Source organism: Carassius carassius, chromosome 18 (genome assembly GCF_963082965.1).
Source record: "Carassius carassius chromosome 18, fCarCar2.1, whole genome shotgun sequence".
Taxonomy (NCBI): domain Eukaryota; kingdom Metazoa; phylum Chordata; class Actinopteri; order Cypriniformes; family Cyprinidae; genus Carassius; species Carassius carassius.
The window spans coordinates 26369484-26513662 of NC_081772.1; the positions used below are offsets into that span (position 1 = coordinate 26369484).

Genomic DNA, 144179 nt, shown 5'->3' on the forward strand with positions numbered 1-144179 from the left:
GGACTTCAATTGCTCAAGATTGTCAGTTTACAGGTTTCTGAGACCAGTAATGTTGAAATAGTGCTTCTGTTCAAATGAAGTGAAATCTAGCCCAAATCTGCACAAAAGCTTGTGTCTCTGTGAGATAGAGCTGCTTCATTCAATGTTCAGTGCAAATCTTGCCAAACTGAAAGATGCTTATGTCTAACGAAATAAAATTATTTCTGCAATGCTGTGAGACAGTTTTTAATGTGTTCGAAGTTATATGCACAAAAACTTATGTTAGGACTTCAATGCTCAAGATTGTCAGTTTACAGGTTTCTGAGACCAGTAATGTTGAAATAGTGCTTCTGTTCAAATGAAGTGAAATCTAGCCCAAATCTGCTCAAAAGCTTATCTCTCTGTGAGATAGAGCTGTTTCATTCAATATTCAGTGCAAATCTTGCCAAACTGAAAGATGCTTATGCCTTATGTAATACAATGTTTTTGCAATGCTGTAAGACAGTTTTTAATGTGTTAGAAGTTATATGCACAACAACTTATGTTAGGACTTCAATGCTCAAGATTGTCAGTTTACAGGTTTCTGAGACCATTAATGTTAAAATAGTGCTTCTGTTGAAATGAAGTGAAATCTAGCCCAAATCTGCTCAAAAGCTTGTCTCTCTATGAGAGAAAGCTGCTTCATTCAATATTCAGTGCAAATCTTGCCAAACTGAAAGATGCTTATGCCTTATGAAATACAATGTTTTTGCAATGCTGTAAGACAGTTTTTAATGTGTTAGAAGTTATATGCACAAAACCTTATGTTAGGTCTTCAATGCTGAAGATTGTCAGTTTACAGGTTTCTGAGACAAGTAATGTTAAAATAGTGCTTCTGTTCAAATGAAGTGAAATCTAGCCCAAATCTGCTCAAAAGCTTGTCTCTCTGTGAGATAGAGCTGCTTCATTCAATATTCAGTGCAAATCTTGCCAAACTGAAAGATGCTTATGCCTTATCAAATACAATGTTTTTGCAATGCTGTAAGACAGTTTTTAATGTGTTAGCCGTTATATGCACAAAAACTTATGTTAGGACTTCAATGTTCAAGATTGTCAGTTTACAGGTTTCTGAGACCAGTAATGTTGAAATACTGCTTCTGTTCAAATGAAGTGAAATCTAGCCCAAATCTGCTCAAAAGCTTGTCTCTCTGTGAGATAGAGCTGTTTCATTCAATATTCAGTGCAAATCTTGCCAAACTGAAAAATGCTTATGCCTTATGTAATACAATGTTTTTGCAATGCTGTAAGACAGTTTTTAATGTGTTAGCCGTTATATGCACAAAAACTTATGTTAGGACTTCAATGTTCAAGATTGTCAGTTTACAGGTTTCTGAGACCAGTTATGTTGAAATAGTGCTTCTGTTCAAATGAAGTGAAATCTACCCCAAATCTGCTCAAAAGCTTGTCTCTCTGTGAGATAGAGCTGCTTCATTCAATATTCAGTGCAAATCTTGCCAAACTGAAAGATGCTTATGCCTTATCAAATACAATGTTTTTGCAATGCTGTAAGACAGTTTTTAATGTGTTAGCCGTTATATGCACAAAAACTTATGTTAGGACTTCAATGCTCAAGATTTTCAGTTTACAGGTTTCTGAGACCAGTAATGTTAAAATAGTGCTTCTATTCAAATGAAGTGAAATCTAGCCCAAATCTGCTCAAAAGCTTGTCTCTCTGTGAGATAGAGCTGCTTCATTCAATATTCAGTGCAAATCTTGCCAAAATGAAAGATGCTTATGCCTTATGAAATACAATGTTTTTGCAATGCTGTAAGACAGTTTTTAATGTGTTAGACGTTATATGCACAAAAACTTATGTTAGGACTTCATTGCTCAAGATTGTCAGTTTACAGGTTTCTGAGACCAGTAATGTTGAAATACTGCTTCTGTTCAAATGAAGTGAAATCCAGCCCAAATCTGCTCAAAAGCTTATCTCTCTGTGACATAGAGCTGTTTCATTTAATATTAAGTGCAAATCTTGCCAAACTGAAAGATGCTTATGCCTTATGAAATACAATGTTTTTGCAATGCTGTAAGACAGTTTTTAATGTGTTAGACGTTATATGCACAAAATCTTATGTTAGGACTTCAATGCTGAAGATTGTCAGTTTACAGGTTTCTGAGACCAGTAATGTTGAAATACTTCTTCTGTTCAAATGAAGTGAAATCTAGCCCAAATCTGCACAAAAGCTTGTCTCTCTGTGAGATAGAGCTGCTTCATTCAATGTTCAGTGCAAATCTTGCCAAACTGAAAGATGCTTATGTCTTACGAAATAAAATTATTTCTGCAATGCTGTGAGACAGTTTTTAATGTGTTCGAAGTTATATGCACAAAAACTTATGTTAGGACTTCAATGCTCAAGATTGTCAGTTTACAGGTTTCTGAGACCAGTTATGTTGAAATAGTGCTTCTGTTCAAATGAAGTGAAATCTAGCCCAAATCTGCTCAAAAGCTTGTCTCTCTGTGAGATAGAGCTGCTTCATTCAATATTCAGTGCAAATCTTGCCAAACTGAAAGATGCTTATGCCTTATCAAATACAATGTTTTTGCAGTGCTGTAAGACAGTTTTTAACGTGTTAGCCGTTATATGCACAAAAACTTATGTTAGGACTTCAATGTTCAAGATTGTCAGTTTACAGGTTTCTGAGACCAGTAATGTTGAAATACTGCTTCTGTTCAAATGAAGTGAAATCTAGCCCAAATCTGCTCAAAAGCTTGTCTCTCTATGAGAGAAAGCTGCTTCATTCAATATTCAGTGCAAATCTTGCCAAACTGAAAGATGCTTATGCCTTATGAAATACAATGTTTTTGCAATGCTGTAAGACAGTTTTTAATGTGTTTAGAAGTTATATGCCCAAAACCTTATGTTAGGACTTCAATGCTCAAGATTGTCAGTTTACAGGTTTCTGAGACCAGTAATGTTGAAATAGTGCTTCTGTTCAAATGAAGTGAAATCTAGCCCAAATCTGCTCAAAACCTTCTCTCTCTGTGAGATAGAGCTGCTTCATTCAATGTTCAGTGCAAATCTTGCCAAACTGAAAGATGCTTATGTCTTATGAAATAAAAAGATTTCTGCAATGCAGTGAGACAGTTTTTAATGTGCTAGAAGTTATATGCATAAAAACATATGTTAGGACTTCAATGCTCAAGATTGTCAGTTTACAGGTTTCTGAGACCAGTAATGTTGAAATAGTGCTTCTGTTCAAATGAAGTGAAATCTAGCCCAAATCCGCTCAAAAGCTTGTCTCTCTATGAGAGAAAGCTGCTTCATTCTATATTCAGTGCAAATCTTGCCAAACTGAAAGATGCTTATGCCTTATGAAATACAATGTTTTTGCAATGCTGTAAGACAGTTTTTAATGTGTTAGAAGTTATATGCACAAAAACTTATGTTAGGACTTCAATTGCTCAAGATTGTCAGTTTACAGGTTTCTGAGACCAGTAATGTTGAAATACTGCTTCTGTTCAAATGAAGTGAAATCTAGCCCAAATCTGCTCAAAAGCTTGTCTCTCTGTGAGAAATAGCTGCTTCATTCAATATTCAGTGCAAATCTTGCCAAACTGAAAGATGCTTATGCCTTATGAAATACAATGTTTTTGCAATGCTGTAAGACAGTTTTTAATGTGTTAGAAGTTATATGCACAAAAACTTATGTTAGGACTTCAATGCTCAAGATTGTCAGTTTACAGGTTTCTGAGACCAGTAATGTTAAAATAGTGCTTCTGTTCAAATGAAGTGAAATCTAGCCCAAATCTGCTCAAAAGCTTGTCTCTCTATGAGAGAAAGCTGCTTCATTCAATATTCAGTGCAAGTCTTGCCAAACTGAAAGATGCTTATGCCTCATGAAATAAAATGTTTTTGCAATGCTGTAAGACAGTTTTTAATGTATTAGACGTTATATGCACAAAAACTTATGTTAGGACTCCAATGCTCAAGATTGTCAGTTTACAGGTTTCTGAGACCAGTAATGTTGAAATACTGCTTCTGTTCAAATGAAGTGAAATCTAGCCCAAATCTGCTCAAAAGCTTGTCTATGAGAGAAAGCTGCTTCATTCAATATTCAGTGCAAATCTTGCCAAACTGAAAGATGCTTATGCCTTATGAAATACAATGTTTTTGCAATGCTGTAAGACAGTTTTTAATGTGTTAGAAGTTATATGCACAAAAACTTATGTTAGGACTTCAATTGCTCAAGATTGTCAGTTTACAGGTTTCTGAGACCAGTAATGTTGAAATACTGCTTCTGTTCAAATGAAGTGAAATCTAGCCCAAATCTGCTGAAAAGCTTGTCTCTCTGTGAGAAATAGCTGCTTCATTCAATATTCAGTGCAAATCTTGCCAAACTGAAAGATGCTTATGCCTTATGAAATACAATGTTTTTGCAATGCTGTAAGACAGTTTTTAATGTGTTAGAAGTTATATGCACAAAAACTTATGTTAGGACTTCAATGCTCAAGATTGTCAGTTTACAGGTTTCTGAGACCAGTAATGTTAAAATAGTGCTTCTGTTCAAATGAAGTGAAATCTAGCCCAAATCTGCTCAAAAGCTTGTCTCTCTATGAGAGAAAGCTGCTTCATTCAATATTCAGTGCAAGTCTTGCCAAACTGAAAGATGCTTATGCCTTATGAAATAAAATGTTTTTGCAATGCTGTAAGACAGTTTTTAATGTATTAGACGTTATATGCACAAAAACTTATGTTAGGACTCCAATGCTCAAGATTGTCAGTTTACAGGTTTCTGAGACCAGTAATGTTGAAATACTGCTTCTGTTCAAATGAAGTGAAATCTAGCCCAAATCTGCTCAAAAGCTTGTCTATGAGAGAAAGCTGCTTCATTCAATATTCAGTGCAAATCTTGCCAAACTGAAAGATGCTTATGCCTTATGAAATACAATGTTTTTGCAATGCTGTAAGACAGTTTTTAATGTGTTAGAAGTTATATGCACAAAAACTTATGTTAGGACTTCAATTGCTCAAGATTGTCAGTTTACAGGTTTCTGAGACCAGTAATGTTGAAATACTGCTTCTGTTCAAATGAAGTGAAATCTAGCCCAAATCTGCTCAAAAGCTTGTCTCTCTGTGAGAAATAGCTGCTTCATTCAATATTCAGTGCAAATCTTGCCAAACTGAAAGATGCTTATGCCTTATGAAATACAATGTTTTTGCAATGCTGTAAGACAGTTTTTAATGTGTTAGAAGTTATATGCACAAAACCTTATGTTAGGTCTTCAATGCTGAAGATTCTCAGTTTACAGGTTTCTGAGACCAGTAATGTTAAAATAGTGCTTCTGCTCAAATGAAGTGAAATCTAGCCCAAATCTGCACAAAAGCTTGTGTCTCTGTGAGATAGAGCTGCTTCATTCAATGTTCAGTGCAAATCTTGCCAAACTGAAAGATGCTTATGTCTAACGAAATAAAATTATTTCTGCAATGCTGTGAGACAGTTTTTAATGTGTTCGAAGTTATATGCACAAAAACTTATGTTAGGACTTCAATGCTCAAGATTGTCAGTTTACAGGTTTCTGAGACCAGTAATGTTGAAATACTGCTTCTGTTCAAATGAAGTGAAATCTAGCCCAAATCTGCTCAAAAGCTTATCTCTCTGTGAGATAGAGCTGTTTCATTCAATATTCAGTGCAAATCTTGCCAAACTGAAAGATGCTTATGCCTTATGTAATACAATGTTTTTGCAATGCTGTAAGACAGTTTTTAATGTGTTAGAAGTTATATGCACAAAAACGTATGTTAGGACTTCAATGCTCAAGATTGTCAGTTTACAGGTTTCTGAGACCATTAATGTTAAAATAGTGCTTCTGTTGAAATGAAGTGAAATCTAGCCCAAATCTGCTCAAAAGCTTGTCTCTCTATGAGAGAAAGCTGCTTCATTCAATATTCAGTGCAAATCTTGCCAAACTGAAAGATGCTTATGCCTTATGAAATACAATGTTTTTGCAATGCTGTAAGACAGTTTTTAATGTGTTAGAAGTTATATGCACAAAACCTTATGTTAGGTCTTCAATGCTGAAGATTGTCAGTTTACAGGTTTCTGAGACAAGTAATGTTAAAATAGTGCTTCTGTTCAAATGAAGTGAAATCTAGCCCAAATCTGCTCAAAAGCTTGTCTCTCTGTGAGATAGAGCTGTTTCATTCAATATTCAGTGCAAATCTTGCCAAACTGAAAAATGCTTATGCCTTATGTAATACAATGTTTTTGCAATGCTGTAAGACAGTTTTTAATGTGTTAGCCGTTATATGCACAAAAACTTATGTTAGGACTTCAATGTTCAAGATTGTCAGTTTACAGGTTTCTGAGACCAGTTATGTTGAAATAGTGCTTCTGTTCAAATGAAGTGAAATCTACCCCAAATCTGCTCAAAAGCTTGTCTCTCTGTGAGATAGAGCTGCTTCATTCAATATTCAGTGCAAATCTTGCCAAACTGAAAGATGCTTATGCCTTATTAAATACAATGTTTTTGCAATGCTGTAAGACAGTTTTTAATGTGTTAGCCGTTATATGCACAAAAACTTATGTTAGGACTTCAATGCTCAAGATTTTCAGTTTACAGGTTTCTGAGACCAGTAATGTTAAAATAGTGCTTCTGTTCAAATGAAGTGAAATCTAGCCCAAATCTGCTCAAAAGCTTGTCTCTCTGTGAGATAGAGCTGCTTCATTCAATATTCAGTGCAAATCTTGCCAAAATGAAAGATGCTTATGCCTTATGAAATACAATGTTTTTGCAATGCTGTAAGACAGTTTTTAATGTGTTAGACGTTATATGCACAAAAACTTATGTTAGGACTTCATTGCTCAAGATTGTCAGTTTACAGGTTTCTGAGACCAGTAATGTTGAAATACTGCTTCTGTTCAAATGAAGTGAAATCCAGCCCAAATCTGCTCAAAAGCTTATCTCTCTGTGACATAGAGCTGTTTCATTTAATATTCAGTGCAAATCTTGCCAAACTGAAAGATGCTTATGCCTTATGAAATACAATGTTTTTGCAATGCTGTAAGACAGTTTTTAATGTGTTAGACGTTATATGCACAAAATCTTATGTTAGGACTTCAATGCTGAAGATTGTCAGTTTACAGGTTTCTGAGACCAGTAATGTTGAAATACTTCTTCTGTTCAAATGAAGTGAAATCTAGCCCAAATCTGCACAAAAGCTTGTCTCTCTGTGAGATAGAGCTGCTTCATTCAATGTTCAGTGCAAATCTTGCCAAACTGAAAGATGCTTATGTCTTACGAAATAAAATTATTTCTGCAATGCTGTGAGACAGTTTTTAATGTGTTCGAAGTTATATGCACAAAAACTTATGTTAGGACTTCAATGCTCAAGATTGTCAGTTTACAGGTTTCTGAGACCAGTTATGTTGAAATAGTGCTTCTGTTCAAATGAAGTGAAATCTAGCCCAAATCTGCTCAAAAGCTTGTCTCTCTGTGAGATAGAGCTGCTTCATTCAATATTCAGTGCAAATCTTGCCAAACTGAAAGATGCTTATGCCTTATCAAATACAATGTTTTTGCAGTGCTGTAAGACAGTTTTTAACGTGTTAGCCGTTATATGCACAAAAACTTATGTTAGGACTTCAATGTTCAAGATTGTCAGTTTACAGGTTTCTGAGACCAGTAATGTTGAAATACTGCTTCTGTTCAAATGAAGTGAAATCTAGCCCAAATCTGCTCAAAAGCTTGTCTCTCTTTGAGAGAAAGCTGCTTCATTCAATATTCAGTGCAAATCTTGCCAAACTGAAAGATGCTTATGCCTTATGTAATACAATGTTTTTGCAATGCTGTAAGACAGTTTTTAATGTGTTAGAAGTTATATGCACAAAAACTTATGTTAGGACTTCAATGCTCAAGATTTTCAGTTTACAGGTTTCTGAGACCAGTAATGTTAAAATAGTGCTTCTGTTGAAATGAAGTGAAATCTAGCCCAAATCTGCTCAAAAGCTTGTCTCTCTATGAGATAGAGCTGCTTCATTCAATATTCAGTGCAAATCTTGCCAAACTGAAAGATGCTTATGCCTTATGTAATACAATGTTTTTGCAATGCTGTAAGACAGTTTTTAATGTGTTAGCCGTTATATGCACAAAAACTTATGTTAGGACTTCAATGCTCAAGATTGTCAGTTTACAGGTTTCTGAGACCAGTAATGTTGAAATACTGCTTCTGTTCAAATGAAGTGAAATCTAGCCCAAATCTGCTCAAAAGCTTATCTCTCTGTGAGATAGAGCTGTTTCATTCAATATTCAGTGCAAATCTTGCCAAACTGAAAGATGCTTATGCCTTATGTAATACAATGTTTTTGCAATGCTGTAAGACAGTTTTTAATGTGTTAGCCGTTATATGCACAAAAACTTATGTTAGGACTTCAATGCTCAAGATTGTCAGTTTACAGGTTTCTGAGACCAGTAATGTTGAAATACTGCTTCTGTTCAAATGAAGTGAAATCTAGCCCAAATCTGCTTAAAAGCTTATCTCTCTGTGAGATAGAGCTGTTTCATTCAATATTCAGTGCAAATCTTGCCAAACTGAAAGATGCTTATGCCTTATCAAATACAATGTTTTTGCAATGCTGTAAGACAGTTTTTAATGTGTTAGACGTTATATGCACAAAAACTTATGTTAGGACTTCAATGCTCAAGATTTTCAGTTTACAGGTTTCTGAGACCAGTAATGTTAAAATAGTGCTTCTGTTGAAATGAAGTGAAATCTAGCCCAAATCTGCTCAAAAGCTTGTCTCTCTATGAGAGAAAGCTGCTTCATTCAATATTCAGTGCAAATCTTGCCAAACTGAAAGATGCTTATGCCTTATGAAATACAACGTTTTTGCAATGCTGTAAGACAGTTTTTAATGTGTTAGAAGTTATATGCACAAAACCTTATGTTAGGACTTCAATTGCTCAAGATTGTCAGTTTACAGGTTTCTGAGACCAGTAATGTTGAAATAGTGCTTCTGTTCAAATGAAGTGAAATCTAGCCCAAATCTGCACAAAAGCTTGTGTCTCTGTGAGATAGAGCTGCTTCATTCAATGTTCAGTGCAAATCTTGCCAAACTGAAAGATGCTTATGTCTAACGAAATAAAATTATTTCTGCAATGCTGTGAGACAGTTTTTAATGTGTTCGAAGTTATATGCACAAAAACTTATGTTAGGACTTCAATGCTCAAGATTGTCAGTTTACAGGTTTCTGAGACCAGTAATGTTGAAATACTGCTTCTGTTCAAATGAAGTGAAATCTAGCCCAAATCTGCTCAAAAGCTTATCTCTCTGTGAGATAGAGCTGTTTCATTCAATATTCAGTGCAAATCTTGCCAAACTGAAAGATGCTTATGCCTTATGTAATACAATGTTTTTGCAATGCTGTAAGACAGTTTTTAATGTGTTAGAAGTTATATGCACAAAAACTTATGTTAGGACTTCAATGCTCAAGATTGTCAGTTTACAGGTTTCTGAGACCATTAATGTTAAAATAGTGCTTCTGTTGAAATGAAGTGAAATCTAGCCCAAATCTGCTCAAAAGCTTGTCTCTCTATGAGAGAAAGCGGCTTCATTCAATATTCAGTGCAAATCTTGCCAAACTGAAAGATGCTTATGCCTTATGAAATACAATGTTTTTGCAATGCTGTAAGACAGTTTTTAATGTGTTAGAAGTTATATGCACAAAACCTTATGTTAGGTCTTCAATGCTGAAGATTGTCAGTTTACAGGTTTCTGAGACAAGTAATGTTAAAATAGTGCTTCTGTTCAAATGAAGTGAAATCTAGCCCAAATCTGCTCAAAAGCTTGTCTCTCTGTGAGATAGAGCTGCTTCATTCAATATTCAGTGCAAATCTTGCCAAACTGAAAGATGCTTATGCCTTATCAAATACAATGTTTTTGCAATGCTGTAAGACAGTTTTTAATGTGTTAGCCGTTATATGCACAAAAACTTATGTTAGGACTTCAATGTTCAAGATTGTCAGTTTACAGGTTTCTGAGACCAGTAATGTTGAAATACTGCTTCTGTTCAAATGAAGTGAAATCTAGCCCAAATCTGCTCAAAAGCTTGTCTCTCTGTGAGATAGAGCTGTTTCATTCAATATTCAGTGCAAATCTTGCCAAACTGAAAAATGCTTATGCCTTATGTAATACAATGTTTTTGCAATGCTGTAAGACAGTTTTTAATGTGTTAGCCGTTATATGCACAAAAACTTATGTTAGGACTTCAATGCTCAAGATTTTCAGTTTACAGGTTTCTGAGACCAGTTATGTTGAAATAGTGCTTCTGTTCAAATGAAGTGAAATCTACCCCAAATCTGCTCAAAAGCTTGTCTCTCTGTGAGATAGAGCTGCTTCATTCAATATTCAGTGCAAATCTTGCCAAACTGAAAGATGCTTATGCCTTATCAAATACAATGTTTTTGCAATGCTGTAAGACAGTTTTTAATGTGTTAGCCGTTATATGCACAAAAACTTATGTTAGGACTTCAATGCTCAAGATTTTCAGTTTACAGGTTTCTGAGACCAGTAATGTTAAAATAGTGCTTCTATTCAAATGAAGTGAAATCTAGCCCAAATCTGCTCAAAAGCTTGTCTCTCTGTGAGATAGAGCTGCTTCATTCAATATTCAGTGCAAATCTTGCCAAAATGAAAGATGCTTATGCCTTATGAAATACAATGTTTTTGCAATGCTGTAAGACAGTTTTTAATGTGTTAGACGTTATATGCACAAAAACTTATGTTAGGACTTCATTGCTCAAGATTGTCAGTTTACAGGTTTCTGAGACCAGTAATGTTGAAATACTGCTTCTGTTCAAATGAAGTGAAATCCAGCCCAAATCTGCTCAAAAGCTTATCTCTCTGTGACATAGAGCTGTTTCATTTAATATTAAGTGCAAATCTTGCCAAACTGAAAGATGCTTATGCCTTATGAAATACAATGTTTTTGCAATGCTGTAAGACAGTTTTTAATGTGTTAGACGTTATATGCACAAAATCTTATGTTAGGACTTCAATGCTGAAGATTGTCAGTTTACAGGTTTCTGAGACCAGTAATGTTGAAATACTTCTTCTGTTCAAATGAAGTGAAATCTAGCCCAAATCTGCACAAAAGCTTGTCTCTCTGTGAGATAGAGCTGCTTCATTCAATGTTCAGTGCAAATCTTGCCAAACTGAAAGATGCTTATGTCTTACGAAATAAAATTATTTCTGCAATGCTGTGAGACAGTTTTTAATGTGTTCGAAGTTATATGCACAAAAACTTATGTTAGGACTTCAATGCTCAAGATTGTCAGTTTACAGGTTTCTGAGACCAGTTATGTTGAAATAGTGCTTCTGTTCAAATGAAGTGAAATCTAGCCCAAATCTGCTCAAAAGCTTGTCTCTCTGTGAGATAGAGCTGCTTCATTCAATATTCAGTGCAAATCTTGCCAAACTGAAAGATGCTTATGCCTTATCAAATACAATGTTTTTGCAGTGCTGTAAGACAGTTTTTAACGTGTTAGCCGTTATATGCACAAAAACTTATGTTAGGACTTCAATGCTCAAGATTTTCAGTTTACAGGTTTCTGAGACCAGTAATGTTAAAATAGTGCTTCTGTTGAAATGAAGTGAAATCTAGCCCAAATCTGCTCAAAAGCTTGTCTCTCTATGAGAGAAAGCTGCTTCATTCAATATTCAGTGCAAATCTTGCCAAACTAAAAGATGCTTATGCCTTATGAAATACAACGTTTTTGCAATGCTGTAAGACAGTTTTTAATGTGTTAGAAGTTATATGCACAAAACCTTATGTTAGGACTTCAATTGCTCAAGATTGTCAGTTTACAGGTTTCTGAGACCAGTAATGTTGAAATAGTGCTTCTGTTCAAATGAAGTGAAATCTAGCCCAAATCTGCACAAAAGCTTGTGTCTCTGTGAGATAGAGCTGCTTCATTCAATGTTCAGTGCAAATCTTGCCAAACTGAAAGATGCTTATGTCTAACGAAATAAAATTATTTCTGCAATGCTGTGAGACAGTTTTTAATGTGTTCGAAGTTATATGCACAAAAACTTATGTTAGGACTTCAATGCTCAAGATTGTCAGTTTACAGGTTTCTGAGACCAGTAATGTTGAAATACTGCTTCTGTTCAAATGAAGTGAAATCTAGCCCAAATCTGCTCAAAAGCTTATCTCTCTGTGAGATAGAGCTGTTTCATTCAATATTCAGTGCAAATCTTGCCAAACTGAAAGATGCTTATGCCTTATGTAATACAATGTTTTTGCAATGCTGTAAGACAGTTTTTAATGTGTTAGAAGTTATATGCACAAAAACTTATGTTAGGACTACAATGCTCAAGATTGTCAGTTTACAGGTTTCTGAGACCAGTAATGTTGAAATAGTGCTTCTGTTCAAATGAAGTGAAATCTAGCCCAAATCTGCTCAAAAGCTTGTCTCTCTATGAGAGAAAGCGGCTTCATTCAATATTCAGTGCAAATCTTGCCAAACTGAAAGATGCTTATGCCTTATCAAATACAATGTTTTTGCAATGCTGTAAGACAGTTTTTAATGTGTTAGCCGTTATATGCACAAAAACTTATGTTAGGACTTCAATGCTCAAGATTTTCAGTTTACAGGTTTCTGAGACCAGTAATGTTAAAATAGTGCTTCTATTCAAATGAAGTGAAATCTAGCCCAAATCTGCTCAAAAGCTTGTCTCTCTGTGAGATAGAGCTGCTTCATTCAATATTCAGTGCAAATCTTGCCAAAATGAAAGATGCTTATGCCTTATGAAATACAATGTTTTTGCAATGCTGTAAGACAGTTTTTAATGTGTTAGCCGTTATATGCACAAAAACTTATGTTAGGACTTCATTGCTCAAGATTGTCAGTTTACAGGTTTCTGAGACCAGTAATGTTGAAATACTGCTTCTGTTCAAATGAAGTGAAATCCAGCCCAAATCTGCTCAAAAGCTTATCTCTCTGTGACATAGAGCTGTTTCATTTAATATTAAGTGCAAATCTTGCCAAACTGAAAGATGCTTATGCCTTATGAAATACAATGTTTTTGCAATGCTGTAAGACAGTTTTTAATGTGTTAGACGTTATATGCACAAAATCTTATGTTAGGACTTCAATGCTGAAGATTGTCAGTTTACAGGTTTCTGAGACCAGTAATGTTGAAATACTTCTTCTGTTCAAATGAAGTGAAATCTAGCCCAAATCTGCACAAAAGCTGGTCTCTCTGTGAGATAGAGCTGCTTCATTCAATGTTCAGTGCAAATCTTGCCAAACTGAAAGATGCTTATGTCTTACGAAATAAAATTATTTCTGCAATGCTGTGAGACAGTTTTTAATGTGTTCGAAGTTATATGCACAAAAACTTATGTTAGGACTTCAATGCTCAAGATTGTCAGTTTACAGGTTTCTGAGACCAGTTATGTTGAAATAGTGCTTCTGTTCAAATGAAGTGAAATCTAGCCCAAATCTGCTCAAAAGCTTGTCTCTCTGTGAGATAGAGCTGCTTCATTCAATATTCAGTGCAAATCTTGCCAAACTGAAAGATGCTTATGCCTTATCAAATACAATGTTTTTGCAGTGCTGTAAGACAGTTTTTAACGTGTTAGCCGTTATATGCACAAAAACTTATGTTAGGACTTCAATGCTCAAGATTTTCAGTTTACAGGTTTCTGAGACCAGTAATGTTAAAATAGTGCTTCTGTTGAAATGAAGTGAAATCTAGCCCAAATCTGCTCAAAAGCTTGTCTCTCTATGAGAGAAAGCTGCTTCATTCAATATTCAGTGCAAATCTTGCCAAACTAAAAGATGCTTATGCCTTATGAAATACAACGTTTTTGCAATGCTGTAAGACAGTTTTTAATGTGTTAGAAGTTATATGCACAAAACCTTATGTTAGGACTTCAATTGCTCAAGATTGTCAGTTTACAGGTTTCTGAGACCAGTAATGTTGAAATAGTGCTTCTGTTCAAATGAAGTGAAATCTAGCCCAAATCTGCACAAAAGCTTGTGTCTCTGTGAGATAGAGCTGCTTCATTCAATGTTCAGTGCAAATCTTGCCAAACTGAAAGATGCTTATGTCTAACGAAATAAAATTATTTCTGCAATGCTGTGAGACAGTTTTTAATGTGTTCGAAGTTATATGCACAAAAACTTATGTTAGGACTTCAATGCTCAAGATTGTCAGTTTACAGGTTTCTGAGACCAGTAATGTTGAAATACTGCTTCTGTTCAAATGAAGTGAAATCTAGCCCAAATCTGCTCAAAAGCTTATCTCTCTGTGAGATAGAGCTGTTTCATTCAATATTCAGTGCAAATCTTGCCAAACTGAAAGATGCTTATGCCTTATGTAATACAATGTTTTTGCAATGCTGTAAGACAGTTTTTAATGTGTTAGAAGTTATATGCACAAAAACTTATGTTAGGACTACAATGCTCAAGATTGTCAGTTTACAGGTTTCTGAGACCAGTAATGTTGAAATAGTGCTTCTGTTCAAATGAAGTGAAATCTAGCCCAAATCTGCTCAAAAGCTTCTCTCTCTGTGAGATAGAGCTGCTTCATGCAATGTTCAGTGCAAATCTTGCCAAACTAAAAGATGCTTATGTCTTATGAAATAAAATGATTTCTGCAATGCAGTGAGACAGTTTTTAATGTGTTCGAAGTTATATGCACAAAACCTTATGTTAGGACTTCAATCCTCTAGATTGTCAGTTTACAGGTTTCTGAGACCAGTAATGTTGAAATAGTGCTTCTGTTCAAATGAAGTGAAATCTAGCCCAAATCTGCTCAAAAGCTTGTCTCTCTGTGAGATAGAGCTGCTTCATTCAATATTCAGTGCAAATCTTGCCAAACTGAAAGATGCTTATGCCTTATCAAATACAATGTTTTTGCAATGCTGTAAGACAGTTTTTAATGTGTTAGCCGTTATATGCACAAAAACTTATGTTAGGACTTCAATGCTCAAGATTTTCAGTTTACAGGTTTCTGAGACCAGTAATGTTAAAATAGTGCTTCTATTCAAATGAAGTGAAATCTAGCCCAAATCTGCTCAAAAGCTTGTCTCTCTGTGAGATAGAGCTGCTTCATTCAATATTCAGTGCAAATCTTGCCAAAATGAAAGATGCTTATGCCTTATGAAATACAATGTTTTTGCAATGCTGTAAGACAGTTTTTAATGTGTTAGACGTTATATGCACAAAAACTTATGTTAGGACTTCATTGCTCAAGATTGTCAGTTTACAGGTTTCTGAGACCAGTAATGTTGAAATACTGCTTCTGTTCAAATGAAGTGAAATCCAGCCCAAATCTGCTCAAAAGCTTATCTCTCTGTGACATAGAGCTGTTTCATTTAATATTAAGTGCAAATCTTGCCAAACTGAAAGATGCTTATGCCTTATGAAATACAATGTTTTTGCAATGCTGTAAGACAGTTTTTAATGTGTTAGACGTTATATGCACAAAATCTTATGTTAGGACTTCAATGCTGAAGATTGTCAGTTTACAGGTTTCTGAGACCAGTAATGTTGAAATACTTCTTCTGTTCAAATGAAGTGAAATCTAGCCCAAATCTGCACAAAAGCTTGTCTCTCTGTGAGATAGAGCTGCTTCATTCAATGTTCAGTGCAAATCTTGCCAAACTGAAAGATGCTTATGTCTTACGAAATAAAATTATTTCTGCAATGCTGTGAGACAGTTTTTAATGTGTTCGAAGTTATATGCACAAAAACTTATGTTAGGACTTCAATGCTCAAGATTGTCAGTTTACAGGTTTCTGAGACCAGTTATGTTGAAATAGTGCTTCTGTTCAAATGAAGTGAAATCTAGCCCAAATCTGCTCAAAAGCTTGTCTCTCTGTGAGATAGAGCTGCTTCATTCAATATTCAGTGCAAATCTTGCCAAACTGAAAGATGCTTATGCCTTATCAAATACAATGTTTTTGCAGTGCTGTAAGACAGTTTTTAACGTGTTAGCCGTTATATGCACAAAAACTTATGTTAGGACTTCAATGCTCAAGATTTTCAGTTTACAGGTTTCTGAGACCAGTAATGTTAAAATAGTGCTTCTGTTGAAATGAAGTGAAATCTAGCCCAAATCTGCTCAAAAGCTTGTCTCTCTATGAGAGAAAGCTGCTTCATTCAATATTCAGTGCAAATCTTGCCAAACTAAAAGATGCTTATGCCTTATGAAATACAACGTTTTTGCAATGCTGTAAGACAGTTTTTAATGTGTTAGAAGTTATATGCACAAAACCTTATGTTAGGACTTCAATTGCTCAAGATTGTCAGTTTACAGGTTTCTGAGACCAGTAATGTTGAAATAGTGCTTCTGTTCAAATGAAGTGAAATCTAGCCCAAATCTGCACAAAAGCTTGTGTCTCTGTGAGATAGAGCTGCTTCATTCAATGTTCAGTGCAAATCTTGCCAAACTGAAAGATGCTTATGTCTAACGAAATAAAATTATTTCTGCAATGCTGTGAGACAGTTTTTAATGTGTTCGAAGTTATATGCACAAAAACTTATGTTAGGACTTCAATGCTCAAGATTGTCAGTTTACAGGTTTCTGAGACCAGTAATGTTGAAATACTGCTTCTGTTCAAATGAAGTGAAATCTAGCCCAAATCTGCTCAAAAGCTTATCTCTCTGTGAGATAGAGCTGTTTCATTCAATATTCAGTGCAAATCTTGCCAAACTGAAAGATGCTTATGCCTTATGTAATACAATGTTTTTGCAATGCTGTAAGACAGTTTTTAATGTGTTAGAAGTTATATGCACAAAAACTTATGTTAGGACTACAATGCTCAAGATTGTCAGTTTACAGGTTTCTGAGACCAGTAATGTTGAAATAGTGCTTCTGTTCAAATGAAGTGAAATCTAGCCCAAATCTGCTCAAAAGCTTCTCTCTCTGTGAGATAGAGCTGCTTCATTCAATGTTCAGTGCAAATCTTGCCAAACTAAAAGATGCTTATGTCTTATGAAATAAAATGATTTCTGCAATGCAGTGAGACAGTTTTTAATGTGTTCGAAGTTATATGCACAAAACCTTATGTTAGGACTTCAATCCTCTAGATTGTCAGTTTACAGGTTTCTGAGACCAGTAATGTTGAAATAGTGCTTCTGTTCAAATGAAGTGAAATCTAGCCCAAATCTGCTCAAAAGTTTCTCTCTCTGTGGGATAGAGCTGCTTCATTCAATTTTCATTGCAAATCTTGCCAAACTGAAAGATGCTTAAGTCTTATGAAATACAATGATTTTGCAATGCTGTAAGACCGTTTTTAATGTGTTAGAAGTTTATATGCACAAAAACTTATGTTAGGACTTCAATGCTCAAGATTGTCAGTTTACAGGTTTCTGAGACCAGTAATGTTGAAATAGTGCTTCTGTTCAAATGAAGTGAAATCTAGCCCAAATCTGCTCAAAAGCTTGTCTCTCTATGAGAGAAAGCGGCTTCATTCAATATTCAGTGCAAATCTTGCCAAACTGAAAGATGCTTATGCCTTATGAAATACAATGTTTTTGCAATGCTGTAAGACAGTTTTTAATGTGTTAGAAGTTATATGCACAAAAACTTATGTTAGGACTTCAATGCTGAAGATTGTCAGTTTACAGGTTTCTGAGACCAGTAATGTTGAAATAGTGCTTCTGTTCAAATGAAGTGAAATCTAGCCCAAATCTGCTCAAAAGCTTCTCTCTCTGTAAGATAGAGCTGCTTCATTCAATGTTCATTGCAAATCTTGCCAAACTGAAAGATGCTTATGTCTTATGAAATAAAATGATTTCTGCAATGCAATGAGACAGTTATTAATGCGTAAGAAGTTATATGCACAAAACCTTATGTTAGCATTTCAATGCTTAAGATTGTCAGTTTACAGGTTTCTGAGACCAGTAATGTTGAAATAGTGCTTCTGTTCAAATGAAGTGAAATCTAGCCCAAATCTGCTCAAAAGCTTGTCTCTCTATGAGAGAAAGCGGCTTCATTCAATATTCAGTGCAAATCTTGCCAAACTGAAAGATGCTTATGCCTTATGAAATACAATGTTTTTGCAATGCTGTAAGACAGTTTTTAATGTGTTAGAAGTTATATGCACAAAAACTTATGTTAGGACTTCAATGCTGAAGATTGTCAGTTTACAGGTTTCTGAGACCAGTAATGTTGAAATAGTGCTTCTGTTCAAATGAAGTGAAATCTAGCCCAAATCTGCTCAAAAGCTTCTCTCTCTGTAAGATAGAGCTGCTTCATTCAATGTTCATTGCAAATCTTGCCAAACTGAAAGATGCTTATGTCTTATGAAATAAAATGATTTCTGCAATGCAATGAGACAGTTATTAATGCGTAAGAAGTTATATGCACAAAACCTTATGTTAGCATTTCAATGCTTAAGATTGTCAGTTTACAGGTTTCTGAGACCAGTAATGTTGAAATAGTGCTTCTGTTCAAATGAAGTGAAATCTAGCCCAAATCTGCTCAAAAGTCTGACTCTCTATGAGAGAAAGCTGCTTCATTCAATATTCAGTGCAAATCTTGCCAAACTGAAAGATGCTTTTATGCCTTATGAAATACAATGTTTTTGCAATGCTGTAAGACAGTTTTTAATGTGTTAGAAGTTATATGCACAAAAACTTATGTTAGAGCTTCAATGCTCAAGATTGTCAGTATACAGGTTTCTGAGACCACTAATGTTCTGTCATGTCCGCTGTCTGATCACCCCGTTCTTCGGTGTGTGCGTGTGTTTCTGTATATGTCTGCATCTCGTGTGCACATGGTGTTTTGTTTTGGTTTTGATCGTTCGTCTTGCAACTATCTGTTGGTTCCTCCCTCCCCCTCATCACTACTGTTTCTGCTTCTAATTGTTTGACTCCGCTCACTTGAATTCAATGTCTGTTCATCTCTTGCTCTATTTATTCTCGTCTGTCGCACCTATCGGTGCCAGATCGTTGTTCATCAATAGTCCCGGTGTAGACTTTCTGTCTGATCCTGTCAAGCCTTGTTCTGTCGTGCCATTGTTTGCTGTTTCTGGTTTTGTTTAGTTTTTTTCTATTTTTTCCCCTCCCTCATCTCCTACACCGGGCACCGGCATACTTCTGAAGAGTTTTATTTGCTCCGTCACTGGCTCTCTCGTGGCTTCCTCCCCTCACCGCTCTCTATGCGGCCGCGCCGTTGGGCGCCCCCTGCCGGGCATTTTTGCAAGGACATTGAAGTCTCTTATTTTTTGTTGGACCTTTTTTCCTCATTTCCCGGCCTGTTTTTGTTCGTTGGAGGTAGCTTTTCTTTTGACTTTTTGAATAAATTGGTCTCGCACTGTAACCTGCATCTGTGTCCAGTTGTGTTCCTGACATGTTCAAATAGTGCTTCTGTTCAAATGAACTGCAAACGAGCCCAAATCTGCTTAAAACCTTCTCTCTCAATGAGAGAAAGCTGCTTCATTCAATGTTTAGTGCAAAACTTGCCAAAATGAAAGATGCTTATGTCTAATGAAATAAAATGTGTTTTGCAATGCAGTGAGACAGTTTCTAATGTGTTAGAAGTTATATTCAGAAAATCTTATGTTAGAGCTTCAATGCTCAAGATTGTCAGTTTACAGGTTTCTGGGACCACTAATGTTCAAATAGTGCTTCTGTTCAAATGAACTGCAAACTAGCCCAAATATGCTTAAAATCTTCTCTCTCAACTTAGAGAAAGCTGCTTCATTCAATGTTCAGTGCAAAACTTGCCAAACTGAAAGATGCTAATGTCTTATCAAATATAATGTATTTACAATGTAGTAAAACAGTTTTTAATGTGTTCGAAGTTATATGCACAAAATCTTATGTTAGAGCTTCAATGCTCAAGATTGTCAGTTTACAGGTTTCTGAGACCACTAATGTTCAATTAGTTCTTCTGTTCAAATGAACTGCAAACTAGCCCAAATCTGCTTAAAACCTTCTCTCTCAATGAGAGAAAGCTGCTTCATTCAATGTTTAGTGCAAAACTTGCCAAACTGAAAGATGCTTATGTTTAATGAAATAAAATGTATTTTGCAATGCAGTGAGACAGTTTTTAATGTGTTAGAAGTTAAATGCACAAAAACTTATGTAGAGCTTCAATGCTCAAGATTGTCAATTTACAGGTTTCTGGGACCACTAATGTTCAAATAGTGCTTCTGTTCAAATGAACTGCAAACTAGCCCAAATCTGCTTAAAATCTTCTCTCTCAACTTAGAGAAAGCTGCTTCATTCAATGTTCAGTGCAAAACTTGCCAAACTGAAAGATGCTAATGTCTTATCAAATATAATGTTTTTACAATGTAGTAAAACAGTTTTTAATGTGTTAGAAGTTATATGCACAAAATCTTATGTTAGAGCTTCAATGCTCAAGATTGTCAGTTTACAGGTTTCTGAGACCACTAATGTTCAAATAGTGCTTCTGTTCAAATGAACTGCAAACTAGCCAAAATCTGCTTAAAACCTTCTCTCCCAATGAGCGAAAGCTGCTTCATTCAATGTTTAGTGCAAAACTTGCCAAACTGAAAGATGCTTATGCCTTATGAAATACAATGTTTTTGCAATGCTGTAAGACAGTTTTTAATGTGTTAGAAGTTACATGCACAAAACCTTATGTTAGGTCTTCAATGCTGAAGATTGTCAGTTTACATGTTTCTGAGACCAGTAATGTTAAAATAGTGCTTCTGTTCAAATGAAGTGAAATCTAGCCCAAATCTGCTCAAAAGCTTGTCTCTCTATGAGACAAAGCTGCTTCATTCAATATTCAGTGCAAATCTTGCCAAACTGAAAGATGCTTATGCCTTATGAAATACAATGTTTTTGCAATGCTGTAAAGACAGTTTTTAATGTGTTAGAATTTATATGCACAAAAACATCTCAGGTTACGAATGTTCCCGAAGCATGGCAGGGAAACTAGAGGACGCAGTGTCTCGTTCCCTCTCAGGGAACCATGGTTACATTCGTAACCTGAGACGTTCCCTTTCAAGGGAACTTCGAACTGCGTCCTCTGAGGGGACACTATGGGGAACAGTATACCCACGCCGGCCATGCTGAGGGGAGTGCAGACCAGAATCATGGCAAACACTAAGTACCAACTCTACCGCTTTTCTCTTCAGCGGGAGTCGCCCCTGGGACGGTCTGACGGCTGCCTTATGACATTATCCCTTACGGCCAAAGGCCTAAGCTAATACCCAACTTATCCTGTAGGACCCTGGCCCGGGGTAGAGCTAAAGGCTTGGAATCACAGAGATTCCTTTAAAGGGATACGGCTAAGAGTCTGGCACTTTCCTCTACCAAGTCTTTGCCTGTCACACAGGGGCTACTGCTAGCTTTCGCAAAAACCTGCCGAAAGGGCTGTCCCCACAGCACTCTAGATATGTATCCGAGGATACCTAGGTGGAGTGGTGCCCAAGATGAACGGGGCTTAAACCAACTCAAGAAAGGGCACGAAGCAGCAGCGCGAAGCCCTTACCATCTAGGGATTTTAGAAAGAACGCAGAGACTAGCGTGCGAACTTACCACAATGTGGATTTTAGAAAGTGCGCAAAGACTCCCGTGCACACTTACCATAACATGGATTTAAAATACTGTTCTAAGGAGGGGTTCTCGTGGGACTCTGTCAGAGCAGCTCGTAGAAGAATGGCCCGGGAGCAGAGCAATTGGAGGCCTCAGCCCCTGCCTCAGCAGGATGCCTGCTCTCACAGAGCGTCTCAAACAGTATGTGGTACTGGAGCGCTCTGAAGAACCGGGAATCAGTCTCCCAAGAGAGGAAGACTCCGAGCTCCGAGCAGCATGCTCATAGGTGACCCTTTCAGAAAAGGGGAGCGCTGCTGAACTACCCGAGAATTGCCCACACAGCCCCCCCAAGTTGAGGGGGCTTGGGGTGTACAATAAGTACACACCGGTTGGATGAAGCCCAAGGAACACCGGGGCGAATCATCCCGAGAAAGGGAGCGAAGCGGAGCGCGTAACCCTTACCATACAGGATTTTAGAAAGTGCGCAGAGTTTTGTGTGCACACTTACCACTTTATGTGGATTTCAGAAAGTGCGCAGAGTCTTGCGTGCACACATACCACTTTACGTGGATTTCAGACAGTGCGCAAAGCGTTAACGTGCACACTGACCACCATGTGGATTTGAGAAAGTACACAGGCAAGCGTGTGTACTGAAAGGTTACCTGACAACCACAGTATGTGGGAGCTCACATTCAGAGAGGCCTGTGAAGCCTACTACCTGGCAACCACAGTATGTGGGAGCTCGTCTTCAGAGAGACCTGATGAAGCCTACTATCTGAAAACCACAATGTGCTATTTAGTGGAACGCACAATATGTGGGAGCTAAATCTCCAGGGAGGCCTGGTGAGGCCTACTACCTGGCAACCACAGTATGTGGGAGCTCGTCTTCAGAGAGACCTGATGAAGCCTACTATCTGAAAACCACAATGTGCTATTTAGTGGAACGCACAATATGTGGGAGCTAAATCTCCAGGGAGGCCTGGTGAGGCCTACTACCTGGCAACCACAGTATGTGGGAGCTCGTCTTCAGAGAGACCTGATGAAGCCTACTATCTGAAAACCACAATGTGCTATTCCGTAGAAACGCATAGTATGTGGGAGCTAAATCTCCAGGGAGGCCTGGAGAGGCCTACTACCTGGCAACCACAGTATGTGGGAGCTCGTCTTCAGAGAGACCTGGTGAAGCCTACTATCTGAAAAAGCCACAATATGCTATTCCGTGGAAACGCATAGTATGTGGGAGCTAAATCTCCAGGGAGGCCTGGTGAGGCCTACTACCTGGCAACCACAGTATGTGGGAGCTCGTCTTCAGAGAGACCTGGTGAAGCCTACTGTCTGAAAAAGCCACAACATGCTATTCCGTGGAAACGCATAGTATGTGGGAGCTAAATCTCCAGGGAGGCCTGGTGAGGCCTACTACCTGGCGACCACCGAACGTGGGAGCTCACCTTCAGAGAGACCTGGTGAAGCCTACTATCTGAAAACCACAATATGCTATTTAGTGGAGACGCACCGTATGTGGGAGCTAAATCTCCAGGGAGGCCTGGTGAGGCCTACTACCTGGCAACCACAGTATGTGGGAGCTCGTCTTCAGAGAGACCTGGTGAAGCCTACTGTCTGAAAAAGCCACAAAATGCTATTCCGTGGAAACGCATAGTATGTGGGAGCTAAATCTCCAGGGAGGCCTGGTGAGGCCTACTACCTGGCGACCACCGAACGTGGGAGCTCACCTTCAGAGAGACCTGGTGAAGCCTACTATCTGAAAACCACAATATGCTATTTAGTGGAGACGCACCGTATGTGGGAGCTAAATCTCCAGGGAGGCCTGGTGAGGCCTACTACCTGGCAACCACAGTATGTGGGAGCTCACCATCAGGGAGGCCTGATGAAGCCTACCACCTGATAACCACAATATGTGGGAGTCCACCCAGCCCCTCATGTTAAGGGAAGCGATGCTTGAGGTGTATAACAAATACACACTGGTTGAATGAAGCCCATGGAACCCAGAGCTAATCATCACAAGAAAGGGAACGAAGCGAAGCGCGTAACCCCTACCGTACAGGATTTTAGAAAGTGTGCAAAGTCATGCGTGCACACTTACCACTTTACGTGGATTTCAGAAAGTGCGCAGCGTCTTGCGTGCACACTTACCACTTTACGTGGATTTCAGACAGTGCGCAAAGCGTCAACGTGCACACTGACCACTATGTGGTTTTGAGAAAGTACACAGGCAAGCGTGTGTACAGAGAGGTTCCCAAGCATCGCGGAGGCGCTGGATCTTACGGGAGCGGTGAGCTCCAACCCTCTTTTCTAGGCGAGGGGAGCATCACCTGAGGCAGTAAATACAGAGCTTCTTGCCGTAACCACCACCTCCCCGGATGCGCCAAGCGGCCAGGCGGCCCCTCAGGGTGACCTGGCCGGACATCTATGGAATTCCCTGCAGTGCTGTGCCAATTCTTTGGCCACCTAGCTACTGTAAAGGAAACTCACAGAGATTGTTAGTAGACATATAACCACCAGCAACATACCGTCCATAAACAGGTAGAGCAAGGGTTACGTACTCACCCACCCTCCTGTACTGGAGTCCCGCTTGCGGGGCGCCCCCTTCTGGTCCGGACCGTCAATAAGGTGGTTGCTATGAACATAGACCCAACCAAAAAACATCATCGGTCCAGGTAGGAGACTGTTATGTGAGAGACTGTCTACCTAACCTCGATCAGGTGGAAAGCTGGTGGCTACAGGGGAATTAGGCAGGGGAGGACAAAAAACAGAGGTTGAAACAGAGGTTAAAACATCCGGAGCTACCAGGTCTTCCTACCGCTCTGACCCGGGCGAGGACGCAGCCTCGTCTGAATCACGTCGCTCAGACCCTGCTTACCACACTGTGACCCGCGGTTCCTCTTGCCCCTGCCCGTAGGCGGGGGAGGAGCGCGAGCCGCAACACTAGCCTTCTGCGCCCATCTAAGATCCTCAGATCAAGATGGGCCAGGACCCCTGTGTTGTTCGGGCTCGGACCTGGACTCCTTTCTTTCGACGGTATCCAGGTCCTTCAGCAGGCCAGCCTGGTAAGCCTGAAGCACTGCCATCGTGTGCAACGAAGCCACCGCCTGACCTGCTGCTGCGTATGTTTTGCCATTTAAGCGGGATCTAAAAAAGGGGGAATTGAGAGAGGACGTTTCCCCCACAGAGAGATAGCTAGCCAGCATCTCCCTACAGGGGGCATCCTCTCATAGCCGCTTTCGTGCATGCCCCCGATCTCAGCATAACTTGTATGCTGAAACCGATGGATGTGAGAGAAAAACGGCCTCTTCCATTCCCTTTCGACTTCTGCAGCTAACAGCTCCCCATACACAGGGCAGGAGGATTGAGAAAGGCTCAGCCTCAGCTTCTTATCCACTCTCAGACATCTCCTGCTCTTCCTGGGAAAAAACCCAGCAGAGCACTAACTTCAGTACAAGAAAGGGTTAATGACAACGCATCTTCCTCCCGAAGTTCACTCTCTACACTCCTCAGCGAGATCCACCTGTAATCCCCCCGAACTCATCCTCCTCCGTGCCTCGGCAACGGTGGGTCCTGAGCCGCGGGATCCAGATGGCTGTCCCTCCTTCCTCGAAAAGAGAGGCAAACGAGAGAGGAGCTTTTTCACAGAAAAACGCTCGCAGTGCACGCAGATTGCCCCCTCGAGGACATCACGCGCGTGCTCTCCGCCCAAACAAGAGACGCAAAGAGTGTGTGTGCCACATAACACTGACACGGATGAACACACTGTTTAAACGCCTGCTAGTGGATGCCATGACAGCAATAATAGATCGCTCTTACCGTTTTGGTCGTTTCTCAGATGCACGCTTCAAACAAAACAGTCAATGAAGACGAAAAAGATAGTGACGGGTCCTACGGGCGCGTATTTATAGTCGCGCTGGTAGTGACGTCAGAGGCTGTCGCCGGCCAACACGTTGGCGTTTTTAAAAGTATGCTTCAGACACGGGTCACGACGAGGTGTTCCCCATAGTGTCCCCTCAGAGGACGCAGTTCGAAGTTCCCTTGAAAGAGAACTTATGTTAGGACTTCAATTGCTCAAGATTGTCAGTTTACAGGTTTCTGAGACCAGTAATGTTGAAATAGTGCTTCTGTTCAAATGAAGTGAAATCTAGCCCAAATCTGCTTAAAAGCTTGTCTCTCTGTGAGATAGAGCTGCTTCATTCAATGTTCAGTGCAAATCTGGCCAAACTGAAAGATGCTTATGTCTTATGAAATACAATTATTTCTGCAATGCTGTGAGACAGTTTTTAATGTGTTCGAATTTATATGCACAAAAACTTATGTTAGGACTTCAATGCTCAAGATTATCAGTTTACAGGTTTCTGAGACCAGTAATGTTGAAATAGTGCTTCTGTTCAAATGAAGTGAAATCTAGCCCAAATCTGCTCAAAAGCTTGTCTCTCTGTGAGATAGAGCTGCTTCATTCAATGTTCAGTGCAAATCTTGCCAAACTAAAAGATGCTTATGTCTTATGAAATAAAATGATTTCTGCAATGCAGTGAGACAGTTTTTAATGTCTTAAAAGTTATATGCACAAAAACATATGTTAGGACTTCAATGCTCAAGATTGTCAGTTTACAGGTTTCTGAGACCAGTAATGTTGAAATAGTGCTTCTGTTCAAATGAAGTGAAATCTAGCCCAAATCTGCTCAAAAGCTTGTCTCTCTGTGAGAGAAAGCGGCTTCATTCAATATTCAGTGCAAATCTTGCCAAACTGAAAGATGCTTATGCCTTATGAAATACAATGTTTTTGCAATGCTGTAAGACAGTTTTTAATGTGTTAGAAGTTATATGCACAAAAACTTATGTTAGGACTTCAATTGCTTAAAATTGTCAGTTTACAGGTTTCTGAGACCAGTAATGTTGAAATAGTGCTTCTGTTCAAATGAAGTGAAATCTAGCCCAAATCTGCTCAAAAGCTTCTCTCTCTGTGAGATAGAGCTGCTTCATTCAATATTCCGTGCAAATCTTGCCAAACTGAAAGATGCTTATGCCTTATGAAATACAATGTTTTTGCAATGCTGTAAGACAGTTTTTAATGTGTTAGAGGTTATATGCACACAAACTTATGTTAGAACTTCAATGCTCAAGATTGTCAGTTTACAGGTTTCTGAGACCAGTAATGTTGAAATAGTGCTTCTGTTCAAATGAAGTGAAATCTAGCCCAAATCTGCTCAAAGGATTGACTCTCTATGAGAGAAAGCTGCTTCATTCAATATTCAGTACAAATCTTGCCAAACTGAAAGATGCTTATGCCTTATGAAATACAATGTTTTTGCAATGCTGTAAGACAGTTTTTAATGTGTTAGAAGTTATATGCACAAAAACATATGTTAGGACTTTAATGCTCAAGATTGTCAGTTTACAGGTTTTTGAGACCACTAATGTTAAAATAAGTGCTTCTGTTCAAATAAAGTGAAATCTAGCCCAAATCTGCTCAAAAGCTTGTCTCTCTATGAGAGAAAGCTGCTTCATTTAATATTCAGTGCAAATCTTGCCAAATTGAAAGATGCTTATGCCTTATGAAATACAATGTTTTTGCAATGCTGTAAGACAGTTTTTAATGTGTTAGAAGTTATATGCACAAAAACTTATGTTAGGACTTCAATGCTCAAGATTGTCAGGCAAGCGTGTGTACTGAAAGGTTACCTGACAACCACAGTATGTGGGAGCTCACATTCAGAGAGGCCTGTGAAGCCTGCTACCTGATAACCACAATATGTGGGAGTTCACCTACAGAGAGGCCTAGAGAGGCCTACTATCTGTTACCAGATAACCACCTCAGTGGAAACTGAAAGCAATATGGAACTCAACTCCAGGGAGGCCTGGTGAGGCCTACTACCTGACAACCACAAATCGCGGGAGCTCGCTTTTTAGGAAGCGCACAGTATGTGGGAGCTAAATCTCCAGGGAGGCCTGGTGAGGCCTACTACCTGGCAACCACAGTATGTGGGAGCTCGTCTTCAGAGAGACCTGATGAAGCCTACTATCTGAAAACCACAATGTGCTATTTAGTGGAACGCACAATATGTGGGAGCTAAATCTCCAGGGAGGCCTGGTGAGGCCTACTACCTGGCAACCACAGTATGTGGGAGCTCGTCTTCAGAGAGACCTGATGAAGCCTACTATCTGAAAACCACAATGTGCTATTTAGTGGAACGCACAATATGTGGGAGCTAAATCTCCAGGGAGGCCTGGTGAGGCCTACTACCTGGCAACCACAGTATGTGGGAGCTCGTCTTCAGAGAGACCTGATGAAGCCTACTATCTGAAAACCACAATGTGCTATTCCGTAGAAACGCATAGTATGTGGGAGCTAAATCTCCAGGGAGGCCTGGTGAGGCCTACTACCTGGCAACCACAGTATGTGGGAGCTCGTCTTCAGAGAGACCTGGTGAAGCCTACTATCTGAAAAAGCCACAATATGCTATTCCGTGGAAACGCATAGTATGTGGGAGCTAAATCTCCAGGGAGGCCTGGTGAGGCCTACTACCTGGCAACCACAGTATGTGGGAGCTCGTCTTCAGAGAGACCTGGTGAAGCCTACTGTCTGAAAAAGCCACAACATGCTATTCCGTGGAAACGCATAGTATGTGGGAGCTAAATCTCCAGGGAGGCCTGGTGAGGCCTACTACCTGGCGACCACCGAACGTGGGAGCTCACCTTCAGAGAGACCTGGTGAAGCCTACTATCTGAAAACCACAATATGCTATTTAGTGGAGACGCACCGTATGTGGGAGCTAAATCTCCAGGGAGGCCTGGTGAGGCCTACTACCTGGCAACCACAGTATGTGGGAGCTCGTCTTCAGAGAGACCTGGTGAAGCCTACTGTCTGAAAAAGCCACAACATGCTATTCCGTGGAAACGCATAGTATGTGGGAGCTAAATCTCCAGGGAGGCCTGGTGAGGCCTACTACCTGGCGACCACCGAACGTGGGAGCTCACCTTCAGAGAGACCTGGTGAAGCCTACTATCTGAAAACCACAATATGCTATTTAGTGGAGACGCACCGTATGTGGGAGCTAAATCTCCAGGGAGGCCTGGTGAGGCCTACTACCTGGCAACCACAGTATGTGGGAGCTCACCATCAGGGAGGCCTGATGAAGCCTACCACCTGATAACCACAATATGTGGGAGTCCACCCAGCCCCTCATGTTAAGGGAAGCGATGCTTGAGGTGTATAACAAATACACACTGGTTGAATGAAGCCCATGGAACCCAGAGCTAATCATCACAAGAAAGGGAACGAAGCGAAGCGCGTAACCCCTACCGTACAGGATTTTAGAAAGTGTGCAAAGTCATGCGTGCACACTTACCACTTTACGTGGATTTCAGAAAGTGCGCAGCGTCTTGCGTGCACACTTACCACTTTACGTGGATTTCAGACAGTGCGCAAAGCGTCAACGTGCACACTGACCACTATGTGGTTTTGAGAAAGTACACAGGCAAGCGTGTGTACAGAGAGGTTCCCAAGCATCGCAGAGGCGCTGGATCGTACGGGAGCGGTGAGCTCCAACCCTCTTTTCTAGGCGAGGGGAGCATCACCTGAGGCAGTAAATACAGAGCTTCTTGCCGTAACCACCACCTCCCCGGATGCGCCAAGCGGCCAGGCGGCCCCTCAGGGTGACCTGGCCGGACATCTATGGAATTCCCTGCAGTGCTGTGCCAATTCTTTGGCCACCTAGCTACTGTAAAGGAAACTCACAGAGATTGTTAGTAGACATATAACCACCAGCAACATACCGTCCATAAACAGGTAGAGCAAGGGTTACGTACTCACCCACCCTCCTGTACTGGAGTCCCGCTTGCGGGGCGCCCCCTTCTGGTCCGGACCGTCAATAAGGTGGTTGCTATGAACATAGACCCAACCAAAAAACATCATCGGTCCAGGTAGGAGACTGTTATGTGAGAGACTGTCTACCTAACCTCGATCAGGTGGAAAGCTGGTGGCTACAGGGGAATTAGGCAGGGGAGGACAAAAAACAGAGGTTGAAACAGAGGTTAAAACATCCGGAGCTACCAGGTCTTCCTACCGCTCTGACCCGGGCGAGGACGCAGCCTCGTCTGAATCACGTCGCTCAGACCCTGCTTACCACACTGTGACCCGCGGTTCCTCTTGCCCCTGCCCGTAGGCGGGGGAGGAGCGCGAGCCGCAACACTAGCCTTCTGCGCCCATCTAAGATCCTCAGATCAAGATGGGCCAGGACCCCTGTGTTGTTCGGGCTCGGACCTGGACTCCTTTCTTTCGACGGTATCCAGGTCCTTCAGCAGGCCAGCCTGGTAAGCCTGAAGCACTGCCATCGTGTGCAACGAAGCCACCGCCTGACCTGCTGCTGCGTATGTTTTGCCATTTAAGCGGGATCTAAAAAAGGGGGAATTGAGAGAGGACGTTTCCCCCACAGAGAGATAGCTAGCCAGCATCTCCCTAGAGGGGGCATCCTCTCATAGCCGCTTTCGTGCATGCCCCCGATCTCAGCATAACTTGTATGCTGAAACCGATGGATGTGAGAGAAAAACGGCCTCTTCCATTCCCTTTCGACTTCTGCAGCTAACAGCTCCCCATACACAGGGCAGGAGGATTGAGAAAGGCTCAGCCTCAGCTTCTTATCCACTCTCAGACATCTCCTGCTCTTCCTGGGAAAAAACCCAGCAGAGCACTAACTTCAGTACAAGAAAGGGTTAATGACAACGCATCTTCCTCCCGAAGTTCACTCTCTACACTCCTCAGCGAGATCCACCTGTAATCCCCCCGAGCTCATCCTCCTCCGTGCCTCGGCAACGGTGGGTCCTGAGCCGCGGGATCCAGATGGCTGTCCCTCCTTCCTCGAAAAGAGAGGCAAACGAGAGAGGAGCTTTTTCACCGAAAAACGCTCGCAGTGCACGCAGATTGCCCCCTCGAGGACATCACGCGCGTGCTCTCCGCCCAAACAAGAGACGCAAAGAGTGTGTGTGCCATATAACACTGACACGGATGAACACACTGTTTAAACACCTGCTAGTGGATGCCATGACAGCAATAATAGATCGCTCTTACCGTTTTGGTCGTTTCTCAGATGCACGCTTCAAACAAAACAGTCAATGAAGACGAAAAAGATAGTGACGGGTCCTATGGGCGCGTATTTATAGTCGCGCTGGTAGTGACGTCAGAGGCTGTCGCCGGCCAACACGTTGGCGTTTTTAAAAGTATGCTTCAGACACGGGTCACGACGAGGTGTTCCCCATAGTGTCCCCTCAGAGGACGCAGTTCGAAGTTCCCTTGAAAGGGAACTTATGTTAGGACTTCAATTGCTCAAGATTGTCAGTTTACAGGTTTCTGAGACCAGTAATGTTGAAATAGTGCTTCTGTTCAAATGAAGTGAAATCTAGCCCAAATCTGCTTAAAAGCTTGTCTCTCTGTGAGATAGAGCTGCTTCATTCAATGTTCAGTGCAAATCTGGCCAAACTGAAAGATGCTTATGTCTTATGAAATACAATTATTTCTGCAATGCTGTGAGACAGTTTTTAATGTGTTCGAATTTATATGCACAAAAACTTATGTTAGGACTTCAATGCTCAAGATTATCAGTTTACAGGTTTCTGAGACCAGTAATGTTGAAATAGTGCTTCTGTTCAAATGAAGTGAAATCTAGCCCAAATCTGCTCAAAAGCTTGTCTCTCTGTGAGATAGAGCTGCTTCATTCAATGTTCAGTGCAAATCTTGCCAAACTAAAAGATGCTTATGTCTTATGAAATAAAATGATTTCTGCAATGCAGTGAGACAGTTTTTAATGTCTTAAAAGTTATATGCACAAAAACATATGTTAGGACTTCAATGCTCAAGATTGTCAGTTTACAGGTTTCTGAGACCAGTAATGTTGAAATAGTGCTTCTGTTCAAATGAAGTGAAATCTAGCCCAAATCTGCTCAAAAGCTTGTCTCTCTGTGAGAGAAAGCGGCTTCATTCAATATTCAGTGCAAATCTTGCCAAACTGAAAGATGCTTATGCCTTATGAAATACAATGTTTTTGCAATGCTGTAAGACAGTTTTTAATGTGTTAGAAGTTATATGCACAAAAACTTATGTTAGGACTTCAATTGCTTAAAATTGTCAGTTTACAGGTTTCTGAGACCAGTAATGTTGAAATAGTGCTTCTGTTCAAATGAAGTGAAATCTAGCCCAAATCTGCTCAAAAGCTTCTCTCTCTGTGAGATAGAGCTGCTTCATTCAATATTCCGTGCAAATCTTGCCAAACTGAAAGATGCTTATGCCTTATGAAATACAATGTTTTTGCAATGCTGTAAGACAGTTTTTAATGTGTTAGAGGTTATATGCACACAAACTTATGTTAGAACTTCAATGCTCAAGATTGTCAGTTTACAGGTTTCTGAGACCAGTAATGTTGAAATAGTGCTTCTGTTCAAATGAAGTGAAATCTAGCCCAAATCTGCTCAAAGGATTGACTTTCTATGAGAGAAAGCTGCTTCATTCAATATTCAGTACAAATCTTGCCAAACTGAAAGATGCTTATGCCTTATGAAATACAATGTTTTTGCAATGCTGTAAGACAGTTTTTAATGTGTTAGAAGTTATATGCACAAAAACATATGTTAGGACTTTAATGCTCAAGATTGTCAGTTTACAGGTTTTTGAGACCACTAATGTTAAAATAAGTGCTTCTGTTCAAATAAAGTGAAATCTAGCCCAAATCTGCTCAAAAGCTTGTCTCTCTATGAGAGAAAGCTGCTTAATTTAATATTCAGTGCAAATCTTGCCAAATTGAAAGATGCTTATGCCTTATGAAATACAATGTTTTTGCAATGCTGTAAGACAGTTTTTAATGTGTTAGAAGTTATATGCACAAAAACTTATGTTAGGACTTCAATGCTCAAGATTGTCAGTTTACAGGTTTCTGAGACCAGTAATGTTGAAATAGTGCTTCTGTTCAAATGAAGTGAAATCTAGCCCAAATCTGCTCAAAAGATTGACTCTCTATGAGAGAAAGCTGCTTCATTCAATATTCAGTGCAAATCTTGCCAAACTGAAAGATGCTTATGCCTTATGAAATACAATGTTTTTGCAATGCTGTAAGACAGTTTTTAATGTGTTAGAAGTTATATGCACAAAAACATATGTTAGGACATTAATGCTCAAGATTGTCAGTTTACAGGTTTTTGAGACCAGTAATGTTAAAATAAGTGCTTCTGTTCAAATGAAGTGAAATCTAGCCCAAATCTGCTCAAAAGCTTGTCTCTCTATGAGACAAAGCTGCTTCATTCAATATTTAGTGCAAATCTTGCCAAACTGAAATATGCTTATGCCTTATGAAATACAATGTTTTTGCAATGCTGTAAGACAGTTTTTAATGTGTTAGAAGTTATATGCACAAAAACTTATGTTAGGACTTCAATGCTCAAGATTGTCAGTTTACAGGTTTCTGAGACCAGTAATGTTGAAATAGTGCTTCTGTTCAAATGAAGTGAAATCTAGCCCAAATCTGCTCAAAAGATTGACTCTCTATGAGAGAAAGCTGCTTCATTCAATATTCAGTGCAAATCTTGCCAAACTGAAAGATGCTTATGCCTTATGAAATACAATGTTTTTGCAATGCTGTAAGACAGTTTTTAATGTGTTAGAAGTTATATGCACAAAGACATATGTTAGGACTTTAATGCTCAAGATTGTCAGTTTACAGGTTTTTGAGACCAGTAATGTTAAAATAAGTGCTTCTGTTCAAATGAAGTGAAATCTAGCCCAAATCTGCTCAAAAGCTTGTCTCTCTATGAGACAAAGCTGCTTCATTCAATGTTCAGTTCAAATCTTGCCAAACTAAAAGATGCTTATGTCTTATGAAATAAAATTATTTCTGCAATGCAGTGAGACAGTTTTTAATGTGTTAGAAGTTATATGCACAAAACCTTATGTTAGGACTTCAATGCTCAAGATTGTCAGTTTACAGGTTTCTGAGACCAGTAATGTTGAAATAGTGCTTCTGTTCAAATGAAGTGAAATCTAGCCCAAATCTGTTCAAAAGCTTTTCTCTCTATGAGAGAAAGCGGCTTCATTCAATATTCAGTGCAAATCTTGCCAAACTGAAAGATGCTTATGCCTTATGAAATACAATGTTTTTGCAATGCTGTAAGACAGTTTTTAATGTGTTAGAAGTTATATGCACAAAAACTTATGTTAGGACTTCAATGCTGAAGATTGTCAGTTTACAGGTTTCTGAGACCAGTAATGTTGAAATAGTGCTTCTGTTCAAATGAAGTGAAATCTAGCCCAAATCTGCTCAAAAGCTTCTCTCTCTGTAAGATAGAGCTGCTTCATTCAATGTTCAGTGCAAATCTTGCCAAACTGAAAGATGCTTATGTCTTATGAAATAAAATGATTTCTGCAATGCAATGAGACAGTTATTAATGCGTTAGAAGTTATATGCACAAAACCTTATGTTAGCATTTCAATGCTTAAGATTGTCAGTTTACAGGTTTCTGAGACCAGTAATGTTGAAATAGTGCTTCTGTTCAAATGAAGTGAAATCCAGCCCAAATCTGCTCAAAAGTCTGACTCTCTATGAGAGAAAGCTGCTTCATTCAATATTCAGTGCAAATCTTGCCAAACTGAAAGAAGCTTATGCCTTATGAAATACAATGTTTTTGCAATGCTGTAAGACAGTTTTTAATGTGTTAGAAGTTATATGCACAAAAACTTATGTTAGAGCTTCAATGCTCAAGATTGTCAGTTTACAGGTTTCTGAGACCACTAATGTTCAAATAGTGCTTCTGTTCAAATGAACTGCAAACTAGCCAAAATCTGCTTAAAACCTTCTCTCTCAATGAGAGAAAGCTGCTTCATTCAATGTTTAGTGCAAAACTTGCCAAACTGAAAGATGCTTATGTCTAATGAAATAAAATGTTTTTTTGCAATGCAGTGAGACAGTTTTTAATGTGTTAAAAGGTAAATGCACAAAAACTTATGTTAGAGCTTCAATGCTCAAGATTGTCAGTATACAGGTTTCTGAGACCACTAATGTTCTGTCATGTCCGCTGTCTGATCACCCCGTTCTTCGGTGTGTGCGTGTTTCTGTATATGTCTGCATCTCGTGTGCACATGGTGTTTTGTTTTGGTTTTGATCGTTCGTCTTGCACCTATCTGTTGGTTCCTCCCTCCCCCTCATCACTACTGTTTCTGCTTCTAATTGTTTGACTCCGCTCACTTGAATTCAATGTCTGTTCATCTCTTGCTCTATTTATTCTCGTCTGTCGCACCTATCGGTGCCAGATCGTTGTTCATCAATAGTCCCGGTGTAGTCTTTCTGTCTGATCCTGTCAAGCCTTGTTCTGTCGTGCCATTGTTTGCTGTTTCTGGTTTTGTTTTGTTTTTTTCTATTTTTTCCCCTCCCTCATCTCCTACACCGGGCACCGGCATACTTCTGAAGAGTTTTATTTGCTCCGTCACTGGCTCTCTCGTGGCTTCCTCCCCTCACCGCTCTCTACGCGGCCGCGCCGTTGGGAGCCCCCTGCCGGGCATTTTTGCAAGGACATTGAAGTCTCTTATTTTTTGTTGGACCTTTTTTCCTCATTTCCCGGCCTGTTTTTGTTCGTTGGAGGTAGCTTTTCTTTTGACTTTTTGAATAAATTGGTCTCGCACTGTAACCTGCATCTGTGTTCAGTTGTGTTCCTGACATGTTCAAATAGTGCTTCTGTTCAAATGAACTGCAAACTAGCCCAAATCTGCTTAAAACCTTCTCTCTCAATGAGAGAAAGCTGCTTCATTCAATGTTTAGTGCAAAACTTGCCAAAATGAAAGATGCTTATGTCTAATGAAATAAAATGTGTTTTGCAATGCAGTGAGACAGTTTCTAATGTGTTAGAAGTTATATTCAGAAAATCTTATGTTAGAGCTTCAATGCTCAAGATTGTCAGTTTACAGGTTTCTGGGACCACTAATGTTCAAATAGTGCTTCTGTTCAAATGAACTGCAAACTAGCCCAAATCTGCTTAAAATCTTCTCTCTCAACTTAGAGAAAGCTGCTTCATTCAATGTTCAGTGCAAAACTTGCCAAACTGAAAGATGCTAATGTCTTATCAAATATAATGTATTTACAATGTAGTAAAACAGTTTTTAATGTGTTCGAAGTTATATGCACAAAATCTTATGTTAGAGCTTCAATGCTCAAGATTGTCAGTTTACAGGTTTCTGAGACCACTAATGTTCAATTAGTGCTTCTGTTCAAATGAACTGCAAACTAGCCCAAATCTGCTTAAAACCTTCTCTCTCAATGAGAGAAAGCTGCTTCATTCAATGTTTAGTGCAAAACTTTCCAAACTGAAAGATGCTTATGTTTAATGAAATAAAATGTTTTTTGCAATGCAGTGAGACAGTTTTTAATGTGTTAGAAGTTAAATGCACAAAAACTTATGTAGAGCTTCAATGCTCAAGATTGTCAATTTACAGGTTTCTGGGACCACTAATGTTCAAATAGTGCTTCTGTTCAAATGAACTGCAAACTAGCCCAAATCTGCTTAAAATCTTCTCTCTCAACTTAGAGAAAGCTGCTTCATTCAATGTTCAGTGCAAAACTTGCCAAACTGAAAGATGCTAATGTCTTATCAAATATAATGTTTTTACAATGTAGTAAAACAGTTTTTAATGTGTTAGAAGTTATATGCACAAAATCTTATGTTAGAGCTTCAATGCTCAAGATTTTCAGTTTACAGGTTTCTGAGACCACTAATGTTCAAATAGTGCTTCTGTTCAAATGAACTGCAAACTAGCCAAAATCTGCTTAAAACCTTCTCTCTCAATGAGCGAAAGCTGCTTCATTCAATGTTTAGTGCAAAACTTGCCAAACTGAAAGATGCTTATGTCTAATGAAATAAAATGTTTTTTTGCAATGCAGTGAGACAGTTTTTAATGTGTTAGAAGTTAAATGCACAAAAACTTATGTTAGAGCTTCAATGCTCAAGATTGTCAGTATACAGGTTTCTGAGACCACTAATGTTCTGTCATGTCCGCTGTCTGATCACCCCGTTCTTCGGTGTGTGCGTGTTTTTCTGTATATGTCTGCATCTCGTGTGCACATGGTGTTTTGTTTTGGTTTTGATCGTTCGTTTTGCACCTATCTGTGGCGTTCCTCCCTCCCCCTCATCACTACTGTTTCCGCTTCTAATTGTTTGACTCCGCTCACCTGAATTCAATGTCTGTTCATCTCTTGCTCTATTTATTCTCGTCTGTCGCGCCTATCGGTGCCAGATCATTGTCCGTCAATAGTCCCGGTGTAGTCTTTCTGTCTGATCCTGTCAAGCCTTGTTCTGTCGTGCCATTGTTTGCTGCTACTGGTTTTGTTTTGTTTTTTTTCTATTTTTTCCCCTCCCTCATCTCCTAGACCGGGCACCGGCATACTTCTGAAGAATTTTGTTTGCTCCGTCACTGGCTCTCTCGTGGCTTCCTCCCCTCACCGCTCTCTACGCGGCCGCGCCGTTGGGCGCCCCCTGCTGGGCATTTTTGCAAGGACATTGAAGTCTCTTATTTTTTGTTGGACCTTTTTTCCTCATTTCCCGGCCTGTTTTTGTTCGTTGGAGGGAGCTTTTCTTTTGTTTTTTTGAATAAATTGGTCTCGCAATGTAACCTGCATCTGTGTCCAGTTGTGTTCCTGACATGTTCAAATAGTGCTTCTTTTAAAATGAACTGCAAACTAGCCCAAATCTGCTTAAAACCTTCTCTCTCAATGAGAGAAAGCTGCTTCATTCAATGTTTAGTGCAAAACTTGCCAAAATGAAAGATGCTTATGTCTAATGAAATAAAATGTTTTTTTGCAATGCAATGAGACAGTTTCTAATGTGTTAGAAGTTATATTCAGAAAATCTTATGTTAGAGCTTCAATGCTCAAGATTGTCAGTTTACAGGTTTCTGGGACCACTAATGTTCAAATAGTGCTTCTGTTCAAATGAACTGCAAACTACCCCAAATCTGCTTAAAACCTTCTCTCTCAACTTAGAGAAAGCTGCTTCATTCAATGTTCAGTGCAAAACTTGCCAAACTGAAAGATGCTAATGTCTTATCAAATATAATGTATTTACAATGTAGTAAAACAGTTTTTAATGTGTTAGAAGTTATATGCACAAAATCTTATGTTAGAGCTTCAATGCTCAAGATTGTCAGTTTACAGGTTTCTGAGACCACTAATGTTCAAATAGTGCTTCTGTTCAAATGAACTGCAAACTTGTCCAAATCTGCTTAAAACCTTCTCTCTCAACTAGAGAAAGCTGCTTCATTCAATGTTCAGTGCAAAACTTGCCAAACTGAAAGATGCTTATGTCTTATCAAATATAATGTTTTTACAATGCAGTAAAACAGTTTTTAATGTGTTAGAAGTTATATGCACAAAATCTTATGTTAGAGCTTCAATGCTCAAGATTGTCAGTTTACAGGTTTCTGAGACGATTAATGTTCAAATAGTGCTTCTGTTCAAATGAACTGCAAACTAGCCAAAATCTGCTTAAAACCTTCTCTCTCAATGAGAGAAAGCTGCTTCATTCAATGTTCAGTGCAAAACTTGCCAAACTGAAAGATGCTTATGTCTTATTAAATATAATGTTTTTACAATGCAGTAAAACTGTTTTTAATGTGTTAGAAGTTATATGCACAAAATCTTATGTTAGAGCCTCAATGCTCAATATTGTCAGTTTATAGGTTTCTGAGACCACTAATGTTCAAATAGTGCTTCTGTTCAAATGAACTGCAAACTAGTCCAAATCTGCTTAAAAACTTCTCTCTCAACTAGAGAAAGCTGCTTCATTCAATGTTCAGTGCAAAACTTGCCAAACTGAAACATGCTTATGTCTTATCAAATATAATGTTCTTACAATGCAGTAAAACAGTTTTTAATGTGCTAGAAGTTATATGCACAAAATCTTATGTTATGGCTTCAATGCTCAAGATTGTCAGTTTACAGGTTTCTGAGACCACTAATGTTCAAATAGTGCTTCTGTTCAAATGAACTGCAAACTAGCCAAAATCTGCTTAAAACCTTCTCTCTCAATGAGAGAAAGCTGCTTCATTCAATGTTCAGTGCAAAACTTGCCAAACTGAAAGATGCTTATGTCTTATCAAATATAATGTTTTTACAATGTAGTAAAACAGTTTTAAATCTGTGAGAAGTTATATGCACAAAATCTTATGTTAGAGCTTCAATGCTCAAGATTGTCAGTTTACATGTTTCTGAGACCACTAATGTTAATTTATTGCTTCTGTTCAAATGAACTGCAAACTTGCCCAAATCTGCTTAAAACCTTCTCTCTCAACTAGAGAAAGCTGCTTCATTCAATGTTCAGTGCAAAACTTGCCAAACTGAAAGATGCTTATGTCTTATCAAATATAATGGTTTTACAATGCAGTAAAACAGTTTCTAATGTGTTAGAAGTTATATGCACAAAATCTTATGTTAGAGCTTCAATGCTCAAGATTGTCAGTTTACAGGTTTCTGGGACCACTAATGTTCAAATGGTGCTTCTGTTCAAATGAACTGCAAACTAGCCCAAAACTGCTTAAAACCTTCTCTCTCAATGAGAGAAAGCTGCTTCATTCATTGTTTAGTGCAAAACTTGCCAAACTGAAAGATGCTTATGTCTATTGAAATAAAATGTTTTTTTGCAATGCAGTGAGACAGTTTTTAATGTGTTAGAAGTTATATGCACAAAATCTTATGGTAGAGCTTCAATGCTCAAGATTGTCAGTTTACAGGTTTCTGAGACAACTAATGTTCAAATAGTGCTTATGTTCAAATGAACTGCAAACTAGCCCAAATCTGGTTAAAACGTACTCGGTTACTAACGTAACCTCGGTTCTCTCTAGAAGAGGGAACGAGTACTGCGTCTTAGCTAAGACGCTACGGGAAAAGTCTCTTTTCACGAAATACTGAAGCAAAAAATTATCCTTAATTTTGAATTTTTGTAAAGCGCATTTGCAGCAGCACACAGCCATAGGCGAGACGGCTCGCTCGCTCATTGGCTGCTCTGCGGCAACTGCACAGCCTATCGAGCACAGGCTGATGCAACATCAGACCAATAAGGCTTCGCGCCCTTCATGCCACTTCCCGCCGAAACGGGTGTGGCCCAACCCTATAAAAGGAGCTCGAAAAGGCTGACTCACCTGATTTATTTCATCGCCGACGCGAACCAGAGTGAATCGTACGCACGGCAGAGAACGCAGTACTCGTTCCCTCTTCTAGAGAGAACCGAGGTTACGTAAGTAACCGAGTACGTTCTCTTACGAGAGTTCTCTCGTACTGCGTCTTAGCTAAGATGCTACGGGAACCCCATGTAAAGCGCCGTGCGCGCAGGGATCACACACCAATAAACCTGGAAGCAACGCCCAGGATTTACAGTGCACAGTCACCCGAGGGACTCACAGAGATTCCAGGACAGGAGGGGGGGGGGACCCTCCGTCCCATATCTAGCAGCACCCGTAGATGCGGCAATATGACATCACACAGTTGAGGCAAGGCCTGACCAATGTGGCAATGCAGGTCTTATGCAATACTGCCCATATAACAGTCGGCAGCGCATAACGCTCGCGATCTCAGAGTTCCAATCAGGGCCCCGATTCGACTATACCGACAGCAGCCTTGCTGATAAATGTAGACGGCGAGGCCCAACCTGCCGCCATACATATATCCTGCAAGGAGATCCCCGTAGACCACGCCCACGACGAGGCGACGCCCCTTGTGGAGTGTGCTCTGACGCCCATGGGCACTGAAGTCCCCTGGAAGCATAAGCTAACGCTATGGCGTCAACTATCCATCTGGATAGAGTCTGTCTCGAAACAGCCATTCCCTTGGAACGTCCACTGAACGAGACAAACAGCTGCTCAGTCTGTCTAAAGACAGCGGAGCGAGACACATAAGCTCTTAAAGCCCTAACAGGGCAAAGAAAACTCGAGCCTCCATCCTCTCCTGACACCGACAGGGCAGACAGGGCAATAACCTGAGCCCGAAACGGTGTGTTGAGGGATTTCGGCACATTACCGTGCCTAGGTTTGAGTATGACCCTTGAGTCATTAGGCCCAAACTCCAAGCACGACTGGCTCACCGATAGCGCGAGTAGGTCACCCACACGCTTCACTTAAGCGAGAGCCAACAAGAACACTGTCTTGAACGACAGATGCTGGAGGCTAATCGTTTGGATAGGCTCAAAAGGGGGACCCTTCATGGCCTCCAAAACCGTCGCGAGGTCCCATATAGGGACTGACGGGGGTCTGGGAGGATTCAGCCTCCTAGCTCCTCCAAGGAAGCGGATGACCAAATCGTTCCTTCCTATTGACTGACCGAGCGCTGTCTCAGAAAACGCTGCAATGGCCGCCACATAAACTTTGAGCGTGGATGGGGCTCTGCCCTCATCCAACAGCTCCTGTAGGAAGGAGAGAACCTCCGTCACCTCACAACTAAGGGGTGAACATCCCCGAACTGTGCACCAGCTGGAGAACACCAACCATTTCGAGGCATACAGCCGTCGTGTCGACGGAGCTCTAGCCTGAGTGATGGTATTTAGCACTCCAACTGAGAGATCAGCGGGTAACCGTTGAGCGCCCACACATGGAGGGACCACAACTCCGGTTGAGGGTGCCAAATCGAGCCCCTGGCCTGCGAGAGGAGGTCCCTCCTCAACGGCACTGGCCACGGGGCGGTGTCTGCTAACTGCATCAAATCTGGGAACCATGGTTGGTTCTTCCAAAATGATGCTACAAGCAGTATTGAACATCTCGTTTCTCTCACCCGTTCTATCACCTGCGGAAGGAGGGAGACGGGGGGGAAAGCATAAATTGGGCAGCACGACCATCTCCGTGACAGCGCGCTTTCGTTCTTGGAAAAGAACGCGGGGCAGTGAGCTTTTTCGTGGGACGCAAAGAGGTCCACCTCCGCCCTGCCAAATCTCTCCCACAACAGCCGGACTGTTTGCGGGTGTAGAGACCATTCGCCCGTGGGAATGTTGTTTCTGGACAGCCTGTCTGGACCCAGATTCTGTAGCCCAGGTACATGAACTGCCCTCAGCGAGCGCAAGTTGCGCTGAGCCCAAACCAGGAGGCGTTCCGCCAACCTGCACAGGTTTCGGGACCCGAGACCACAGACATGTTATGTAGGACACCACAGACATGTTGTCTGAACGGACTAAGACGTGGTGGCCCTTGATTCGGGGACAAAAGCGCGTCAGCGCGTTCTCCACTGCCAGCATTTCCAGACAGTTGATATGTTGGAGCTTTTCCCGTTCTGACCACAGGCCAAAGGACGGTCTGCCCTCGAGCAGCGCTCCCCATCCCGAAGTGGAGGCGTCCGTCGACACCATCTTCACTTTCGAGGAAGTCCCCAGGCTTACACCTGATTGGTACCAGTCGTTCGCTGTCCAGGGTTTCAGGGCTGTTACGCAACTCTGATTGACCCTGAGACGCAGCCGACCAGATACCCGCGCTTTCAGCCAGAATTGCAGGGGGCGCATGCGGAGCAGGCCCAACTGAAGAACTGGAGATGCTGAGGCCATGAGACCCAGCATCCTCTGAAATTCTCTGAGCGAAACGGTCGCGCCGCAGCGGAGAGAACTCGCTGCACGCTGAAAGCCCAACGCGCGCTGTGGTGACAGCCGCACCGTCATGGAATGTGAGTCCAAAGCTATACCCAAAAACAGTATCGTCTGACTGGGGTTCAGCGAACTCTTCGTCCAGTTGACACTGAGACCGAGTTTCTCGAGGTGATCGAGTAAAATGGCCCCGTGTTCCACGAGCTCCGCTCGTGATTGAGCCAGAATCAGCCAGTCGTCCAAATAGTTCAGCACTCGCATGTCTCTGAGTCTGAGAGGAGCGAGCGCTGCGTCCATGCACCTCGTAAACATATGAGGAGCTACGGACAAGCCGAACGGAAGGACTGTAAACTGGTATGCCTGGCCCTCGAAGGCGAATCTCAAATATCGCCTGTGACTTGATGCTATCTGTATTTAAAAATACGCGTCCTTCAGATCTATTGACATGAACCAGTCTCCTCTGCGAATATGCGTGAGGAGTTTCCTGGTCGTAAGCATTCTGAAACTGTGTTTCACCAATGCCTTGTTAGAAAGTATCTGCTGTATAGCCCCCCCCCCTCGCTTTGAGCTTGAGACACAGGCTCTACAGCCCCTTTGCTCAACAGTTTTGGTATTTCGGCCCGAAGTATGTGTGCTACTTCTGTTTTGACCGCAGTTTCAACGCGCGCTACAAAGCGCGGAGGGCGTCGAAAAAACTGTAGCGAGTAGCCTCCCTTTATAATGTCTAGCGCCCAATCCGGAACCCCTGACCATGCATCTGCATGAACGGCTAGGGGTTGGATGCGAAGCGCTCTGTTGCTGGGAAACGGCAGCGCTTCGATGCGCTCTAACATGGGCGTTAAGCCTGTGACATTTGAGGCGGGGAGCGCGCTGATCACAGCGGGCAGATCGCTCGGCCTCGACCCCCCCGAGTGGGTCGAGTGAGGGAGGGCTGAGCGGGTCCCGTGGGACTCGTGCTGTCTGTGAGTAATTGTGGGCTGTAAGCGTGCACATTTACTGCTTTAGACTCGCTGTCTGCCTGGGCAGAACGAACGTGCACGGGTTTCGTTTTTACAGAAACCACATGACGCGTGTGACATAGTGTTTGTGGGCACTGAGGAGTGGGCACGTTTACTATGCAGTGCGCGCGATCGACTTGAGTCGCTTTTATGGGAGCGAGCCCTGTGTGAAGGGCTGTGCTTATATGTGGAGATGGGCACTGAGCAGTGAGCATCGTCACTACATTTATAGCACCATCGGCCGTGGCCGGGACACCAGAAATTATACCCTTTTCGGGAAATATCTGGGTAGCCGTGATAACGGTTTTTGTGTGCAGGCAAGCGGGCAACCGTACAGGCTTGCGCATTGCAAAAGATGCTGAAACAGTCACAATCCCTGGAACTGAAACAGCGGCGCGCTTGGGTGAGAGTTCGGCCGCGGCGACTCGTACACCGAAGCTTTCCTAGGATGGCTAGGATGTTAGAGCTTCAATGCTCAAGATTGTCAGTTTACAGGTTTCTGAGACCACTAATGTTGAAATAGTGCTTCTGTTCAAAAGAGCTGCAAATTAGCCCAAATCTGCTTAAAACCTTCTCTCTCAATGAGAGAAAGCTGCTTCATTCAATTTTTAGTGCAAAACTTACCAGATTGAAAGATGATTATGTCTAATGAAATAAAATATTTTTTGCAATGCAGTAAGTTTTTAATGTGTTAGAAGTTAAATGCACAAAAACTTATGTTAGAGCTTCAATGCTCAAGATTGTCAGTTTACAGGTTTCTGAGACCACTAATGTTGAAATAGTGCTTCTGTTCAAATGAGCTGCAAATTAGCCCAAATCTGCTTAAAACCTTCTCTCTCAATGAGAGAAAGCTGCTTCATTCATTGTTTAGTGCAAAATTTGCCAAACTGAAAGATGCTTATATCTAATGAAATAAAATGTTTTTTTTTTTTTTGCAATGCAGTGAGACAGTTTCTAAAGTGTTAGAAGTTATATGCACAAAATCTTATGTTAGAGCTCAATGCTCAAGATTGTCAGTTTACTGGTTTCTGAGACCACTAATGTTGAAATAGTGCTTCTGTTCAAATGAGCTGCAAATTAGCCCAAATCTGCTTAAAACCTTCTCTCTCAATGAGAGAAAGCTGCTTCATTCATTGTTTAGTGCAAAACTTGCCAAACTGAAAGATGCTTATGTCTAATGAAATAAAATGTTTTTGCAATGCAGTGAGACAGTTTTTAATGTGTTAGAAGTTATATGCACAAAATCTTATGTTAGAGCTTCAATGCTCAAGATTGTCAGTTTACAGGTTTCTGAGACCACTAATGTTCAAACAGTGCTTCTGTTCAAATGAACTGCAAACTAGCCCAAATCTGGTTAAAACCTTCTCTCTCAATGAGAGAAAGCTGCTACATTCAATGTTTAGTGCAAAACTTGCCAAACTGAAAGATGCTTATGTCTAATGAAATAAAAGTTTTTGCAATGCAGTAAAACTGTTTTTAATATGTTACAAGTTATATGCACAAAATCTTATGTTAGAGCTTCAATGCTCAAGATTGTCAGTTTACAGGTTTCTAAGACCACTAATGTTCAAATAGTGCTTCTGTTCAAATGAACTGCAAACTAGCCAAAATCTGCTTAAAACCTTCTCTCTCAACTAGATAAAGCTGCTTCATTCAATGTTCAGTGCAAAACTTGCCAAACTGAAAGATGCTTATGTCTTATCAAATATAATGTTTTTACAATGCAGTAAAACAGTTTTTAATGTGTGAGAAGTTATATGCACAAAATCGTCTCGGGCTACTTGACTGTAACCCTGTTCCCTGAAAAAGCGGGAACGAGATGCTGCGCTCAATAGCTCTAATGAGAACATTCTTTGTTCGACCGGTTGTGAAGCACGTGTGTCAAACACGCCAAGAATTGACTTAACCTCGGCAGGTGACGTCACTGATAACGTGCACCTGCAGGTTATAAATAGACGTGAAACGGAAACATCCTCAGGTTACCCCTTTGTCTGAAGAGACGTCCGGACACGTCGACAGTGCGGCATTGAGGCGCAGCATCTCGTTCCCGCTTTTTCAGGGAACAGGGTTACAGTCAAGTAACCCGAGACGTTCCCTTTCAAAAGCTACTCTCGATGCTGCGCTCAATAACGCTAATGGGAACGAGAATACCAACGCCGCCGCACTGTAAGTGTCTGGACCCCAAGGTTGTGTAGTGTGTGTGCACAAACATCGAAGAGGTCTCAGACATGACTCATGTGGATGTGGACTCAAGGGCATGGAAGCCCGGAGTAGCATTGACATCCAAACTTTAGAATCTGACAAATGTCTGCGGAAAGGGCCAACCTGCCGCATCACACACTTGCTGCAAGGGCGCACCTTTTGCTCAAGCCATTGAAGATGCAACCCAACTGGTTGAATGGGCACTAACTCCTAGAGGCGAAGTTTGACCATGCGCCTCGTAGGCTAGGGCAATAGCAACCATCACCCAATGTGACACTGTTTGCCTGGTGGCAGCCGCATCCCTGACTGCGGCCCCCATGGCATATGAAAAGCTGCTCTGACTTATGCCACTGGCTAGTGCGGTGGAAGTAAATCTGAAGAGCACATACTGGACACAGTAAGTGAAGTCTCTTCTGCTCCGGTGTTGTAAATGGCGGAGGACAGAAGACTTTGGAAATTAGTAGGATGGACATCCAAACTATAGAACCTGACAAATGTGTGCGGAGAGGACCAACCTGCCGCATCACACACTTGAGCAGGAACATCCCTCACCCAATGTGAAACTGTTTGCCTGGAGGCAGCCGCCCCCCCCGTTTGGGGCCCCCATGGCATATGAAAAGTTGCTCTGACTTATGCTACTGGCTAGTGCGGTGGACGTAAGTCTGAAGAGCACGTACTGGACACAGTAAGTGAAGTCTTTGCTGCTCCGGTGTCGTGAATGGCGGAGGACAGAAAGCTTCGAGAATGACCGGATGTATGGTCGAGAAAGGAACTTTTGGAAGATAGTTAGGGTGAGGATGCAAAATAGCTTTGACTCGCCTAGGGGCAAAATCCGAACAAGATGGCAGGACTGACAAAGCCTGTAAATCCTGAATTCTCCTTAGAGAGGTAATGCCCATAAGAAAAACCATCTTTAGAGTCAGAAGACTGGCAGGCGCTGATTCTAATGGTTCGAAAGGGGTGCCAGCCAGCCCCTCGAGCACTACGGCTAAATCCCCTGAAGGGGCCGTAGCTCTAGTGGGTGCCTCAACCTCTGAGCCCCATGGATGAAGTGGGCGACTAGAGGGTGCTTTCCCACAGAAACCCAGTCAATCATAACATGGCAAGCCAAACTAGCGGCCATGTAAGTTCTGAGAGTACTAGGGCATGTGCCTGAGGACAATTTCTCTTGCAGGAACTCCAGTACTGAAACAATTTGGCAGTGAGCTAGGTCTGCATGGTGTGTCATGCACCAGCCCTCAAAAACACTCCATATGAGGGCATAAGTTCTTTTAGTGGAGGGAGTCCTAGCACTTAGAATAGTCTCTACTGTGGCTGGAAGGCCAGCATCTCTAGTTGGTCCCCCTCAGGGGCCAGACGTGAAGGTTCCAGAGCTCAGGCCGGGGATGAAGTACTGTCCCCTGTGCCTGAGAGAAGATCTCTCCTGACTGGAATCGCCCATGGCGAGCCATCGAGGAGGGATATTAGATCTGAGAACCAAACTCCGGTCGGCCAACGGGGCACTATCAGTAATAGGCGAGACCCCTGCCGACGGAGCTTGGCCAGGACTCCCGGGAGCAGAGCAATCGGAGGAAAGGCGTAAAGTCTGGGCCACGCATGGGCCATAGCGTCCAGACCCAGGGGAGCTGGATGAGTCAGAGAGATGTAGAGGGGACATTGTGCCATCTCTTGTGAAGCACAGAGGTCCACTTCTGCTACTTGAAATCTTTCCCAGATTTGACTGCTTAGGGGTGGAGTTTCCATTTCCCGCCTTTCAAAGCTTGTCTGGACAGCAAGTCTGCTCCCACATTCATGTGCCCAGGAATGTAAATCGCCCTGAGGGACAGGAACTTGTCCTGTGCCCAAAGCAGAACCTGGTGCGCTAACTCGTTCGAGCGGCGCGACTGCAGTCCGCTCTGGCGATTTATTTAAGAGACTACAGATGTGTTGTCCACCCGCACTAGGGCATGGTAGCCTCTCAACTGCTGGAGGAAGTATTTCAGGGCCAGAAATACAGTCTTCATTTCGAGGCAATTGATGTGCCAATTCGAGAAGATGACCTCTCCAGATCCCTTGGGCTGGACAGCCAACTAAGGCCGCTCCCCAGCCCATGAGGGAAACGTCTGTCATTAGCATCTTGCGATGACAACACGGACCTAGAGTGGGACCCAAAGTCAGAGACCGGGGTCTGAACCACATAGATAGGGTACGAAGCCCCTGGCGCGTAACCCTTAATTGCCACTGGGGATTGGCCCTTGGATGAAATCCCCTGGCTCTGAGTCACAACTGAAACCATCTCATGTGCAGGAGGCCCAAAGGTATCACCGTGGATGCAGCTGCCATGAGACCTAAAACCTTCTGAAAGTGATGAACAGTGACTTTCTGGCCTAGCTTGATGTTCTTTAGGGTGTTTAGAATAAATTTGATGCATGCAGGAGACAGCTGTGCCTGCATTATGATCGAGTTCCATACCACACCCAAATACGTTGTCCTCTGAGCCGGAGAGACAACGTTTTTCTTGCCTTTGAGTCTCAACCCCAGAGATTCGAGATGAGCTAGGACAACATGCTGATGTCGAAGCGCAAGCTCTTGATACTGGGTAAGATTCAGCCAGTCGTTTATATACATTTTAAATGTGGATGCCCTGGAGTCGTAGAGGAGCCAGAGCTGCATCCATGAATTTCGTATAAGTGCGGGATAACAAAGCTAGGCCGAATGGAAGAACCTGACACTGGTAAGCTTCGCCTCCGAAAGCGAACCTCAGGAACCTCCTGAGTTGTGGCAATATTTCAAAATGAAAATACACGTCCATAGATCTGTGATTGGACGCAGCCCCCCGTCTTTCTTGGGAATCAAGAAATACAGCCTGTAGTAGTCTGACTCTCTGTCTGGCAGGGGAACACATTCTATGGCCCCTTTGACCAGCAGAGTCTGCGATTCCTGTGTCAACAGATATGCACGTGCCGGTTTCACAGAGGTGGAGACCACGCTGTTGAAACGCAGAAGACAATGTGCAAACTGAATCCTGTAGCCCTTCACTACAGTTCTTTCGACTCATGGGGAGATATTTGGCAGTAGCTTCCACGCTGCCAGCTTCTCCAAAAAGAGCACTTAATTGTGACACTTTGTTTGTTGTGTGTGGGGGGGGGATTAAGATATCTGGTGTCCTGAAACGTGGCAGGAAGCAACAGAGCATGTATCATTTTACTGGAGGCCACTGCCCCCCGAAACACCGGTGGTGGCGGAGGTTGTTCAGTGATCCCCTAAGGGTGCCAGGGAGGAGCCTTATACTTCTGATAGAATTTTCCAGGGCCCTCCCTGAGGGGACACACCCTTTGTCCTGGGCACAGCTTAAGGCCCTTGCTTTGGTCGTCATGACCGTACTTTAGTCCAGCTCCATCAGCAGCTGCCAAGTGTTACAAGCTACTCCCCAGTCTTATGAGGGGGCGCACAACTCGCCACACTCTCTGTTTGAACCTACTACCCCAGAGGAGCTGGATCGAGTCGGGACTGTTTATTTATTTACTTTTTGACAGCCCCGACACTTGAGCACAGTGAGTGAGAAACATATTAAAAGTCTCCTCCTGGCACTCAGACTTATTTATTTATTTTTTAATCAGCCTGATACCCCTGCAGAACCTATGGTGTGCAGGGCAGTACTAGTCTGACCCACAGCATGAAATGTGTTCCATCCTTGGCAGGAAACAATTGCTGTCCTTTCATATATATATATTTTATATATATTTTTATTCATCATCATAATCATCATCATTTTCATCATCATTTATTCATATTTTTATTTAAATAATGTTGCTCCAATAGGGGAGAGATAGCAGCTAGCGTCTCTCGCACCTTTGAAATCATAATATACAAAATCTAATTTTAAGGCTTAAATCTGGTCACTGCTCGAGTCACCACCTAGTAACTCCTCATGTGCTTATAATCGCGAGAGGAGCGCTAGGAGAGCACTCTCAATGTCCATTTCAACAGAAGCTAGAACTACAGCAGCCTCTGCCCAATCCGAAGAAGTGCTTGGGCACGCTTCGGAGCTGGGCGCGAGAACCGTCTGATCCTCGTGAGAGCAAAGAGCATTGCGCGGATAGGAAGTGAACCGCGGTGCTTACAACTGCCACTCTAGAATGCAAAAGCAGCCTTTTTTTTTAAACAAGAAACATGCGATTTGTTTTCAGAGATCGGCCATGGAGAGCGAGGCACACATCTCATATGGAATCAGCAAGAATAGTAGACCTTTCTTTCTCCCTTTTTTCTTTTTATAACTCTCAAAATACTTTCTTTTAAACTAATACTTTCATCAGCGTGACACACACACACACAATGCGGTCTCTGAAGACAAAGAAACCTGAGGATGTTTCCGTTTCACGTCTATTTATAACCTGCAGGTGCACGTTATCAGTGACGTCACAACTGGTCGAACAAAGAATGTTCTCATTAGCGCTATTGAGCGCAGCACCGAGAGTAGCTTTTGAAAGGGAACTTATGTTAGAGCTTCAATGCTCAAGATTGTCAGTTTACAGGTTTCTGAGACCACTAATGTTAAAAATAGTGCTTCTGTTCAAATGAACAGCAAACTAGCCCAAATCTGCTTAAAACCTTCTCTCTCAATGAGAGAAAGCTGCTTCATTCAATGTTTAGTGCAAAACTTGCCAAACTGAAAGATGCTTATGTCTTATCAAATATAATGTTTTTACAATGCAGTAAAACAGTTTTTAATGTGTTAGAAGTTGCACACATATGCACAAAATCTTATGTTAGTGGTTCTGGTGAAAAGAATCTAAAACAAGCCCACATATGCAGTTTTGCAGTTAACATTGTAAAATGCTAAATTCTCTTAATGAGAGAGAAGCTGTGTTGCATATGTGGGCTTATATTAGCTTTGTTTCACCAGAACCACTAACTAAACATTCGTGCTCTCAGTAGCTCTATACTGACAATCCTGAGCACTGAAGTTGTCACATAAGTTTATGTGCATAGAACCACTAACTAAACAGTAGTGCTCTCAAAAGCTCTATACTGACAATCCTGAGCACTGAAGCTGTAACATAAGTTTATGTGCATAGAACATGTAACACATTAAAAACTGTTTTTCTGCATTGCAAAAAACACATTAAGCTGTATTGCATATGTGGGCTTGTTTTAGCATCATTTCACGAGAACCACTAACTAAACAGTAGTGCTTTCAGTAGCTCTATACTGACAATCCTGAGCACTGAAGCTGTAACATAAGTTTATGTGCATAGAACATGTAACACATTAAAAACTGTTTTTCTGCATTGCAAAAAACACATTAAGCTGTATTGCATATGTGGGCTTGTTTTAGCATCATTTCACGAGAACCACTAACTAAACAGTAGTGCTTTCAGTAGCTCTATACTGACAATCCTGAGCATTGAAGCTGTAACATAAGTTTATGTGCATAGAACATGTAACACATTATAAACTGTGTTTCTTCATTGCAAAAAGCACATTAGTTCATTAGTCAGAGAGATCTTTCATGTTGGAAAGTTTTGTTGTTAACATTGTAAAAAGTTACACTCTCTCACTGAGAAATAAGCTGTATTGCATATGTGGGCTTGTTTTAGCATCGTTTCACCAGAACCACTAACTAAATATTAGTGCTCTCAGTAGCTCTATACTGACAATCCTGAGCACTGAAGCTGTAACATAAGTTTATGTGCATAGAACATGTAACACAATAAAATTGTGTTTCTTCATTGCAAAAAGCACATTAGTTCATTAGTCAGAGAGATCTTTCACGTTGGCAAGTTTTGCAGCTAACATTGTAAAAAGCTACATGCTCTCACTGCAATATAAGCTGTATTGCATATGTTGGCTTGTTTTAGCATCGTTTCACCAGAACCACTAACTAAACAGTAGTGCTCGCAGTAGCTCTATAATGACAATCCTGAGCACTGAAGTTGTAACATAAGTTTATTTGCATAGAACATGTAACACATTAAAAACTGTGTTTCTTCATTGCAAAAAGCACATTAGTTCATTAGTCAGAGAGATCTTTCATGTTGGCATGTTTTGCAGTTAACATTGTAAAAAGCTACATTCTCTCACTGAGAGATAAGCTGTATTGCATATGTGGGCTTGTTTTAGCATCGTTTCACCAGAACCACTAACTAAACATTAGTGCTCTCAGTAGCTCTATACTGACAATCCTGAGCACTGAAGCTGTAACATAAGTTCATGTGCATAGAACATGTAACACATTAAAAACTGTTCCTTTTCAGGAACTCGAGCTGCGTCGAGCACTTTGGGGAACGTCCCTGACCAGACCGACTCTGAATATCGTGTGCAATCTTTCCATCGGAAAGGCGTGACGTCACGGGCGGGGTGACGTAGCGATCAGGAAGCTATAAAAGCACGTGCCATGCAGCTGGCTTCAGCTTCGCGTCTGTCAGCAAGCGCTCTGTGTGTGCATGTCAAAAGTCTGTCCCGTTGGTCCTATTTATTGTTGTCTGTCCCTTAGCCATTAAAAGATCGCTAAAACAGCTCAATATGCCTAAAGTAAAGCAAAAGACCAAACATATTAAGGGCGATTCCAAGCCACGTTATAGATTGTGTGTTCCTCCCTGCCCTCGCTACATCACGAGTTGGGATACACACAGATTATGCGTGGCTTGCTTGGGATCGAAGCAGGCTGAGTCGGCTCTCGAGGGGGCCGACTGCCCGCATTGTGAACGATTGCCAATGCGTACACTTCGGTCCCGGAGGGCTCTCTTCGAGGAGGGAGCCTTCACCAGCGTTCCCCGCGGTGCTGGCCCCGCTTCTGCCGAGGCAGAACGGCTGCTGCACTCGTGGGGTTCGCAGGTGGATCTGTCAGAGGGAATGGAGACGGGCCAGTCCTTATCTCCTTCCTCATCTGCCAGATCCGGCGCCCAAACCCTGGGTTCGGAAGCACGCTCATCGGTTTCTTCCCCCCAGGGTGAGGGATCAACTCTTTACCTCTCTTCCTCCGAGTAGGTCGATGTGGAGACAGTTGCTGGGGATTCGCCACCCCTGTCGCCCCAGTATGAGGAGCTTTTGGAGGTGGTTACATGTGCAGTAGATAAATTAAAAATCGAATGGCCTGCTAAAAAACATTCTGAGCCGCAGAGAAGCAAACTAGATGAACGCTTTCTGCGGCCGAGGCAACCACCTCCACGTCGGAGCCTACCTTATTTTCCCGATCTCCACGATGAGATATCGAGATCGTGGAATCATCCCTATTCGACCCGCCTCTTTGGCCCTGATTCACTTTATTATGGCAACGTGATGGGGCTGGGAGAGCGGGGTTATAGAGCGATGCCACGGGTGGAACAGATGCTCGCGGGCTATCTGTCGCCCGGCTCGGCATCGTCTCTAAAGGCTCTGACATTGCCCACTAAGCCTCTTCGAGTTACATCATCGCTAGTGGGCAAAGGTTATGTGGCAGCAGATCAGGCTGGGGCTTGCTTTCATACTATGGCAGTCCTACAAGCGTATCAAGCTGACCTGCTGGGAGATATCGATGAGGGAGAGGGGATTAAGTCTGAAGATGTTGAAGAACTTAGAATTTCCTCATACCGGGAAGCGCAGAGACAGAGTGTCGCCGCTCGTGCTCCCCCACGATGGGACCGAGGGCCTCAGCGACGCTCTGAGTCGGGGGCTTCCAGGGCTAAGCCCGTTTTAAGATCTGTTATCGAAGCCCGGAAGTCCTCGACAAAAAGATCCTGATGCCAGGATCCAGAGGGTAGCCCCTACTGGGGTAGAGCGCGGTCCACCTCATTATACGGTGCCCGCCTCACCTCAGTGCCCTCAGGAGGTCGGTCTGCCAACCCTGCCAGAGTTTCAGGGCGCAGTGGCCTCCAGCGAGCGCTGCTCCCAGTTACTTCCACCCGCGAGCGTAGCGGAGCTGGGATGCTCGCCGCCCCTTTGGGGGCCTCTTACACCAGAGGTCAGAGATTCCCTTAGTAGATTATTTAGCAGCGTGGAAACTACTGCCAAATGTATCTCATTGGGTCCTGCGTACAATAGAAAAAGGCTACTGCATTCAGTTCGGTCATCCACCACCAAAATTCAACGGGGTTACACCGACAGTAGTCGGCCACCGCCAGGCTCTGGTTTTGGAACAAGAAGTGAATACCCTATTAAGGAAGGAGGCCATCGAGGTGGTCCCTCCTCTAGACAGGGAATCCGGGTTTTGAAGCCAGTATTTCATAGTTCCAAAGAAGGATGGGGGGCTGCGTCCGATCTTAGACTTACGTCACCTGAACCGCTCAGTTATGCCACTGAAGTTCAAAATGCTCACTGTCAAGCAGGTTGTAGCTCAAATCCGATCCGAGGACTGGTTTGTCACAATAGATCTCAAAGACGCATACTTCCACATATCCATCCTTCCACAACACAGGAAGTTTCTGAGGTTCGCTTTCGGGGGCAAAGCTTATCAATATCGAGTACTTCCCTTTGGCCTCGCACTCTCACCCCGCACATTCACGAAATGTGTAGATGCGGCTCTGGTATCCCTCCGAATTCAGGGCATCCGCATTCTAAATTATATCGACGATTTGTTGATCCTAGCTCAATCAGAGCAGATGGCGGTTCGACATCGAGATGTCATTCTCGCACACATGGGGGAGCTGGGTTTGAGACTAAACGCCAAGAAGAGTGTACTTTCTCCAGTTCAGAGAACCATCTATCTAGGCGTAGTGTGGAATTCGACCCCGATGCAGGCACGTTTGTCTCCTGCTCGGATCGAGTCGATCCTCACATCAGTCGAGAGAGTCAAAGAAGGCCAGTCACTCACTGTCAAACAATTCCAGAGATTGTTAGGGCTGATGGCAGCTGCGTCCAATGTGATACCTTTTGGCCTGCTGCACATGAGACCCCTATAGTGGTGGCTCAAGTCCAAGGGCTTTTCCCCGAGGGGAAATCCACTTCGAGTTATCAAGGTCACGCGGCGATGCCTTCATGCCTTAGACATGTGGAAGAAACCTTGGTTCTTGAATCAGGGCCCGGTGCTGGGAGCTCCTTGTCGGCGTGTAATGCTAGCGACAGACGGGTCCCTCACCAGTTGGGGTGCGGTCATGAGTGGCCACCCTGCCCGTGGTTTGTGGAGTGGTCGCCATCTGACATGGCACATCAATTGCCTAGAGATGCTAGCAGTCTATCGAGCATTGAAATATTTCCTCCCAGACCTGAGAGGTCACCATGTGTTGGTGCGCACCGACAACACATCAGTGGTCTCTTATATCAATCACCAGGGGGGTCTGCATTCACGCCCCTTGTACAAGCTGGCACACCAGATCCTTCTGTGGTCCCAGGGCAAACTCCTCTCGCTCAGAGTAGTGTATATTCCTGGGAGATTGAATGTGGGAGCAGACATACTGTCGAGGCAGGGGCCGAGGCCCGGGGAATGGATGCTTCACCCCGAGGTGGTGAAGCAGATATGGAGAGTATTTGGCACAGCCCAGGTGGACCTCTTTGCGACTCAGGAGACATCGCAATGTCCCCTCTGGTTCTCTCTAGTTCATCCAGCTCCTCTGGGACTGGACGCTATGGTACAGACCTGGCCGAGGCTTCGTCTGTACGCATTTCCCCCTATCGCTCTGCTCCCGGGAGTTCTGGCGAGAGTACGACGGGACGGGGTCCGTCTGTTATTAGTAGCCCCGTTCTGGCCGGGCTGAGTATGGTTCGCAGATCTAGTCTCGCTCCTCGATGGCTCTCCGTGGGAGATACCGATCAGGACAGACCTACTCTCACATGCGCAGGGCACGATAATTCACCCTCGCCCGAGGTTGTGGAAGCTGTGGGTGTGGCCCCTGGGGGGGCAGAACTGTTAGCAGCTGGTCTCTCAACCGAGTTTGTTGAGACCCTCCTCCAATCCAGAGCTCCCTCTACGAGGAAACTGTACGCCCTTAAGTGGAAACTCTTCACTTCATGGTGCAGAGACCGCCAGCTTGACCCTGTTAACTGCCCAGTTGGTACAGTTCTGGAGTTTCTACAAGCCAGGCTCTCTGAGGGGTTAACCCACTCCACCTTAAAGGTGTACGTGGCGGCCATAGCTGCTTTCCATGTCCCCTTCAATGATTAGTCAGTGGGTAGACACCCCCTAGTTACACGTTTCCTCCGCGGTGCGCTGAGGCTGAGACCTCCAGTACAATCCCGTGTTCCCCCCTGGGATTTGGTTGTGGTTCTAGAGGCTCTTTGTAAAGCTCCCTTCGAGCCAATACAAGATATCTCAGATAGACATCTGACACTTGTTACTGGCTATCACCTCTCTAAAGAGAGTTGGAGATCTTCAGACCCTTTCGGTGGCCCCTACCTACCTAGACTTTGCCCCTGGTATGGCCAAAGCATTTTTATACCCTCGAGCGGGTTATGTTCCGAAGGTTCCCTCTGTTACACCACAACCTATCGTACTGCAGGCCTTTTGTCCTCCTCCCTTTCGGGAGCCAGACCAGGAAAAGCTAAATTGTATGTGTCCAGTGCGAGCACTAGACGCATACGTCCACAGAGCTGCCCAGTGGAGAAAATCCGACCAATTGCTTGTTTGCTACGGTCCTTCTAAAAAGGGTTCTCCTGCCACCAAGCAGACCCTAGGCTCACTCAACTCGGGGTGTGGCGGCCTCTAAGGCCTTTTCAGCAGGTGTGTCCCTCTTGGACATCTGCAACGCTGCGGGGTGGTCCACGCCCTCTACATTTGTCAGATTCTACAACCTTGATATGCGAGCCACTCCGGGCTCTTCTGTTCTCTCACCTTAGCTGTGCTCTTCGGATACACACTAGGCAGGGATTTGGAAGTCTGGCAGCGTGGGCACATCGTTCCCCCAAAGTGCTCGACGCAGCTCAAGTTCCTGAAAAGGAACGTCTCAAGGTTACGTATGTAACCCTAGTTCCTTGAAGGAACGAGACGCTGCTTCGCAGAGCCATACTCCCGGCACCCCTGCCGGCGCTTGCTTCCCTACTCGAAGTTGAAGCCAGCTGCAAGGCACGTGCTTTTATAGCTTCCTGGTCGCTACGTCACCCCGCCCGTGACGTCAAGCCTTTCCGATGGACAGATTGCACACGATATTCAGAGTCGTTCTCGTCAGGGACGTTCCCCAAAGCGCTCGATGCAGCGTCTCGTTCCTTCAAGGAACTAGGGTTACATACGTAACCTTGAGACGTTTTTTTGCATTGCAAAAAACACATTAGTTCATTAGTCAGAGAGATCTTTCATGTTGGCAAGTTTTGCAGTTAACACTATAAAAAGCTACATTCTCTCACTGAGATATAAGCTAAATTGCTTATGTGGGCTTGTTTTAGCATCATTTCACCAGAACCACTAACTAAACATTAGTGCTCTCAGTAGCTCTATAATGACAATCCTGGGCACTGTAGCTGTAACATAAGTTTAAGGGCATAGAACATGTAACACATTATAAACAGTTTTCTGCATTGCAAAAAACACATTAGTTCATTAGTCAGAGAGATCTTTCATGTTGGCAAGTTTTGCAGTTAACATTGTAAAAAGCTACATTATCTAACTGTGATACAAGCTGTATTGCATATGTGGGCTTGTTTTAGCATCGTTTCACCAGAACCACTAACTAAACATTAGTGCTCCCAGTAGCTCTATACTGACAATCCTGAGCACTGAAGCTGTAACATAAGTTTATGTGCATAGAACATGTAACATATTAAAAACTGTGTTTCTTCATTGCAAAAAGCACATTAGTTAATTAGTCAGAGAGATCTTTCATGTTGGCAAGTTTTGCAGTTAACATTGTAAAAAGCTACATTCTCTCACTGAGAGATAAGCTGTATTGCATATGTGGACTTGTTTTAGCATCGTTTCACCAGAACCACTAACTAAATATTAGTGCTCCCAGTAGCTCTATACTGACAATCCTGAGCACTGAAGCTGTAACATAAGTTTATGTGCATAGAACATGTAACATATTAAAAACTGTGTTTCTTCATTGCAAAAAGCACATTAGTTAATTAGTCAGAGAGATCTTTCATGTTGGCAAGTTTTGCAGTTAACATTGTTAAAAGCTACATTCTCTCACTGAGAGATAAGCTGTATTGTATATGTGGGCTTGTTTTAGCTTCGTTTCACCAGAACCACTAACTAAACATTAGTGCTCTCAGAAGCTCTATACTGACAATCCTGAGCACTGAAGCTGTAACATAAGTTTATGTGCATAGAACATGTAACACATTAAAAACTGTTTTTCTGCATTGCAAAAAACACATTAGTTCATTAGTCAGAGAGATCTTTCATGTTGGCAAGTTTTGCAGTTAACATTGTAAAAAGCTACATTCTCTCGCTGAGAGATAGGCTGTATTGCATATGTGGGCTTGTTTGAGTATCGTTTCACCAGAACCACTAACTAAACATTAGTGCTTTCAGTAGCTCTATACTGACAATCCTGAGCACTGAAGCTGTAACATAAGTTTATGTGCATAGAACATGTAACACATTAAAAACTGTATTTATGCATTGCAAAAAACACATTAGTTCTTTAGTAAGAGAGATCTTTCATGTTGGCAAGTTTTGCAGTTAACATTGTAAAAAGCTACATTCTCTCACTGAGAGATAAGCCTTATTGCATATGTGGGCTTGTTTTAGCATCATTTCACCAGAACCACTAACTAAACATTAGTGCTCTCAGTAGCTCTATACTGACAATCCTGAGCACTGAAGCTGTAACATAAGTTTATGTGCTTAGAACATGTAACACATTAAAAACAGTTTTTCTGCATTGCAAAAAACACATTACTTCTTAAGTCAGAGAGATCTGGCACCCGATTGTTGTGGCGAATCAAAGTGCCATGTCGGCGGAGGTCCAGGATCGGGCGATGGGTAAGGTGGTCTGGACAGGCAGCCGAGACAGTGCTAGGAGGGCTGTGTCGATTGGGGTGATGTCAATCATCTGACCCCCCCCTTCTCAATGCTCAGTTCCAATTCAGGTTCCAGAGTGAGATTGTGGTCCTTGAAGAAAGCTGGAATTTCTTCCTCTGATTGGTACTCTTCACTTGAAAGGTGGTACAGCGCCAGGTCCCCGAGGTGGTGGATGGCATCTTTGGGCACCTGATTCCACATACTCTGGTTGGACAGTCTGACACGGGTGGCAGTGTCATGCTGGTCATAGGTCAGTGTGGCAGTACGGATGGGCGTTTTGACAAGCCACTGATTTCCCACAATCTCTGCTTGAGTTTCTGTTACTTGTGTGCGAGGCTTGGCCTCAGCCGGGAAGAGTGTCTCACTCTGTATGGGTTGTAACCCGCAGATTCCTTCAGTGTTGTCTCGGAGGAAGGGCTTGCTGTGGCAGAGATAATGAATGTCTTTGGTCAGGGTACACATACGCGGATTTGGGGCCAGGTATAACGGTGGGTTACTGTCGTGGTAGGCTGCCACAACTGCCACACCCGATCTGGGCACACCGTGCCTCAACATTGCATTCTTAAAGAGCCATTGACCATGTGGCTTTGGGGCGTTGGTCCTCTGTACGGATGCGTTGGCTGTTGGGGGCCATTAAAGATTAGAGGCACATCTCTGTGATCACTTTCCAGGTTCTGTTGTGACTGGAGAATCGCTGGATGGTTCAGGAAGTGCAGAAAAGGCTCTTTTTGAGCCTTCAGATGAAACTCCTTGGGATGAGGGTAAATCAGCCATGGCAAAAAATGCAGATGCCATGTAAGGTGGTCTTGAGTCAGTCCACATAGTTAGCATTAGCTATGCATCATTGTCTCTTGTGAAGAGCAGCTTTAGCATTGGCAGTTGTCTTTCAGAAAAGAGGGTGTTGCTCAAAGTTGGGCTGGCTTCCCTCCATTCCCTTGAAGGTGTGTGGTTGAGGGTTTGGTCACGCTGTCTGTTGAGCTGAACAGCGACCCCTTTTTGTATATGCTGGGACTGCAGTCTCATATAATCACAATAGTTGACAGAGCTTCTGAAGGGGGTTGCGATGTCTGCAAGAAACAGGAAGTAGCAGGCTGAGCTTTGGTTATTTCACTTCAGGTTAAAACACAGGTGTCCTTGACAGTCACCATGGTTGACAACAAGACCTCATAGGGAAGCTCAAGCACTTGCTTGTGAATGCAGGTCTAGGTGTTTGATGCCTGCTTTGAAGGGTGTGAGGCTCAAGGCCATATTCTCATGGCTGGCTGTGAGATTTTCTTGTGACCTCTGTGACCTGACAGTCTGTCTGGTGAACTTTTTGGCTGAAGTGGCAGGGATTTTCCACTTCAGCCTTGAGTTTCAGCTGTCTCAAGTTCAGCAAAAGGTCAATGTGATCCAGCAGCTCTTTATCAATGAGAAGGTGGTATGCGTGTATGACATGTTCAGTGCACACCTTTGGGGCCTTAAGAGTTCAGTTCTGTTTCTGAGCTTCATTGTGGGGTTTATCAAAGAGTTAGAGGTGACATAAAAGTTGGGTTTACTTCAGTGTCACCAGGGCTCCAAGTCTCGTCTTGTTTTCCAACATTATTTTTCCTGGTTAACCCCCTTTTCGATTGGGTTCCACAGGAGTCTTACCAGATACCAGGTTTGTGTGGTGAGCGGTATGCTGACAGGTGTTGGATTAGCCTGGATGTGCAGCCATCAGCTGAAGTGGCTGGGTGATGCAATTACTTGATGATGGAATGGCTGGCCCTGTGGTCAGTGGCAGGTTAGCAAGGATCTGGGTCGTGGGCTGGCCTGACCTTGAGACTGAGTTCTTGTGACCAGCTGAGATGTCAAGCCTGATCTTTGTGACCTGTCAGTGCACTTCAGATGAGTTAGGTGGCTGGAAAGGTGACATTCCCACACTTGAGCCCAATTCTATGAATGCTCAAAGTCCAGTTGGTTTGTGTACACAGGGTGTACAGTCTCATGGAGCTGATGGTAAGATGCAGTGGAGTTGGCCATGTGTGTATTTTGGCCTGTAGTGGGTGGTCAGCCGTCTGCTGATGTGCTGAGTGGGTGCCATGGCCGTTTGGCTTTATGATTGATGTCTCTGTGGTGAGAGACTGTTGGCTGAGATCTTGGCATTTCTCTTAGTAGGAGGGAATTTTGGTAGGTTGTTTGGTTGGTTTGTTGTAGTAGACTCATAGTTGTAGTTTTTGTAATCCGCTTTGACAGTTTCAGTCTGCTGGTACAGGATGTTGTATGCCTCAAGGCTGGGGGTGATCCTGAGCAGATACTCTGTCTTGTGTGGTCACAATGGCAGAGTTCAAACATAAAAGTCCCTGTTTTGCAAGTAGGCAAGTGTTGTGGCCTTTTGCAATATTTAGGTCGACAGATGTAATGTCTCTGGCCAGCTTGTTTGGGTATGTGGGTCCACATGCTGTGTGTGTCTGCAGTGATCCTCTGGAAGGGAGCCTGTCCCACCTCCCTGTGGTTGCTGGCTGGGGATGTACAGTCGTGGCCAAAAGTTTTGAGAATTACATAAATATTGGAAATTGGAAAAGTTGCTGCTTAAGTTTTTATAATAGCAATTTGCATATACTCCAGAATGTTATGAAGAGTGATCAGATGAATTGCATAGTCCTTCTTTGCCATGAAAATTAACTTAATCCCAAAAAAACCTTTCCACTGCATTTCATTGCTGTCATTAAAGGACCTGCTGAGATCATTTCAGTAATCGTCTTGTTAACTCGCACTCGAATGTTGACGAGCACAAGGCTGGAGATCATTATGTCAGGCTGATTGGGTTAGAATGGCAGACTTGACATGTTAAAAGGAGGGTGATGCTTGAAATCATTGTTCTTCCATTGTTAACCATGGTGACCTGCAAAGAAACGCGTGCAGCCATCATTGCGTTGCATAAAAATGGCTTCACAGGCAAGGATATTGTGGCTACTAAGATTGCACCTAAAATCAACAATTTATAGGATCATCAAGAACTTCAAGGAAAGAGGTTCAATTCTTGTAAAGAAGGCTTCAGGGCGTCCAAGAAAGTCCAGCAAGCGCCAGGATCGTCTCCTAAAGAGGATTCAGCTGCGAGATCGGAGTGCCACCAGTGCAGAGCTTGCTCAGGAATGGCAGCAGGCAGGTGTGAGCGCATCTGCACGCACAGTGAGGCCAAGACTTTTGGAAGATGGCCTGGTGTCAAGAAGGGCAGCAAAGAAGCCACTTCTCTCCAAAAAAAAACATCAGGGACAGATTAATCTTCTGCAGAAAGTATAGTGAATGGGCTGCTGAGGACTGGGGCAAAGTCATATTCTCCAATGAAGCCCCTTTCCGATTGTTTGGGGCATCTGGAAAAAGGCTTGTCCGGAGAAGAAAAGGTGAGCGCTACCATCAGTCCTGTGTCATGCCAACAGTAAAGCATCCTGACACCATTCATGTGTGGGGTTGCTTCTCATCCAAGGGAGTGGGCTCACTCACAATTCTGCCCAAAAACACAGCCATGAATAAAGAATGGTACCAAAACACCCTCCAACAGCAACTTCTTCCAACAATCCAACAACAGTTTGGTGAAGAACAATGCATTTTCCAGCACGATGGAGCACCGTGCCATAAGGCAAAAGTGATAACTAAGTGGCTCGGGGACCAGAATGTTGAAATTTTGGGTCCATGGCCTGGAAACTCCCCAGATCTTAATCCCATTGAGAACTTGTGGTCAATCCTCAAGAGGCGGGTGGACAAACAAAAACCCACTAATTCTGACAAACTCCAAGAAGTGATTATGAAAGAATGGGTTGCTATCAGTCAGGATTTGGCCCAGAAGTTGATTGAGAGCATGTCCAGCCGAATTGCAGAGGTCCTGAAAAAGAAGGGCCAACACTGCAAATACTGACTCTTTGCATGTCATGTAATTGTCGATAAAAGCCTTTGAAACGTATGAAGTGCTTGTAATTATATTTCAGTACATCACAGAAACAACTGAAACAAAGATCTAAAAGCAGTTTAGCAGCAAACTTTTTGAAAACTAATATTTATGTAATTCTCAAAACTTTTGGCCACGACTGTATGAAGTGTGAACAGTGGGCTCTCGCCCCCCCTTGCAGGTTTGGACTCTTGGCTGGGGGGCCTGGTTCTGCTTGTGAGGGAAAATTTGAGGTCACCTTGGCTTTGTTTGACTTTACCCGATTGGTGTTTGGGTTGTCTTGTTACTGAGCCAAAGACTTGGGTTTCAGCTTGGGCTGCTTGCAGGTGGCATTCACAGGGGTTGTTTCGATTCACCAGGGCCATTACTTGTCGTCCAGCCGTTTCGCTCAGGTGCCGCAAATCAGGAGTAGTCCCAGACCGGGGGTGGCGTCCTTTGCAGCGCTTAGTCCGAGGTTGCTGGCTGATCAGGTGGGTGGCAGGGCTGGATGATCTGGACACAGGTGTAAGACAGGTGCAGAGGGAAAAACACAGAAAGCCAATGCAAGTATGCACCGATTTAGCCAAGTCAAGTCACCTTTATTTATAAATAAATCTATATATAGCGCTTTAAACAAAATACATTGCGTCAAAGCAACTGAACAACATTCATTAGGAAAACAGTGTGTCAATAATGCAAAATGACAGTTAAAGGCAGTTCATCATTGAATTCAGTAATGTCATCTCTGTTCAGTTTAAATAGTGTCTGTGCATTTATTTGCAATCAAGTCAACGAAGTCAATGCCAGAGGCGATGGCGGCAAGGAACCGAAACTCCATCGGTGACAGAATGGAGAAAAAAAACCTTGGGAGAAACCAGGCTCAGTTGGGGGGCCAGTTCTCCTCTGACCAGACGAAACCAGCAGTTCAATTCCAGGCTGCAGCAAAGTCAGAATGTGCAGAAGAATCATCTGTTTCTTGTGGTCTTGTCCTGGTTGTCGTCTGAGACAAGGTCTTAACAGGGGATCTGTATCTGGGGATTTAGTGAGCTAAAATGTTTGGCTATGTGTTGCATGGTTAACTAGTGTGATCAGTTAGTGACGCACACCAAACGCGTAGATATTGTGGCTGATAAGGTGGGAGTGGATGATTGGTCTGAGTGAGCACCTGAAAATTATGAGTAACACTGTTGATGGGTGATAACCTAGGTGGTCATTTAATGACTTAGACTATTCGGTTTATCAACATTATTACAAGTATTCTCTGATGGTTCAGACAGGTTCAATCACTATGAAGGTATCAACTAAACAAACTGAAATGAAATCAGGAAGAGACAGAGGGAGGGCTTTTCTTATTTAGTTTAGGAGATATGATTAAGCAGTTATCACTTGTTAAAGTAATGCAGCATGGTCATAAAACCTAGGAAAAAATGTTAGCTGTGCTAGCAGGGACATATCAAACACCTCAAGGTAATAAACAGAAACAATAGGAAGTGTTTCTGGTCTGCTCAGGGGCATGGTGTAAGGAAATTAGGCTCCTAAAACCTGTATTCATTTGAGGGACACAGTTGCTAGAACTGCTCTAACCTATACCCAGAGGGAAGATGGTGATGGTCAAATAACTAAAATAAGGTACATTTAAAATGAAAATGTCCTAATAGCTTTAGGAGACTAAAGGAAATAAAAAGACTAAATAAAATAAAATAAATTGATTTAATTAAATCAAAGATTTAATTAAAATCAACTTAGCTTAATCTGTACCTTCAAGCTAAAAAAAAAAAGATAGAACCAATGTATGTGAGAAGGGGCAAACCTAACTGAGTCTATACTGAAGGTTATAGTATAAACAAGAAGTGAAACAAGGAGTGAGTGAGAGAGAGAGAGAGAGAGAGAGAGAGAGAGAGAGGAGTGGTTCACACTTTAGACTCTCACAGTATCAGTTAGTCGGATACTAACAGCTAACAGTTAAGTTAGCTTTGGCTACACTCAGTTGTTTGTTTACACAAGGGTCTGTGACGTGGGTGCTGTTATCAGATTGAACCAGAAGAGGCTACTCTCAACTTCCGGAATCAGAAGTTGCTAAGAGACCGATGCAAGATTACAACACTTGCATGTGGAGCAGAACTTGCACTGCTGTAAATCTGCATGGGAAACTCACGCGCCGTCACTTATGACGTATCGCATATAACTTAATTCACAAATCAAAACAGCACATTCACTTCACAGACAATGGCAAGTTACTAGTTAGCCAGACTAGAATTAAACCATTACTTCGCTGTTCAATTGCATCACTTCAATGACCACAATGATATGCGATGGTTAAAGGAAAGCCTTAATTTAGGGAGATGAGGAACATCGCTCAAATCACTAATAAAAGCAAATATACTGCAGTGAGATTTCTTCGTCGCCCAGTTTTAATATCACTGCCAGTGGGATTTCTTCGCCATGCAGTTTAATTCATGCAGCTAATCTTAGGTTTCTTCTTCAGACTTAAGTCATATGCATTTAAAACTGAAAGTGGGGGTTTCTGCACCCAATATCAGATACATTTTGTATAAAACTATTTATACATGCTGCCTCTGGGATTTCTTCACCAGATAAATGGGACTTATGCAGTTGTTGCAACAATTTTGATTGATATTTTAAGACTCCCGGTTATCATTAATCCAATAATGACCTGCAGTATTCTAAGATTAATTTTGCTCTGTGAACGGGCAAGAGGGGACACATTAGTTAGCTATGCTAATGGTTAAACCCAAGGGAGTTATAGTCTAGTTGTATGGCATCAATCTAGCTATACATAACTTAAGGCCTTAATTTTAAGATACGCGAGGACATCGATCGCTATCTTCTTCACACTTTTATCACGGGTTTCTTCGCTCACTTTAGGGTGGTTAAAATTACATTGAGACACACTATAAAAGATTTAGCCGTTTTACAGTGTCAAATGTTCTAAACTGAAGTTAGCTTAAGTCATTAACAGAGGCTGGTTTCTCAGTGAGGAACTCGAGAACTGTAAAGGCTTGGAGCGTGGGCGTGTACAGCCTACACATTCATTCACAAAAACACACATTTGGATAGTAGTCTTGGTATGAATGAACACACATAAGAAACACACCATGGTTACTGAGTCTGTTCACAGAACTAGGTTTAAAACGTTGCCCTAAATTCTTCACCAATAATGTAACAAATTAGCTCAAAGTAAGATGTACATAATCAATCATAACGGGTTATTATTAACTACATTCATCTTCAGGAATTACTTGTAGCATCATATCATTAATAGTACAATACAATGATTTGTTCATCCGCAGGGTGGACAGTGTTAATCGTTTATTGACTCTAAGTAAAATTATTTCTCTGTCCACAAAAAGTTATTTTACTACTAATACATTGCTCCCAGAGCATGTAACGAAAACAGAACGTTAAAGTGAGCTCGTCCTGTGAGCAGCGAACACAGACAACCAGGTGTGAATACATATGGATGTTTATTAAACTACACTACAGGGGAACATAGAACATCTGACTAAACACAAACATACACACATCAAACATAGATGCCAACGCGAGGAAGGCATGGATAGAGAGAGAGAGAGAGAGAGAGAGAGAGAGAGAGAGAGAGAGCGCTCATGCGCAAGACAGTGGAGAGTCATGGCAGTATTTACTCATAAACCAAGTCACAGCCTGTTAAGAACCATCAAAGAATCTCATCACCTTAATTAAAAGGGGTCAAAGCCTAGAAGCGCATCTTAATAGTTAACAAGAGTATACTTGCATTGGTTCTGTAAAGTGTCCCGGTGCATGTAGAATGCGTAGATTCCAGTTGAATCCTGTTAGGAGTGAAACTGTCATCATTTCATCCATGGGTTGACTGCTTCGAAGTGAATCAACAAAGTTGCTGAAAACTGTCAGAAGATCGGATTCCCCCCAGAAGGGGAATCGCGAGGTGCCCAAGGTGATGGGTGTCTCCAGGGAACCGCAAGTTAAGAGAAGAGCTCACTTTTTCGGTGAGAAAGAGGTTTTATCTGGTTTCCTGGTAACACCCCTTTTGGTTGTATTGACCAATAACAAGGCAAATAGTTTCAGCAGGAAAGTGTTTCTTTGTCTCAATGACACCTGATTTACATATTTTATGAATGGAATGATCTGATAAACCAAACTATTGTACAAATAGTATGATGCATTTTAGGATCACGTAGTGTACATAATTGTTTGAGGAATAAAAAGCAGATCATTTCTATACCAAGGATGAAACGTGTGGAAGATCTTAAAGCAAAAATACACTAATTTACCTAAATAGAAGCATTGAGAGTCTAACTAATACAATTCAAGTATTGGAACTAGGCTACTATAATAGTGAAACACACAAACAATACATGCCTACACTAGATACATTTGTAACTGATTAATTATAGTCTAAATAAATAAAATGTGTGTGTGTGTTGTGAGAATGTGAGTTGGCTAGTCAAGCACATTTGATGTCTGGCATCAAGGGCTATCTAGTTATCTCGGAATGTGTTTGAAGTTGGATGGGGAGACCCGAGAGTTGGTCTGCTCAGTATCTCCCAGATAATGGGGGTAAACTTTGTCCAAATGGATTGTCGTCCAAAAGGGATTACATAAAGCCCAAACGATCGTACATGATCCTAAACAGATGTTACACAATATAACATTTCTGTAATCTACAGTCGTGGTCAAAAGTTTTGAGAATCACATAAATATCGGAAATTGGAAGAGTTGCTGCTTAAGTTTTTATATTAGCAATGTGCATATACTCCAGAATGTTATGAAGAGTGATCAGATGAATTGCATAGTCCTTCTTTGCCATGAAAATTAACTTAATCCAAAAAAAACATTTCCACTGCATTTCATTGCTGTCATTAAAGGACCTGCTGAGATCATTTCAGTAATCGTCTTGTTAACTCAGGTGAGAATGTTGACGAGCACAAGGCTGGAGATCATTATGTCAGGCTGATTGGGTTAGAATGGCAGACTTGACATGTTAAAAGGAGGGTGATGCTTGAAATCATTGTTCTTCCATTGTTAACCATGGTGACCTGCAAAGAAACGCATGCAGCCATCATTGCGTTGCATAAAAATGGCTTCACAGGCAAGGATATTGTGGCTACTAAGATTGCACCTAAATCAACAATTTATAGGATCATCAAGAGGGATCGTCTCCTAAAGAGGATTCAGCTGCGAGATCGGAGTGCCACCAGTGCAGAGCTTGCTCAGGAATGGCAGCAGGCAGGTGTGAGCGCATCTGCACGCACAGTGAGGCCAAGACTTTTGGAAGATGGCCTGGTGTCAAGAAGGGCAGCAAAGAAACCACTTCTCTCCAAAAAAAAACATCAGGGACAGATTGATCTTCTGCAGAAAGTATAGTGAATGGACTGCTGAGGACTGGGGCAAAGTCATATTCTCCGATGAAGCCCCTTTCCGATTGTTTGGGGCATCTGGAAAAAGGCTTGTCCGGAGAAGAAAAGGTGAGCGCTACCATCAGTCCTGTGTCATGCCAACAGTAAAGCATCCTGACACCATTCATGTGTGGGGTTGCTTCTCATCCAAGGGAGTGGGCTCACTCACAATTCTGCCCAAAAACACAGCCATGAATAAAGAATGGTACCAAAACACCCTCCAACAGCAACTTCTTCCAACAATCCAACAACAGTTTGGTGAAGATCAATGCATTTTCCAGCACGATGGAGCACCGTGCCATAAGGCAAAAGTGATAACTAAGTGGCTCGGGGACCAGAATGTTGAAATTTTGGGTCCATGGCCTGGAAACTCCCCAGATCTTAATCCCATTGAGAACTTGTGGTCAATCCTCAAGAGGCGGGTGGACAAACAAAAACCCACTAATTCTGGCAAACTCCAAGAAGTGATTCTGAAAGAATGGTTTGCTATCAGTCAGGATTTGGCCCAGAAGTTGATTGAGAGCATGCCCAGTCGAATTGCAGAGGTCCTGAAAAAGAAGGGCCAACACTGCAAATACTGACTCTTTGCATAAATGTCATGTAATTGTCGATAAAAGCCTTTGAAACGTATGAAGTGCTTGTAATTATATTTCAGTACATCACAGAAACAACTGAAACAAAGATCTAAAAGCAGTTTAGCAGCAAACTTTTTGAAAACTAATATTTATGTAATTCTCAAAACTTTTGGCCACTACTGTATATGGCCTACCAGTCAAGTTTTTGAACAGTAAGATTTTTAATGTTTTTAAATAAGTCTCTTCTGTTCACCAAGCCAACATTATTTGATCCAAAGTACAGAAAAAGCAGTAATATTGTTAAATATTTTTAGTAAAACTGTTTTCTATTTGAATGTATTTTAAAATGTAATTTATTCCTGTGATCAAAGGTGAATTTTCAACTTCAGTACTTTAGTCTTCAGTGTCACATCATTCAGAAATCATCAATTTTCTGTACTGTATATATAAATTATATATACAGTACAGACCAAAAGTTTGGAAACATTACTATTTTTAATGTTTTTGAAAGAAGTTTCTTCTGCTCATCAAGCCTGCATTTATTTGATCAAAAATACAGAAATAACAGTAATATTGGGAAATATTATTACAACTTAAAATAATAGTTTTCTATTTGAATATACTTTAACATGTAACATCCAGTCTATCACATGATCATTTAGAAATCATTCTAATATTCTGATTTATTATGAGTGTTGGAAACAGTTCTGCTGTCTAATATATTTGATGAATAAAAGGTTAAAAAGAACTGCATTTATTCAAAATAAAAAAAAATCTAATAATATATATATTCTAATAATATATTTTCTTTACTATCACTTTACATCAATTTAACACATCCTTGCTGAATAAAAGTATTGATTTTATTTAAAAAAAGAAAGAAAAAAAATTACTGACCCCAAATTACTGACCAGTAGTGTATATTGTTATTACAAAATATTTATATTTTAAATTTATATTTATTTATTTATTTTTTACTTTTTATTCATCAAAGTATCCTAAAAAAGTATCACATGTTCTGAAAAAATATTAAGCAGCAGAACTGTTTCCAACTTTGATAATGAATCATCATATTAGAATGATTTCTAAAGGATCATGTGATAATGATCCTAAAAATTCAGCTTTGCATCACAGAAATGAATGATAATTTAAAGTATAATAAATTTAAAAACAATTATTTTAAATTGTAATAATATATCACAATATTACTTTTTTTCTGTATTTTTGATCAAATAAATGCAGGCTTGATGAGCAGAATAAACTTCTTTCAAAAACATTAAAAATAGTAATGTTTCCAAACCTTTGGTCTGTACTGTACATCAAAAGTCAAAAGTGATGATAAAGACATCATAATAAATTACATTTTGAAATATATTCAAATAGAAAACAGTTATTTTAAATAGGCTAGTAAAAATATTTCAAAAGTTTACTGTTTTGCTGTACCATATATTGTTGCAATCTAATGTTTAATGTGGTCGTGTTTCCAAAAGTTTAAAAAGTTTTTTCTGTCAAAACAACTGTTTTCATACAGCTATAGCTGGGCACTTTTGTCCGTATTAGGAATTTCCTGGTATGACTTTCTGCGCGAGAGCGCCCTCCGGCTTTGAGTATGAATGAAACACACACTGCATGCGGTGAGCGTGATTTCACCAAGTACAACATGTTCCTGGATCAACATCCTTGTCGATCCTGGAACAACATTCCAATCAACCAATCAGAATTGAGATTTAACTTTTCAAGAAATATCAGTTTTAGGCTTAAAATCAGGGTTAGGTGCTTCTACACTCTTGTTAATCAGCCATCATTTCCCACTGATTTTAGGAATAAATTATAGGTAGGGTTAGGGGCAGGGATTGGGTTAAATTTAAATGTTTGGACAATAATGTTCCAGGATCCAGGATCATCAAAAGATGTTGATCCAGGAACATGTCTTACTTGGCAAAATCATGGCGACCCACTGCATGCAGTGTTTAGCACTCCGTGATGTTCATCTCGCCTTCTGGGTCCGAATAAAATATCAGGTCATGCGCAGAGTATCCTATCTCTTTGAGTTTAAATCTATATTTATTCACACCAGCTCTTGAAAACCTCTTTTCCACACTTGACCGGAAAAGTGTGGGGGACGTAATCTACACCCATGAATGTAATACAAATTGTATGAAACGTGTTGTAAATTTGACACAATAAACTATATTGGTGATATTGTTAAACTTAACAGAACATGAATATAACACTGAATATAGATGAAACATTCAATGCTGGCAATGTAAATACAGGCCTTGTACTGTGGGTTACAAAGAAAATTGTAGAGTAAATGTAGGAATACATAAGGAGAGCATAAGCACTCCAGCACAAAACATACAATTGCACCTTGTGTGCAATTACTAGGCGTTATACATTTTAGTTGTTCATCAACAACTGCTGCAGTTCCGTTATATAAGTTGACACGCAAACAGCTGTACACAAATCATAGCTTTGGCTGCACCTACATTACATTTGGCACACATGCAATAATTCCAAAATAATTATCTCATCTGCAGTTGATAAATACATTAAACCATCCCTAACACACAGCCAAAACTAAAGCAAACTGTTTGATGGTGAGCTGTTGAAACATAAAACGAATTATGCTGTATACAATAATTTCTTAGTGCAGATATTTAAAACATGTATTCCGAGATTTACTTCAACACCAGGACTGCAAATACTTTTTTGCATTAAATGGTAAACAAACAAATAAAAAAATATATGTATTGTAATGGAAGATTACAATTACAGACACAAAACAAATACAATCCTAGCATGTCATTTACTAAATAATTGAATGTGTCAATCGCACCCTGGTAGACACAAAAATGTTTTTGTATGTAGTTTGTATAGTTCACTGCACATTCACATTGTTGTAATTAGAAGGTCCTGGATGTCAATTATTCTATATTGGCCAGTCTCAAGATAAAATAGTTAGGATAGCATGGATAAGATGACAACTTTAAGAACAATTTGCATTTTGCTACATTATACAGCATAAGAATATTTACATATTTCGTTGCCCATATTTTGAAGATATGCCATTACAGCAACACTATAAATTCAAACTGAATGATTTCACTCAGTTAGCTGTCAGGTTTTAATGAAAAGCAAAGATCTCTGAACTGTACATCTAAGTCATGGAATTATTAAATATATATCCACGTATTAAATTAAAAACACTAATAACAACATGCTCCTCTGGGTCAATTGTGGGAGGGGCATCTTTTTCCAAAACTATAATTTATGTATTCTAATTTTAAGAAGAGCAATAAAGATGGGGGTCATCTTGCCTCAAGGGGTATCTTACCCCGTTTTACCCTGATAATATATGATTTAATATTAACTATTACTGGGACGTCTTATAAAATTATATTTTAATATCATTTTGATTTGATCATTTTTAAAACATTCAAAATCACAAATAAACACTTAAGGAATACATGGCTAACGCAAACATATAGCCTGTTACATCCAGATGCTTTTTGTTCGATTCGATGATAGTTTTCCTCAATTAAAAACAATAATTTTGTTACATACAATCATAAAAGCATATAATATATTGGGGCAGGGTGAAGATAACCCGTTTTTCAAGTTTTCACCTTTAACACACAGCAATGACACTTCACAGCATCACACATGATTCTACATATTTTAGCTTACACATAAACAAACACCACGACACCTCGAAGTGTGGTGTAGTTGCAAAAAAGATAAACAAAAATGAAACTTAATGTATGCTAAAGGCTGCTCACTTTTAACAACATTTTAACTTGCTATGTCTGAGAATTCAACAGTAGCCACATTCTTAAAAGCACCAATATTTGATTTTTATCTTTGATAGCATTATGTTAAAACAGCTGATGAAACTTTTTCTGCAAAACAAGCTAATGGCTATGCCATTCAAGCCAATGCCATTCAAGGCTATGTCTTTCAAGGCAAGCACTTATTAATTATTGTGTTTTCACACATTTTTTCATGCTGTAGCAGCCAAGTGCACTAGATGATTGACAATGAAGATGGAGTGAATGCTACATGGCTTTCTCATGGTTTTCAACAAATGAGACCACAACAGACATAGTATACAGTGACACCCCGCCCCCCCCACATTCACTCAATCATGAATGACATATGATAAAGACAATCATTAAAACAAGCCACAGAGTACAACTGTTGGAAAGAACAATGTTTACACCTGCTTTAGCTTTTAAAGTGTGTTTTGAAGTGCATGTGCCGCATATTTCCACAACACATAGTCTTACAATTCTTTTACAAATGTGCCACAAATATGGCAGTTCCCAAAGTGATGTGCAGTAAAAGATTGACATGATTGTTTTATTTTTCTTCTACTTTTTGCAAAGCTAATGGCAAGCTTATACTACAATGGCAAGCTTATAGGCTGAAGGCAAGCTTATACTACATATCGGCCTCCCTCAGGCCCCCTGGGACATCGCTTTACATTTGCATTGGCATTAGAAGAAGTGGGGCTGGTAAACTCCTTGGAAGCAGATTTGGTCTTTCCACCGGGAGAAGCTCCCTTTAAGTGAATGTTGAGGATTCCTCCAGGTTCAACAATAGTGTTGATCACTGAGGTACAACAAAGATAAAACAACAATGGATATAGGGAAAGCCCAGAATGTGTAGTATACAAGGTCAAAGTAAAAAAATCTAATGCTAATAAACTCACCCTCAAGTTGTCTCTGAACTTGTCGCAATTCTTGGAGAATAGATGAGATTTCCTGCTTGCGATGTAAGGAAAATTATTACAAAATAAAGAACATCTCTGAAATTAATGTTTGGTCTTTGTACATTACACTGGAAGGAATGTACCTTATTAGATGTTTTAAGAATGGGAACCTCATTTTCAGCATTCATTTTTGCCTCTATTTCCTCCCAAACCTCTGTCTTGTTATGAAACAGAGCTCTAAAAGAGACATAATATTTGTGGAATTAAACAGACAAAACAACTATACAGTATTGCCAGTTCTTTGTTTTAAAGATCTTAATAGAATCAAAAGGCATTGTGTGCCTAGGTCTATTAGGTATATTTGCCGAACTATCTACTGTATATGCTAGTGTAAAATTAACCTTTAGCAGATACATGCACTTAAAATATATAGTCTCTGTTGTGGGAAAAACAGACCAAAAAACTGATGACATCCTGGTCTACAAAGATTTTCCTCTGTTCTCTAGGATGAGAATCTCCATTCCCCTAAACCATTAGCAAGTAGTTTGTAGACATGATGTAACTATAGCCTACTGATCTTTTTTAAGAAAAAGAAGATGAAGAAATAATAATAATAAGAAAGAACGATCCCTTTTTGTTGTCCCACCCACAGTTTGTTTTTAAGTACAAAATATTTTATTCATACTTCATTTTCTCTGCTAGTTGCTCCGTGTTCTCTCTGATAGCCTGGGAGAGCTGAGAGACTGGGTTTAACATAAGATTGTCCAGAATAACCTGTGATAAAAAAGAAAAAAAAAAAAGAAAAAAAAAATTATAAAAATAATAATAAATCTAAGATTAAAATTAGAAATAATGTAATTGCAATTCATCTATACGGTTTCTTAGAGGTACTGCCATTAGCTATGCAGGCTATAACAACCTGAGTAAATTACTAATGGATCAGTATCTTAGCGTAATGAGCAAAGGATTTGACCTCTTCACGGTTCCAGGGACGCTGTCTGGAACTGTCATGGTCGTTCATATTTGAGTCCTGGTCTATTGTTATAGTTGAGCCTGGAGGAACCTTTTGATAGTTCAGACTTGCCTCAGGTATATGCTGTACCAGCTTCAGATTAATCAGGGATGGGAAAGCACCAGTAAGAACACATGGACATGACAATGGCAGGTTAAATTTGATGAGACAGATAACAATGGAAGCATCTGGGAGTAAATCTCTGGGAAGATATCTGTATGGTCATGCTAATTCAGTTGTGAATAGAAAAGGGTTCTATGTTCACAGTCAATTACACAGTAACTTTGATCCTTGTTTCTTAAAGATACATTTGGAAAACATTTTGAATGTGAACATAACCTGTTTTGTGAACATACAGCCTTAGGAGTGAATTTGCAAGTGAGTTAGGGGATTCCCTCATGCATATAAAAGGCAGAAGTTTAAACTACAGGTTTCGAAGCTGGACATTGGACAGTTGTTAGTACAGCGATACTTGTTCACAGAGATAGTAATTTAATTTTGGTCACCACTTGGTGATAATGAATGATGAATTCAGCATCTGAGGTGTACCTTTGTAATGATGCATATGGTTTCTGCACAAAAGAGAAAATCTACAACAAAACGTATGCAAAAATAAATCAATAAAAAAAATTAACCTTAGTCTTAGTCCTTTTTGGGACACAATATAATTATCCTGAGGTGTACCTTGGTATAGCAACCCAAGACTCCAAATCTACTAGGCTACCTTCGACTTTAGTATTTTATCTACAATTTATTTTCCTCTGTGTGCTAATAAGAAGAATATAAAGATTTGCAGCATGTCCTGCTGTATATTAAAAAAGTAATGGAATGGGTTAATGTATATAATGGGATGTAATTTAACCAAGCAATGAAATGTTAGCTGTACCTCCTCTCTGGTCGAGATAGTGGATGCAGGGGTATTGGGCATGGAGCCTGGGGAAGTGGCAGCTCCTATTGCTGACGATGTCTGGGAGTCACCATCCCCTGCAACATCATGGATTTCATGTGCAAGAATGGCAAGATCTTTGGCTAGGTCTTGACTAAGTAAGTATAAATGTAAAATATAAAAATTAATCAATCACAAACTAGCTAATGCATTAACAACAACAAAAAGTTTAATAACCTGGCAATCTCTGCACTATGAGTAGACCAGTTCTGGAAGTGTGCATTCTGAGTTTCATCCTCTTCCACTTCTAAAGAGCCACAATTTAGCCTAATTTGAATGGTCTTCTGTGGTGTCTGTGTCTGAGTTGAAGCTGAGGCAAGGGAGCGTTTATGTTTAGAGTTGGAATTGGTCTCAAACTCCTCAAAGTCAAAGTCACCTTTATTTATATAGCGCTTTAAACAAAATAAATTGCGTCAAAGCAACTGAACAACATTCATTAGGAAAACAGTGTCAATAATGCAAAAATGATAGTTAAAGGCAGTTCATCATTGGATTCAGTTATGTCATCTCTGTTCAGTTAAATAGTGTCTGTGCATTTATTTGCAATCAAGTCAACGATATCGCTGTTGATGAAGTGTTCCCAACTAAGCAAGCCAGAGGCGACAGCGGCAAGGAACCGAAACTCCATCGGTGACAGAATGGAGAAAAAAACCTTGGGAGAAACCAGGCTCAGTTGGGGGGCCAGTTCTCTTCTGACCAGACGAAACCAGTAGTTCAATTCCAGGCTGCAGCAAAGTCAGATTGTGCAGAAGAATCATCTGTTTCCTGTGGTCTTGTCCTGGTGCTCCTCTGAGACAAGGTCTTTACAGGGGATCTGTATCTGGGGCTCTAGTTGTCCTGGTCTCCGCTGTCTTTCAGGGATGTAGAGGTCCTTTCTAGGTGCTGATCCAGCATCTGGTCTGGATACGTACTGGATCCGGGTGACTGCAGTGACCCTCTGATCTGGACACAGACTGGATCTGGTGGCCACGGTGACCTCGGAACAAGAGAGAAATAGACAAATATTAGCGTAGATGCCATTCTTCTAATGATGTAGCAAGTACATAGGTTGTTATGGGAAGTGTTTCCGGTTCCGGTTTACCTAATTAATGCAGCCTAAAAATCCTTTAACGGATTTGGATAATAAAAGCATATTAGTATGTTATGTGTATGCCAGGTTAAAGAGATGGGTCTTTAATCTAGATTTAAACTGCAAGAGTGTATCTGCCTCCCGAACAATGTTAGGTAGGTTATTCCAGAGTTTGGGCGCCAAATAGGAAAAGGATCTGCCGCCCGCAGTTGATTTTGATATTCTAGGTATTATCAAATTGCCTGTGTTTTGAGAACGTAGCGGACGTAGAGGATTATAATGTAAAAGGAGCTCATTCAAATACTGAGGTGCTAAACCATTCAGGGCTTTATAAGTAATAAGCAATATTTTAAAATCTATGCGATGCTTGATAGGGAGCCAGTGCAGTGTTGACAGGACCGGGCTAATATGGTCATACTTCCTGGTTCTAGTAAGAACTCTTGCTGCTGCATTTTGGACTAGCTGTAGTTTGTTTACTAAGCGTGCAGAACGACCACCCAATAAAGCATTAAAATAATCTAACCTTGAGGTCATAAATGCATGGATTAACATTTCTGCATTTGACATTGAGAGCATAGGCCGTAATTTAGATATATTTTTGAGATGGAAAAATGCAGTTTTACAAATGCTAGAAACGTGGCTTTCTAAGGAAAGATTGCGATCAAATAGCACACCTAGGTTCCTAACTGATGACGAAGAATTGACAGAGCAACCATCAAGTCTTAGACAGTGTTCTAGGTTATTACAAGCGGAGTTTTTAGGTCCTATAATTAACACCTCTGTTTTTTCAGAATTTAGCAGTAAGAAATGACTCGTCATCCAGTTTTTTATATCGACTATGCAATCCATTAGTTTTTCAAGTTGTTTGTTTCACCGGGCTGCGAAGAAATATAGAGCTGAGTATCATCAGCATAACATTGAAAGCTAACACCATGTTTCCTGATGATATCTCCCAAGGGTTACATATAAAGCGTGAAGAGTAGCGGCCCTAGTACTGAGCCTTGAGGTACTCCATACTGCACTTGTGATCGATAGGATACATCTTCATTCACTGCTACGAACTGATGGCGGTCATATAAGTATGATTTAAACCATGCTAATGCACTTCCACTGATGCCAACAAAGTGTTCAAGTCTATGCAAAAGAATGTTGTGGTCAATTGTGTCAAACGCAGCACTAAGATCCAATAAAACTAATAGAGAGATATACCCACGATCAGATGATAAGAGCAGATCATTTGTAACTCTAAGGAGAGCAGTCTCAGTACTATGATACGGTCTAAATCCTGACTGGAAATCCTCACATATACCATTTTACTCTAAGAAGGAATATAATTGTGTGGATACCACCTTTTCTAGTATCTTGGACAGAAAAGGGAGATTCGAGATTGGTCTATAATTAACTAGTTCTTTGGGGTCAAGTTGTGGTTTTTTGATGAGAGGCTTAATAACAGCCAGTTTGAAGGTTTTGGGGACATATCCTAATGACAATGAGGAATTAATAATAGTCAGAAGAGGATCTATGACTTCTGGAAGCACCTCTTTTAGGAGCTTAGATGGTATAGGGTCTAACATACATGTTGTTGGTTTAGATGATTTAACAAGTTTATACAATTCTTCCTCTCCTATGGTAGAGAATGAGTGGAACTGTTCCTCAGGGGGTCTATAGTGCACTGTCTGATGTGATACTGTAGCTGACGGCTGAATGGTTGCAATTTTATCTCTAATAGTATCGATTTTAGAAGTAAAGTAGTTCATAAAGTCATTACTGCTGTGGTGTTGGGAAATGTCAACACTTGTTGAGGCTTTATTTTTCGTTAATTTAGCCACTGTATTGAATAAATACCTGGGGTTATGTTTGTTTTCTTCTAAAAGAGAAGAAAAGTAATCGGATCTAGCAGTTTTTAATGCTTTTCTGTAGAATATGTTACTTTCCCGCCAAGCAATACGAAATACCTCTAGTTTTGTTTTTCTCCAGCTGCGCTCCATTTTTCGGGGCTGCTCTCTTTAGGGTGCGAGTATGCTCATTATACCATGGTGTCAAACTGTTTTCCTTAACCTTCCTTAAGCGTAAAGGAGCAACTTTATTTAAAGTGCTAGAAAAGAGAGAGTCCATAGTTTCTGTTACATCATCAAGTTGTTCTGAGGTTTTGTATATGTTAAGGAATTTGGATACATCAGGAAGATAACTTAAAAAGCAGTCTTTTGTGTTAGAAGTGATGGTTCTTCCATACTTGTAACAAGAAGTAGAATTTACAATTTTGGCTATATGAATTTTGCAAAGAACTAAATAATGATCTGAGATATCATCACTTGACTGAATAATTTCAACACCATCAACATCAATTCAATGTGACAGTATTAAATCTAGAGTATGATTTCGACAATGAGTAGGTCCTGAAACGTGTTGTCTAACACCAATAGAGTTCAGAATGTCTATAAATGCTGATCCCAATGCATCGTTTTCATTATCAACATGGATATTAAAATCACCAATTATTAAAACTTTATCTGCAGCCAGAACTAACTCGGATGTAAAATCACCAAACTCTTTAATAAAGTCTGTATGCTGCCCTGGTGGCCTGTATACAGTAGCCAGTACAAACATAACAGGGGATTTATCATTAACATTTGTTTCTCTGGATAATGTTATATGAAGCACCATTACTTCAAACGAGTTATACTTGTAGCCTGCCCTCTGAGAAATCCTGAAAACGTTGTTATAAATTGAAGCAACACCTCCACCTTTGCCTTTTAGACGTGGCTCATGTTTATAACAGTAATCTTGGGGGGTGGACTCATTTAAAATAATGTAATCATCAGGTTTTAGCCAGGTTTCTGTCAAACAGAGTACATCTATATTATGATCAGTGATCATATTATTTACAAAAAGTGTTTTCGTAGAAAGGGATCTGATATTCAATAAGCCAAGCTTTATCATTTGTTTATCCATATTGCTTCTGTTTTTTATTTGTTGAACCTCAATTAAATTGTTAATCTTAACTTGGTTTGGACGTTTTTTGTTTTTTCTAGTTCGGGGAACAGACACAGTCTCTATAGTGTGATATCTAGGTGAAAAAGTCTCTATGTGCTGAGAATTAACTGACCTCTGTGACGGGAGGCAGCTAGCAGACGGTCGGTTTAGCCAGTCTGTCTTGCTTCCTGACCTGGGCCCCAGTTAGTCAAGTATAAACACTAAGACTATTTGCCATATTTCTAGAGAGAAGAGTGGCGCCACCCCAGGAGGGATGAAGACCATCTCTTTTAAACAGGTCAGGTGTGCCCCAAAAGCTCGTCCAATTGTCTATGAAACCTATGTTATTCTGTGGGCACCACTTAGACATCCAGCCATTGAGTGATGACAATCTGCTATGCATCTCGTCACCACGGTAAGCAGGGAGGGGACCAGAGCATATTACAGTGTCTGACATCGTGCTTGCAAGTTCACACACCTCTTTAATGTTATTTTTAGTGATCTCCGACTGGCGAAGTCGAACATCATTAGCGCCGGCATGAATAACAATCTTACTGTATTTACGTTTAGCATTAGCCAGCACTTTTAAATTTGCCAAGATGTCAGGCGCTCTGGCTCCCGGTAAACATTTGACTATGGTGGCTGGTGTCTCTATATTCACATTCCGTACAATAGAATCACCAATAACTAGAGCACTTTCATCAGGTTTCTCAGTGGATGCATCACTGAGTGGGGAGAACCTGTTTAATGTTTTGATCGGAATAGAAGAGCGGTGTTTTGACCCACGACTACGCTGCCTCACCGTCACCCAGTTGCCCTGCTGCAGGGGCTCTGTTTCCGGAACTGAACAATGTACAGGAATCCCTGAGCTAGATGCATCCAAAGCCGTATCTAGAGCCCTAACATTCTTACTGTCCTCAATTAAAGTTTGGATGCGTGTCTCTAATTCTGAAATCTTCTCTGTCAGCCTAACTATTTCCCTGCATTTATCACATGTGAATCCCTCATCAGCGACAGAGATAGATAAACTGTACATGTGGCAAGAGGTGCAAGTAACAATGACGGGAGAAGCCATTACTCACCGTGCTTGATGAAATATTCTTACTGCGGTTGTTTGATGAACTTGTGAAAAACTGGAGCGAGGGAGAGGACAAAAGAAAACAGCGATAGGTTCGAATGAAAACGCTAATGACAAGCTAACGAGTGCTAACGCTTTGCAGGTGTACTGCACTCACGGATATAAAATAAAAGTGAACGATCAAAGTTAATCTGATAAGATTGATCGATAATATCAGAAATATGGTGTGAATTAAGTTATATTTTACCACTTTAAAAAACAGAGAGTGATAGTAAGATAAAGATTCTAGAGAAAAAATAAAATAAAAACAGCTACACGGAGCTACAATTTGCTACAGAAGGCCAACAGGAAGTAGAGAAAACACTGTCCAACAGTGACACCCGCAGGACAATTAACCACAATTAACCTCCTCTGAGGTAGAGGAATAGTCTGAATCCCTTTGTCTGCAGTGGGAACCTCATATTATAAACAAAATGGGAAATTAACATTTCTAAACAAAGTATAATGTTTGAAATTAAAAACTTCAAACTACAATTTTGTCAGTAGTATTGAAAAAGGACAATGTTATGCAATTCAAGTGGTCTTGTTTAGAGGAACTGTAGATAAAGAACATCTCTGAGTTTTAAGATAAATAAACAGAGAGACACTCACCAGATGTGCTACTGTGTTTAACTTGGTTAGATCGGGTACGAGTGGTGGAGTGCTTCCCTACTGATGCAACCCCTTTGTTGGTACCCTGCCTACCTTCACTTGAAGCCTTCCTCACACTGCTATTTGTCTCTGTAGGATGGTTAGAAATGCCATGCGTGCTTGAGGTGGACTCACTGTCACTTGGAACAGTGAAGGACCCAGTATGTTTCCGGGGCATGGCAAGAATGTCTAGTCTTGACAGTTTCTTTCTTTCGGCAGGAATCTTACTGTGATCAGAGCTCTGAGATGCACGGTCTGTTTCTGCACCCTCATTGTCTGAGGCCTCACCAAGTCGAGCTTGGCGGAGCATTGAGGCACGGGTTGGTCTTGGGGCTGAAAGGCTATTGGATCGGCTCAGGACCTGATGGTTTCCTTTGGTTAACTTACTGAGGTCCTCCTTCTGCATGGATGTAATGAGTTTTTTTCAGTTGTTGGGTCGTGAAATTGATTCATGGTCAGAAGCCGCAGCTTCAGGCCACAGCTGTTGACCATGCTTATATTCCGAAAAGTCTAAAGAACCACGGTTACCAGCACTGCGACGAAGCTGTAGCCGACGAATTAGTTCAGCTTTACAGTTATTATCAGCAGAGCCGTGATTTCTGCATTTTTCTGATAGACGTTCACGAGCTGTAGGTTGTCGTGCTTTGTCTTGTAAACCGGAAGATGACTTTTCTTTACGCAGATTAGGTGCAGATATGTGCTTCTTATTTGCACTGACAGGAGCAATTTTTTTTTTGCTGACCATGCATACAGTACTGACGGTATCAACATCTGAATCACCAGACAAGGAGTCCTCTTGTGCAGGACAGATCCCTGTTTTTGACTGTTGACTAAATCCAGGTAACTTTTCTTCTGGTGATGTCAAAGATTTCTCTGCCTCTTTAGGATATGGATATGTATCCTGAACAGCTTCCTCAGTACCCAAGCTTCTCAAAGCAGGATGACTTGAGATATGTGGCAGTTTCTTGAATTGAATGTTATCACTTGGCCTATCTTTGGTAAAACTCTCCTGTCGAACAAATGGGGTTGAGGTATCTTTGGTGGGCACCACATCCCTGTTATGCATCTGCTGAAGATTTGGGGCTGATGAGTTAGCCTTCACTGTATGCCTAGACTCATGGCCATTCAAATGTCGTTTCAAGATAGTTGTTGGAGGTATCTTGGAAGAAGAGTCTCTCTCTGGCTGTGAAAGAACTGGACTTTTGGACACATCTAACTTGCATGAACCATCCTCAGAACCAATATAAAATAAGGTGGGTTTAGGAGTGGGTGTTGGCAACTCTCTTAACCCATTGGAATGGTTTGCATTTTCAGAAGGTGAATATGTAGTTCCTCTCTTTCCTTGGCTCCTTCCACTGCTATCAAGGATAGAACTGTCATCTGAACGGCTAGTATCACTCAGACTGTCTGGGTCTACATCGTCTTGGACACATAGCCTCTGAGTGCAGTCCTGCTGCCGTAGTGCACTGGAACCTTTCTCTGGTGGCTCATGGTCCATGTTTATTTCATGCCGAATCAACATACTGGGGGTATTGTTCTCCAGTTTTTCTCCAGGTGGAACCTGAGGAAGTAGTCGTCTGGACCTGGAAACTTGACTGCCCTCTGACTCCAATATATCCAAGCTTTGACTAATCACTGATGCCACACTGTCATCTTCAAAATGAAAAGAGTGAAAATATTTATTAATTTGCTGGACTATTCAGAAAACCAAAAATTTTATTGAAATGCTTAATTGCTCAAATACAACTAGTGGTTTTCAACCACTAGTGGTTACCTTTGTCTGCAGGTCCATTTTGGGGTGGAATTACCATTGATCCTTGAGTAGCCACAGGATCACTGTAAGTGTCTGCTAGGCTGGCCCAGTGTGAGACCCATATAGGCCCTCCTACATCAGGATGTACCTAAAACCAAAAGAGTAACGTCTAACAATCATAATTATTAATTTATTGTTCATTATTTTACATAGTTGGGGCAGTATTTCAGTAATGAAGGAGAGCACTGTTGTCTGAGCAATATGTAATTGCAATACCTGCAGCGAGATGACTTGGTCTCTACCATGGCCATGTGATAATGTTGACATTACATCAGCTACCATACCATGGCTGTGACTCAAGAATAGTTGCTCATCTTTACCATCATCAATCCCAGGCCTATAAACTCCAAGAGTCTGACCACTGTATTCTGGTGCATCTAAAACACCAAACACCTGTGAAATATGAAAAAAAAATGATGTATCATGTATCTCAAAAAACCACTGTCTTCCATTGTTCAGACCAAATAGGTCAAACAGTTGGTGCCAACCCAAACTTGTACCAGCAGTTAAAACAGAATATGACATTTCAGACCACTCAAACAAACAGCACAATGCTTTGAAAGTGCCAAAGAGCAACAATTTTCCACTCCTCAAGTTTGACTTATTGTATAGTAAACCGAATAGGAAATAGTATCCAAAGCGACTTACAGTGCATCCAGGCTATATTTTTTTTACCAATATGTGTGTTCCCTCAGAATCGAACCCACAACCTTTTGGGCTGCTAACACAATGCATTACCAATGAGCCACAGTAAAGCCTGCTATAGTGTTAAAGTCAAGTGGTATATACCAATGGTAATACAGTATGTATCTTTTTCCAAGATAAAGACAGAAGGGTTTATCACCTGATCAATCATACTTCTAGCTTCCTCCACTTCCTTATCTTGTGACTCTGTATCAATTGTGTAGGTACCAGCATCACTCAGACTGTCCTCCTCCTCGGTTCGCGTCACCTTCGAGCACTTAGTTTCAACACCACTAACTAACAATGGTGAAAACTGTGGTACAGGTGACCCAGCTGAGCAGAGTGGGGAGGCACTACAAACTGGACACCTTCCTGGGTCTTGGGAAGGGATAGAGACAGGGGAGGTTGCTGAAAGGAAAGAATGGGATAATGCAGGTAGTTGGGATGGAAAGGAAGGGTATGATACAGATGAGGGTCCAGATGGCTCTACTGGGGAGGGTAAAAGAGTGTGTGATGGAGACATCATCAAAGGAGGGGCAGACATGGGAGGTGGGGAAGTCTTGTCCATATCCTTCAAGAACTCTGCAAGAAATTCCTGAGATAATTTAGACCTCTTGCCGACACTCCCAAAAGGCTTAATGGTGATAGTTGGTGAAGAGCGAGACGAGGTCCCTAATAGAGATGTGCTGGTCACACTGTCTTCTGTCTTCTCTCTCTTCAGTGAGCTTGATCGCTGTGAACTTCCATGGCTTGAACCTTTCAGTGGAACAGTGATTTGCTGTGTTGGAGGAACATGCCCATGCACAGAGACGGGGCTTTCACCATGAGCCAGACCTTTTCCGTTTCTCTAGTTTGGCCTTCAATGCAGAGTAGGAGTCAGCATGCGTAGTATTGTGGGTAAAGGACTGTGACCGTTTCTTTCTGGGATTATCATCAAAGAACTCAATAATGAAGGCCTGCTGGGAGTGAGGCTCAGGGTGAATAGGCTTAACCTCTGTCTGGGGAGGAAAAGAGGCTTCTTGAACAGGATGAACATTGCTTTCATCAAGTTCTCCTTGATGGTGTTTGTGTGGAGAAACTGACTGAGGATGATGAAACTTTTGCATTGAGACAGACTCTTGGGACAGAACTGATTCAGGTGGTTCGGATGTCCTTGATTGAGCGGACTGGTGTGATTGTACTGATGATTGCGATTGCATGGAATGATGTGATTTGCTGCATTGTCCTTTCATTTCAGGGTCTTCTGAATCACTCTGGGTTCCATCTTCATGATGGTGTCCTATTAAGTTTACAGATAAATTTTAGGTAACACTTTAGAATACTGTTTCTTACTTACTACATAACTAATAAGGAATTATTGAAGAACTAACAGGTGATTATTCATTAACACTTAACTCACTACTGTTAACTACTAAGGAAGATGTGTTAATTAATCAGTATGTAATATAATTTTATGATTATGTTAAGTAACAGTTAGCTAATCAATAACTAATGTATTCTGTCGTACCTCCTTAAGAACTACTATTAATTATCTACTAGTTAGGGTTCAAGAAAAATAACTATGAAGTAACTACTAATGAACAGTTTTACACAATTACATTGAATTGTGACCCTTTCATATAAATGTTATTAGCAATATTAGTAGTAGTATGAAAATGCAATTTATTGAAAGTTTGCAGTTTACTCATCTACTTAATAGGAAATAACATTTCTGTGCATGCTGCAAACTCGTTTCGGGGATTACATAATGTTAAACGAGACTACACTTTGAAACCTTAAAATGAATACAATTTATGTAATTGTTTAACCATTTTGTAATATTTTGCTGTGCGATTTTCTCCTATCCAATGACTGGCATTACAACCATAGATACACAAAAGCACAGCATAAAATTACAAATCACATCCATTTTATTTGTTTGCTGTACTCCATATCTTTAGAATCCAGATGTTTGCAAGGAACATATCCAAATTCAGCCCTTTATCAATCGATCTTCATCTTCATTCTCAGCAACAGCGACCGTCACAGTCCAAGCCCGCGCTCGTTATGATATGATTCGAATTTGAAAATAGTGCCAGTGCGCCACCCTCGAGAAACGTTACGACATGGTTTACGGCACTGATATCGAACTCTCATTGGTTCTCAACTTATTCGTCACAGATTGCGACATGCCGTGTTTCAGTAGATAGACATTTGAAATCAGTACTGCGCCAGTGCGCCTTCATGGAGAGAAGATTCATAATTTCACGGATTAATAAATTAAATTCTGCTCTGTTCCTTATAAAAACTATTACCTCCAGAGAGGACTGCGACTGGAACTCATTATCATTTGAACTACTTTTGGTACCACTTTTGATATTTTTGCAAAGAATAAATGATTAATGTTACATTTGTTTGTCTGTTATTTGTTTATTTATAACAGTAACGTTATGTAGTTTTAAGAAATGGTTATGGGTAGGTTTAGGGGTAGGTGTAGGATTAACGTTAGTGGCTCAAAATAACGTTTTAATGTTATATTTTTACTAAAATTGTGTTTTATTATGTTTTATTCTTTTAACATTCTGAATAAAATGGGTAGGCTTATGTTCGGGTGGGGTTTAGGGATCTTACATTTATCAAAAAAAAATATAAAAAGGGAAAAAACAAATAATAATCCGATACGCATTGAAAAGCAGCTTCATGAGCTTCTATGGATAACTGACTGGTAAGAAAAAACGTTCTATCTGTACGCATTTGAGGTTGTTTTTACATAAATTTAGTTACGTATCGAACCTGTAATTACGTCCAGATAATACGTAAACGACACAGTAAATACGTAAAGGCACATACGTATTGGACAGTTTTAATTTACGTCTAAATATGTACGTTTTGATTGTGAGATCAGGCTGAATTATTAGATAATTCCTGAAGAATTACTTAGAATCTGAAACAGTATTCTAAAGTGAAAACATAGGCAACCCATTAGTAATGAATAAATAGTTATCAAATAATTCCTGAAGAATTACTTAGAATCTGAAACAGTATTCTAAAATAAAATGAAAACATAGGGAACCCATTAGTAATTAATAAAGAATTATCAAATAATTCCTGAAGAATTACTTAGAATCTGAAACAGTATTCTAAAGTGAAAACATAGGGAACCCATTAGTAATAAATAAAGAATTATCAGATAATTTTGCAGGATTTACAGAATTCTAAAGTGAACCTATTAGTAAATAATAATAAACTACATCATTTTGACTAAGAACAACCTATAAAAGTAATCATAAACTTTGTAAAATACTCTCATCTGTTTATTTCAGATGAGAACATTTCTTAATACAGCATATTTTATTCCATTTTAACATGTATACTGCCCACATTTGAACTAATTTAACAAACCTTTCATAATCAAAAGTTAAACATTTAGAAGCAAACAAATTCCATATTTCATTTCCATTATAGGCTAATAAGTGGGCTGTAACAAAGTTGCTACTGTAGTAGTACTTTGTACTTGTCCTTTTACTCAAGTAATTTTGAAAATGAATAGACCTACTTATAATTTTACTGGAGTAATATTTTATTGGGAATCTGTACTTTTACTCAAGTACTTGATTTGTGGGACACAGCCTGATTATTATAGTGTTTTTTTGTGTATAACTGTTCAGTAGTAGTTTTTTTTAATAGTTATTTTTCTTGAACCTTAACTAGTAGATAATTAATAGTAGTTCTCCAGGAGGTATGACAGAATATATTAGTTACTGATTAGCTAACTGTTACTTAACACAATCATAAAATTATATTACATACTGATTAGTTAACACATCATCCTTAGTAGTTAACAGTAGTGAGTTAAGTGTTAATGAATAATCACCTGTTAGTTCTTCAATAATTCCTTATTAGTAATGTAGTAAGAAACAGTATTCTAAAGTGTTACCAAATTTTATATTATGGCACATATATTTTATAGTTTATATTATGGCTGCCATTCTAATGTATTAATTTAAAGCAAATTAAAATAATCATTTTAAAGAAAATAATGTGATGTGAAATGAATCTATAATAAGGAATTCTGCTAAAATCAGGACACAACATCAAAAACACAATTGAGTAGAGGCATGTTAATTATTTTCTGAAGATTAGCACATACACATTAAGCAACTAAGAATGCATTCAGGCTAGACATTTTTTTATTTATTTTTTATCAGTATGTGCATTCCCTGGGAATTGAACCAATAACCTTTTGTGCTTCTGACACAATGCTCTACCACTAAGCCACAGGAGCACATTTAGCTATATAAACATTATTTTTTTGCCATTAATTGTAATAATCCAGTGAAAGGTTTTAATGCACAAGGAGTCTGACATCAGCCAGTATGCTCAACACAGAGATCTGATCTAACCACAAAACAGTCTGTCTGGAATTTCATGAAAACAAAAAAACAAAAAAAAAACAATGGAGTAAATCCAGAGCTGTGGCAACATCTCCATGACACTTAAAGAAACCTATCTGCAAAGCTACAGTACTGTGAAAAGTTTTAGGCAGTTTAAGTGAACATACATTCAAAAATATTGTGATAAATAGATTTTTATGATTTATTTTTATTTATTTTTTTTGCCTTTATTTAGCCAGGACCTTTATCACCTTGACGACCATCGTCACAAGACCAGAGTAACGAAACAGGTCCTCTGCACCTGTGTTGCAGCCCGGAATTAAACCACACCATGCTGCTTTGGTCTGGCCAGAGGAGAACTATATAACTATACAATTATACATATAACCAACAACAATACAACACACAATAAAATATCATTAAATCTAATATATATATATATATATATATATATATATATATATAATTATTTATCAATTAACTTTTATTAACTACATTAAATCAACATTTGGTGTGATGACACTTTGCTTTCAAAACAGCTTTTTTGTCCTAGGTATCCTTGCACATTGTTTTTTCATGTAGCTTTACAGGTAGGTTTCTTGAAGCGTGGTGGAGATGTTGCCACAGTTTTTCTGGATTTAGTTTGTCTTAGTTTTTTTTCTGATTCTTCATATATATATATATATATATATATATATATATATATATATATATATCAATCTGAGTCTCACAGAAAGGGCATTTTCATAATAGTGCAAGATTTCTCTTACCTTTGAGAGTCCGAATATGCATCGCCAAGTCACTCTTTGTGCTGTACACATCCTCACAGGTTGGCCGCCTGCACATAATCCTGACATCACTCTTCACAAGCCAATCTGCCACCTTGCTCTCAGCTGATAGAATCTCTGTGGGTGTGGCTGTCACAGAATTACTGGCCTGCTGCTGCTGCTTGCTACGTTGACGAGAGGAGAACTTGGTCACATGATCCTTGATTTTAATTTTGCCTGGCATGCAGTCATCAAACTCGATAGTAAAAGAAGCATGACTTTGGACAACTGGAGGTGTAGAAATTAGAGGAATATTGGTATCTTTGGTTGGTATATCGATTAAATCTGTTGTTGGAGACTTGGGTTGCTCATGGAACTCCTTTGTTGGAATTTCAAAATAACTGGGCTCTGTGGTACGGGTAGGCTGACTTGGCCTGGCCGTCACGGATATCCTGAACAGTGATGTTATATGCATCCTCAGCTATTTGGGCTTCATTTGTGATGTCTGTAAAGAGACCCCAATACCAAACTGTAAATATGGTAAGACAAATATCCATATCGATAACACACAAAAAGTGGCTGTAAGAGAGGACAAGTGCTTACCTGAATTACTCTCACCTGACCTTCGTACTTCATTGTGTGCTTCCCTGTTCTCAGAGTCCTCCTCACCCCACCATGATGGCTGGCCATACAATGGTGTGGGCCGAGGTACAGGTGACTCTAAAGAGGAACAATTACACATGTAAAAAAGGAATAAAGAGAGATGAAAGTACTGGTTACCATCCTAAGCACAATTTATCAAACAAGCAATTCTTCAAGTGATCAAAGAGTACAGTCCAAGATGGCGCCAGGATGTTTGCCGGCCTGCCACGGTTTGTCCTTGTCTTTTTTGTTTGTATTGTTTTTTGTTTGTTTTATCACGTGCTCTGTTGTTTTATCACGTGCTCTGTTTAAAATGTGCTACCTGCCGGGATGTCTGTGCATGTGGAGGAAACGGCGAAGGAAGCGTGGGAAGCGTGCTGGAATCCTTGTGAGATCGAAAAGGATCGGAAAGTTTCCAGTCATCGAACCAGTTTCTTTGATGGCGGAGGCCGTGATCGTGAACTTGAGATTTTCATACATTGTGCCTGTCTTTCCGTCTTCGGTGCTGATGCCTCAGTCCTCGCGGATGGTGTACGTGAAGCGACAGTCTGCAGATCGAGGAGTTAATCATCGGAATCTTCGCTATTTACGTGACAGTGGGCCGGTACATTCTATGATTCCTCTCTGCGATCCTCTTCTTATGCCACTCCCACTCCAGTGACAATGGCATTGGATAAATGCGAGATCTCTGGCAAATAAGACCTTCATCCTGAACGATCTTTTTCTTTCTCATGAAATTGATTTTTTTATTTATAACTGAGACTTGGCTTAATGCTGGTGAAATGACTTCTCTTTCTGAACTTTCTCCTCCTGGCTGCAGTTTTTTCAGTACCCCTAGGTCTGTTGGTCGTGGCGGTGGTTTTGCAGTTGTTTTTAAAGACAAGTTTAAGTGTAGACTTTCACCTTCTTCGTCTTTTAGCTCTTTTGAATCTCAGTTAATTATGGTGAATTCTTTTAAATCTGTGTTATGCGTTTTGATTTATAGACCCCCAAACTCTCATGGGGATTTTATACAGGAGTTTTCTGAATTTTTATCTTTTATTGTCCCTTCTTTTGACAGTATTTTAATGTTGGGGGATTTTAATATACATGTGTGCTGTCCTTCAAAGCCCTCGTCAAAGAATTTTTTAATTTATTAGAGTCGTTTGATTTTTTGCAATGTGTTTCGGGTCCAACTCATGAACGTGGTCATACACTTGACCTTGTATTATCTTTGGGATTTTCTATTGATAGCGTGAAGATTGTTGATACAGTTTTTTCTGACCACAAGACTGTTATTTTAAATTCTAACTTTCCTTGTGTTGCGCCGGGTAATACTGTTTCTGCCTCGATTTCGTCTCGCATACTTAATCCATGTACAGCGAGTAGTTTTTCAGCTGTTTTTAATGTCTCTCCTTTATTTTCATTGATCGAGTCACACTCTCCCTGTATGGGTTTAGAAGAGTTGGTCGATCAGTTTAACTCTTCTTGCTTAGAGATTTTAGATGTTGTGGCTCCTGTCAAAGTCAGGGAAGAAAAGTCAAATCACAGCCCTGGTTGAACAGTACTACCCGTGCTCTTAGGCAGGAGTGTAGGAGGGCTGAACGCAAATGGGATAAATTAAAGATAAATTACAAGTCTCTTATGAGATTTTGAAGAACCGTTTGAATGATTATCCAAGAGCTGTTAAATTGGCTAGATAAAATCATTTCTCTGTCATCATCTCCGGAAACTGTAATAATTCTGGAGTACTTTTCTCTACTGTAAATGCTGTTCTTCATCCTACTGCTACTCCTGCATTCACTCCTTCTGCTGACATGTGTGAAGAGTTTTTAAACTTTTTTATTGGTAAGGTTGATGGAATTAGATCTCTAATTTCATCTGTTGGCAATGATTTTATTGTTTCTGTTGCCCCTCAGAACCAACTGACCAGTTTCATGCCTGTTTCTTTGCAGGAGCTTAAGGATATAACTGCTAATATGAAGTCCACCAGGTCTCCTGGTGATGTGCTCCCTTCTTCTGTTTAAGCAGGTACTTGATTCAATTGGCCCAAGTATTCTGTCTATTATAAATATTAGCTTGTCATCTGGTGTTGTTCCAGTTAGTTTTAAGCACGCAGTTATTCAGCCCCTTTTAAAAAAAACCCCAGCTTAGATCCATTTGACATGAGTATTTTTCGTCCAATTTCAAAATTGCCTTTTATTTCAAAGATACTAGAAAAAATTGTGCACGCACATCTTAATGACTTTTTAATTAGGAATAACATCTGTGATAGATTCCAGTCAGGTTTTAGAGTTGGTCATAGTACAGAATCGGCTCTTTTGAGGGTGTCTAATGATATCCTACGAGGTGTTGATTCTGGAAACCACGTTGTCTTGTTGTTGTTACATCTTACAGCGGCATTTGATACAGTTGATCATAACATTCTCATTGATCGTCTTAGGGATCAGGTTGGTATTCAGGGCTTAGCCCTGAAATGGTTCTCTTCCTATTTGAAGGATAGGACTCTTTCAGTCAGTTTAGGGGATTATTTTTCTTCCATTGCTCCCCTTGTGTGTGGGGTTCCACAGGGCTTAATACTGGGACCAATTTTATTTTCCCTTTATATGCTCCCTATAGGTTCTATTTTTGAAAAATTTTGGATTCAGTATCATCTTTATGCAGATGATTCTCAAATTTATGTACCACTGAAACATGGGCATAAAAGTGCCATTCAGTCTCTTCATGCATGTTTGGCAGAAGTTAAGTGCTGGCTTGCAAATAACTTTCTCCAATTAATCGAGGATAAGACTGAGCTCATTTTATTTGGAAATAAGGGGTGTGTGATGACTGCTTGGGGTTGTTTCCTGGGAAAAAACTGTCTAGCATGAGGAACCTTGGAGTCATTTTTGACTTAAATTTGAGCATCAAATTAATGTTGTTGTTAAGAATAGTTTCTTCCATCTTAGATCAATATCTAAATTGAAATCTATTCTTACTTTTAATGATATGGAGAAAGTTGTTCATGCCTTTGTGTCTTCACGTTTGGATTATTATAATGTATTGTGAGTCAGGCTTCTCTCTCCCGTTTGCAGCTCGTTCAGAACTCAGCTGCCAGACTTTTGACGGGGACTAAGAAGAGTGAACACATTACTCCGGTTTTAATTAAACTACATTGGTTACCCATACGTTACAGAATTCAATACAAAGCGCTTGTGTACGTTTTTAAATGTTACTGATTTAATCAGCCGCTGTCAATCCAGCAGATCTCTGCGCTCGAATGATCAGTTGCTTCTTGTAGTTCCACGAACGCGTTTAAAATGTAAAGGCAATAGGGCGTTTTCTGTTGCAGCTCCTAGGCTTTGGAATGACCTTCCTCTGTCGGTTAAAACTTGTCCTTCATTGGGTATTTTTCAGAGTGCGCTTAAAACTTATTTGTTTTCTTTAGCTTTAAAAGTGAAGTGACATTCAGCCAAGTATGGTGACCCATACTCGGAATTTGTGCTCTGCGTTTAACCCATCCAAAGTGCACACACACAGAGCAGTGAACACACACACACACTGTGAGCACACACCCGGAGCAGTGGGCAGCCATTTATGCTGCGGCGCCCGGGGAGAAGTTGGGGGTTCGATGCCTTGCTCAAGGGCACCTAAGTCATGTTATTGAAGGTGGAGAGAGAACTGTACATGCACATTTTGACAATGCTTTGTAAGTGTGTATGTCATATGTCTGTAGGGATGGGAACCGAAAACCGGTTCTTATTCAGAACCAGTTTTGTTCTTTGAAAAGAACTGGAACCGTGAGCAATTTCTAAGTTTCGGTTCCGAAAACGGTTCTGGTGCAACACGTAACCAAGCGCTGTGAGCAGCCTTGTGCCGGTGTTCTGAATATTCGGCGTTTCCCGTAAAGCAGCGGTTCTCAATAGCAGTCCTCGCGCCGCACTGCTCTGCACATTTTGAACGTTTCTCTTGGCGCTTCAGACATTTGTTCTATTCGAACATAAGTGCCCTGCGAAGTGGACATCACAGGATATTCAGCCATGATTCCAGTTCGAAGCGAACGTAGCTATATGTTCCAATCAAGTGCATTGAAGTGTGCACGACGTGAATTTAAATTGTATTGATTTACAGAGGTATATGATGTCACAGTTGTCCATGTTTAAAGACGCTGCACAGCACAAATCAGTGAATGAATGTTTCGATGTGAGGTAAACTTCAACAGATTTCCCCTGCTCAGGGAGTACCCAGATAGCAAGCAGACGTTGATTCAATGTCGATTTTTGGTTGTAAAGGTCAGTATCGGTCGTCTATCAAATTTCGATGTTGAATCAACGTTCACTATTTGGAACATCAGAACGTTATTTAGTGGAAAATAAAGCATTGATTCAACGTCAAAATCACGTTGACTCATCAACCGACACAGCCGACGCATCTGATAGAAATCATGACGTCGGATCTATGTTGAAACTTGATCAGAGGAATTGGAGATCTGCGAGTGCACTCTCAGAGAAAAAAAAAGATCGAGGAACTCCATCTGCCACTGAATATTATAGTTACTTAAAGTCTGAAGTGGATTTTTTTTTTTTTTTTACTTTTTTGAAGGAAACGAGCGGTGAGAAAACAAATAGAGAGTGCAAGTGTTAGAGGGTCAAGTAAACTATTAGATAGGTCTCATAGTATGCACACACACAAGCAGATCTTGTAATGGGCTGAATCGGGGGTTGCGTGTTTAAGTATATTCTGCGTGTTTTAATGAGCACGCGCTGAACATCGAAGTAGCGTTCATTCAGATTCAAACACTGGAGCGGAGGGAGTTGCCATGCAAACGGGGCGATCGACAACACTGGCCAGCTGCACGCTCCGTGTCTGGCTGCTGTTTTCACTGATTTCGGTAAGTTTAGTAAATTAAAATTGCACAAATATCATATGCCACTGTTATTGACATCTCTCTTGCTTGTATTTGACCCGCATCTGTTGAATTTACTTCATAGAAATGGTTTAGTGCTTTCGGACAAGTCCGTTAGAATCTTAACCGTTATCAGAGGAGGTAATGTATGCTAACCCAATAGACTGAGCTTTTATGAAGAGTTTGGGATTTTAATAACACATTTATGTGTAGATGAGAGGCACTGACAGTTCTGTAAAAGATTTGCTGGTCATTTTTCAATGGATGATTGAAAATAGGCTTTTTTATTTAACCTAAATATACACTACCGTTACCGTTAATCTGTGACGTCATTACATCAGCGTCACAGTTCACACTCATTTTGATCTCTTCTAATGATAAACAAATATTGATAAAAACTGTTCAGGATATTTATTAAATACATATTCTTTCTCTTTTCTACATTTCTAGTAGCTTGGTTCCTTGTGATAAAACTTTCATTGTATTCTGAATATTGTTGGCTCTGTGACAGATTGCTTGTTATATTTCTAGATTCTTCTAGTGCTTGATGGCCTTCTGCATCGCAGAGTCTGAGCAAGCATCCTGTCCAACAACACCTCCAAGGTACACTGAACCACATGACTAGCAGGTTAACACCAAACATACACTAATACTATCCTTACCAATTTCTGAAATAATATTACAATTTAAAATAGCAGTTTTCTGTAAAATGTAATTTATTTCTGTGATGTGCAGCTGTATTTTCATCATCATTACTCCAGTCTTCAGTGTCACATGATCTTCAGAAATCATTCTAATATGATAATTTACTGCTCAGAAACATTTCTGATTATCATCAATGTTGAAAACAGTTGTGCTGCTCAATATATGAATGTGTTAGAATTCTTTGATAAATAGAAATTTCTTCTTGACACTCACTTTTGATTAATTTCATGCGTCCTTGCTGAATAAAAATATGAATTTCTTTTAAAAAAATGTAGTGTACATTACCCTTTAATGGTTTGTGGTCTAAATAACAATGAAGCTTTAAAATAAATAAATGAACTCTATGCTGTTATAAACGGTTTACACAAAAATATAAAACAGAGCTGTTTTTTTTTAACATTCATATTTATCAGAAGTGTTTCTTTGGCAAAAAGTAGCATATTATAATGATTTCTGGAGGATCATATGACACTAAAGACTGAAGTAATGATGCTGAAAAATCAGCTTTGATCATAGCAATCAATTGACCCTTCGCAAAACAACCCACCTTCCTTAAATACTGTTGCTATGTCTGACAAGCCATGCTGCTCTCACAGTACACACCTTGTTCTCACACAGCAAAAAATACATCGTGGACCAAAGAGGAAACTGACAACACAGAGACAGAAGAAGACAGAGAAGGTCACTTCTGGTATGAAACAAGTTCTCAACTTTCAAATTTGCCCCCCCCCCTTTTTTTAAAAAAGAAATTCAAACAATAAATAGTGTTTTGTGCTGTTTTAATGTGTTACAGATCGCTCTAGTGCCTCATTTCAACTTTAGTTGAACTTTATCCTACTATTTAACAATACACTCACATTATTTTTTAATCAATCTTCTCCCACAAATCCATCTAAGTCCTCATCTTCTGTGTCTGAATTGAACAGCTGGGCAACAGCTTTTGAACAGCTTTCGTCATCAAACATGCCGGGTTCCCTCTCATCATGGTTGTTCGCTGCCAGCGTACGTAGTGTACTTATTACGTTCCTGTGTCAGCGGGAAATGGTCCGACAGTCAGTCAAGCTCAGTGTACACATAAGGTGCACCGAATTATCAGGTGCATGTCGGGCTTTTGAGAAAATGTAAGGCTTTTAGGTGCGCCTTATAGTAAGGAAATTATGGTACTTTGTTTGTCAAGCAAGATGGCAGTAATGGCATTATGATAGGTCAGAACACCTGTCAATCAAGCTCACTGTGAACGTTCAATTACATTTTAACATGTATTCACAAAGAAAACATCTCATAATGTTTCACTTCTGTTAAATGTGATGAAATAAATCATCTTTTGTGTGAAATATTAACAGCTATGCTAATCTTTCTCCTTTTGTTTTCCTGTTTCTCCAGCCTCGCGCGTGGAGACTTCAGAAGATGCCAGACCTCACAAAGATTTCTGATGATGGAAACTATGATGAACATGCAAGCTGCTAAATAATCCTTATATTGTAATCATTGCCCTAAAAGGTAAGTTTGCGGGCTGATTTAAGGTGTGCTCCTACATTTTCTGCTTGTACTCCTATGTATTTATGATACAAATGTAATATTTATGATACAAATGTAAATGACTGTAAATGAACATAAAAAGATGTTGCATGCCTTTCTCATAAGCACTCACCTGTTAGCAATGCGAATTTTTAACAATTTAACAATGTTTATTTTGTTAACAATGTTTATACAATGTTAATATTTAACAATGTTATTACTGAGATCATTAAAAAAGTAATTGTGACGAGTGGGGCGGGGCTGAGAGCCTTGGGAACAGAGCGAGGCTGGTGGAGTGATTGGAAATGAACGACACCTGCTCGACCCACCTCTCTCGAGTCCCACGGAGGAGATCAGAAGGATATAAAAGAGGAGCGACGACAGTGAAGGACGAGAGAGGACCAGGCCTGGGCTTTATTTTGTGTTTTAGTTTTGTTTGTACGCAGAGGGGCTGGCGCGATGCTTTGTCTTTATTTTATTATTAAAGCTTTGTTTGATTGTCCGCCGGTTCCCACCTCCCCCTTTCTGAGATTGTGAAGTTTGTATGCTGTTACAGTAATATTGTGACTTTATTAAACGATCCTCTACGAAAATACAGTTTCACTGTGTTATCGATGTACTTTCAGGGAGGATCTTGTCAGCAAATCTATTTCACAGCACGTCAGTGAAAGCAGTTGACAGTAACAAACGTGTGTGTTGGATCAGTGTCAGATCTGAATTCTGCAGGTAGGTAGATCTCCAGGAACAGGATTGTACAGCCCTGTTATATTGGTAATGTATGATGGATTTTGTTTTTATTAAGGGTTTCCTGGGATGACCGTTAAAGAGATCAGCACATCAGATGTTGGCCTGGACAGCTGTACCTACAGTACACCACACTGACTTCTTTGCATGGATAGCTGACTACTACTATTATGTTCTGTGAAGGTATTATTATAGCAAACCTGAGCACCTGTGACAGAGGAAATGTAATGAATAGTCACACAGGCATATTTGTAAATTTAAAGTCACAGATACATTTTTTTAGTACTAACAATATGTTTTCTTTTTTTACTAATTCTCTCCAGCAAAAACAGCACAACAGTTACACCATTTCATATTCTGAGGTGCACAAATCCTATTCTACAAATAAGAGAACAACAGTATACAATTGCTCAGTTTAGCCCCTTTCACACTGAGATTCTAGATAATATACGGGTAATGTGTCCTGGCAATTGTTCCCAGATCGTTAGATTTTGGTTCATTTTGCGTTCACACGCAATACATAAAGATCCCATAAAGACACATGACATTACCATGTGACGTGTTTGTTTCACTTAAGCTGGCGAACGATGTCAGCTTCAGAACGGATACTGATCTCTGCTTCATTACAGTTTGCACATATTTTTTCATCACAAACATTGATCTGCCTTTAAAACACCCGGCAATTTTTTGGGACCACTGTGCATTGTGAAAGGGGCTTTAGTCTAGCACAATACACATAAGTTATTTATTTATTATTATTTTATTTTTTTACAAATTAGAGCAAATTGAATAGAAATGAACTGAATAGAAAAGGTAAGTGCTTTTGGAAAATGGCTGAAGACTCAGCTGCTCAAATTGAGAAAGGCAGGTCATTCTACCATGATCTTGTCTACAGATACTACTATTCTCATAAAGTCTTTAAATATGTCTAGTTCTAATAAACACATTTCAGGAAAAAAAATATTCAATAATATGAGCAAAATGAAATGCAGCCCTGCATAAATATGGTATAACTGAGGCTGTGGATTTGTTAATTTGTAGAATAGGATTCATGCACCTGTAATATAGATTTTGAGAAGGTTTTGTTGTGTTTGTGAGAGAGAAAGAAACAAAATACAAGCTTGCAACTCCAAAAACATTTTCTTGATGATTGAAATATTCTCTACAAATACAAATTCCAGTCACAAGTGCTCAATTTTGTTATAATAATGTACAAAGTGTCTCAAATGTACAGTAGATGTACTGTATGCAAATATAACAAAGGGACATTAACAACTGAATATTCAGGGGATGCAAACTTGTCACCTTTAAGTAAAAATTGACATTTTGAATCCAAAAATCATTTTCATGTTTTGTGTAGATCCAAAGAGTTTTTAAAAGTGAATTAGTTAAATAGCACATGCTAAATAACACAAGGCATTTTGTTTACATTTTATAAACGTAATAAAAAGAAAAGAAATACATGTTTTACATCAAATGTTGCCATTTTATATGAAAATATACAAAAGATAATATTTTTAAGGCACATGATAAAAGAAATTACCCCCAAACTTTAGATAAACGTAATCATGGAGTCATAGGACATATATATATATACATCAACTAAAAATTAACTTTATTTTCTAATTGTGGCCTACATGATCAAACCTGACCTGATTAGGTCACATCCCTGATATTACAAACAACTCAAGTTTTGATTGCAAATGAAAACTGATTGATCTACTGTGTACCTCTGTCTCCTTTATAAATCATCATCTCACTCATTGTGGAACACAAAAGCAAAGAGTGACAGCCTCAGTCACCATTATTTATTATATATATATATATATATATATAATTTTTTAATATATATTTTTTAGAAAAGTTATGATTATCTGAATCAGGTGTGTTAACAAAGAGAAACGTGCAAAATATGCAGAGCAGTGGGGCGCTAGGACTGGAATTGAGAAGCGCTGCCGTAAAGGATGTCACGAACCGAATAACAGACACGCCTCCCTGCCTCTTTAATTACTGAGCACATTGATTCCAACGACGCGCATCCACAGACTCGTTGCGTTGTCCCGTCTTTAATTGCCGAACACATTGTTTCTCACGACTGTATGTGCACTCGCGCCTTTGATAACTGTGCAAATCGTTTTGTACATCTAACGGCAGCGCGCTGCACCTGCCACCACTAAATGACATTATATTTGTCCCATATTGTCATTAATATACATACTGGCTTCAACTTGGACCACTAAATAAATAGACTGCTATTGTTATGCAAGTTTGAGGGTTAGATTATTTAGTGTACAGGTCATTTCAAGAGTGATAAGCAAAGTGATAGAAAATATTTATTTTAATTCATTTTAAATGTTTAAAAATGTGGAAACCACTCATTGCATCACACCATCTCCTGACTGCATTATTATTTGTAAAATAGGGACTTTATGGAGAGTGTGTATACAGTTCAACAGTTTATATTTCATTAATTAAGGGAAATTAACAAGTGTCTCAGCCCTCAAGGGACTATTTGGCCAACAAGCTTATTCCTGCTTGAAAAGCAAAACATTATTGATAGTGTAAAAAACATCAACTTTGAAACACATGCTGATTGATGGACTAGCATTACTCAGCATTACTTACTTCCTTCCAGCAACGCTACATTCAGTGAAGGTAAAATAGTAAAAAACATAGTTCATTTAAATGAAACCAGAAGCCAAACCAGAAAATTAAAAAAAATACCCCACCCTACTTATGAAGATCTGTACACTGTAATATATGTTGCATTTTGACATTGCCAACCTTTAAATTAAGTTGACAGTAAGTAATAAACAGTATTGAGCATTGAGTAGTTGAGTATTGTGCATTTTTCCTTACCACTATTTCTTAATAATTGTTTAATGATTTTAATGGAACTGGAATCAGAACCGGAACCGTTAGGTGGAACCGGAATCGGAAATTTTTTTACGATTCCCAAATCTATATGTCTGTTTTTCTTTTTATGTTTCTCTTTCATACTTTCTGTACAGCACTTTGGTTCCACTTGTGGGGTTGAAAGTGCTTTATAAATAAAGCTGAGTTGAGTTGATCAGAATGTTTGAGCAGATCTTATATCCATTTACTGTAAAGCAAAATATATAGACTATCCTCCTGATTCCAAATATCCAGTATACTGGATGAATTTGTATTATTTTTCCACTTTAGAAAATGTGAATTAGATTTTCTGAAGTGTTATCCATATGATCAATCAATAAATGGCAGAAAATGGCATATTACTCAATTGTTCTAACTATAATAACAAAAACGTATCTATTATTATTACTTCCTCATGTCTTTATTCAATTTCTAGTTTTCTTCCAAATTACAATTTATAATTGTAATTGAATTCAGACTTTCAGACACCACTGTATGTACATGGATTTAATGAGCTTTTCAGCATTTGACTTTCCAGGTTGAGAGGTCCATGAGCTATGTTGTGCATGGTAACAGACTGCTCATGGATGGACATGTCAGTGCAGTGCCAGCAGCTTGACTGAGGTGTAAGGATTCTCTTTAGGATCTGTCACTTGACCAAAAGCTCAACTGGGAGGGGTTTACAAAAAAAAAAACAGGCCACTGTACTGCAGCATTACAGATAAACAGATATTAACAAAGGCTGTGATAACAGACAGAATTTTACTGTCAGATACTTTGTACTCCATGTTACAAAAAAAAATTTGATCACTTCTTGATCACTCTCACCTGTGAGACTCTTGTGTTCTGAGCGCTCTAATTTGGACCTTTCTTCCTGCAAGGTCTGATGCTTGCTTTCTGTAGATTTTATGCCCATTTGCAGTTGACTGGTGTACTTCTCGTGCTGACACAGCAGGGGGCAGTCAACCAAAAATATTAGATATATTAATATATATTACATAAAACATAAAATAGACACATACACACAAACAGATAAAACCATACCTTGAGGGCCTCTTCAGGGACTTTATGTTGACTCTTCTCAAGAATATACACATGTGAATGTGCTATTAGTGTTAAGTGAATAGATTATTACTTAAATGTATACAAATCTTAATGAATACAATTTCACAAACAAGAAGATCTTAAGAAACACCTCAAGGTTATGCCAAAGAACCTATGACAGCTAACCAGGGAAAAGGATATCATATCCAAAACGAACAATGTCTGACACCTTGAGAGTTATGTATGTTTGGTCTGGAATTCTCATGTCATTCACAAAGGTCTGAAATGGGAGAAGAAAAACAAATTAAGATGTATATATGCTTAAGATTTAGGAATGCCAGAGATAATATGCTTTTATCTAAAGTAGAAAATGAGAAAATGTTCCTTAGAAATACGGAACATCACAGGAAATGTGTTAAGAGATGACAACATACAGATTACAGAATCTACTTCTGTGTTTCGCAGAGGAAGGAAATGCATACAATTCCAGAACAATATGAGGTGAAAATGTGATGACAGACTTTTTGAGTGAACTATCCTTTTGAGAAAGTTTCCTATCCTAACCATAAAACATTTGTAATTGTCACTTGTCTGATTTAAGGGTTTATTGATCGTATCTTTACTGTAGTGAGGGCACCTGCAACAGCATCCCAATGGCATACAGTAGGGGAGAGCATGGGCGAAAGTACCATTTTTCAGAAAAACATCATTTTAAAAGATAATGTTGTAGACAGAGATATATTTCTGCTGTGGTCAATAACTCATAAGTGTGGTCTATCAATATCAGGTGGTATTTTGTAGAAATGTAGAAAGGCTTCAGTATAATTTCAATTTGAACATAAGTTGCACATTGTTACTTTTGACCCCATCAGTTGGGACGAAAGTAACACACAGGTGGGTTAAAAGTAACACAACAATATAAGCTAGATTTATTTTCTGTTACTCTTATTTTTATTAAGTATACCTGACTATGACCTTGTTAATATGTAACTGCAAACATATTCTGTCTTTTATTTTTGCAAAAAAAAAAATTTAATTACATATTTTATTTTAAATTTAAGTAACATCAAATGTCTCAAAACCTGACTGTACAAATTTTATTTTTTATTTTTGTATTTTTTTATTTCAGTGTATTTTTATAAAACATTTTTTCAACAGAATGAACAATATAATAATTAAATTACATTGGCATAATATAAATTCTAAACATAATGTAACAGTAGGCCTATTCATGTTTCCATCCAGTTATTTTTTTCTATGTCCAGAAACGCTCTCTCATAAACATCTGGATAAAACCAGACCACTGTTTGTCTTTCTGACCCTCACTCAGACATATTCTTTTGGTGTAATATGACATAAACATTTAAATAAATGATGCAAGAGACAGAAATTCACAGAATAGCATGTACCGGAACAAAATAAATACTTCTTGTCACTGTAGCGGGACAAAAGTAACTGTTACTTTCGTCCCGACAGGAACTCCTGGCATTTAAACCTGATTTACTTTTATACTAAAAAACTTTGATAATGCAAACTTTAGGATGTGTTAAAGCACTAAATAACCTGTAGATTGATCATTACTGTGACACATGAAACAAAAAAAACAACACAACTAATAAAAAAAAATTACAACTACAATCATTTACTTTTTGTACTCGAAAACAGTTTTACCGACCTAACTGCGGGAAATGATGAGGAAATCACGTGATATTTCTCAGCTCCATCAAGGATTGAATGCTGAATATACTGTCATAGCTGGGAATGCAAATGCAGTAATAGGCTCTGAGAAAATCGCTTTGTTACTTTCGTCCCACGTTACTTTCGACCCCGTGCTCCCCTATGTCTGTTACCTTTGTCCAATAACTTTCTGAACCAAGGGGAGAGATCATCCAGTCTTTCCCAGATTACATCACAGTAGTCTGTAAATGCAGTAATGTTCTCATGCCTATATTCTGAGCTTCAGTCACATTTGCTTTCTGCTTACCCCATTTAAACTTCCAAGATCCTTGACAAGGTGTTCATCTGTGGCAGGGTTATAGTTGATAACAGCATGCTGTTTATGCACACTACGAGACTAAAAGAAGAAAAACATGTTTACATTCAACATCTTGCTTATTCTTGAACCTAACTCCATTGGAAATGGTATTGTTAGCATTGGTAGGATATTTACAATCGTTAAACAAATCCCACACTTCTGCTTCACGAATCTTACCTGTGTGTGGCTTGAAAGCACTGTGTGTAATCATTTGGCCTCACAGGGTTACCACTAAAGTAACACAGTCTCCTCATAATGTTTACATAGTTCTTTGCATTTCCTCATCATCAGAATCCTCAACTTGTTCACTTGGTATCCCATATGAAAAGACTCTTATGAGCCAAGCTCAACTAAATCTTAAGTAAATAGTACATCCTAATCTTCTGTGGCTCTCAGCGAAGGCGGACGCATTTTCTCCCTCTCCTCCCCATACCTTCCCTGCTTGCTCTCTCATCTCGTCTATTGTCTAATACATGAGAGACTCTCTCTGCACTGCTCTCCAAACTGAAGAATCATGGATCTGATCAACTGGTCTCTCAACGCAAGTGACACCATCTTCTCAACGAGAAGCTTGGGTTTGGGGGGAACCTGACTGCCCCGCCGGAACGTTCACAGCTGGCTACACAATGGACGCGTGGGAGAGGTGGCCATTCCTGTGTCTGGCGGCTCTTTCCGTGGAGGACATTGAACACATCTATCTATTCGGAACCATGATAACAGGTCTTCTGCTGATTGGATTAGGCTTTGCCCTGGGTTATCGAATAATTCAGAAAATGGGAACAGCTGTCCAAAACCTCATAAGGCTGCCCATCATGACTGAAGCAGTGGGCAGAGCGGTCAGCACTGAGACTGAGACTATATGGATACCATCACAGAGAAGCTCACGGCTTTGCAAAGTAAAATGGATGGATTTGGAGACCAGAAAGGACAAAGACAGTGACCAGTTTGCTTTTAATATCCAAATCCATTTTTAGGCTGCATTAATTAGGTAAACCGGAACCGGGAACACATCCTATACCACCGGATGTACTTGCTACATCATTAGAGGAATGGCATCTACGCTAATATTAGTCTGTTTCTCTCTTATTCAGAGGTCACCGTTGCAACCAGATCCAGTCTGTATCCAGATCAGAGGGTTACTGCAGTCACCCGGATCCAGTACGTATCCAGACCAGATGGTGGATCAGCACCTAGAAAGGACCTCTACATTCCTGAAAGACAGCAGAGACCAGGACAACTAGAGCCCCAGATACAGATCCCCTGTAAAGACCATAGGCCTGTTGCACAAAAGTAGAATTAAGACATCCGGGATAAATGACTCAGCTGAGCTCAATAAAGCCAAAACATGTGCGTCCAGGCTTAATTGGTTGCACAAAGACCAAGCCAGGATGAGCAGACATGGATTCATTAAGCCAGGTGAAACCAATCCTGGATAGGTGTGCGCTCACGGCTCACTCAAATAGACCCCGCCACAGATCACAGATTAAATGATTTACCATGGAAACTAGAGCCGCGTACTTTTCCCCGTCGGAAGCACAAATCCTCATGGAGGCATACGAGGAGGTAAAAGATATAATTAAGAAGAAAGGCAACACCGCCACAGTGATAAAGCAAAGAGAAAAAGCGTGGCAAAGTATTGCAGACCGCCTGAATGCATAAGTAGTGCACAATTACACACTCACCGCTCCGCTGAAACATCACAATTACAATTCAAATATTTAATTCACATCTCCAAAAACGCAGTTGTACTGTAATTATGAAACGGTTAAATTTTTAATTGAAATGCACTGCAGATATGAGTGAAATTGTCTAAAGTAACTCCATCACACTGTATAAAGCTATGATAAATTATTATTAAAGCCTTACATTATTATTTAACGTTACTACGCTCAGTACGGTTTAATCTTAGCCGTTGTACTCTGCTTCTTATGTTGTCCACCGTTTTTTTTGTGTTTCTCCTGCTTTTATTAATGTAAAGCTGCTTTGACAGAATGAAACAATTGTGAAAAGTGCTATATAAATAAAATTTAATTGAATAAATAGATGAGCTATAATAATAATCACTTTAATTTATATAGCGCCTTTCAAAGGACCCAAGGTCGGTTGCTCACTGCACTGCAAAAATGTCTTTCTTACTTAGTATTTTTGTCTTGTTTTCATTAAAAAAAAAATATCTAAAAAAAATCTTAAATATTTTCTTGAGCAAAATTACCTAGGAAAATAAGCAAAAAAATCTGCCAGTGAAACAAGAGAACTTTTCTAAAATTAAGTGTTTATGGAAAAAGTAAACTTATTTCAAGAGAATTTTTCTTATTATATTGACAGATTTTTTATTTTTTTGCTTGTTTTAAGCACACATTTACTTAAAGTTTATATTTTTTGTCTAAACTATACTTATTTTGCTAGGTCATTTAGCAAATCAAGAAAATACATCTTTATTTAAGATTTTTTTTTTTTTGATATTTTTACTGAAAACAAGACAAAAATACCAAGTCATTTTTTGCAGTGTGACTCCATTAAATGTTCTTGTGATAAAGAATGTGTGTGTGTGTGTGTGTGTGTGCATGTGATGTAGATTAAACATGAACGGGCCAAAACGGACATGGCAGCAGGTCAAAATCAAATACAAGAACATTCTGCAGAATGGTATGGTCCCTGACTAATATTTAACAAAGCACAAGCATATATTGTACCCAGAAGGTGCCTGCTCACACATTGTCTGTACTGTTTTAGCAGTGAAAAAGAATACCCACAGACAAGGCACGGGTGGTGGGTCACCAAAGGCTGACCTTACCCCAGCAGAGGACATGGCCTTGGAGCTAAATAAAGGCAGGCCCGTCTTAGAGGGGATCCCTGGGGGGAAAGAGACGAGCATAGGTTCCTCCCAAGATGCCACCCGCTTCATTCAAGGTATGTCCTTCCATCTCTACATGGGATATAACCACATTCATATTGAATCAATTTGGACTGTCTGACTTTGGTTTACCTATTGCCTTGCAGTGTCTGGCAGCACTGTGTTCCTGTTAGAGCCACCAGCACAAGCACCAGACGATGCTGATCCAGTGAGTACTCCATCAAAGGCATACTGTAGGCCTGGCATGTCTTGTCTACTAGCTTCAATATGAATCCGATTAAATGTGATAGGGTGAAAGCCCCAGTGCAGCAGCAACAGCACATGATGGAGACGATGATGAGGAGGAGACCATCTCTCTGGATTCCAGAAGGCATGAGGTATCATGTTAAGACTGTGAAAGTACTATTTACTCTACAATGGTGAGGAGTCCTCATCAAAATCAAAAAATCTAATTTCTTTTACAGGACCCAGATGCTATACAGTGGGAAAACCAGCCTGGCAACATAGTGCGTATTAATAAAAGGACACCACATCCTGCCAAATTCCAGCTGCGCTAATTGTGTTGTGTTCACAGAGCTCACAAGCTATCAGAAAGTTGTATGGCAACCACCTCCGGCGCCAAATAGAACTGGCAGACATAGACATTCAGTACAAGAAGAAAAAGATGGAAAATCTTGCACTGGAGTCCGAAATAAAAAAGAGGACAATTAGGAAACTGGACCTTGAAATAAAAAAACTTGAGAGGGAGGTGAGATATGCCTTCAATGTACACTGTATGCTAACTGTAACACAAATGTATTAATCTTTATTTTTCTTTCCTCCCCCAGCTCCAAGAAGATGACACAGCTCAAAATAAAAATTAGGTATATTCTCGTAAAGTCAAGTGAGCCATGACATATGAGCTCTTATTGTGAGCACACAGGACGGTGGCATCGTTCTAAGGTTTTTTTTATTTTCCCAGCAATCAGTACAACCAAGTCATCGTTATAAGGCACCGGTGACCATCTATATGAAAGATACAGGTTTTCTGCAGATGGCATCAGGTATCTATGCAGACTACTGGGTCCCAGGATTAAGCACCGCACTGCACGGAGCCATGCACTGAGTGTGGAGCAAATGGTTTGTGTGGCCTTGCGCTTTTTTGCTAGTGGAGCCTTCCTGTACTCAGTGGGGGATGCAGAACAGCTGAACAAGGCCACAATTTGCTGCACAATAAGGAGTGTGTGTCTGGCTATCAAAGCATTAGCAGATGTCTTCATCTCCTTCCCTGGCCACAGAAGACTCTGTGACATCAAAGAGGAGTTCTATAGGATTGCAGGTAAGAGGATCTACAAATTACAGGACAACTGTTAACACATAGTAGGATACTCATTACTTTGTGTGACAGGTTTCCCCAATGTCATTGGTGCAGTGGACTGCACACACATAAGGATAAAAGCCCCCTCAGGTGCCCATGTGGCCGATTTTGTGAATAGGAAATCCTTTCACAGCATTAATGTTCAGGTGAACATAACTTTTTGATATTGTCCATTGACGAACACTCTGCATTGCCAGTGATGTGCATTGATTGGTGTAATATTCCTCATCTTATGATTTCAGATGGTCTGCAATGCTGACTGTGTGATCAGCAATGTTGTGGCAAAATGGCCTGGCTCAGTCCATGACTCCAGAATCTTTCGGGCCTCTGAAATCTATGAGTGCCTATCACAAGGTAAGCCACACAACCCCTATTTATAACCATCATGGCTGTGTCAAGAATATCACTGTGTTTATGAGGTAGTAATGATGAGATTTTGTGTTGACAGGTGAATTCTCTGGTGTGTTGCTGGGAGACAGGGGGTATGGCACCTTTCACAGACCCCCAGGAAGCACAGCAGGCCTACAACCATGCCCATGCCAGGACCAGGGCCAGAGTTGAAATGACCTTTGGCCTCCTGAAGGCACGCTTTCACTGCCTTCACAAATTAAGGGTCAGCCCTGTTAGGGCATGTGATATTACTGTGGCTTGTGCTGTCCTCCACAATGTGGCCTGCCTGAGGAAGGAGAGGGCCCCCAGAGTGCCACCAGCCATGGACTGGGACAATCCGGCAATCTTCCCTGATGACGACAGTGGTCGGCTGCTGAGGGACCAATATGTGTTGAATTATTTTAGTTAGTATGTGTGCTTTCAATTTTGGTTAAATATGTCCTGCGGTGGCAGAGGAATTTGTTTTTTTTTTGGGTTCGTTTTTTACGAATTTGGCCTCTTATGATGTTTGTGCGGTATACTGTGTGTAATACAAGGCTGCAGGGAGGCTACTGCATCCATTCATTTGTCTGTTCAGTTGATGTGTATTGTCCTGCATTTATTTTAGTGTGCAGACATGCAGGGTGTGTTATATACAGACCTTTGAATGTGTATGTATCATTTTGTATAATATGCTTTGATTCTGTGCTTTCCATCTTGTAGAGTCACTGTGACTTCAGTTTCGAAAGGAGCTGATGGTTTACCTGCTTTGTTTTGTCCTTATTCAATAAAGGAACATAATGTTACACATTGTGTTTTTATATTCATATGGAATGTGTATTTGTGTATTTGTTTATATGACAGAGTACTAGGGCTACACTCATAAATTTATGAGGCTGGTTCTTTCTTCAGAAAAGCTACATATTCTTTTTACAGTTTTGATACTTATGACAATGTGATACTTAATATTCTGGCACATTAGCATGTCTTTGTTTATGAAACCATACTGAAGTACAATTTCACGAAATGCCCCACATCTGTCATTTTAACAACTGTCCTCCTTTAAAACAACTGGTTACAATATTATGACTTGTCTTTTTTTCCCTCTGTGGCCCTAATATTCTATCATTTTATATATAGCCTTATAGTCTATGGGAAACTGTAAATTATCTAATGATAGCAACATCATCTAAAAATCATTATTTATCCAAAATGATTGAAATTAATGATCACAAACGTTTAAATAATGACAGTGGGTCTAGTTATATGTGATAACAATGTATAGTGAGCAGTGAAATAACTATTGGTTTCCATTTGTGGTGACTGCTGACTGACATTAGGGATGAGATTAAATAGATCCTGGAATTTAGCCTGGTCTGGAGCAGGCTAGCTCCACAGAATAAATCTCCATGGTAATTTATACCATAACATATCCTCCTGCCCCCTATCCAGCTTTAGTGCAACCGGATTATGGATCAATTGAGCCTGGATCACCAAGATATCCTGGCTTAATCCCTTATCCTAGTTTTGTGCAACAGGCCCCATGTCTCAGATGACCTTGAGGACAAGACCATAGGAAACAGATGATTCTTCTGCACAATCTGACTTTGCTGCAGCCTGGAATTGAACTACTGGTTTCGTCTGGTCAGAGGAGAACTGGCCCCCGAACTGAGCCTGGTTTCTCCCAAGGTTTTTTTCTCCATTCTGTCACCGATGGAGTTTCGGTTCCTTGCCGCTGTCGCCTCTGGCTTGCTTAGTTGGGGTCACTTCATCTACAGCGATATCGTTGACTTGATTGCAAATAAATGCACAGACACTATTTAAACTGAACAGAGATGACATCACTGAATTCAATGATGAACTGCATTTAACTGTCATTTTGCATTATTGACACACTGTTTTGCTGATGAATGTTGTTCAGTTGCTTTGACGCAATGTATATTGTTTAAAGTGCTATATAAATAAAGGTGACTTGACTTGACTTGACTTGACTTGACCAGTAAATTAGAATGCAGCTACTTGCCCCAAGACCAAACATTCGCAATCTTATCTTCTTTCAGCTCCCCTCTACCAGCACTGGCCTTGGCCAAGGCCAATGTTGGGAACAACAACTCCCCTGGAAGAGCACTGCAGCGAGACGCTCTTGCGTTCCTCCCCCCACTTCCACAGACACCTGCTGACTGTTGACTCTGTCTGGGACCTGATCAAGTCTCCATGGCAACTTGCTGTGTCGCTATCACAATCTGCTGACTGAGGCACTAGATTTGAATGCCAGCTCTCCAGGCCTACAAATACACAAACTCTTACATACACACACACACACACACACACACACACACACACACACACACACACACATATGCACATATATACAGATATGCATTCAACCCCTCCAGCTTCCATCCCTCGCCTTCGCTGCTTTGTACCGCCAGATCTTACTGATACTACGGTCTTTCATAATTTAGCCCCAGGGCCATTTTAATACCGGGTTTCGGTACCCATCCCTAGTTGCAAAGTCATGTGGTTATGCTGTATTGATTATGTGCTTTTGTTGCTGAGGTGTTTTTCCTGTTCACACACTGTACTCACAAAGGAGCATAGTCTAGGTGTTTTGTTTTTTTCTCCTCGCTTCCCTAATGTTGTAATGTATTTCTTCCTCAATTCCCTGTCTTCCTGTTCTGTCTACCCCCTTGTCATATCGCATGTATGTTGTGTATATATATGTATGGACAGGTTGATGGCTAATTTCACTGGTATTTGTGACTAGTGACAATAAAGGGCTACTACTACTACTACATTAATAAACAGAGTAATTAATGGGAGTGATCATGTTAAATGACATCGATCATCCTGGCTACACTGTGGATTGTGCAGTTCAAGGGTCTGTATGGTGAAAACCATTGTGTGTTGTAGGTTGTGAACTACAAAAACTCTGCAGCTACCTCTGAAGGGCTGTACCACAAATACAATCAAACTATTCCCTCTTTTGGAAGGGTGCCCTATAAGGAAGACTGGCTGACCAAAAATGACAACAAATTAGAACAACCCTGACTATGATGGGAACCACTGCACTAGGTGGTTGCTTCCCCCAATGCCGAAACATAATGCCAAACCCAATGGTAGATGACTGTCTATGGGACCTAGAGAAAGTATTTTGTCAAAAGACTGAGAAACTGTCATAGTATGGCATAGGATGCTGTATTTATTTATTTATTTACAGTATAAACAGTATACCGTGTTGTGTGTTCATATTGATTTCTTTGTTATTTGAACTATTTAAATCTTTTTAAGTGCATTTCATCCGCTGTAATATCTCTTTTCAGTAGCGTAATGAAAGTAAATGTTTCCTAAAGTTGGAGAATTTAACTGTATTTGCACCCCTCTATTTATGCTGCATACTGCAATAGACATTGTCTTGCAAAATGATTCCTGGTTCCCAAAAGAAGGCTTTTGTAACAGTTTTTTTTTTTTTTTTTTGATCTCGCTAGTTTTCTCTTGGCAGTGAAGTAGTCTGTGTATTTGTAAGGTTTGTGTGTCATCTAAGGCCAAAGTTTGATTCCAAATAAAAAACACTAAAATATTAGATTCTGACCTGGAAGTTTGAGGTTTGTAGAAGTTGGTTTATGAAATGTGTGTATAGTTGTGAGGAAATGGTGAGTTGTTTCACAAATTTTGAGTTAACAATGGAGAAAAACTGTAAAATGGCATGCCTGTCAGGCACTTTTACAAATACTTGTGTGCGTCCTCAGTGCAAAAAACTTTTAGTTAACGGCCATATCTTTATCTGTAAATGTCACAAATTAACGCAAGTCTTTCCATTTTTGCTGCTCTCACCTCTGACTTGCTTAGTTGGGGACACTTCATTTACAGCTATATTGTTGGCTTGATTGCAAATGATTGCACAGGTACTACTTAAACTGAGCTGAATGATGACATCACTGAATTAAATGATGAACTGCCTTTAACTGTCATTTTGGATTATTGACACAATGTTTTCCTAATTAATGTTGTTCAGTTGCTTTGACACAATCTTTTCTTGTTTAATGCGCTATATAAATAAAGGTGACTTGACAACAACAAATGAAGAAGAAAACTATGCTATTTGTACTGAAAAATATCTTAAACACATGAAACTAAAACAACTTCTATAAAAGTCACTTATTGCCTTTATATTAACCAGTATTTAATATATGTATCCTATACTAATAGTGACATTAATAATACATACCATAATTCCATATTTACATAGTGTTAGTAGCTGTTAGTCTCATGTGTTGAATTCAAATGGTTAAAGCATTGGTTATCACTTTAATACAGCAGCTAAAGCAGCAAGCTCGTCAGCATTGTCGGGGTGAAACCAGTCCAGTCCAGCTGTTCTCACAGAATGCGTGGGTTAATCAGATAGCACGGTTTCATTGGCTTTGGTGTTTGTTTCCCATGTGCTTCAGTAAAGCTGTGGCAATTAAAAGATACCCGCAAGACTAGGTGTGGGTATATATACAGGGTAAAGCACAACTGGGAAAAGTTTGGGTACTCCCAATGGCCAATCAATCAAGGTCTACTTTTCCTTTCCTCCATAGCCAATCACGGGCCCCCTCCATCTTCGGGCCCTATTGTTAATTCGGCCGTGAACAATAGTACTTTAACATGACACAACACAAAGTACTATAGCTGTAGTGCAAGCTTTGTAGACTATTTTGTCTGTTTCCTACAGAAGATGAGGTTTATATTCAATATTTAACATTATTTGCAGAAATATTTGTACTTATACTTGCTAGGCCACAGTTTCTGGTGCATTCATAAATGTGGTTTAAGACATGCTTTTTTTTTTTACATTTCAATGCAAGGGCAAATGAAACTCCTACCTGCAGCATTAGCTCGCAGTCTTCCCGGCCAACAAAGATCATTTCCCGTGGCAGACGGTGACAAGTACCAGAGCTGCTGACCAGGAACCATGATGTCATGCTCATCTTTGTTTCTCAGAGAAACCCCTTTGCATTCTGTGACATAAAACATAAAAACAAGACATGGAAGACTGTGTTATTTAATACTTTATTATATATCATAGGGAGAACACAGTCTACTCTTTAGTCATTTCAAATTACATGAGCTTGTGATATCATATTATATTAGTATGAATTAAAGACTAATAGGTTAAAGGATAGGACTGTGTTAATTAATTTTTATTTACCAGGAAATTTAATTTAGCTTATTGTGTTAATACCTATAAGGAAGTATTTCACATTATTCTGTTTTTGAGAAAACTTATTTTATATAAAATTGGACCCAATCAAAATGTACCACAGTTCATTATAAAACAGAAGTTTAGTTCAGTGAGGCTCAATTATTAGCCAAAACCATGTATTAACACCCTTAATTATAAATCTTTTTGACCCATACCCAACCAGAAATCAGAGTGCATTCTATAGTACGTGAAAAGCTATGACAGTTTTTATTAATTTGATGAAAGTATTCAAATAAAATCCAACCTCATCTGTAATAAACTGGGAATTAAACATCATATCCCCATGTTCCATTATACCAGTGAATGACAAAAGAATTGTGGGAAATGAAAGATAGATTTTTTGCAATTTTATACAGCCCAGAGTGATCTGGTAGACAGAAATCTGCCACATGTAATCCAGTTAAGGCGTTAAGAATTTACTGTGAGCATATAGTCATTATTTATTTAATTTTCACAATTGTGCGGGACTTAATGTACCCCGAGAAAGCTACAGAGATAATGCGTTCATGTTTTAACTGTTCAATTTGAGCAGATGTTCTCCACAAAATGGATACTTAACTGTTGCATATTTGCAGGTTATTAGATAAGACAACTGTTTAGACATGTTACATCTGAATAATATTTTTAAGAGGATTTTTCTTGAAACAGTACCTGCTTTATAATAATGAGAGAAGGGGAAAGCTTACAATTCAGATATAAACTGCATTTCTCTCTCACTCTATATATACTATTATATGCCAAATACGTACATTCTAAGAAGCATAGTTTACAGATGAATTTGGACAGAACACACTTAGATATTTCAGCAGGCCTGCACAGATAACTCATCTTTCATCTGTTCCATCTCAAAGAGACTACAAAACCGTAGAATTAATAATTATTGTCATTTTCATTGTTAGTGGACAATTGGATTCAGCATGCAAGTATAGTTTTGTGCATTTTGTCACATTTGGTTTCACATTTGGCCTAATGTCCACCTCATACGATCATCATAATTGACTGAACAGCAGTGAGCAGCAATGGTTTGGTGATGGAGTGACCAACTGCTGTCGCACCAGCACAGAGACGCATTCTGCTGTCTTTCTCTCTCTCTCTCTTTATTTACATGGATCTATATCAATGTGATATCAGTAGCCTATGCATGAACCAAATCCACGAATTCATAGATATTTAGTCATATTGATTATTATGGCTGAATTAAGACTTAAATCATACGCGTAATTTAACCACATATGAAACTGCTCAGTATTCTGTACAAGACGTTATGACACGTTAACCCTTCTATGCTGTGAAATGTGATAGATCTAGTGCGAATCTGGCTTTCTATCTTTAGCGCCTGGTGATGGTGAATATCCTCCGACCTTACCTACAATACTCCAGATGCACTGATCTCTCCCAGATAAACAAAAGAAATGTCCCCTTCCGCAATACGATAGGCGCTTTCCCGAATAAATGATGTTATTTTGCGAAATCCAAAAGATCTGAAAAATAGAATTGCAAAATTAAAAGATCTTAGATTCTCATCAGTGTTGTGGTTCTGTGTAGACTACATCCTCTCCCGTTTTAGACACAGATCATGCTGTCATGGCATCTGCGTCCAGCGCCGCCATCGGTGCATTTCTATAGAAGAATATACTGCAACACCTGAACCACCAAACATCCAAATCGGTGTCCAGTATGAAGATACTGGATTTTTCATTGGACCCAGAGGGAGGAGTAAAATAAATGTATGTATGTATCTATTTATATGCTGGGGGAAAATGTATTGTCTAGCCCAGTCATTCCCAAAGGCGGGGTCCCGACCTCGACACAAGTGGGTCGCGGGAGATTTTGTATGGGTCGCCAAGTCGAGCACTATTTTTCAGTCTGCTATATACTCTTGATTAAAAATTTATATGTGTAGTTCACCAATTAGCCGCACGAGGGAGCTCGTCGTTTTCTTCCGTTTTTTTTTTTTTTTTTTTTAGCTGCGCTCTGCACTCGGCAACCAGCCATAAAAATGACATTATCATCATTTTGGGTAAGCATTTCATCTGAATACCCTGTCTTAAGCAAGGCAAGCATACTGTTGCTTATTCCTTTTACAACTACATACAAATGTGAAGTTGGGTTCTCAGTTCTCACAAAAATAAAGACAAAATACAGGAATAGACTGAATGCTGCACCTGATATGCGTGTTGCACTCTCCTCATGTACAAAAAAATGAGAGCCTGTCATACTGTGCACTTTATAAAATGTGTATATTACAGTGGGTGGTAGTGTTTAGTTATTGACACAGCACTGACAATTTTAAAGTAAATACATTATTTTGCATTCATTTTATTGTTAACTTCATATTTGTCTTCAACCTATTTTTTTCATATTTTTAGATTTATTTGCATATTTCAATGTGAACTTGACCTTTTAATAGATTTTTATTACGATTTCAGTTTATGTTTTTGCATGCCATGCATTGGAGATACTTTAATAAACATCATTCCATTATATAATGCTTAAGAGTTGGTTTGCTAATACTGCATATTCATACACATTCAAATACTACTTTGACTCATACAGTACAATGCGCTGTAAAATGTAAAAAGTAGTTATATAGTTATATAGTTCTTTGGACCTGCAAAACTGTAAGCACATCTGCTTTATGCTCAGTTTGCAGTTGAAAACGTACTCGGTTACTAAACGTAACCTCGGTTCTCTCTAGAAGAGCGAACGAGTACTGCGTCTTAGCTAAGACGCTACGGGAAAAGTCTCTTTTCACGAAATACTGAAGCAAAAAATTATCCTCAATTTTGTATTTTTGTAAAGCGCATTTGCAGCAGTACACAGCCATAGGTGAGACGGCTCGTTCGCTCATTGGCTTGTTCTGCGGCAACTGCACAGCCTATCGAGTGCGGGCTGATGCAACATCAGACCAATAAGGGCGCTTCGCGCACTTCTTGCCACTTCCCGCCGAAACGGGTGTGGCCCAACCTATAAAAGGAGCTTGAAAAGGCTGACTCACCTTATTTATTTCATCGCCGAAGCGAACCAGAGTGAATCGTGCGCACGGCAGTGAACGCAGTACTCGTTCGCTCTTCTAGAGAGAACCGAGGTTACGTTTAGTAACCGAGTACGTTCTCTTACGAGAGCTCTCTCGTACTGCGTCTTAGCTAAGACGCTACGGGAACCCAATGTAAAACGCCGTGCGCGCAGGGATCACACACCAATAAACCTGAAGCAACGCCCAGGATTTACAGTGCACAGTCACCTGAGGGACTCACAGAGAGTCCAGGACAGAAAAGGGAAAAAGCCCTCCGTCCTATATCTAGCAGCATCCGTAGATGCGGCAATATGACATCACACAGCCGAGGCAAGGCCTGACCAATGTGGCAATGCGGGTCTTACGCAATACTGCCCATATAACAGTCGGCAGCGCATAGCCCTCGTGAACTCAGAATTCCCCTCAGGGCCCTGATTAGACTATACCGACAACAGCCTTGCTTGCAAGGCGGGGACCTCCAGGTTATAGAACCTGATTAATGTAGATGGCAAAGGCCCAACCTGCCGCCATACATATATCCTGCAAGGAGATCCCAGTAGACCACGCCCACAATGAGGCGACGCCTCTTGTGGAGTGTGCTCTGACGCCCAACGGGCACTGAAGGCCCCTGGAAGCGTAAGCTAACGCTATGGCGTCAACTATCCATCTGGATAGAGTCTGTCTCGAAACAGCCATTCCCTTGGAACGTCCACCGAACGAGACAAACAGCTGCTCCGTCTGCTGAAAGGCAGCAGAGCAAGACACATAAGCTCTTAAAACCCTGACAGGGCAAAGAAGACTCGAGTCTCCATCCTCCCCTGACACCGGCAGGGCAGACAGGGCAATAACCTGAGCCCGAAACGGTGTGTTGAGGGATTTCGGCACATAACCGTGCCTAGGTTTGAGTATGACCCTTGAGTCATTGGGCCCAAACTCCAAGCACGACTGGCTCACCGAGAGCGCGTGCAAATCACCCACACGCTTCACAGAAGCGAGAGCCAACAAGAATACTGTCTTGAACGACAGATGCTGAAGGCTAACCGATTGGATAGGCTCAAAAGGGGGACCCTTCAAGGCCTCCAAAACCGCCGCGAGGTCCCACATAGGGACTGACGGAGGTCTGGGAGGATTCAGCCTCCTAGCTCCTCTGAGGAACCGGATGACTAAATCGTTCCTTCCTATTTACTGACCGGACGCCGTTTCAGAAATCGCCGCGATGGCCGCCACATAAACTTTGAGCATGGATGGGGCTCTGCCCTTATCCAACAGCTCCTGTAGGAAGGAGAGGACCTCCGTCACCTCACAACTAAGGGGTGAATAACCTCGAGCTGTGCACCAGCTGGAGAACACCGACCACTTCGAGGCATACAGACGTCGTGTCGACGGAGCTCTAGCCTGAGTGATGGTATTTAGCACTCCCAGTGCGAGATCAGCGGGTAACCGTTGAGCGCCCACACATGGAGGGACCACAACTCCGGTTGAGGGTGCCAAATCGAGCCCCTGGCCTGCGAGAGGAGGTCCCTCCTCAACGGTACCGGCCACGGGGCGACATCTGCTAACTGCATCAAATCTGGGAACCATGGTTGGTTCTTCCAAAGAGGTGCTACAATTAGTATTGAACATCTCGTTTCTCTCACCCGTTCTATCACCTGCGGAAGGAGGGAGACGGGAGGGAACGCATAAAGCGGGCAGCACAGCCATCTCCGTGACAGCGCGCTTTCGTTCTTGGAAAAGAACGCGGGGCAGTGAGCGTTTTCGTGGGACGCAAAGAGGTCCACCTCCGCCATGCCAAATCTCTCCCACAACAGCCGGACTGTTTGTGGGTGTAGAGACCATTCGCCCGTAGGAACATTGCCTCTGGACAGCCTGTCTGGACCCAGATTCTGCAGTCCAGGCACATGCACTGCTCTCAGCGAGCGCACGTTGCGCTGAGCCCAAACCAGGAGGCGTTCCGTCAGCCTGCACAGGTTTCGGGACCCGAGACCGCCCTGGCGATTTATGTAGGACACCACGGACATGTTGTCCGCACGGACTACGACGTGGTGATCCTTGATATGGGGACAAAAGCGCGTCAGCGCGTTCTCCACTGCCAGCATTTCCAGGCAGTTGATATGATGGAGCTTTTCCCGTTCTGACCATAGGCCAAAGGACGGTCTGCCTTCGAGCAGCGCTCCCCATCCCGAAGTGGAGGCGTCCGTCGACACCATTTTCACACTCGGGGAAGTCCCCAGGCTTACACCTGATCGGTACCAGCCATTCGCTGTCCAAGGTGCTAGAGCCGCAACACAGCTCTGATCGACCTTGAAATGCAGGCGGCCAGACGCCCACGCTCTGCGCGGCACCCGAGCCTTCAGCCAGAACTGCAGGGGGCGCATGCGGAGCAGGCCCAGCCGCAGAACCGGAGATGCTGAGGCCATGAGACCCAGCATCTTTTGACAGTGTTTGAGCGACACGGTCGCGCCGCAGCGGAAAGAACTCGCTGCGCGCTGAATGCCCATCGCGTACTGTAGTGACAGCCGCGCCGTCATGGAACACGAGTTCAGAACTATACCCAGAAACAGGATCGTCTGACTGGGGTTCAGCGAACTCTTTCCCCAATTGACACTGAGGCCGAGCTTCTCAAGGTGATCGAGTAAAACGGCCCTGTGGTCCACGAGCTCCGCTCGTGATCGGGCCAGAACCAGCCAGTCGTCCAAATAATTCAGCACTCGTATGCCTCTGAGTCTGAGAGGAGCGAGCGCTGCATCCATGCACCTCGTAAACCTCGCTTTGAGCTTGAGACACAGGCTCTACAGCCCCTTTGCTCAACAGTTTTGATATTTCGGCCCGAAGTATGTGTGCTACTTCTGTTTTGACCGTAGTTTCGACGCGCGCTGAAAAGCGCGGAGGGCGTCGAAAAAAACTGTAGCGAGTAGCCTCTCTTTATAATGCCTAGCACCCAATCCGAAACCCCTGGAATCGCTGACCATGCATCTGCATGAATGGCTAAGGGCTGGATGGGAAGCGCGCTCTGTTGACCGGGCAACGGCGGCGCTCGGGTGTGCTGCGCATTTGAGGCGGGGATCCTCCTCGACCCCGTCCCGGCGCTTAACTGACTGGGGGAAGGCTGAGCAGGTCCTGTCGGACTCGATATGTCTGCGAGTAACTGTGGGCTGCATATGTGCACATTTACCACTTTCAACTCGCTGTCTGCCTGTGCAGAGCGTACGTGCACGGGCCTCGTTTTTACAGAAGCCACGCGCCGTATGTGACATAGTGTATGTGGGCACTGGGGAGTGGGCACGTTTAATATGCGGCGCGCTCGACCGATCTGTGTCGATCTTATGTGCGCGAGCCCTGTGTGCAGGGCTGTGCTTACATGTGGAGATGGGCACTGAGGAGTGGGCATCATCACTGCATTTATAGCACCATCGGCCGTGGCCGGACGAGCGTGCACAGGTTTTTTTTTTTTTTTTTTTTTTTTACAGAAACCACATGATGCGTGTGACATAGTAATTTTGGGCACTGAGGGGTGGGCACGCTTACTATGCAGTGTGCGCGATCGACTTGAGTCGCTTTTATGGGCGCAGGCCCTGTGTGCAGGGCTGTGCTTACATGTGGAGATGGGCACTGAGGAGTGGGCATCGTCACTACATTTATAGCACCATCGGCCGTGGCCGGACGAACGTGCACGGGTTTCGTTTTTACAGAAACCACATGACGCGTGTGACATAGTGATTGTGGGCACTGAGGAGTGGGCACGTCTACTATGTAGTGCGCGTGATCGACTTGAGTCGCTTTTATGGGCGCGAGCCCTGTGTGAAGGGCTGTGCTTATATGTGGAGATGGGCACTGAGCAGTGGGCATCGTCACTACATTTATAGCACCATCGGCCGTGGCCGGGACACCAGAAATTACACCTTTTTCGGGAAATATCTGGGTAGCCGTGATAACGGTTTTTGTGTGCAGGCAAGCGGGCAACCGTACAGGCTTGCGCATTGCAAAAAACGCTGAAACAGTCACAATCTCTGGAACTGAAACAGCGGCGCACTTAGGTGAGAGCCCGGCCACAACGGAACTCGTACACCGGCGCTTCGATGAAGCAGCCATCTTATGTAGTGCCGACGCAGCGTCATGCAGCATGCGTAGATGGCTTTCCTAGGATGGCGTGGGGCTCCCGGCCTCACCGTAATCCTCTGCTGCGGTCCCCGCGGCGCGGGGCGACGGCCGGTAGAGCGAGAACGGGGGTCTCGAGATGCGTTGCTGAAGCTGTTGTGATAACGGCTTTTGTGTGCAGGCAAGCGGGCAACTGTGCAGGCTTACGCATTGCAGAAAACGCTGAGACAGTCACAATTCCTGGAACTGAAACAGCGGCGCGCTTGGGTGAGAGCTCGGCCACAGCGGAACTCGTACACCTGCGCTTCGATGAAGCAGCCATCGTTAGTAGTGCCGACGCAGCGTCACACAGCAGGCTTTAGATGGCAACACCGCTTTTGCCGCCGTCCAGCAGAGGGCGGACAAAGGTGCGTCGCTATCGCCTGTTCCACCGGCGAAAGTGAGTGGTAGTTCCTGTTTTTAGCATCATCAGTGTGGAGAATGCTAGTGAGACAGACGAACGAGTTCGCGCTGAATATGGAGCGTTCCAAGCCTTCGCCACCTCTTCGTGAAGCTCAAGAAGAAATGAGGCGGGCTTTGAGAAGTACGCTCATCCAAAAGGGAAATACCATCCAGCCGGGAACGAGAGGGGGGGCGCTGGTGCAAACCACTCGCGGCCGAGACTCATCGCGGCCAACACGAGCATTCGCCCCGGCTCCTTCTCGATGTCAGTTCGTCTGCTGGGCTTCTGAGCAGAAGGCGCGAGATCCTCGGAGCTCGCCCAGCCCTCACTGCCCGAAGCTAGCAGAGAGCGCGTGTCCTCTTCCCCCGACGCAGCCCTGAGATCGACTTCCTCGGACGACGCGCCGGCAAACAGCGGGCGCTGCCCACCGGGAAGCGATGCAGGGGGGGGCCGGTGAAGCAGGGCGAACCGGCGAGCTCGGTTGAGCTGAAGACGGTTCCGGAATCCGCTGGAAGCGATGCTTTTACGGCGCCTCAGCGCAGCGGAGAATGCAGGCTCAGAGAAAAAGGCCAGGCGAGTCCTCAGAGTCACGATGGCAATAGCTCGCAGTGGGGGCATCCGCCGTCAGCGAGCGCGAGCGCTGCATGATCTTCAACCAGGCAGGAGACACAGATGACGTACCGGTCTCCCTCGCTGAGTGGGGCTCTGACGAACCGCAGGAAGGCATCTTAAAAAAGACGCGAGCTCTTTTACGAGTGCGTGTCGCAGGGCGAACACACACACACACATAAAGAACAGCTTGGATATAACAGAATTGAAAGGATATAGGCGCCGGATAGTGCAGCAGGAACGGCAGTGGAAGGCGGCGATGCCAGCAGCTTCAGAATGGCTCGTCCTGCTGATGTGCTTTCTCAGACGGCGCTTGCTTCCTCCGTGATCCAGCGATGCGTGAGCTTCGCTGAAGAGATGAAAAATCAGGTGAGTCAGCCTTTTCGAGCTCCTTTTATAGGTTGGGCCACACCCGTTTCGGCGGGAAGTGGCAAGAAGGGCGCGAAGCGCCCTTATTGGTCTGATGTTGCATCAGCCCGCGCTCGATAGGCTGTGCAGTTGCCGCAGAACAAGCCAATGAGCGAACGAGCCGTCTCGCCTATGGCTGTGTACTGCTGCAAATGCGCTTTACAAAAATACAAAATTAAGGATAATTTTTTGCTTCAGTATTTCGTGAAAAGAGACTTTTCCCGTAGCGTCTTAGCTAAGACGCAGTACGAGAGAGCTCTCGTAAGAGAAACCAACTTTTTGCAAAACTAAACACAGTTCTTTAGATTAGACAGAGCTCTGGGAAACACTGCCACTGAAATGCCATACTTATTTACTGCTAACCCACAGCCAATGATCATGTGGGAAAATATTTATACATTACTTGTTCATTTACAAATCAAAACTCATTGTTTAGAAGAAGAATAAATTCTTTCTTTTTTTACCCCCTTTCATTTCTTATTACAGTGTAAATTTACCTAATTTGATTACTTAGGAATCAAAACTATGTAGTGTAATTCTAAATGAAGATGCATACAAGTTACAATGGCACCTTTATTTTAATCGTTTTATACAATTCAGATTGTTTCAAAAGCAGTAGTAATTCAAATTTAGCTGTAAAGCAGCTCTAACAACCCAAGAGTGTCATCTCAAATCAGTTCAGTGTTGATTCAGTTCAGTTCAATGTAAAGTTTATCAGTTGTGCATGCACTTTGTACAAACAGTTTATTTTTGTATGTGTGAGTGCTATGACAAACACCTGTGAACTCCACTGCATAATGAACAAGCAAAGTCAAAATTGTTGTGGACAGACAAAGGAACTGTATAAAGGCCACAATGCTTTGATTCATGTAGTCTATGTGTCTTAAAACTCTTTTATGAGATTAATTTAATTAACCAAATTAGATACTTACAAATTAATTATTAAAATGAGTCAAATAGGAAAAATAAAAAATGTAAACATATATATATATGTATACAGTACAGACCAAAAGTTTGGACACACCAAAGTGATTTTTTGTTATGTATATAATTCCATATATAATTCCACATGTGTTAATTCATAGTTTTGATGCCTTCAGTGTGAATCTACAATTTTCATAGTCATGAAAATAAAGAAAACTCTTTGAATGAGAAGGTGTGTCCAAACTTTTGGTCTGTACTGTATATATATATATATATATATATATATATATATATATATATATATATATATATTTCTTTGAGAAAAAAAAACTATGCTAATGAATACTATAAAATGTATGACAGACCAGTAGCTGGTGATCAAGAAACACCGCACAAAAACGTAACTTAACGTAAACATTTAATCCTCTAACCTGAATCTTTTGGTGAATTAACTTAATTATATCTGTCTTAGTTCATATGTTTAACCAGTAATAATAATTAAACATGGGGTTAATAGACTTTTGATCTCGTTGATCTCTATTCAAGTCAGCAATTATCATTTTTCACATACATTTTTTATAGCTCCTAGAATGAGCAAAGTATCAGTGCATAATTTCTGGAATTTGGCCACAAAATGACTGAATATGGTGAGCACTGACACCTGCACCTATATTCACCAAAACTATTTTTCTTATGGATTTAAGGACAGTTTCTGATTTTCTGAAGGAGGATGAAGTCAGTTGACGGAGAAATGAAGATCGAGACATGTTGTATATGAAGACTTCAGATGCAAAAGCCTTTAAGTTCTATCTGAAATGTTCTTCTAAGAAGAATTTTAGAAGAAAATTTTAATACATTACTGATTTGTTATGACTGCTTGTATTATGTTCTACTTATACAGAAAGACTCATCAAGAGGTAGAAGGAAAGCTGGTACTGAAAACATTTGTCTTCACTCACATGGTCCAGACTAAAGAGAAGTTGGTCTGAGGCAAGAGATGGAGGAGTCTTTGTTGACAGTGTATTCAATGGCCACCAAGTGCAGCACTGCAGTCTGAAACTGTGAAGACTGCATTCCCAAACAGCTCTGTGACAGCACAGATGTTACGGCCCATAAAAGAAACTTCACAACTGAGAGCCCATACCTCCAACAATCTTCAACAGGAACAAATGATATGTACATTACAACAATTCTAAATAATAAAATTATATAATGTTTAATGATTTACAACACCCAAAATTATTTTGTCTCTCCAGGACATCTACGCAAGTGTTTTTTTTTTTTTTTTTTTTTGAGGAAAGCAGGAAGGACCGTCAGAGACTCTAGCCACACAAGCCATGGATTGCTCTCACCATTACCATCAGGCAGACGTTATCGCACACACACACACCAGCAGCCTCATATGCACTGCACTCTATCAGTTATGCTGACTGGACTCTGACTCACTATTATTCTGCTCCCTGACATTCTGTATGCACTAATTCATACCGTACTGCACTGCAAAGGTATACAGTATACAGTGATTGTTTATTATTGTTTTCATTTTGTGCTCTCTGTATTGCATAGCATGGCACTATATGTTATTTTCTACCTGTATTGAAGACTTATGTATACTGTTTATATCGTTAATACTGTATATGTGTTGCAAATATGTTCAATACTTGTCATACTGTCATGCTGCAGGCAGAGTTTGCACATAAGCATTTCACCACCTGTATACTGTAAAATTGCAGGGCTGCTTAGTGCTTGAGACCCTCCCTGACTGCGGGTGTCGCAGTTGGACAGTGTTTTCTTTACTTCCTGCTGGCCTTGCTGTAGCTAATCGTAGCTTTATCTTACTACCACTCTCTGTTTTTTAAAGTGATAAAATATAACTTAATTCACACCATATTTCTGATATTATCGATCAATATTATCAGATTAATTTTGATCGTTTACTTTTATTTTATATCCGTGAGTGCAGTACACCTGCATTGCATTGTTTGTCATTAGCGTTTTCATTCGTACCTATCGCTGTTTTCTTTTCTCCTCTCCTCTCTCTCGCTCCAGTTTTTCACAAGTTCATCAAACAACTGTGGTAAGAATATTTCATCAAGCACGGTGAGTAATGGCTTCTCCTGCTATTGTTATTTGCACCTCGTCACATGTACAGTTTATCTATCTCTGTCGCAGATGTTTCCTGTTACCGACCCTGTTTGATCTCCTCTACGTACCTTTGCTGCCTACCTACCGACCCTTGCTTGTTTACTGGATTTTGATTCTCTGTTCTCCCTAAGTTGCTGATATTGCTGGTATTGACCATTGCCTGTACAACTACGTGTTTCTGCAATAAAGCCTGCATATGGATCTCATGTCGAGTTCTGGATCATTACAGAAGACTTCGCCAACACGAGATCCAGCGGCTTATGAAGGTCTGCATACCACCATGGCGGCTCAAGCCAGTCAGATCGCTGCTAATCAGTTTCAGCTGAATCGACTGACGTCTATCACCGAGGAACTCGTCAAAGTCGTTCAGAGTCTCCATACAGCTCCCGCGGCCACACCAACACCGGAAGCGTCTGGCATTGCCCACGCTGCAGGGACGCCGCCCCAGGTGAATCCCCGTCTCGATTTCCCGGAGAAATTCAACGGTGACGCCAACAAGTGTAAGGGCTTTCTATTACAATGCTCATTGTTTGTGGAACAGCAACTCACGCTGTATACTACTGATACTGGGAAGATCGCCTTTGTTTGTTCACTGCTAACTGAGAAAGCCCTGGAATGGATTACTGCTGTATGGGGCTCCGATGGATCTGCATTCTCTTCCTTTCATGATTTCCTACAACAGTTTAGAGCAGTGTTCGATCATCCTAAGGAGCGAAAGGGAGCTGGAGAACGCTTATTGGAGTTATCGCAAGGCAGAATGACGGCGGCTGATTATGCCCTATGATTTCGCACTCTGGCTGCAAAAACCAACTGGGTGAATGACACATTAAAGGTACTCTTCCGCAAGGGTCTGAATTATGATCTTCAAGCTGAGCTAGCATGCAGAGACGAGGGCAGAGATCTTAATAGCTTCATTGAACTTAGCATCTCCATTGACAATCTGCAACGTGCCCGACGAACCAGTTCTCGTCGCACTGACCACCCAGTTTTCTTGCCGTCTAATGAACCTACTGAACCCATGCAGATCAACACTTACCATCTGTCTGTTGAGGAGAGAGATCGACGCATCTATAACAGACTATGCATGTACTGTGGCTTACCTGGCCATCAACGGAACAACTGCCCCACTCGTGCATCTACCTCCTCACAACGCTTGGTGAGTACTCCTCTCACTTCCATGTGTGATACCCAGTGTGTAAGCATTCCCGTTGAATTATGGATAAACGACAAACAAGTTATTACCTCTGCTTTACTTGATTATGGGGCTGCTGCAACTTCATTTCTGAAGAGTTCGCTAAGAGATATGACATTCAACTGATTCCATGCTCTACCTCTCTCTCAGTGGAGACAATAGATGGTCGACCATTGGGTTCTGGATCCATTACTCACCTCACTCACAAAATCTTGATGGCAGCTGGTTTATTTCACAAGGAGAGGATTCAATTCTACGTTCTCCCCACATCTCACACTCCCGTGATTCTTGGATTACCCTGGTTACGTCTGCATAATCCACAGATTTCCTGGAGAGAGGGCTAAGTTGTGAAATGGAGCACTCATTGTCAACAGAACTGTCTTTCTCAAGTCAAACCCATTCCTGTCTGTTCCATGTCACTCTCTCCAGCACGAGAGTCCATTCTCGACCTTCCAGAGGAATATGCTGATCTTATGGAGGCTTTCAGTAAGGAGCAAGCCAACACCTTACCTCCTCACCGTAAATATGACTGTGCAATCGATCTTCTGCCAGGGCATTCTCCCCCAAAGGGTCGCATCTTCCCATTGTCTCAACCTGAGTCCGAAGCCATGAAGGATTACATCAATGAAGAACTCCAGAAAGGTTTCATCAGACCGTCCACATCCCCTGCTTCGTCCGGGTTCTTCTTCGTGAAAAAGAAGGATGGTGGTCTTCGTCCTTGCATTGATTATCGTGGACTAAACGAAATGACTGTGAAATTCAGATACCCACTTCCGTTGGTTCCTTCAGCCCTCGAACAGCTTCACACTGCCCAGTACTACACCAAACTGGATCTGAGGTGTGCATACAATCTCATTCGCATTAGAGAGGGAGATAAATGGAAGACCGCCTTCTCCACCACCACTGGGCACTATGAATATCTTGTGATGCCGTTCGGACTGGTCAATAGTCCATCGGTGTTTCAGTCATTTATTAACGAGGTCTTCAGAGACATGCTGAACATATCTGTGATCGTGTATATTGATGACATACTGATCTACTCCAACACACTTCCTGAACATGTACAACACGTCTGAGCAGTTCTTCAACGCCTCATCAAATACCAGTTATACGCCAAGGCTGAGAAATGCGAATTCCACACGACCTCCACCACATTCCTAGGGTAACTAATCAGTCCCGGAGGGGTGGCCATGGACGAGAAGAAGGTCAACGCCGTTCTTAACTGGCCTGAACCCACAACCCTCAAGGAATTACAGCGATTTCTAGGATTCGCAAACTTCTACAGGAGATTCATTAGGAACTTCAGTACGGTGGTTGCTCCACTCACCTCAATGGTCAAGAGAGGAACTCACTGACTACAATGGTCAGAATCCACTCACAAAGCATTTCAGACCCTGAAGCAACGATTCAGCAACGCGCCCATCCTCTGTCACCCTGACCCCTCATTACCCTTCATTGTCGAGGTTGACGCATCAAACACAGGTATCGGCGCTATCCTGTCCCAACGTCCAGACCCCGCTGCTAAACTTCATCCCTGTGCCTTTTATTCAAGGAAGCTCAACTCAGCAGAACGTAACTACAGTGTCGGGGACCGGGAACTCCTTGCCATGAAGGCAGCCTTCGAGGAGTGGAGGCACTGGCTAGAGGGAGCTACACACCTGTTTACAGTACTGACAGATCACAAGAACCTAGAATACTTATGCACCGCCAAACGCCTTAATCCTCGTCAAGCTAGATGGTCCTTGTTCTTCACTCGATTCGACTTCTCAGTAACTTATCGACCCGGCTCCAAGAACACCAAGGCGGATGCTCTCTCACGTCAACTCGAGGAGGAGGACATTCCACTAGATCCAGAACCCATTCTGCCGTTTCATGTAGTAGTTGCCCCCATTCAATGGGACATCATGACTCTGCTTCAACAATACAGGGAGCAGAATGAAACCCCAGTGGCCTGCCCAGTCGACAGAATCTTCGTCCCTTAACTTCTTCGTGACCAGGTCATAAGTCAAGTTCACTGCCATCCATCATCCGGTCACCCAGGTATCACAGCCACCATTAATCAGCTGGAGAACCGCTATATACCAGTATATAAGCTGGACTATTACAACAGTTCTACGCGAAGTCTTGATTTGCTGTGTCTGTCATTTCTGAGCGTTACTACCCGTGTTTGTTTTCCTGTTCCTTTGCTGCCTACCTACCGACCCTTGCTGGTTTACTGGATTTTGATTCTCTGTTCTCCCTATGTTGCTGAAATTGCTGGTATTGACCATTGCCTGTACAACTACGTGTTTCTGCAATAAAGCCTGCATATGGATCCCATGTCGAGTTCTGGATCATTACAGCACCCTAAAGAGAGCAGCCCGAGAAATGGAGTGCAGCTGGAGGAAAACAAAACTAGAGGTATTTTTCTTATTGCTTGGCGGGAAAGTAACCATCCAACAGAAAAGCATAAAAAAACTGCTAGATCTGATTAGTTTTCATCTCTTTTAGAAGAAAACAAACATAACCCCAGGTATTTATTCAACACAGTGGCTAAATTAACGAAAAATAAAGCCTCAACAAGTGTTGACATTTCCCAATATCACAGCAGTAATGACTTTATGAACTACTTTACTTTTAAAATCTATAATATTAGAGATAAAATTGTAACCATTCAGCCGTCAGCTACAGTATTGCATCAGACAGTGCACTATAGACCCCCTGAGGAACAGTTCCACTCATTCTCTACTATAGGAGAGGAAGAATTGTAAAAACTTGTTAAATCATCTAAACCAACAACATGTATGTAAGACCCTATACCATCTAAGCTCCTAAAAGAGGTGCTTCCAGAAGTCATAGATCCTCTTCTGTCTATTATTAATTCCTCATTGTCATTAGGATATGTCCCCAAAACCTTCAAAAAACTGGCTGTTATTAAGCCTCTCATCAAAAAACCACAACTTGACCCCAAAGAACTAGTTAATTATAGACCAATCTTGAATCTGTCCAAGATACTAGAAAAGGTGGTATCCTCACCATTATATTCCTTCTTAGAGAAAAATGGTATATGTGAGGATTTCTGGTCAGGATTTAGACTGTATAATAGTACTGAGACTGCTCTCCTTAGAGTTACAAATGACCTGCATCTGATCATGGTTGTATCTCTCTATTAGTTTTATTGGATCTTAGTGCTGCGTTTGACACAACTGACCACAACATTCTTTTGCATAGACTTGAACTCTTTGTTGGCATTAATGGAAGTGCATTAGCATGGTTTAAATCGTACTTATATGACTGCCATCAGTTCGTAGCAGTGAATGAAGATGTATCATATCGTTATCAAGTGCAGTATGTAGTACCTCAAGGCTCAGTACTAGGGCCGCTACTCTTCATGCTTTATATGTTACCCTTGGGAGATATCATCAGGAAACATGGTGTTAGCTTTCACTGTTATGCTGATGATACTCAGCTCTATATTTCTTCGTGGCCCGGTGAAACACACCAATTTGAAAAACTAATGGAATGCATAGTCGATATAAAAAACTGGATGACGAGTAATTTCTTAATGCTAAATTCTGAAAAAACAGAGGTTTTAATTATAGGACCTAAAAACTCTGCTTGTAATAACCTAGAACACTGTCTAAGACTTGATGGTTGCTCTGTCAATTCTTCGTCATCAGTTAGGAACCTAGGTGTGCTATTTGATCGCAATCTTTCCTTAGAAAACCACGTTTCTAGCATTTGTAAAACTGCATTTTTCCATCTCAAAAATATATCTAAATTACGGCCTATGCTCTCAATGTCAAATGCAGAAATGTTAATCCATGCATTTATGACCTCAAGGTTAGATTATTGTAATGCTTTATTGGGTGGTTGTTCTGCACGCTTAGTAAACAAACTTCAGCTAGTCCAAAATGCAGCAGCAAGAGTTCTTACTAGAACCAGGAAGTATGACCATATTAGCCCGGTCCTGTCATTAATTAGGTAAACCAGAACCGGGAACACTTCCCATAACACCCTATGTACTTGCTACATCATTAGAAGAATGGCATCTACACTAATATTTGTCTGTTTCTCTTTTTTTCCAAGGTCACCGTAGCCACCAGATCCAGTCTGTATTCAGATCAGAGGGTCACTGCAGTCACCCGGATCCACTACGTGTCCAGACCAGATGGTGGATCAGCACCTAGAAAGGACCTCTACATCCCTGAAAGACAGCTGTAAAGACCTTGTCTCAGATGACCACCAGGACAAGACCACAGGAAACAGATGATTCTTCTGCACAATCTGACTTTGCTGCAGCCTGGAATTGAACTACTGGTTTCGTCTGGCTTGCTTAGTTGGGGTCACTTCATCTACAGCGATATCGTTGACTTGATTGCAAATAAATGCACAGACACTATTTAACTGAACAGAGATGACATCACTGAATTCAATGATGAACTTCCTTTAACTATCATTTTGCATTATTGACACACTGTTTTCCTAATGAATGTTGTTCAGCTGCTTTGACGCAATGTATTTTGTTTAAAGCGCTATATAAATAAAGGTGACTTGACTTGACTTGACTTAAGACCAATATTTCACATTATTACCTCTAAAACTATCTTCTGTTATCACGGATCACTTCTGTTGTGAAACAATGCAAGACAAACTAAAACTGATAATAACAATTTTTATAAAACTTTTTCAGCCGAAAAATGCATTTCTATCATTAAATGACCTTAAAGGTTTCAAACACACACACACACACACACACACACACACACACACACACACACACAAATATATACAGTACAGACCAAAAGTTTGGAAACATTACTATTTTTAATGTTTTTGAAATTAGTTTCTTCTGCTCATCAAGCCTGCATTTATTTGATCAAAAATACAGAAAAAAAATTTAATATTGTGATATATTATTACAATTTAAAATAATTGTTTTTACATTTATTATACTTTAAATTATCATTTATTTCTGTGATGCAAAGCTGAATTTTTTGGATCATTATCACATGATCCTTTAGAAATTATTCTAATATGATTCATTATCAAAGTTGTAAACAGTTCTGCTGCTTAATATTTTTTCAGAACATGTGATACTTTTTTAGGATACTTTGATGAATAAAAAAATTTTTTTTTTTAAATGTTTTTAAAATATAAATATTTACACTACTGGTCAGTAATTTGGGGTCAGTAATTTTTTTTCTTTCTTTTTTTTAAAATAAAATCAATACTTTTATTCAGCAAAGTTGTGTTAAATTGATAAAAAGTGATAGTAAAGAAAATATATTATAAGAATATATATTATTAGATTTTTTTTTATTTTGAATAAATGCAGTTCCTTTTAACCTTTTATTCATCAAATATATTAGACAGCAGAACTGTTTCCAAACATTTATAATAAATCAGAATATTAGAATGATTTCTAAATGATCATGTGATAGACTGGATGTTACATGTGACACTGAAGGCTGGAGTAATGATGCTGAAAATTCAGCTTTGCATCACAGGAATATTTTTTTTTTTTTTAAAGTATATTCAAATAGAAAACTATTATTTTAAGTTGTAATAATATTTCACAATATAACTGTTTTTTCTGTATTTTTGATCATATAAATGCAGGCTTGATGAACAGAAGAAACTTCTTTCAAAAACATTAAAAATAGTAATGTTTCCAAACTTTTGGGCTGTACTGTATATATAAAAAACATACTATGCGAGAGGGGGATTCTGACGAATGGGCAGCCCAGGATCTCCATACACCGTGCCCAGGCTATGCGTCCTGGAGAGGCCACTCCAGTATCGCTGCTCACAGTGATAAAAAACAACACGGGAGGCAGCAGTTACGAGTGATAAGTCCAGAGTAAATTGGCGTACGCTCAGACGCTACGGGTTGTCTCTGACGGTGGGAGGGATTATTGAAATCCTACTGGTCAGCTAACGCCCGCCTCAAGCTGGGCAGCCCCCAGCCAGTAAGGTGCTGACCCGCCACAGTCTGCCTGCTTCACTGGGTGCTTGGAGCTAAGGGAACAGACCGACAAGCAGACTGAAAACCTCGCACCAGGCAAAGAAATAAAAAAGCATAAACCACCAATCTTGCGACTAGCAAGCTGGAATGTCAGGACTATGTGCCCTGGCTTTTCCATAGACCTTGATCAGGTTGATGACTTCAGAAAAACAGCAATCATCAACCGTGAGCTCTTGAGGCTGGACATTGACATCGCTGCACTACAGGAGACCAGACTCCCCTCAAATGGCAGCATCAGGGAACAGGAGTATACTTTTTTCTGTCAGGGAAAGGAACCAGACGAACCAAGACTGCATGGTGTTGGGTTTGCAGTCAGAAACTCTCTGCTATCGTCAGTCGAACCGCCAGCAAAAGGTACAGCCCGTATCCTCTCCCTTCGCCTCTCAACCTCCACAGGCCTAGTGAACATCCTGAGCGTCTATGCTCCTACACTCAGCTCCCCAGCCGAGGCCAAGGAAGAATTCTACGAGGAACTTGTGACCATCATTAAAGGAATTTCCCCCAACGAACAACTGTACGTGCTTGGGGACTTCAACGCCCGGGTGGGAAATGACTGTGACTCCTGGCCTCGCAGTATTGGTCATTTCGGCATTGGCAGAATGAATGAAAACGGACAGAGACTGCTTGAGCTATGCTCCTACCATGATCTCTGCATAACTAACACATTCTTCTCCACCAAGCCCAACCATAGAGTATCCTGGCGACACCCAAGATCCCATCACTGGCATCAGCTGGACCTCATTATCACCAGAAGAGACTCACTGAACTGTGTTCTCATTACACGCTGCTATCACAGTGCTGATTGTGACACCGATCATTCACTGGTTTGCAGCAAGGTGCACCTTCAACCGAAGCAGATCCACCGATCAAAGCAGAAAGGACGCCCACTTATCAATACAGCAAGGACGACAATCCCTGTTCTGTGTGAGCGATTCGCTGCCTCCATCACAGAGGCCCTCAGAAATTGCCCAATGGGCAGCGCAGAAGAAAGATGGAATCATATCCGCGACGCTATCTTAAATTCTGCCATGGACACCTTCGGTAAGAAAGAGAGGCAGAACCCAGATTGGTTTGAAGCAGGAATCATGGAACTTGAGCCAGTCATCACAGCTAAGAGAGCAGCTCTGATTAGCCAAAAAAGGGAGCCATCTGAGAGGACGCTCACAGCTCTCAGGAAAGCCAGAAATGATGCCAAAAGGATTGCTCGACGTTGTGCCAACAACTACTGGTTGAATCTTTGTCAGTGCATCCAACTCTCAGCTGACTGTGGTAACATCCGTGCCATGTATGATGGCATGAAGAAGGCTTTCGGCCCAAGCGTTACCAAGGTCACACCCCTAAAGTCCTCCTCGGGAGACATTATAACAGATCGGGGTAAACAAATGGAGAGATGGGTGTTCATCGCCTTTATCGACTTGTTTAAGGTGTTCGATCTGGTCAGCCGTAAAGGCCTCTTCACTCTACTGCAAAGGATAGGATGCCCCCACAAGCTTTTGAGGATTATCATCTCTTTTCATGATGATATGCAAGGCATTGTTCAGTACGATGGCTCTTCCTCAGACCCATTCCCTATCAGAGGTGGAGTGAAGCAGGGCTGCGTACTCGCTCCAGCGCTCTTCGGCATCTTCTTTTCCTTGCTGCTGACCCATGCCTTTAGTAAATCAGAAGAAGGCATATACCTCCACACTCGAACCGATGGAAACCTGTTAAACACAGCACGCCTCAGAGCAAAAACTAAGGTGCGAAAGGTTCTGATACGGGAGATGCTTTACGCAGATGACGCTGCCTTGACTGCACACTCCGAAGAAGCTCTACAACAACTTATCAACCGTTTTGCGGATGCTTGCAGAGATTTTGGCCATGTCAGTCGCATGCAGGATGGTCGTATACCCAAAGATCTACTCTACAGCGAGCTTGCTACAGGCTCCAGACCAGCAGGAAGGCCTGTTCTTCGCTACAAAGACATTTGTAAACGAGACTTGAAGGCAGGCAACATCAATCCAGCAGTCTGGGAAGCAGCAGCTGCAGATCGCTGCAGATGGAGGCAGGTTGTCGAAGCAGGCATCAAAGTGTTGGAGAAGAAAAAAGAGGACGAGTGGGAAGAGCGGAGAAAGCGCAGACAGAGGGTTGTATCCGCAGATATAGCACCGATAGATCCAGACCCAGGCACATATTACACCTGCAGCAACTGCAACAGAGCCTGCCGCTCCAAAATTGGACTCTACAGTCACAGCAGGCGCTGCATACTAACCAAAGAGACTCTTTGACGCATATTCCATTGTCTCCAGAGACAGACGGATGCCAACAACAACAACTATGCAATTCAATAACATTAAGTTGATGCAATTAATGAAATAATGTTAAAAATAAATAAAATATGATAATATTTACATTACCATTTTGAATTAGTTGGCCTGTAGAATACAGTAGGTGGGATGGTGATGGTGACAGGAGTGTTCACAGTACAGATGGGAGTGTTGACTAGAGGAGAAATAATACAAGTAGACATGCTAAGCTATTGTGCTATTGTGGAGAGCTGATGGAGAAGGACTAAGTAATCTCTGAGAATTCCTGCAAGACAGGAAAAAAGAGAATTTATCACATGATGAACAAATAAAACATTGACAACAAATAAAAATGTGATGAGACATACAGCCAAGTATGGTGACCCATACTCAGACTTCGTGCTCTGCATTTAACCCATCCAAAGTGCGCACAGCAGTGAACACACACACCGTGCAGTGGGCATCATTTATGCTGAGGCACCCAGGGAGCAGCTGGGGGTTCAGTGCCTTGCTCAAGGCAGTAATTGCTCAGTAATGTTATTGCCGGCCCGAGACTCAAAACCACAACCTTAGGGTTAGGAGTCATACTCCCTAACCACTAGGCCACAACTACCCCCAGGTAGTGGCCTAGTGGTTAGAGACAACATAACTGCATCGTGTATAACAATAAACAAAACTTTATCATTTGTTGGTACTGACGCAAAAATAGTTATTATAGTTATTGTTCTTGTTGTAAACACCTTTAAGTGATTTAATTAATTAAAAACCTGGGGCCGGTTGCATAGACTGATTAGACTAGTCTTAAAAAGATAGCCATCTAATTTTTTTTTCCTCTAGACTGGTCATAACTGTTTTAAGTCAGTTACAAAAACATAGATTGGCCCAATTTAAACAAGAAAAATTAGTCTGATTATCTCTTGGTTAACTGCTAGTTGGTCAACTAGTTCTTAAGACACTTTCTTAACATAATGGCTATGTTTATGCATACCGGCCCCTGATGTGTCACATGACAAGTTAAACTAGCATTTTCAGACTTGCTTTTAGACAGATGTGTTCAATTAAAATCAACATGGAAATAAAGGCAGACTTTGAGATGTGGACAGATATCATGCTGCTAGAACCGAAAGAGACGACGCTGGGGTCGTGGTGTATGTAAAAAGGTAAAAAACAAACAAACAGAAAAAACATCAAATTTGCTGCAAAATGTAACTGCAGTAAAGTTCTATCAGGGTGCTCAGACCAAAATTGAAGTACCATTGGAAATGTTTGCCGTTTCAGCTTTTGGTCGTCTCCATAAACGCACAAGATGGTCAAATTCATCCCTCTCCACAAACAAGACGGGTTTGACAAGAGTTTGACAGGCCTTCCAAGTTCCCTGTTAATACTAGCAGCTTTCTGACAGAACTGATCAAAATTTGTTTCTGAGCTTTGAAAATACAGGTCCTTCTCAAAAAAATAGCATATTGTGATAAAGTTAATTATTTTCCATAATGTAATGATAAAAATTTAACTTTCATATATTTTAGATTCATTGCACACCAACTGAAATATTTCAGGTCTTTTATTGTTTTAATACTGGTGATTTTGGCATACAGCTCATGAAAACCCCAAATTCCTGTCTCAAAAAATTTGCATATCATGAAAAGGTTCTCTAAACGAGCTATTAACCTAATCATCTGAATCAACTAATTAACTCTAAACACCTGCAAAAGATTCCTGAGGCTTTTAAAAACTCCCAGCCTGGTTCATTACTCAAAACCGCAATCATGGGTAAGACTGCCGACCTGACTGCTGTCCAGAAGGCAATAATTGACACCCTCAAGCGAGAGGTTAAGACACAGAAAAAATTTTCTGAATGAATAGGCTGTTCCCAGAGTGCTGTATCAAGGCACGTCATTGGGAAGTGTGTGGGAAGGAAAAAGTGTGGCAAAAAACGCTGCACAACGAGAAGAGGTGATCGGACCCTGAGGAAGATTGTGGAGAAGGACCGATTCCAGATCTTGGGGGACCTGCGGAAGCAGTGGACTGAGTCTGGAGTAGAAACATCCAGAGCCACCGTGCACAGGCGTGTGCAGGAAATGGGCTACAGGTGCTGCATTCCCCAGGTCAAGCCACTTTGGGCTACAGAGAAGCAGCACTGGACTGTTGCTCAGTGGTCCAAAGTACTTTTTTCGGATGAAAGCAAATTTTGCATGTCATTCGGACATCAAGGTGCCAGAATCTGGATGAAGACTTGGGAGAAGGAAATGCCAAAATGCCAGTCAAGTCCAGTGTCAAGTAACCACAGTCAGTGATGGTTTGGGGTGCCATGTCAGCTGCTGGTGTTGGTCCACTGTGTTTTATCAAGGGCAGGGTCAATGCAGCTAGTTATCAGGAGATTTTGGAGCACTTCATGCTTCCATCTGCAGAAAAGCTTTATGGAGATGAAGATTTCATTCTTCAGCACGACCTGGCACCTGCTCACAGTGCCAAAACCACTGGTAAATGGTTTACTGACCATGGTATTACTGTGCTCAATTGGCCTGCCAACTCTCCTGACCTGAACCCCATAGAGAATCTGTGGGATATTGTGAAGAGAAAGTTGAGAGACGCAAGACCCAACACTCTGGATGAGCTTAAGGCTGCTATCGAAGCATCCTGGGCCTCTATAACACCCCAGCAGTGCGACAGGCTGATTGCCTCCATGCCACGCCGCATTGAAGCAGTCATTTCTGCAAAAGGATTCCCGACCAAGTATTGAGTGCATAACTGAACATAATTATTTGAAGGTTGACTTTTTTTGTATTAAAAACACTTTTCTTTTATTGGCCTGATGAAATATGCTAATTTTTTGAGATAGGAATTTTGGGTTTTCATGAGCTGTATGCCAAAATCATCAGTATTAAAACAATAAAAGACCTGAAATATTTCAGTTGGTGTGCAATGAATCTAAAATATATGAAAGTTAAATTTTTATCATTACATTATGGAAAATAATGAACTTTATCACAATATGCTAATTTTTTGAGAAGGACCTGTATGTCACGATGAACAAGTGAAAAGAAGAAAGAAAAATATGTGTGACTGAATTATGAATAACAGTTCAGAAAAATAGGAAAGGAAAATTAGAGAGAGAGAGAGTGAGAGAGAGCTTCATAAAGAGCTGCTGGACACTGAATGTTGTTGTAGGAGCTAGAGCTAGAGCTCTGTCCCAGACAGCAAGCAGTTTTGGCTTAGAACCGGCCAACATCTGGCCCGCATGGATTTCACGTCTGGGCGTGTGACGTGAAGAAACTGCAAAACAGAAAAAAAAAACACACAGAATTACTATTATATTACAAAAAGGTATTAAAGGCATGTCATTATGGTTATTTTGTTTTAACTACATATACCACAGTAAAACAGTTATCATGGAGAAAAAAATATGGTAAGTGTTGTGGTCACTGGGCATTTCACATTTGTTGCGATTGCCACACATTCGTTCACTGGCATTCGCAACAGAATTGTAAAGAAAACATCAAACTGCACTTACTTTCACATTAATTGAAGAGAATCAGAACAGTACCTTAAAAAACAAACCATACAATAATATAGTTTACACACCTAGACAACAACGATGAGTGAACTGTTGGGTCACTCCTCCTTTTTGTGAGTGGTAACGATGGTAACAACAGTCAAAGGTCATTTGATGACGACACACCCGACAAACGAGACTGTCATAATAAGACTGCTAGAGGGCGCTTGATTTTAAAACGTAATAATAGGTCGTAATAGACTGCTCGCACAAACAACCTATGTGGTCGTTTTTAAGAGGACAGTCTCCACAGATTATATAATTAACAAGTTCACACTTACATATACAGTGATGAGCCATTGTGATCACCTATCTAATAACCTGCAGGATCTCCTTTAGCCCACAAAACATGACTATGTACGTGACTATGTCTTAATTTTAATGAAGTAGTGGGGTGCAGGTCATGTAGCGTGAACCCACTTTTTCAAGTCAAACCACAAATGTTTGACTGAGTGAATTTGTAGTCCAAGGCATTTACAGAAATTCACAATCATGTTCCTCGAACCACTCCTTTACAGTTCTGGCAGTGTAGCATGATGCATTATCCATATTACACTGCTCTGTGGAATACTTGATTCTGATTGGTCAGTCACAACATTCCGAGGTATGCTATTCACAGATAACAACCGCCAAATTGAATAACACACCGCTCATCCGGGTACTACAAGTTATTTTGACCGGTACTACTATATGGTATATGCTTAACGAGTCACTCCGACTGTCTGGTGCCATCCTGTGACTGAAAACATTAATCACTGCCTGTTAAAATGGAAGACTTTAGCATTAATGTTTTGATAAACCCATCTTTTCATCACAATTTCACCATCAAGTTAGGCACATCAACAATAACTCCTTCAATAACAGCCAGAAGCCATGGAGTTATGATTGATGATCAGCTGATTTTCTCAGACCACATTGCTAAAACTGTCTGATCCTGCAGATTTGCTTTATTCAGCATCCAGAAGATCAGACCCTTTTTTTCGGAACATGCTGCACAACTCCTTGTTCAAGCTCTTGTTCTGTCCAGGCTGGACTATTGCAATGCTCTCTTGGCAGGTCTTCCAGCCAGATCTATCAAACCTTTACAATTAATCCAGAACGCGGCAGCAAGATTGATTTTTAATGAGCCAAAAAGAATACACGTCACACCAATAGCTGCTCGCATAAAATTTAAGGCATTGATGTTTGCCTACAAAACTACCACTGGCTCTGCACCCATTTACCTAAATGTATTTGTAATGATAAAAACTTCCTAATCATCGGGAAGAAGGAGGCGGGAACCGGCGGACAATCAAACAACATTTTAATAATACAAAATAAACACAAAACAGCGCACCAGCCCCTCATGGACAACTTGTGCGCGCAAATAAAAACCAAAACACAACTAAAAGCCCAGGCCTGGTCCTCTCTCGTCCTTCACTGTCGTCGCTCCAGTTTTATATCTTTCCATCTCCTACGTGGGACTCGAGACCGGCAGTGGGCCGCAGGTGCCACTGATTTGCCCAATCACTGCCGGCCTCACTCGTGTTCCCACGTCCCTCGGCCCCGCCCCACTCGCCACATACCCCCATCGCCCCTCGCAGGCCGGGGGGTACCCACAAGACTGCGCTCTACTCCCCCCCCTCCCTCCGGGGGGGACCGCTCACGGGAACCTGCGGGAACCTGGGGGTAGGACAGACGAGGCGAGAGAAAAGGAGATGGAAGGAGGAGCGACAGAGACGAGAGAGGGGAGAGAGAAAAAAAATAAATAAATAAAAATTCCGGTTCCCAGACGCACTGCTGCTCGGCCCTCCACCGGCTGGGCGATCCCCTCCGCGGTGCCTGGCGGTGGCACTGGACGGCCCTCGGCGGTCACGGATGACTGGTGCGCGCAAATAAAAACCAAAACACAACTAAAAGCCCAGGGGCCTCATTTATAAAGCGTGCGTACGCACAAAACGGGGCTGGAAACGTACGTACGCCAGTTCCCACGCAAAGGTTGTGATCTATAAAAAACAAACTTGACGGGAGAATGTGCGCACCTTTAAGCAAACTTTGAGCCGTGCGTACGCACATTCTGGAGACAAAGGGAATTGGCGACACCGATGGTGAGGACGTGAACTGAAGTTAGATTGTAGAAAATAAATGTGAGAAGAACGATTATAAGAATGAATGACATTTAATTTTCACTCCATTTCATACGTTATATCCACATTATCATGAAGATTAAATCCAACAGTGTTATTTGTGCCGATTGTTTTAGGCTATATACATCTAGTAAAATCCAAACGTAATTCAAAATGTATTAAAAGTAAAATAAAATAATAATCAGCGCTGCCTTACAGTCACATTGTCCACAACGGGAGCACAGGAGGACATGGCGCGATACATGTGATAGCCTACAGAATAGCATGAAATACCCTTTTATTAGAGAACTGCAGAACACAGTGTAAAAAGGAAATATTTTCCTTAATGTACATAGCCTATATCATAAAATGTCAAAGTCTGCAAATACAGTCATGAAGCACAATCGCTACTCATCATCGGTCCTAACTATTACGGTGTTCATTACAAAACCGTCAAGAAGCATGTGTTCACTATAACATTTTCGTCTTAAATTTTCGCCCACAAATTAATTAAGTGATTTTGTCAAGGTGTTAACGATCAGTCTATTTGCTAGAAACATATAAATTCTCCGGTGACCCGGGTATGTAATGCTTCATGATGGCACTCCTGGCACTGTTGGAGGATTACGCTAATGGCAGAATAAGGAGAGAACGAGTTTTCAGGGACCATGATGATTTCCTGGCCCATGATGATGACTGGCTAATAAGCCGATTTAGATTCCCTAGAGCTGTGCTCTTGGATCTATGTGCTGAATTGGGTCCAGTATTAGAGAGGGCAACACGCCGGAACCATGCCATCCCAGTCCAAATACAAGTCCTCACCACTCTGGGGTTCTTGGCAACCGGCTGTTTCCAGCGGGAATTGGCAGACAGGTAAATTAATAATATAAAAAAACTATAAGTAATCCTCAAATTTGTCTCTAAGACCTTTTTGTATATGAAATAATTCTATTGGAATCTATCATCTCACCCTATAGGTCTGGTATATCACAGCCGTCCCTGAGTGCCATAATATCTGTCGTTTTAAATGGTATACTTAATATGGTTAGTCGATACATCAGGTTCCCCTACACTGTGCGAGAACAGGCCGAAATTAAAACGCAATTTGCAGCAATGTCTGGTTTCCCAAATGTAATCGGCGCAATTGACTGCACTCATGTTGCTATAAGGGCACCATCTGAAAATGAATTTGCTTATGTTAATAGAAAGCATGTGCATTCTATTAATGTGCAAATCATATGTGACTCCAACATGACCCTCACAAACATTGTGGCACGCTGGCCTGGTTCAACACATGATTCCTTTATCTTGACACATAGCAGTGTAGGGAACAGACTAAATGCAGGCGCAGTACGTGATGGCTGGCTTCTTGGTGAGTTTAACAATATTAAAAAGTAGAAACTGTAACAATTTTGTTTTTAATATAATTATAACCTGCAGGCGACAGTGGCTACCCCCTGAGACGCTGGCTCCTCACCCCATTTTTAAACCCGCAGAGCGCAGAGGAAACTCATTATAACGAGGTCCACTCTCGTGCCCGCGCAGTTGTGGAGCGTGCCATCGGCATCCTGAAATGCAGATGGCGTGCTCTGGATGCCTCGGGTGGCAGACTTTTATACCATCCAGCAAAAGTGTGCAAGATTGTCAGGGCGTGTGGTGTTTTGCACAATATAGCACTGAGAAACGGTATTCCTCTCCCTCCTGATCTCCCTCTACCCCAGCATTACGACCCCGAGCCACAGCCCCCTGGCCGACAAGAGGGATATCAACGAGGTGCAAGAATCCGTGAGGATGTCATGCGGCGTTTGTAAAGAAAGACAAAACTCAAGGTTCATGTTTTAACTGCATCTTTTAATGATTGTGCAATTTCTTGCATCACTTCTCTCATCTGCCGTAGCTCATCTGCAACCCTGTTGACAGCGTTTATTGTCTCTCGCTGTAACTGCAGGACTGCGTCAGTGAGTACCCGACCACTTTTGGACGTGCCAGACGCAGAAGGGGCACTGCTTTGAGCCGGACGCTGTGCATCTGCATCTGAGAACCCCTCACCCTGAACCTCCTGTTCATTTACAGCTTCAGACTCCGGAAGGACTGGAGGACAAACAATTGGCAACATTTATCCATTTATCACCCCACACACTCAAATGTACAGCGTTAATGATTAAAAATCGGTTTAACCTTGCTCCTCTGTGGTTTCAGTCACGTCAGTGTCTCCCTCCTTTTCCGACACAATACCACACACGCTGACCTCCCCAATTATAGCCGCGATTTTGCTGTCCACTGATGTGAGATCAGCTGTACATGGGCCCCCACCAGTTGCAGCCACGCTCTGGCGGTGGGAGGACAGTTTTCTCTTTGCCTCCACCTTGAATGAATGAGAATCTTTATTTCACATATTTTGCATACTGTAAGCACATGTAAATAAAACTTTTTGAAAATCAATATTGCTATTTATATAGGTATATAGCCTAATAAAACACAAATGTAATGTGCAGTTTTCCAGGTATATATGGGATTCCACTCTCATTTACATGCTGATCAGCAATCATGAGGTGATTTGCATTGACTATTTATGGTTAAAAATGGGCGTGTACAGGGCGGGATATGAGGCTGGTTCACGTACGCACATCTGCGGGTGATCTGTGATTTATAAAGGGAACATTGCTTACAGGTGTGCGTACGCACGGTTTTATAAATCGGAATATTTTTTGGCGTACGCCATTTTTGGCTTTTGGGCGCACGTAAACTTTTAGTAAAGATCCTACGCATAGTTTTATAAATGAGACCCCTGGCCTGGTCCTCTCTCGTCCTTCACTGTCGTCGCTCCAGTTTTATATCCTTCCATCTCCTACGTGGGACTCGAGACCGACGGTGGGCCGCAGGTGCCACTGATTTGCCCAATCACTGCCGGCCTCACTCGTGTTCCCACGTCCCTCGGCCCCGCCCCACTCGCCACAGTATTACTTCAGACTTATGTTCCCTCTAGAAGCTTGCGTTCTGCAAGTGAACGTCGCTTGATTGTGCCATCCCAAAGAAGCACAAAGACTTTTACGGACTTTTAAATTAAATGTTCCCTCCTGGTGGAATGACCTCCCCAACTCAATCCGAGCAGCTGAGTCCTTAGTCATCTTTAAGAATCACTTAAAACCCAACTCTTCCATCTTTATTTGACTCTAACTTTAGCACTCACTATTCTAATTCAATTTTTTTTTTAAAAATCATATATTTTCTTTTCATTTATAATGCAATTATGTGTGTGTGGGTGTGTATATATATATATATATATATATATATATATATACATATATATATATATATATATATTTATATATATATATATATATATATATATATATATATATATATATATATATATACAGTACAGACCAAAAGTTTGGACATACCTTCTCTTTCAAAGAGTTTTCTTTATTTTCATGACTATGAAAATTGTAGAGTCACACTGAATGCATCAAGGGCTATTTTACCAAGAAAGAGAGTGATGGGGTGCTAAGCCAGATGACCTGGCCTCCACAGTCACCGGACCTGAACCCAATCGAGATGGTTTAGGGGTGAGCTGGACCGCAGACAGAAGGCAAAAGGGCCAACAAGTGCTAAGCATCTCTCGGGGAAAAGCAGAGCAGTGTGTGCAAAGCAGTAATCAAAACAAAAGGTGGCTACTTTGAAGAACCTAGAATATGACATATTTTCAGTTGTTTCACACTTTTTTGTTATGTATATAATTCCATATATAATTCCACATGTGTTAATTCATAGTTTTGATGCCTTCAGTGTGAATCTAAAATTTTCATAGTCATGAAAATAAAGAAAACTCTTTGAATGAGAAGGTGTGTCCAAACTTTTGTGTGTATATATATATATATATATATATATATATATATATATATATATATATATATATATACACACATATATTTTGACACTTGTCCTGAGCTCTCATTAGCGTCACCCTGGAAACCGAGCAGTCACACAGGCACCTGCTCGTCATGGGCTGTGCGGCCACACCTGCGCCCCATCAACCTCTGGTTACATAAACCCACCAAACATACGCAGAGGTGAGAGATGTTTCCACAAGACTCGGCTAACCCCTTGTTCTATTGTTTCCGCAGAGAGCAGTGTGTGACCGCCAGCCCCACAGCACACGGGATAGCACGGATCCACACCACACAAGTGCACCGATTGAAGAGGACGCTGAGCACCGAGCACCAAACCGCCTCACCCCAACCCCCTTTCACCACCTTACCCTTTTAAATCCACCCTTCGGGAATTTACCTGCATGACTCGTGGCTCCTCGCGCTCCAGGACTTCAACTTCAACAGACTCTCCAGTACATGGGCAGCTTTCGCAGGTCTGTCAGGGTCCACTCCCCGCCCTCCCCCAATCTTCCCGCTTCTCCACAGGAACGGGACAACGTTTGGGGTGGGGTCGGGGGGAGTGTGACACGTGTCCCGAGCTATATATATATATATATATAAGACCTCTAACACTAGCTTGCTCTATTATTTTTCTATTCTATGTGTTTTCTTTTTATTTATTATATTATTTAAAAGCCCTTGCTGCGTGTACTGTGTTAAGCTAACTGAGACTTGTTATAGCACTTGTGTATCATTGCTCTTTTTGTTGTTTTTGATTGCTTCCACTGTCCTCATTTGTAAGTCGCTTTGGATAAAAGCATCTGCTAAATGAATAAATGTAAATGTAATGTAAATCTGTTCAAAATTCAAACAGCCAGACTTATTCGGTAGCCAGCTATATGTCTATCATGGCTGGTGTCGCCAGATATTTTAAAAAGTTTGACATCCTAAAGAGTACTACCTTTAACTCCAGCAATGCCGTTTTTAAAGCTAACATTAAACAAATTCACAAAATTGATAAAGACATTAGTCAGCATCATCCTCTGATCTCAACAGCAGACATGGACCTAATAAGAAATTTGGTCATACTGTCACCAGGCACAGCCACTGGTTTGTTCAGAAAGTTTGGTTTGA

The 144179-nt window shown here is 41.1% G+C and overlaps 1 protein-coding gene, 1 long non-coding RNA gene and 1 pseudogene across 3 annotated transcripts; 2 read left to right on the forward strand and 1 right to left on the reverse strand.

The window, feature by feature from the left end:
- Nucleotides 1–72439: 72439 nt before the first annotated feature.
- LOC132091984 (centrosomal protein of 170 kDa protein B-like) lies at nucleotides 72440–112117 on the reverse strand (annotated as a pseudogene).
- On the forward strand, nucleotides 93460–95382 carry LOC132092747 (uncharacterized). 2 transcript variants are annotated; one of them, XR_009422251.1, is made up of 4 exons: nucleotides 93460–93611; nucleotides 93712–93767; nucleotides 94168–95033; nucleotides 95229–95382. It is a non-coding gene; the product is annotated as an uncharacterized LOC132092747 (long non-coding RNA). The 2 variants fall into 2 exon arrangements; XR_009422250.1 differs by having other exon boundaries at nucleotides 93460–93767.
- Nucleotides 105075–106419, forward strand: LOC132091955 (uncharacterized). Its single transcript, XM_059498021.1, has 8 exons — nucleotides 105075–105213; nucleotides 105301–105477; nucleotides 105568–105629; nucleotides 105712–105798; nucleotides 105886–105927; nucleotides 105996–106169; nucleotides 106249–106284; nucleotides 106383–106419. The coding sequence occupies exons 1-7, from the start codon at nucleotides 105150–105152 to the stop codon at nucleotides 106282–106284; spliced, it is 642 nt and encodes a 213-aa protein (XP_059354004.1). The 5' UTR covers nucleotides 105075–105149; the 3' UTR covers nucleotides 106383–106419.
- Nucleotides 112118–144179: the final 32062 nt, after the last annotated feature.

Coding starts and splice junctions, on each gene's coding strand:
- LOC132091955 (XM_059498021.1), top strand. CDS start 105,150: ATGAACGGGCCAAAACGGACATGGCAGCAGGTCAAAATCAAATACAAG. Junction 105,478..105,567: donor TGCCACCCGCTTCATTCAAG/GTATGTCCTTCC, acceptor ATTGCCTTGCAG/TGTCTGGCAGCACTGTGTTC. Junction 106,170..106,248: donor TAAAAAAACTTGAGAGGGAG/GTGAGATATGCC, acceptor TTCCTCCCCCAG/CTCCAAGAAGATGACACAGC.